The following is a 142106-nucleotide window of genomic DNA, read 5'->3' on the forward strand; positions in this document are numbered from 1 at the left end:
GCAGAGCATGGAAGGGTATAGAAAACATGTATTTCTGGTGTCAGTGGCACTCACACATTTCGTGGGTTGCTGGTTAGGGACACAGAAGCAAAGGAACACAGAAGCCTTATTTAGTAGGATTGATGAGTCAAATGACAGACAGGGAAACTCACCAACAATGCTTGGAGATGTGGGCCTCAGGATAAACCGCCAGGCATGTTGGGGAGGGGTCAGTCACAGATGTGGCTTCATTGGTTATCGTTAACAACCCAACAGCCTGAGGAGTTCCTGAGGGTCTGAGATGTTTGGCTTTAAGACTGAAAGGGATTTTATCACTGGTTTGTATAATAAAGACACTTTAATATGAGCATGGGCATCAAAGGAAAAACATTGCTCAAGGAAAAACTGTAGGGCACCGAGGGGATAAAGAAACGAGGTCAGAAAAGGGGGAGAGGAGGACATTATTTCAGAATTTGTCTTTAAAAGTCTTTAATTAAGTTTTAGTTTAGCATCTAATTTAATTTACATGTACTTTTCTCAAAGAGCTCTTTTCATTATGAGATACCAATTTCATCATTTTACACTTTAATTAAAGCAGGTTGCCTGCCTATTTGTGATTTTATTTTTTAATTTTTTTCATTTAAATATCATGTTTATTTCTGGGCTGGAGAGATGGCTCAGCCGTTAAAGGCTAGGCTCACAACCAAAAATATTTTTTAAAAAAAATTTTACCTAGGACATTGTTAAGGATTCAAGGTAAACCAGTTTGGAAGAAGTCTCCTCATTTTTCCAAAGACTTGTAAGTAAGTAAGTACTTACTACACATAAAGCCGGCTAGAGTGCCAGATGGCAGATTATCTTCAAACACTTCTACTCCAAAAAATCCAAAAGCAAGCAAGCAAACACACAAAACTAAACCGAATGTTGAGACCAAATTCTTTGGTTACAAACCAGTGATTCTCAATCTTCGTAAAGCTTCCACCTTTTAGTACAGTCCCTCATGTTGTGATGACCCCCCAACCTCAAAACTATTTTCGTCGTTGCCTGATAACTGTAATTTTGCTACTGTTATGAATCATAACGCAAATATCTAATGAGTAGGATATCTGATATGTGACTCTGTGAAAGGGTTGTTTGAACCCCAAAGCAGTTGCAAGATGTCTATCAAATTAGGACAAATTACTAGCTCAGAGTAAGCACAGTGGACTGTGGACAGATCTCACCAACTCTGCTGAGGAAGCAGCAGCAGATGACCTGAGCTCACCAGGTCCATGCGGGTACATGACTTCCAGTCAGGTGATCGATCCCTTTGATGAAAAGTGGATCATTCTTGGAGTGCCACATCATGGCACTATAATTGTTGATGTAAAAACCACTCATCTTAAAGGAATAAGAGAGTTTATTCTGGACTGTGCCCTGGGAACATAGATTTAAGTTGCCCTAAATTTCATGCTGCAACGTGGGAGCATTTCACAAAGTTTTTGTAGTTTCTACAGAAAAAAAGTCATAAACCAAGGCAAGTTTAAAATACTTTGGTGGGTACACCAAAGGGGCAGGCACAGCACGATGGGGGAAAGGTTCCCATACACCTAGATGCCCTCGGATGACCTTCTTAGCCTTTGGACTCATGGAAGCTTGTGGTCTGCTAAGTTAATAGATTCCATCTCTATATATTAGTTTTATATGTTAGTCACAAAATGTTAGTTCTGACACAGGGGCGGGCAGGGAATCACTCTTGTGGAGGGTTAGAACCAGCCCAGGATAAGATAACTAGTTTCTAGGCCTGCAACATTCCAGTCTCACCACAGTACTGAAATTCTAGCGGTTAGTGCATGAGACTCAATTATGTGTGTATGTGTGTGTGTGGTATATGTGTGTGTGGTAGGAGTTGTGTGTTTGTATGTATGTACATGTGTAGTGTGTACACGTGTATGTGTGCATGTGTGTGGTAGGAGTTGTGTGTTCATGCGTATGTGTGTGGAGGCGTAAGGTGAACCTTGAGGGTCCTTCCTCAGTAGCGTTCCGTCTTGTTTTTGAGACACGGTCTCTCAATGTGACATGAACTTGGTGATTTGGCTGGGCAAGTCGCCCAGCTAGCCCAGGGATCTCCTCTGTGTCATTCTAGCCCTGGGACTACAGGTGCTCTCCAGTTCTTCTCATAGCTGGGGGTGTGTGGTAGACGCCGGTCCTCATGCCTGTGTGACAAGTGCGCGTGACAAGTGCTTTACTTCTCATGGCTGGGGGTGTGCTGTAGATGCCGGACCTCATGCCCATGTGACAAGTGCTTTACTGACTGAGCCATCCCCAGTCCCCCAGCAACACCTAAAATTCAAGTATTTTACTTAGACGTCCCAGATTTATTATTATACTTTTACCTGAATCCTTTGAGGGTAGAACACCCATCAATAATGTTTTTATCATTTACTTTTGAGAAAACTTACAAAAATTATGAAAATACATGCATGTTTCTCTTGTTTCAATGGCTTGGCATGACACTGTCAAATTCTGTTATTATTTAAGGTTTCGATATTGTTTGCCACAGAAAATTTCTTCTTTTATGTTTCATTAAAATATTCTGTCCCAATCCTAGGTCCACTGTCACAGCCAGCAGGCACCTGCCATGAGTTGACAAAGAATGGTATTTCAAGAGAAATGTCCGAAGTGTGCAGTCATCTTGTGGCAGAGGCCAGAGCCTTACTTTCCTTATCCTAGGTTATTCTAGTTTTATCTTAAAACTAAGTAAGCATCGCCTTCTTCACTGAATAGCCTCACCCGAAGAATACACGAACTGTTTCAAATGTGATTCTGATTTTTGGTAGGGTTCATTCTCTCTGCCTGAAGTCTAAGACACGAGGCCCCGAGGAAAAGCAGATTGTTATTGGATCCACCCTAGGCATGTCTGACTATAGCTTCCCTGCAGAGGGCGCTGTGGAGCCCCAGGAGCCTCCAGAAGGAGACTGAAGCAGAGCCTTTCGCCGGCAGGGTGGCTGTTATGAAATAATTGACTTGGTTTTTGGCTTCAGGAATGCAATGAATCTACTATGCTCAATTAAGCACTCTGATCTCAGACCAGTGCCAGATAGCGCCAGGCTCTTCTGCCCTGTGGGTGTCTATAAGATCTAGACAATTTCCCCCTGGGTATTTTTGGTGGCTTGGTCGCAGCTTCTATGAAGCTGTTTTCCCTTGTAGGTCTACGGGGACCACACAAGGTGTTGCAGTGGCTTTCTGGAAGGGGAGAGTGTCTACGTCAGTTCCCTCAAGCAAGTTTGGACATTTCTCCTGAAATGTCACCCACCCTCTGTCGCTTCACTGCAAGGGTTTGCCGCTCTAGGCCGTTCCTACCGTCAGTGACTGTGGAACAGGGAAGGTGATACAATAAAGGAGCCATGACCCGTGGCACTACCCAGCACCGAGACCCTGAAGGTCCCGGCAGGCTTCGGTTTGAAGCAGCCTTTTCTTAGAAAGTTGTGTGAGCACACGACACTGCTTGCAGCCAGGGAAGGCTGCCTAGTTCCCACCCAGTGGACACCTGGTGCTGGCCTCTTCTTGCTGGCTTGACGGGAGAAACTAAAAGTCCTGATCTTTTTGAATTTCCACCTCTGCTTTCCAGGAGCTAGGTGTAAGATGAAAGGTTTCGGTTTTGCCTTTGGTCTGTTCTCCGCTGTGTGTTTTCTCCGATGGACTCCTTTGACCGGGCTGGAGACCCTCCATTTGGGAAGCTGTGTAATCACTGCAAACCTCCAAGCAATACAAAAGGAGTTTTCTGAGATTCGGGATAGTGTGGTACGTAAAGGGAGGGATCCATCTTTCCTGTTTGTCTGTTCTCTTCCCCCTTTGTCTGTCTGTCTTCTCAGAGTATCTCTGATAGTGTGTTAATGGAATCAGGTCAGAAGGAGAGAGACTCCAGTCTGAGACAGTGTGTTTTCAAAAGTTGCCGGTGCTTAATAGTTTAAGCCTCTCATTGGACCCTGGTGGGGAAGAGACCAAAGGTTTTGATATCCAAAGTTCTGGCAGCGGTCAATGACCTGTCTTTTCTTGTCCTTTCTCCTGTTTAGCAAGCTGAAGATGAAAACATAGACATCAGAATCTTAAGGACGACGGAGTCTTTGCAAGGCATAAAAGTATGGACTTGATCTGGGGCAACTCTGGGAGGGCAAAGCCAGAGCTTCTTATTCAGGCCCGGTCTTGCCTTCCTCTCTTCTCATTAATTCACTTGTCATATGTTATTTGCAGCATTCGGATAGGTGCTGTTTCCTCCGCCATTTAGTGAGATTCTATCTGGATAGGGTATTCAAATTCTACCAGACCCCTGACCATCGTATCCTCCGAAAGACCAGCAGCCTTGCCAACTCTTTTCTTATCATCAAGAAGGACCTCTCGATCTGTGTGAGTAAAGGTCTGGGTACGTAGTCTGAACCACTTAGCAACCAAGCTCTTTTTCCTATTCCATTGACTGGGTAGAGAAATTGAATCCAACATTACAAAACAAAACACCAAACCAAACCAAACCAAACATAAAAACTGCTACTGAACATGCAACTGTTCAGAAACACCCTGTTTTATTGAATATATGCTCCATTCAAAAAGCATTTTAAAAGGTTTGAAGAAATATAAAATGCTGGATGTTTGATGCTTATGATTACTGTCCAGAATCCACAGAACTATTTTTTTTCCTGTGGTAATGCATTCTACAACCTTACTAGGGCATCTTGTGCTCAAGCGGTGATAGGGCTATTAGACTTGATCTTGTTGTGAACTTTCGAATTGCATTCTTTTCATAAGGGCTTGGGTTTGTTCTGCAGCCTCCTAGACAGGCACGGGTAGGAAGCCAGTGGAGCACTGGAACTAGAAACTCTTTCAACACTGCCTCTTTCTAGAAGGACTTTAGTGAGCTCCACACTTGAGACTAGAAGGCTGGCTTCTTTGCCTGTCTGATGGTTAGTTACATGATTCCAAATGATGAGTCATGAAAAGACGTTCCTACAGAAATGATTATTCACAGGATTATAGGTAAAACAGAATTTTCTGCTTATGCCAAGCAAGGGCAGAGAAGTCAGATTGTAAAATAGAATTAGAACCAGAGAGATGGCTCAACAGTGAAGAGCACTGGCTACTCTTGCAGAGGATCTAAATTTATTCCCGCCAACCACATGGTGGCTTACAGCTTTCTGTTAACTCCAGTCCCAGGGACCCTATCCCCTCTTCTGGCCTCCACTGGTACTCATGAATGTGGCTCACAGATATATATGCAGGCAACAAGGTAACAATAATACTTACCATTCTTTGGGTCTTTTTCAGCATTCACGAATGGCATGTCATTGTGGGGAAGAAGCAATGAAGAAATACAACCATGTTCTGAGTCACTTCACAGAGGTATGCACTGTTTTTGTAGGGACTGTGGTAGGTGTGTTTTTGGAACTGAGACTATAGATATGTGGAAGATATACATTAATGTTCGTAAAAATCAGACTAGTAGTTCACTGTGGTCCCAGGGACCATCCCAGGTTCTAGAAGGATGCTGTCTCCACATGATGCCCGGTCAGTGAAGAAAGAATGTCTATCCAGACACACCTGGATCTTCCAAGGGGCATAAAGGAGAAACAATAGTTTTCCACTATGCACACAATGTACACTTTCAAAAGCACTATCTTGCAATATCATACATACCCATCTATGTTGTTCCTCACATTGATACTTTTATACACATCTGTCAAGAAATTGTGAGTCAACTCTTTACTGACTTCCTCCCCCTCCTCTCCCTCCTCCTCCTTTTTCTCCTCCTAGTCCTTCAGGATTCAGCCTAGGCATCACCCCCCAGAGTTGGCTATCTCTTGTCATGATGTGGGGCCTCCTATCATTTATTCATCATAAAGCATTTGTTCCTGCCTGTCTCCTTTCCTCAACCAAGACTTCCTTATGAGCAAGGATTGTGTCATTCACTTTTGAAATGGTCCAGTGCTCAGCAGGTCAATATTTATTAGATCTAAGTATGCACGGTAGGGAACACACACAGACATGCGCAGAGGCATACATATACAATTCCTGAAGAAAAACAGCCTTATTATGATCTGTGTGGGCCAAGTTGTCTCTGGGCTTCCACTCAAAAGGCCAGGGTAGTGGGCTCAGTAGTCTTCCTTCTTTCTCTGAAATCTGATATGCTGCCACCTCTTTTAGTCTCTTCATCTTGAAAAGAATGCTCCTGTCCCTATCCCTGCTTACCGGACAATAGGAGGGAGGATTGTCTCTGGGAAAATGTCTCTTTTGTGTCTCTGACAGCATGCACCTACTTTTCTTTCAGCTTGAGCATCAGGCAGCAGTAGTGAAGGCATTGGGGGAACTAGACATTCTTTTGAGATGGATGGAGGAGATGATATAAATGAAGGTGATGAGGCTGCTGAGAACACTCTTGCCCAAGAGTCCCAGTCCTCAGTACCGTGACGACATGGCCCCAGATGCTGCTGAGCACATAACTACCTACCCAAGAGTGTCTGTCCTCAGTACCATGACGACATGGCCCCAGATGCTGCTGAGCACATAACTACCTACCTAAGAGTGTCTGTCCTCAGTACCATGACGACATGGCCCCAGATGCTGCTGGGAACATTTCTATCTACCCAAGAGAGTCTGTCCTCAGCACCATGAAGACATGGCTTCAAAGTACCACCTATTTGTCATATAATTTAGTGTTAGTCACAGTATATATTATTTATGTATTTATGTATTATGTGGATGCCCTTGTGTGTCCCCAGTATTACCTTACATGGTTAATTTTGTAAAATCTTCTGTGATGTTTTTCTAATGATAGCTATATTTATTCATTAATGTATCTATTTATTTTCTACTGAACTTCTATTTATTTTGTATTTGAACCCAAGACTTTAAAACGATTATATTTATGTCAAGAACAGGTGACATATTTTCATATAATAAACAAGCCCTTTAAGTTCCGGAAGAGTGGCTATGGGAGTTTGTATTTAATTAAGGGTATGCTTACTGCTGAAGCCCAATGAGACAAGTGAGCCAATGGCTTTTTAGTATGAATTTTGGAAGAATACATTAGATAGGAAATTTTAGGTGTCTTACAATCATTGAACATGCCAACCCAACTTCCCAGACTCGTATGTGTATATCTTCTAATTATGGACTCCTTGGCCCATATGTATTTCTACAAATACAGTTTTCTTTGTGTAATATCTTCCTGAAGTTGAAAGTACTCCTAGAGAGGAGCGCTGTTGAGGGTGAGCTTGAACCTCAGTTTCATGAAGGATCCTGTAGCTCCTGGGGAAGGAAGATGTGTGAGAATCTGGGCTTCTTTCTCCTGTGATCCATCTCTACCTCCATGTCTTAAGTCATTGCCACCTTCAATCCTGTGACTGACCTCAATGAATGATGGACAGAGTGAGGTGCTGCAGTCTTCCTGGTCTCAACTGAGTGGCTCTGAGCCCCACCCTCTGGGCACTCCTGTTTTCTTTCTCTCCCTTTGTTCTTTCATTCTCGTATCAGGCACTGTAATTATGGCACCGATTTCAGTGGGCACAGGTTCTATGATAAAGGTTTAGAACATGTGGGTGCACTATTGCTCCAGAGTCTCACCAGGGAAGGTATGAGCCATCTCCTGAGGCTCTCCCATTATGGATTTTCTCCAGCCATGCAGGTTAATTTGTTGCTGGACCAAGTCTTTGTTTTTGTTTAAACAAGATGTTTTCTTTCCATGTGCTTTTCAGGCTGAGTTGTCCTGGTTCCAGGAACCAACTTCTGACTTAGCCTGGTCCCTTTTTCCTTTTCCCTTCCTCAGTATGGTGTCCCCTAGCTTTGTAATGTTCGGGTTCTCAAGCCAGCTTGGCTCCTTGGATTCTACCATTGCCTCTTCTTATTGCCTCCAATAATAAAAGTCTGCTTTATCAGACTTTTAAGAATTAAAATTTCTTATATAAGTAATAACTACCCAATGGAGAAAAATTAGAAAAAATAGAGATAATATGGAGAAGAAAATTAAAGCAACATAGAAAACAATTTTCAAATATTCCTTCTTTCTTACTTTCCCTCCTTCTCCTCCTCTTCTTCCCTTTTCCTCCTTTCTTGGTTGAGTTTAAATCATGGCTGAATTCTCTTTGCCTCTTCAGGTCCCATCCATCTTCTTCATCAGGTTCTTTGTATGATTGCACTTGACTTACAAATGAGAAATTCAGCAATGGATAAACCAACCAAATTAGGGCTTGAGGGAGAACTCCAGGAAGGTGGGCTACTGGAGGACATATACTGATAAAGAGGGGTCCATGGTGTTTCTCTGCAACTGCAATAGGGTAATCAGTACAACCCCCCCAGCCAAAATTCTCAGTTCTTTCTGCAGTTTCAGCTGAGAGCAACCATGGTCTGAAAATATTAAGTTGGAAATTCTAAAAGCAAATGATCTCTAACTTTGAAATGACTTTTATTATTGTGTGTTGTTACTGCTGCTGTTATGGTGCCCAATTTATTCATTAAGCTTTATCATAGGTGTTTATGCACGTATGTAAAGAAGAAAGTATCAGGTAGCAAGTCTTCTGTGCCTGAGGGTTCTGTACATACAGTTTCAACCATTTGTGGATAATGTTTTTGAAAACAAGTCACATCTGTATTGAACCTGCATAGAACTTTTTCATCTTCATTCCCTTTATAGTACAGTCTCCCAGCTCTGCACAGGCTTTTAATAATATATTAAACATTATAAGTAATCTAAAGATGGCTAAGGTCCACAGGAGGATGCGTGTAAATACTATGCCATTTTATATAAGGGAGTTGATTGAACATCCTTGGGTAGAGAGTGTAGCCTGGAAAACAGTCTCCCATGAAAGCTGAGGAACTGTTTAAAGGATCATAGTAACTGTAGCTTCAGTTATACAATGGAAGGCTTAGAATGTATTCCCCAAGAAGAGTGTGAGGGGATATTCTAATGAAGGTGAATGTTGTCATTAGGTTTTTATAACTTGGGAGGCACCGTATTGGGAACTCCACATACATTGCGTTACTTACACCTTAGGGTAGGCTGTGAGGAAGGCATCTCCTCACCCTCTATGAGTGAGATGCTCACGGTCAGCAGAACCAAAGCCTGATGCAGGCATCCTGATTCCTTCACATGGCCACTGGTGATGGGGTAAAGTATGGCTGCGGGCAGGAGGGAGAGAAGCGCCTCATTTTGGTGGGCAGACAGAATGACCAGGGCTGAAACAGCTCTTCACTAAAAGGTGGCAACTCTCAGCTCTCAGAAAGTGCTGAGCCTTTATACCAAGGTGTGGAACTACCCATTGATTTTCCAGTGAAACCTGTCTCTACAGCGTCCGTGTTGAATGTCAGCCTCCTCAACAAACAGAATCGAAGTGGGTTTCTCTGCAGATTGAAGGAGAAAATGTGCTCAACTCAGATCTGGTTACAATTAGCTGCTAGACTGTGGATGAACCACATCCCTCTCTGATTTAGTCTCTGATGAGAAATCCATATACAAATGGTAGGCAGACCATACATAAAAACAAAGCTCTGACCCACAGTCTGCAGCAGCCACCCCAGGAAACCAGCTTGGTATCTACAATCCCCAGCCTGAGGACCAAGCCTACTGTTAACCTTCAGTCAGATTTGCTGCTGTTTCGATAGCTCACATGCTCTCCATCAAGAAGCTCAGAAAGCAACGACCCTTGTAAGCAGTTGACTTCAAACGACCAATGTATTAATAACTGATGTGGAAATATTAAGATACACAAAATGGGGATGTCTTATGATATTTTATTGAGGAAGAAATCAGGTGAGAAGCCAAGAAAGCTGAGAACCAAAGGTTTGCACGATGCTCTCCAGATCAAAACCGGAACCCAAAGAGAAAGAGTCATGTCCCCACACACACATGTTCTATGTACCTGTGAACACACCCAAATGGGCGTGGCCATCGCTATGGGTACGTAGACCTCTCCCTACAAATAATTGATGCAGAAATCCCAATACATGATCCCTAATCAACCCACAAGATGCCCTGTTTGGCCCTAGATCCCTACAGCTTTCCCAGGCCAACTGCCTCAAACCAGAGCACATCTAGGCATCCATTTTGTCTGCAGTAAGTCTTCCCACACCCTTGCCCAATCTGGAGTCGTTGCTAAAACACAGGTGATGGGGACAAGCTCTGAAAGCACAGCCTCTCCCCATCTTCTCCTTGCAGTTTTTTTTGTTGTCACTGGAAATATTTCTACACTGCTTTTGTAGGCATTTTGGGCAGATGGGGTGGGATAGGTATTCTGGCACTTGGGAGTCACAGAATACTGAGTGTTACACAACTCAGATGGAAAGGTATCCTGGAGCTCAGGAGCCAAGGATACTGAGTGTTACACAACTCAGATGGAAAGGTATCCTGGAGCTCAGGAGCCAAGGACCACCACAGGCCTCAGTAAGCATAGTAGCTTACAGCCCTGCCTCAGGGAAAGGCTTCCCCAGTGTATCGGCTCTGCTCCAGCAGGAGAGGGTCTTCCAGCTGGGGATGTTTGCCCAGTGTAGCAGTTTTGCTCTAGCAGGAGAAGGTTTCCTGGCGTAGCTGCTATAGTTCAGCACTGCTCCTGGGAGAGTGGAGAGCTGAGTATAACAACTCCGCTCTGCCAGGGGAAAGTTTCCCAGGCAAAAGTGTTACAGCCCTGCAGGCTCTTCTCTGCCCAGTGTCATCTCTGCTCCCGCTCAAAAGAAGATCTTCACCCAAAGCTCATCAAAGGGGTTTATTGGGAAGGAAGAATCCAGGAGAGTGGCTGCCCTCTGCCTTAGTGGCCGAAGACAGCCAGGTAGTGCGAACAGTCACAAGCTGAACAGACACAGGGTTTATATAGGGCTTCCAGGGGGGATTGGTCAGATTTCAATGCTGAGCCCGCATTGGCTAGAGCTCCTGCTCGAGGATTAGTTAGTTTTGTGCACAGGGTTAGGGTCAGATTTGGTTCTGGTTTCAGGGCCAAAGTGTGTTTCTTTCTCTGGTCCTATTTAGCCTTTTGGCTCCAATTTTAGGGTCAGGGTGCATTTCTTTCACTGGCTCTGATTCCAGGGACAAAGTGTGTTCCTTTGGCACTGGTTTCAGGGTCGGGGTGCATTTCTTTGTTTCTGGTTGCAGGGTCAAAGTGTGTTTCTTTGGCTCTGCTCAGGATGTGTTTCTTTGACTGGACCCTTTTCCCTGCAGCTTTCTTAAAGAGAACGTGGCAGTATAGGCGATGATGGATTTATTTCTGGATGCTGGATTCTACCATGTCTCAGGCCATCAGAAGAGTCTGCTGCCATCGCTCCATGCCCAAAGGAATCTATCTGGCTCAGCACCTGAAGTGGGTGTGTGGGATCAGACAGGCCAAACTGACAGCCCATTCTGGATGCCTGGAAGCCTGGACTAGTTATCCCTCCGGTGAGAGACGACTCCTTTTCAGAAGGCATGGTGTCCCCTACCTAGGAACGAGGGTCAGAGAGTGGGGACTCAAACCATGGAAAGGACCTGCTCTGCCCCTCGTTTCCACCATGACTTTGAGGCAGTCCAAATTCTTTATTTTCAGTCAGACCTTCCCAGCATAATTTTCTCTGACGTGTGTGTGTCCTTCTCTGTGTAGATGGGCAAGACTTGAATTTCCTTTCTGGAATCCTCAGTTTCTGGGGGAACAGACTGTTTTTTTTTCCTCAGGTGTTGACTCTTCTCCACTCCACCGGCCTTAGCAGACCTCAATACTATTCTGTCAACAATTATTGAATCCAAAAGTAAGAGAGGGGACAGTGTGTAGATAAAAATTAAGATGCTAAAAAGGCAAACAACACCAAATCAATGTTTGTTTTGTTTTGTTTTGTTTTGTTTTTTTGCTGAGTAGCTTGACCTCTGCTAGGCAATCCTCTTTGCTACGCAGACAGGGCTTTGCTTACAGCAGGCGGGCACAGCAAACAGCAAAACCACGATGAACTAACTACAGCCACTCCCTGTTTCACGGGAAGGCCAGGAAAACACAGGTGACACACTCACCTCAACTCTCATGACAGCAGTGAGTCACGCTTAACGGGAAGAGGAAGAGGTAGCACTCAGAGGCCAGGAGGCCATGAGTCAGGACAGCCCTACCACCACTCAGAATGTGTTCTCTGTCTTACTAAACTTTAGACCTGATCACACAGAATGTGCAGATCAGTGCAGATAGCAGTTGAGCTTCAGAGAGGGAAAGTGACTTGTCAAAGGTTGCACAGTAAGTCGTGGCAGGGTTGGCACTGAAATTAGAGTCCTTGGGCTTCCAGTAAACTTAACCTCGAATCTTTTAAGAATGAATTCAAGTCATCTATATTAGAATCAAAGATTTTCTGCATTTGTAGAGGATGTTCTTATCTAGGTTGAACTGGCCAATGAAGGCTTCTGATGGCAGAAGCTGCTAGTATAAGAAGTCGTGGTAAGATGGCAGAATATAAAAAAACAGATATAAAATCCAACTTTATTCCCACATTTCAACAATGCACTCATTGAACCTGAAATTAAATAAAAATTACTAATTACGATAATACCAAAACTTGAAATACTTGGAGATAAGTTAGAGATTTGAGAGAACAAGGCTAGAGCGATAGCTCAGTGGTTAATACGTACTGTTCTTGCAGAGGACCAGGTTCAATTCACTGAATCTGAATTGGGTGGGTGGCTTACGACTGCTTATAACTCTGGCATCAGGGCATCTGATACCCTCTTCTGACCTCTTTGGGGCACTGCACTCAGGGTTGTACAAATTGACACACACATTAAATTAAAATAGTGGGGCTAGAGAGAAGGCTCAATGGTTTAGAGCTCTTGTTACTCTTCTAGAAGACCTGGGATCAATTCCCAGCACCCACATGGGGACTCACAAACACCTGTAACCCCAGTTCCAAGAGATCTGATGCCTTCTTCTGGCCTTCAGATGTGGTACACATGAACTCACACAGGCAAACACACATGCACATAAAATAAAAAAATCTTTAAAAACCTTTTAAGTTTGAAGGATCTATTTTTCATCTTTCTATATATGGTATATATGTATGTGAGTGTGCATGTCTACATGTGTGTGGGCTCACAAATGTGGGGATGCGTGCACATGTGTGTGGAGACCCAGGCTGATATTGGGAATCTTCCTCACTTGCTTTTCCACCTTGTTCTTTGAGGCAAAGTCTCTCAGTCAAACTGGAACTTGCTGGTGTCTCACTAGCCAACTTGCTCTGGGGATTCCTTGTGTCTACCTTCCTAGTCTGAACACCCATCAGACTGGGTTCTGGGGATCTGAACCCCAGTCCTCAAGCTTTCACATCAAATGCTTCAGTTGCTAATCTCCCTTTCCAGCACTAAAAATTTACTGCAATCTGTCAACAATTTCGGGGAAGGAATGCAAAAGCTGAGTACTGGAGAATTACATCAGTACTTGGTGCCGTTAAGATGCCAGAATTCCCAGGTTGACCTCTGCAGCTCAATACAATTACAGTAAAAATTCTGCAAGTCTCCTTAGATAGAATGAATGAAGTAGCCAGGTACTGGGGGGTGCATGCCCTTAGTCCCAGCATTTTGGAGGCAGAGGCAGGTGAATCTATGTGAGTTTGAGGCCAGCCTGGTCTACAAAGCAAGTTTTAGGACAGTCTGGACTGTCATACAGAGAAATCTTCTCTTGAAAACAAAAACCATAAAACAAACAATAACAAAAGGCTTACTATGGAACAAAACAGATCATTATTGTATGAAATATTGGAATTTAAAAATAAGAAAATGATATGATTAATAGTATCTGACCTCAAACTTATGCAAAATGCCATCAACCAGACACTGTACAACCATTGTGAGAATAGACAGACAGAGCATGAGGACAGACCAGAAAGTCAGGGAAAGGCCTGTACATGGATAAACAATTAATTTTCAAAAAAATATATGAGGCATAGAATAGCCACATTGAGAAATGGTGCTACGATAATGAGGGCATAGGTCTTTAATCCCAGAATTTGAGGCAACCTAACCTGAGCTAGAGCATGAGACCCTGCTTAAAAAGAAAAAGATAGATAGATAGATAGTCTATCCCAAGTGTTGAGAGGGCGTGGAAGAGCAGAAATGACCCTAGGTTGCTATGGGGGGTGTGAAGGGAACAATTGAATATCCATACATAAAAACTTAGATTTCTACTTCATTCTTTAAAATTTCAGTCACAATTGACTATAGCTTGAAGTGTTCAACCTACAACTGAGAACGTTGTTAAATGAAACTTGGGTGTTTTGAAAACCTTCATGGACTTTGAGTTACTTAGATGTGCTTAGATATGACACCAAAGGCACAAGCCATGAAAGAACATGTCCATAATCTGAACATCATCAAAGGTTTCTTTAAAAGTCTGTTCATTAAGAGCATTCTTAAGAAAATGAAAAGAAAATCTGTTGTCCAGAGAACACATTTGAAAACTCTGTATTTGAAAGAACTTATGTCCCATTTAATGCTCTATGTGAAACGTAGATCCTAGAAATCTATGTACAACCTAGAAATATGGAATGGTCAAAATCTGATGATAAGGAAACAGTGCAATAAAAATTGGGCAAAAGATTTGAACAAAACCCAAAACAGATAAATAGATGCCAGATGGATGCACACAAGAGGTACTCACCATTGTTTCTCCTTGCGTAAATGCAAACTTAAACCACCGTGAGACAGGTGACACATTGATCCCATTAAAACAGAATTTAAGAGATTGTCTAAAGCGGGAACAGTGGCATAGGTCTGCAACTCCAGCATTTGAGGATTGAGATAAGAGGGTAGACAGTTCAACCTGCATGAGCTACAATGTGAGTGAGACCTGTTGAAGGAAGGAAAGGAGGGAGGGAGGAAAGGAAGGGCGAGAGAGAGAGAGAGAGAGAGAGAGAGAGAGAGAGAGAGAGAGAGAGAGAGAGAGAGAGAGAGAGAGAGTCTATCCCAAGTGCTGAGAGTGGTGAAGGACAGACATACCCCACACTGCTATGGAGGATGTGAAAGGGACAATTACTTTGAAAAGTAATTTGGTGACATTCTGTACAGTTGGTAATGGCCATGCTTTCAGTCTTGAGTGTATATTAAGTTTATTAAGTGTGTAGCAAGCAAAAGTATAATCAACAAATAGCAGATAGAAGGAAGCAATAGGCAACGAAACATCATCCAGTTCTCCAGTAGAGAAACTGGAGTAACTTGCCCAAGTGAGAGAGCCAGCAGAAGGTAACAGGGAACTTCCCAGACACCCAGAGGAACCAGGCGGAGAATCTGAGAGTTTGGCAGGAAGAGAGTCCTGGGTAGGGTCCTCCTTGGCCTCCCAGAAATGAGTTTCCCCCTTCCAGTCCCCCCATGGGCATTTTATATTTTAATGACCTTCTGCTTCGGGTCCTTCTCACCCTCATCCCGCACCCCCCCCCACGCCCCACATTTTTATACTGCAGGACAAACTTTAGTAACCCCTGCTGGCAGTAGTTTAACTTTTAGTCTTTCTCAGGAACACAGTGTTTTTATCCTAGGGCTGTTTTGGTCTTCTCTCTTCTCTCCTTGTAACAGAGTGAGGGGGCCAGCCTGCCCCAGGACATCACTAGAAACAAGATACTGGAGTCTGGGACAAAGGGTCCCTCCTCACTCCTGTAGTCAGCTTTCAAGAAGCTTAAACAGCATGTGACTATGTTACCAGCATAGTTCATATCACGGCTGCTTTCTTAAAAGTCAAGCAAACCTCTTCATGTCACCAACCACCCACTTTCTAGGTGTCTATCCAAGAGAAAACAAAGTACATGTCTGTGCAAAGACTTGCACTTGGATGCTTATTTTAGCTTTATTTTTGATCACTGAATATCAGAAACAACCTACATGCTCATTCAACTCATTCAATGGCTAAGCTGTGGGGTATGTGTGTGTTATCTTGATGCTGGTAAAGGTTCAATAGGGTCTACTTTGCTAAAACTCATCATATTGTGTGCTTTAAATATGTGCAATGTATTACATGCCAATCATAGCCCAGTAAAATTGCTGGAAACAGCTCAATTGAAGGCACCAATCTGAAGGTACTGGGGCGGCAACAGACAGGGATAGCTTCAGGGCCAAGATTTGAGAGAGGGAAACCTAGAGGACCGCGCCTAGTATCAGGGACCACTTTTTCCACAGGAATGTAGCTTGAATTCACAAAAGTTAATACGATTTTAGGAGACTGAGATCAGCTATATAGAACTTTCTAAGAATTGACAGAACTAAGACAACAAATATATAAACTCAGAGCCTACTGAAGAAGAGCCTGACAGCCTCTGGCTGAACTTCAGGAGGTGACCCTAAAGCCCTATGCCCCAGGAGTAATGATGACTCATAAGTAGGCTAACTGTAGTAGGAATAGAAAATGAGTTCTGGATATTCTCAGGCTATAGATTAAGGTGACTTGTGTTTCCCCATCTCCTGGCCTTCTCCAGCGGCAAATACAAGTTTGCTGTAGAAGAAGATCAAGCTGAGCTTAAATTTTATCTTTGTGAGCCTGCAAGATGGCTTAGTGGATTAAGATGATTGTTCCCCTGCCTAGAGGCCTGAGTTCAGTCCTCAGAACTCACGTGGTGGAAGGAGCAGAACAACTCCCACTCTGACCTCTACATACATGTCAACACACAGACACACATGCATACACATACATCAAATTAATATATATCTATGCCAATCTATGTCTATATATCTATATACATCTACATCTATGTCTATATCTATCTATCTATCTATCTATCATCTATCTATCTATCTATGCCGATCTGTTACCTATATATATCTATATCTATGTCTATATCTATCTATCTATCTATCTATCTATCTATCTATCTATCTATCATCTATCTGTCTATCTTTGAGATTTTACAAATATGAAGGCTGGATCTCAAGCAGGGGTAACCAATATACTATAAGATAAAAGCAGCGTGATTAAAAGAAGAGGTAGAAGAAACAGAGAGAATGTAGTTATCAGACATATAATCTCCAAAGCTGTGATAAATACATACAAGGAAATGTGTACAAGGAACTACAAAAATGAACAGATTGAAATCTTAGAATTAAAACAATTCAAAACTTTAAAATTCAGTTGATGAACCTGGACGGCAGATTAGATATAAACAAAGATAAAATTAATAGACAAGGACATAGGCCAAGGAGAATATCTAGAAAAGAACAGAAAACAAAAAATCATATAAGACACTTCCTTTTTGAAGATTAAAGTTGTCTTGGGTTCATCCATGCTCCCATTAGCCATGTCTGGGTGAAGTACATAACCCCGGTGAACCAGTCCAATACCACATAACAGAGGTTACGGTCCCAGAAGGAAAGGAAAGAAAGTCTGGGAAAGATTTCTAGAGATGATGAGCCAACAATTCCAAAAGTTGGCTAAAGGCATATACTAGTGTTTTAACATGAATCCCCCACCCCTGACCCCAACCATAGACCCCTGTTAAATGTTTGGTCCAGCTATTGTCACTGTTTGAAGAGCTTGTGGAAGGTTTAGGAGGTGGGGTCTACCTAGAGGAGGTAGGCCACTGGGGTAGGTCTTCAGGCCCCACTGGGCATCCCTCTCTGACTTACCACAGTTAGTAACTTGTGGAGCCGGGGATTCAGTCAGTGTGACTTCACGGTCTGGGTGTTTTCCATTTACCATACTGTCTCCTGTATGTCTAGAGTTGGGGCTAGAGACCTAGGATTCATTCCAGGTAGTTCCTGTTTTAGCTCTATGGGTCTAGGATAGTAACTAAACCTTGCTTTGACTTCTGAATCCAAAAAGACAGAGACAAACTTTCTGATCCATCTTACAGGGCTGCAGTGACTATCATAGTGGACATGTTTTCTTTTTGTAAAGTGTTGCATAACTGCTGGCTTATTGGATGGAGTAGAGCAGGGTCCCACCGACTCTCCCAATCTTGCCAGCAGAGGGAGGCAACACTGCCCGAGATTGTCATTTACTTCCACTCAGTTACAATGCAATTGAAGAACTTGAACTCTGTCATACCTAGGGTACAGACACGGCTCAGGCAAGTGTAGAGGGGCTTGATGACAACCTTAATCTTCCAAGATGAGTTACCGTAAAAGAGAAATGAGTTTGGCACGGTGGTCTTGATCCAGTAATAGGAACCAACGTCACTGATACTGATTGTCTTAGTCACTGTTCTATAGCTATGAAGAGAGACATCATGACCAAGGCAACTCTTATGAAAGAAGGTATTTAAATTGGGGGCTGGCTTACAGTTTCAGAGGTTTAGTCCTTTATCATCATGATAGGGATCGAGGATGGTGCTGAGTAGTAGCTAAGAACTACATCCTGGTCTGCAGAGAGAGAGAGAGAGAGAGAGAGAGAGAGAGAGAGAGAGAGAGAGAGAGAGAGAGAGAGAGAGAGAGAGAGAGAGATGCTGGGCTGGGCAGGGTTTGGGCTTTTGAAAACCACAAATTCCACCCCTAGTGACACATTTCCTCTAACCAGGACACATCTCCTAAACCTTCTAACCCTATCAAAGAGTTCTACTCCCTAGTGACTAACCATTCAAATATATGAGCCCAAGAGGGCCATTCTTGTTTAGGCAACCACACCAATGCCAATCCCATGCTACCATGTGTGGGCGCTGAGTATATACGGGGAAGCTGGTTCCCTGACCTCTGAAGCACTGAGCCCAAATTAGGTGTGAATATGATCTTATGACATTTTGGGAAGGGACAGGGGGAGAAGCTGGAGAGTGTAGCCCCATTCTCACTGGTTGCACTGGCCCTGAAGCATAGGCAGGTTCATGGGTTTATGGGGATCACACCTTTGGGAATGATCCAGGAAATTCAGCATGAGTCTGCTGTATTTAAACGAATAGATAGGACCATAGAAACCAGAAAAATTTCATTTATAATTTAAAAAATTCTCTCTCTCTGTCTCTCTCTCTGTCTCTCTCTCTGTCTCTCTCTGTCTCTCTCTCTGTCTGTCTCTCTCTCTCTCTCTCTCTCTCTCTCTCTCTCTCTGTGTTGTCTGAGCTAAGTCTCTATTATCATCCAAGGCCTCTTCAAGGAGGTCCCTTTTGTCACTCTCACCATGAATAAAAGGCTCTCTTCTGTGGATCAATTTGCACTCTTCCTTCTGTCACATGCTGTGCAGCTCTTGTGCTCACTGTGTGACCTTGAGTGAGCCACACAGGCAATTGCTAGACCCCACGGCAGTCAGCATCACGCTATGCGACCTCATGCTGCTGAATGTGTCACTGGGCACCGTGCTCCAGGAGAAACCAGTGCTTGCCGTTAAAGGAGGATTTGAGACTCTCTGACACACAGCAATTTATGTTAACAACATACAAAAATACAGGGTTACCTGCAACAGAACCCAAGTCCCTTGTCTGAGTAGACTATTGCATGGTTTATAGCAATCCAAATTCATTTCCCATATGGCAGAGTTGAAAGCTATTTAGACGCTTTAAAAGTGTTTCTGTCCTTCTCCTCCCTGACATCCCTGCTGCATTAGTTAGTTCAGGGCATCTTTGCTGAAGGAGCTATCACTAACCTTGTTCAGGACCTTATTACAACAAAATCATGTCTTACTTTTCCTACCCATGTGACAGATAATGGCACAGGAGGCTGACTTGATTTGAACACAAAGGATTCAGGATGAGGAAGTACAGGATACCAGCTTAGTAAGAGCAGGGATGAGAGATCAGGGGACTTGTGCATTGGCTCCAACTGGAATGGCCCACATTTCCAGTATTTCATTGGTCGCATTGTCATACTGCCATATCTAACTTCAAAGAAATGGTGGTGTATAGTTTTGGCTGCCTATCTAAAAATATAAACATGTGGGAATGAATGCAATGTCTATCACATATCCATGTGGATAGGAAACATTAAAATGCATCCTTTAAAGTGTCGATTTAGTTAAGATTTGAGATATAGCTGTACGAAGTTTCCCAGGCTGACTGGGAACTCACTGATGGGTCACCCCACTGGTGTGACACGGCCACTGTCCCCTCTTTGCTCTCTAGCTCACCCTGCTTTACTATGAAGATCAAGAGTAGTCACGGAAAGACTGCTCAGCAGATCCTTTTTACCTAGCCAGATGCTGCACCCGCAGGAGCAGCACGGAAGGATAGCTGCCACTGATTGGAAAAGTGAGCAACTTAGAGGCAAGGGCATTTGCTCATTGTGCTTCACAGTTGTAGGGTACAGTCTGCCACGGTGGGGAAGCCAGGCAGTAGGAGCTTGAAGCAGCTCCTCATGTCATAGCCACAATCAGGAAGCAGAGAGCAATGGACGCCCCTGCACGGCTAGCTTCCTCTCTTTTCATGCAGTCTGGGATCCAAGTCCAGTAAATGGCGCTGATCTCTTTCAGTGTGGATTGCCCCACCTCGGTTCACCCAAACAAGATTCTCTCCCACAGGTGTGTGCAGAGGCTAACTCTTCCCTCACAGGTTGCCTGGAGGCTGGCCTCCTCGGGGACTAGAGGTCCTGTCAGGGAGACAGTGAATACTAACCTTCACAAGATAGCTCCCTCTGAATGGAGACAGGGGGCATCCTCACTTCAGCTTCCGTTTGCAAGCCCAGGCTACCACTCTGCTTCCAAGCAAGCACCTAAAAATCGGAGGTTCTCATTATGACCTCTGTTTTATTCTAGAATCACTCATAGAAATCAGGAGAACAGTTTATTTGGTAGATCACCAGTCTGTAATTTCTTAACTGCCAAGTGGAAGAAATGCGGGGGAGGAGGCATGTGGGAAGGCACACAGAGCCTTCACGACCGGCCTGAGCACACTCCTGGTGCCCTCAGGTTTTCGACACCAGGAAATCCCCTGAACCTTGCCTCTCAGTGTCTTCATGGAAGCCTCATTGCATAGGCATGGAGTGTTATCCTCTGGGGTCTTGAATAGGTTTGTTTTTGCTGCTATTTAAAGAATTAAAAAGCAGGCAGCAGCAGAGAAAAAATCTCACAGGGCAAACAGGAGCAAAGAGAATTAAGTAGCTGTTGAAGAAAGGTGTTCATCCTGGATAAGGAAACACGGGCATCCAGCAGACACACAGAGGAAAAGACCCTCCAGGAAGCAGGTGGGGGACTGTGGGAGTAAAAATGCAGCCTTTTCTCCAGGATGGGAGAAATTCTTAATTTAGGGTTGGTCAGTTTGAAGAAAGACAGAATGGCTGATTGGTTCACAACTGCTGTGTAAACATATCTTGATCAGGCCTTGAACTTGTTGAACCAGTCCACCAGAAGTGGCCTACTGGTAGAGGAAAAAAACCACCAGGTCTTTGTTTTAAACTGCCAGGCTTTTGTCTCAAATCAGGAAAGTGAGGAAGTCAGCCATTTTGGAATTTTACCATGTTTGTTACCAAGTCCTTGCTTCTCTCTCTCTGTCTGTCTGCCTACCAGGAAGTCAGCCTAGCTCTGAGTCCCTCAGAAGGATTGGGTCATGTGAGGAACTCAATTGACAGCCTCTCTTCCTACCTAGAGGTGCAGGCATAGGGCAGGGGTGCTGAACTTCACTTCTCTAATAACTGACTGATCAAGGGGATCCAAATTGGAAAGGAAGAGGCCAAACTTTCACTATTTGCAGATGATATGATAGTTTACATAAGTGATCCAAAAAACTTCTACCAGGGAACTCTTACAGCTGATAAATACCTTCAGCAAAGTGGCAGGATACAAGATCAACTCAAGAAAATCAGTAGCCCTACTGTATACAGACTACAAAAGCGATGAGAAAGAAATCAGAGAACCATCGCCCTTTATAATAGCCACAAACAACATAAAATTCCTTGGGGTAATGCTAACCAAACAAGTGAAAGACCTGTAACGCAAGAACTTTCTTTGAAAGAAAGAAATTAAAGAAGACAGCAGAAAACAGAGAGATCTCCCACACTCTTGGATAGGTAGGATCAACATTTTAAAAATGGCAATCTTGCTGAAAGCAATATACAGATTCAATCCTATCCCCAATGAAATCTCAGCACAATTCTTCACAGACCTTGAAAGAACAATTCTCAACTTTATATATGGAAAAACAAAAAACCCAGGATAGCCAAAACAACCCTGTTCAACAAAGCAACGTCTGGAGGCATCACCATCCCTGACTTCAAGCTCTATTAAAGAGTTATAGCCCTGAAAACCGCTTGGTATTAGCACAAAAATAGACAGATAGACCAATGAAATAGAATTGAACACCCCAATATTAACCCATATGTGTATGAACACCTGATCTTTGGCAAAGAAGCTAAAATTATACAATGGAAAAAAGAAAGCATCTTCAACAAATGGTCCTGGCATAACTGGAGGCTGACATGTAGAAGATTGCAGATAGATCCATGTCTATCGCCATGCACAAAATTTAAGTCCAAATGGATCAAAGACCTCAACATAAATCCAGCCACACTGAACCTGTTTGAAGAGAAAGTGGGAGGTACCCTTGAATGAATTGGTACATAACACCAGTAGCATAGACACTAAGATCGACAATTAATAAATGGGACCTCCTCAAACTTCTAAATTGTAAGGCAAAGGACATAGTCAGCAAGACAGAAAGGCAACCCACAGATTGGGAAAAGATATTCACTAACCTCACATCTGACAGAGGGTTGATCTCCAAAATTTACAAAGAACTCAAGAAGCAAGCCTGCAAAACACCAAAGGATCCAATTAAAAAGTGGACTACAGAACTAAATAGAGAATTCTCAATACAGAAGTCTAAAATGACTGAGAGACACTTAAGAAAGTGCTCAACATCCCTAGCCATTCTGGAAATGAAAATCAAAACAACCCTGAGATACCATCTTACTCCTGTCAGAATGGCTAAAATAAAAAACACCAATGACAGTTTATGCTGGATATAGAGAAAAGGGAACACTCCTCCACTGCTGGTGGGAATGCTGACTCATACAGTCACTTTGAAAATCAGTATGGAGATTCCTCAGGAAAATGGGAATCAGCCTACCACAAGACTCAGCAATTGCACTCTTAGGCATAAACCCAAAGGATGCACATTCATACAACAAGGATGTCCGTTCCACTATGTTCATAGCAGCATTATTTGAAATAGCCAGAACCTGGAAGTAACCTAGATGCCCCTCAACTGAAGAGTGGATAGAGAAAATTTGGTACATTCACACAATGGAGTACTATTCAGTGGAAAAAAAACAATGGAATCTTGAAATTAGCAGGTAAATGGATGGCACTAGAAGAAACCATCCTGAGTGAGGTAACGCAGTCACAAAAAGACAAACATGGTATGTACTCACTCATATATGGACTTTAGACATGAATCAGGGGAGTGCCAGCATACAATCCCACTGCCAGGGAGTCTGGGAAAAAGAACCTTTATCCAGTGACTGATGGAAGCAGAGACAGACACCCACAGCTAAACACTGAACTGAACTCCTGGAATTCAGTGACAGAAAGGGAGGACTGATGAGCAAAGGGGTCAAGACTGGGCTGGTTTAACTCACAGAAACAGTTGATCTGAACAAGGGGGGAGCTCTTGGATCCCAGACTGATGGCTGGGAGAACAGCATGAGGCTGACCCAGACCTCCTGAATGTGGGTGTCAGAGAGGAGGCCTAGGCAATCTATGGGACCTTGGTTAGTACTTATCCCTGGCGTACAAATGGACTTTGGGTGCCCATCCCACAATGAGAGATGCTCTCTCAGCCTGAACTCTTGGGGGGAGGGCCTAGGCCCTGCCCTGGATGAAATGACAGACTCTGGAGATCCCCCATGGAGGGCCTCACCCTCCCTGGGGATCACAGTGGAGATTGGGAGGGGAGCTGGAGGGCCTGGTGGGGGTGTGGGGGAGGAGGGGAGGGAGAGGGAGCTGGGATTGACATGTGAAGAAAGCTTATTTGTAATTTAAATTTTAAAAAAAGAAAATAAAAGAGGATTGTCATTTCAAGGATTTTAGGAGTTGTGAGCCAGAGAAGAGAAGGAATGTTGTCACATCAGTCATACGCCATTCCCTTATCCAGCAGTGCTGACTAAACTCCCGTCCTGTATCAGAAGGGAGTTCTGTGGTGGGTAAAACTCAGGGGCAAAGGATGGCATTGACGATGCATGCGAAGGAAAAGCACTGCTTTCTGTTGAGTCTAAAAAGCAACTTGTAGGTGGAGAGAATGGATGGGACACAAGGAAAAGGAGGCAGGCAGTTTTTGACTGACTTTGGTGACTGTGAGAATGAGTTACATCTCATTTCTATGGAAGCTTCCTCTTCTCCTTTCCTCCCTTCTCCCCTCTTCCCTCCGATTTTTCCTCCCTCTCTCTCTGCCTATCTCCTCTCCCCTCCCCTCTCCCTGCCTGTCTATCTCCTCTCCCCCCACTCTCCCTCCCTGTCTATCTCCTCTCCCCCTCTCTCCCTATCTATCTCCTCTCCCCTCCTCTCTCCCTGCCTGCCTATCTCCTCTCCCCTCTCCCTGCCTGTCTATCTCCTCTCTCCCCCCCTCCCTGCCTGTCACAGCAGGATAACATCCCCCAGCTCTGCCAACAGTCCGTGCCATGTCCCGTCCTTTCTTTCCTCTGAGCTGGGTATGTTACCCCAACTCCTGTCTTGTTACCTTGCGGCTGTGTAACCTCTGCTGCAATCCCAATGCAGCTGGACAAGGTGCGGCTATGTCCTACTAATACATATTTGAGATCTGAACTTCACTGTTTTTAAACTGTCACAAAATACTGTTGTTTTCCTGATTTTTCTAGTCATTTATTTAAACAATGTAAAACTATTTTTTAAGACACAAGCTGTTAGTAGCTGAGCAGTGACATGTTGGGTCTGGCCTCAGCCTGCAGATTGCCAACCCTTGATTTCAGAAACCACTGTTTCCAAAACCGTGTTCCTCCAGGACATGGGCAAATAGTTACAGTAAGTGTTAAACCAAGTTAATCACTGCCTTCTGTTCCCCTCCATGGACCTTCTCAGTCTCTGTAGCTCTCAGGAACAGTATCTGTTCCTACCAGGGATAGTATATCCTAGGCTTCTGTGGCTTCTGTGGCTGACCCAGCTGTGCTTTTTCTTGCTCCTTGTGTGTTTTTAAGACAATCACTCTGCATGCCCAGGTTCTGGGTATGCCTTTGGGGATGCATGGCTTCAGCGATGCCCTTGTTCTAAGCATAGAAGGGATACGGTCAGGTCTTGTTAGCTGGAGATATGGTCAGGTCTTTCTAGCTAGTGATATGGTCAGGTCTTACTAGCCAGGGATATGGTCAGGTCTTGGTAGCCAGGGATATGGTCAGGTTTGCCTGAACTTGTGCTTCAATCATGCAGCCTAGGCCTAGGCTAATTTATTAGCGTACCATGGTCCCCCATAGTTTTGGTGCTGTCCATGCACACATTGCTATTTTTCCCAGTGCTCAAGGAGAGTTATACTTAGGACAATTATAACCCAGAGACTATGGGTGGATGCAAATCAGGAAACTCCTAAGATCCCTGACCCTGAGGATTAAAGGAAGGTATTTATGGGCTAACTTTGGTTTCTGGGCTATCGCTCCATCATGAACAGAGCATAATTACTGAATGAATTTGATAGTATACAGTATAACAGACTGATACACTTTGCGTAGTCATGGTATGCTTACATATGTAGAGGGTACAGAATACATAGAGCATTTCTGTATTACTTTTATACTTTCTCCTTACACCTTTTCTCTGGGAAAAGCAGATCAAACTTTTATTTATTTATTTATTTGACTGGAGCTCATGTAACTAAAATAGGTCTCAAACTGAATATGTAGCCAAGAATGACTTCGAACTTCTGATCCTCCCGTCTCTACATCCCAAGTGTTGGGATGACAGGCATGTGACACGAGGCATAATTTTGAATCTTTAAAAATAACATTTTGCGGATGTAGGAACTTCATTTCAGGGAAGCTCCGAAAGTGAGTGGCTTTGCTGGAGATCAGCTGTCAGGTGAGGTCAGTACCAGGTCTCATCTCACCTGAGGGACTGATTTCTACATTTCCCCATTGTCTACGAGCAAAGGGTGACTCGGTGGTGAAGTAATTCTCTGGGGAAGCATGACCAATTTCCCTTCCTCCACATTCCTCTCTTCCTCTGCCCCTCCCTGCCAGACCCCTTATATACAGTTCTCCAAGCCTCTCTTGCCTGTACACACTCTTACTTTTGGAATCACTTCCACCACTGAGACAGGAGCTTTCTAAACCCACAAGAATACCCTCTACCAACGAATGCTGAGAGAGCTTGCCCAACTTTTCCCGACGCAGAAAGAACCATCCGCTTTCAAACAGCAGCCTCCAGCATCATTTCGGGACCTGAGGTGAGATGTGGTGTTTCCCATAGCCTTTGCTCTCAAGTTTTAGGCTGAAGCCTTGTTTGGGAATGAGGGCTTAAGGGCAGACTGGCACGTATCAGCCTTTTGCATGTTTATATAAGGCAATACCTGAATGAGGAGTTAGCTATTCCCACTAAACACCAAGGAGAGTTGGTGTTAGATGGGAGGAAGGTCAGGCGGATGATAGACCCAGAGATGAATGCCAAGAGAAGTTGGGAAGCCCATAGCATTTGGAAGATGAGAATGGGCTCTGGCCTTGGGTACCTGCTCCCTATCCTAGGTGTTCAAGTTCATTCCAAGGCTTGTTCCTCTGCCCTCTCTGCCGTTCTGGGGTTGGAAGACAGTTTCTTCAGGTGTGTGAATAAGAAGGCTTTTATATGGGGGAGGGGAGAGGAAAGAGAAGAAAAACAAAGACCAAGGGTGGCATGGGAAAAAATCTCCTGTGGTAGTCATGGAGGCACGGTGCTGACTCCTGCTTGGGGGCCTGCCACACTCATTCCCATTGGCACTTCAGAGAAGCGTTTTGAAACTGACTCACCTGGAACTCACAGGCCTCTTTCTGGTTTCACTTACTGGAAAGATCAATTGTTAGAGTTAGGAGTGCGTCTGCCAACTGAGATGGCAGAGTTGACTGCCTGACCCAGACTTGCCTTCTGTGCCTCTCCCTGTGGGCCTTGGTTGACCCTGGGCTCCCTTGTGTTGAGGTGTGAGGGCTGCTTGCCTCCTGGAAGGAGAAATAGATCTGCTTAAGTCGTCCCAGTGACTCCAAGGCAGGTCCTAGAAATCAAAGGACCAAGTGAGCTCTTCCTCTTCCCGAGTTTGGGGCCTCTTGTGTCCTAGCCGAATCCTTCTTCCTCCCTCCTGGCCTCGTTTCTGTTGCTGGGCGGGAGAGCCATGATAGAGAAGGAAGGGGATGCGGGTGTGTGGGGGTGGATGAGTATGGTGACGGGGGGCACAGAGGTGGCAGCACCAGCAGCTACGAGATGGGGGTGACAAGTTCCAGGCTCCACTCCAGAACACCCTGCAAGGCTTGCGGTGTTCTCGCCTGGGAACCCTCTTGTCTTAGGACCTGTTCTGTTCCATCAGAACATCAGACATGGAATAGTTTATGAAGAAAAGATGTTTGTCTCACCGTTCTGGCAAGTTTACTATCAGGGGTGGTGTTTTCTCGGTTCTTTGGGTTGATAATCCTGAGCACACTCGCATAGTCCCGGGCAGTGCCTGGTGTCACGTGGTGTGAAGGCAGAGAGGAACTGACTTTGACTAAACCCACTCTAACGCTATCCCATTCATGAATTCATTCAAGAAGGCAAAGATGTGGTAACCCATCCCCTCTTAAAAGATTCTGCCTCTACTTAGCATTTCTCTAGCCTCAGGCATCCCATTTGTGTGCTCCTGATGGTGGCTTATATCAACTCCGGAATGATATTTGGGGGTTTGAAGGTCCCAGGCAGAGGTTGGCTTCAGGTTAACATCTCCTTTCCTTCAGCAGAAGCACCTGCCCTTCGACACAGATGAGCTCAGCACGACAGACTCTCTCCTGCCTGAGCCTCCTTCTTCTTGTCTGGAACCAAGTGCCAGGGCTCCATGGTCATGAGTTTCGATTTGGGCCTTGCCGAGTGGAAGGGGTGGTTCTCTCAGAACTGTGGGAGGCCTTCTGGGCTGTGAAGAACACGTTGGTGAGTAGAGGCTTGCCCTGGATCCTTCCCTGGCGCGTCCCCCGTAGGGGAAGTCGTGTCTTTAGGGCTCTGGATCCCTTCCCAGCTCTCAGAATCTATTTCACACATCAGAACTCTGATGAGGTCAGGAGGCTGCAAACACCAGTGCTATCCATGAGGAAACTGACTGCTCAGCCATGTGTGGCCGGCCTCCAGTGAAAGAAGCAGAGCCCAGGGGCAATAAAGTGGCCCCTGAGTGGTTCAGCTTCATGCTGGGCGGGCTCCAGCTCCAGGTTTAAGAAGCAGGATGAGAGGCCGAGCTTTGGAGAGTTCTCTAAGAGCAAGAGACAGCTCCTAGGTGTAGCCACCTGCTTCCATCTTCTTTCCAGGTGAACCACAGAGACGAACCTTACCCTCTGTGGCCTATAAAGTCAAAAGGCTTATTTCCGTGTGCCTCATTTGAAGCAAATATCCCGTTTCAAGTCTGTGGTTAGGCTCTAAGGACTCCTGGCGGTCCACTTGTCCCTTTGGAATGAGTAAGCTTAGTGGTTTTCTGTAGACAGATCTGTACCTCCTCCTCAGGAGCTAACTCATTCTGTCTCTTCCTGGGTCCTCCTCTGGTCCCTCTGACCTCCAAAGTCTTACAGATGGGACAGAGTTTGGAGCCAATCTTGCTGATTGGCTCCTGTGCTGATCCCTAACCTGGAGACATCTTTTCTTTCTGTTCCCAAAGCAAACTCAGGATAACATCACAAGTGTCCAGCTGTTGAAGCCACAGGTTCTTCAGGATGTCTCGGTAATAAGATGGTGGGGAACAGGATTGCTCTCCAAGAGGGTCTGATGGGAGTCCTTCCTTTCTGCTCTGAAGGGGCCCTACATTGGACAGGGTAGGGCATGAGACAGGGTGTCCCTCTCTGGGGTTATTACTCTGCGGGTGTGGGGAAGGCTGGGGATTGAAGTTCACAAACATCATTTCCCACTAAGCCAGACACTTGCCAGCCATCTTTCTTTTGCTCATGGAAGCACAGTGGGCAGCCACAGAAGCGAGCTGGTGTTTCACCTCCATCTTTTTCCCTCACCTGATACCACCTTCTCGCCACATGTATAGAACAGCTGTTCTCAACCTGTGGGTCATGACCTCTTTGGGAGTCGAATGGCCCTTTCACAGGGGTCACCTAAAACCATCTGGAAACACAGATATTTAATTATAATTTGTAACAGTAGGAAAATGACAGTCGTGACGTAGCAATGATAAATCTGTGGTTGGGGGTGGGGTTCAACACAACACGAGGAACTGTGTTAAAGGGCTGCAGCATTAGGAAGGTTGAGAACCCTTGGTCTAGACAGTGTGTGAGTATGAATAGACTGAATCCTGAGAGGTGCCAAGCTTCTGGAGCAGAGAGGGCCAGGTAGTGCTTGCTGTATTCAAGGGCATCAGGTTTTCTCACTCTCCTCCTTCCGACTCTCAATCCCACAGTCCAAGTTCAAATGCTTTCCCATGATTCATCATGTTAATGAGGCCATACAGTAGAGGAGAAAGGGAGTATCATCCGGGGGAGGGGATGAGCCAGGAGGCCTGGGAGCCAGGCTAGCATCTGGGATGGCTGAGTTACCCTGGGTGGGTAACTTCTTTCTAGGGTCTGGGTTCCTGTTGTGACTCTCAAGTTGCTCCACAAGACTCATGCTGTCCCTTCATATCTGTCTGGTGCCACCATCATCTCAAGGAGACCCTATGGTGTTCATCTTGCTTTGAGTGGTGCATGGGTTTTCCCTTTAGGGTCATGATGGAAGAGACCTCAGTGATTTGGTTCTTCCCCAGGATGCTGAGAGCTGCTACCTTGTCCACAGTCTGCTGAAGTTCTACCTGAACACTGTTTTCAAAAACTACCATAACAAAATAGCCAAGGTCAAGATCTTGAAGTCATTCTCCAGTCTGGCCAACAACTTTATTGTCATCGTGTCAAAACTGCAGCCTAGTGTGAGTAGATCATGTCTGGAGCTGGGAAATGATGCGATTGAAAGGTTGCCTCTCCCTCAAGGCAGCCCTGGCTTCCGTTACCAATAAAGAGTCCTTCGTGTCATGGAAAAGGGTTGTAGGCTCACGCCTCTATCTGCTGTCATCTAACAGGGAACCCTCGCAAGGTGCTCAGCTTCTCTGGGCTTCAATTTTGTTATCTGTAAAATGGGGTGACACTTCTTCCTGTAGACATTGCTGTGAGGAAAGGTACAGCCCTGTTGTATGCTGGGAATCTGGCTCTGGCTTCCTTGAGAATGTGGGACTCAGCACAGTCCTCACAGGATCTGGGAGCCCCACCCTGGTATCACCAGGAAGAGCAGGAGGGGTGAACCTCTACTCTGATCTAAATTTAGGAACATTTTTTTTTCTGATATGCAGAAGGAGAAGGACATGCTTTCCATTAGTGAGAGGGCACACCGGCGGTTTCTGCTGTTTCGTAGAACATTCAAACAGGTAAGGATAGGAGCTGGGAGTCTGCCTGCTTAACCAGCTAGCTTGAACTGTCCCAGGGGAGTGCCCCAGAGACTCTTGGATGCAAGTGCCTCCTTTGGGCTCGTCCCAGACCCACCCGACCTGGGAGGAAGACAGGCATATTTGCAAAACTAAGCATTTACTTTGCCAAAGTGTTCTTTATTCCTGTTAGTTTTCAGATGGAAATGCCACTGCATTTCCTTACAAGGTGTCTGCCCCAAGAGAAAGTTTTACAAGCACCTAATATCAGAATTGAGAAGGAAGGTGGACAACTCACCTTCCAATACATCTGCATCATTTCTGCAGTGTTCAAATGGCTCATGTGAATAAAAGATGCATCTTTCTAAATTAACACACCAAAGAAAATCCAGATCTCAAGCCTGGTACCCTCACCCGCAGAGAAAATATCCTTGGTTTTGACCACTTTGCAGCAGAGCAGATACACCAGTCTACCAGTGGGTGCAGCACATCTTCCGTAGGCTGCACCCTCTTATGTTCCGGGAGCCATGATCTTCTCTGGCCCTTTACCTACTACTCAATATCCACCTTCCCTCACCCTGGAAACAAATGCACACAGATAGGGCCCAAGCGACGGGTGGATCCATTTGCCAGAGGCCATTCTCCAGGCGATTCAGCTAAGTTAGAGTCGGGTGCCCTCCAGGCAAGCCAGGTTCGAAGGAAACTATTCTCAAAGCCAACATTGCTGACCTCCAACTCTCCATTCGCTGCAGATGGGCACAGAAGCAGCTTTGGTGAAAGCCGTTGGGGAAGTGGACATTCTCCTGACCTGGATGCAGAAATTCTACCAGCTCTGACTGTCTATCAGGCTGACCTCCTGCTTGCTCTCCATGCGTCTTCAAACCGTCGTTTACTCCCATGCTGTCCTCAGGGTACTTCGGACTCTTGCCCACGGACTGACTCAGGCATCTCTACAGACATCTTTCCTCGGCAGTCCCAATGGCTGCCTTTATACTGTGACTAACCCACAAGGTGGATTTGCGTATTTATTACAACTTTATTTAACCATTGCCACGGCATCAGTGGAAACCATATTTATTTGTGAGACTGGAAGTTCCATGAAAGCAGAAGAATGATGCACCCCATGCTTCCACCATATTCCCTGTGGTCTGGCTACAGCATGGGGCCAGTGGGTGGTTGCTCAGTAAATGTTTAGACTGGATTGCTTTTATTTATTTATTTTTGTCTGTTTTGGATGGCTGGGAAACAATGAGTGATGATGGGTTATGAAACTAAACTTTAGTGCCTGGAAACCACACAGGGACAGAGGGCTGGGATGGAAATGAAGGGCCACTGATTTGAGATTTTATGTATTTTTATGTGTATGGGTGTTCCCCCCCCCCCAGCCCCGTATGTGTGTGCACTGCATGCAGTACCCTTGAAGACCAGATGAGGGCATCCGATGCCTGGGTCTAGAGTTAAAGGCAGTTGTAAGCTGCCATGTGGGTGATGAGGATCCAGCCCAGGACTTCTGGAAGTGCTCTTAACCTCTGAGCTGTTGCTCCAGCTAGGGCCACTGATTTGAAGAATAAACGATGAAAGCTACAACGTAGGCTAAAACAAAGCAGATTCACCCCAGATACTTCATCTTTTCCTTGATTCTCCACCCATCCCACCCCGATTTCTCTGAGTACCCCTCTTTTCTTATGATACCATTCTTCCTGTCTAATGCGATGTATTCAGCTGACAGTGACATTGTACCTGTGTGCGCTGTTCAGTCTGAAATGGCATTCCTTGCTAAGAAAGGCGACTCAACTCAGATAGCCACTCCATTCTATTTCTAGAAAAATGTCCAGGGAGCTTACACTGTGCATCTGGGAAAGGCCTTCTTCTCAAAGGCAAGAGCTGGCATATTCTTGCCTCATGCTGTGGCTGAACTCTGCAGCTGATGTCAATTCCAGAAATGGCTGGCTCCAACCCCACTCTGAATGTCAGACAAGCAGCTTGCACAGAGGTGGGATTTCTCTTTTTCCGTGCCAGAAATGCTAGTGCATACCCCTTGAACTTGTGGGATCCCCCAGTGTGCTTTTCTCCAATGTCTTGCCATGAGTCATCTAAAATTGACAAGGAAATGGGTGCATTTCTGAAAGCAGAGAGAGGTGATAGTTTGGCTAAAATTGATCAAAGTGATGGTACTAAGATGTAGAAGAAGGTATGGAGATAACCAAGACTTCTAAAAGGAGAGAGATGATGGGGTCAGGTTATCTACACTAAGTGATGGAGACTGAGAGAGAGAGAGAGAGAGAGAGAGAGAGAGAGAGAGAGAGAGAGAGAGAGGAGAGAGAGAGAGAGAGAGAGAGAGAGAGAGAGGGAGTATCCCTAACACTAACAAAAGCTTAGTTCCAAAACTCTAATAAGTTATCATACCACATGAGTTGCCCTTGCCATGGCACTCAAGAAAAGTAGAAGCTCATTATGCCCTTTGGTTCAGGACCTGAAAATGTCAGCCAGGCTTGTGTTCCAGTCTGATGCCACCTGAGCTAGGGGTAAGGCAGCAAAGACTATGCGACCAAAGACAGTGATGAAGCACCTTATAGGTCCCATGGGCTGTTAGATGGTACAGAAAGGACAGGTGCCATCATGACAGATGACTGCCATGCATGTCCAGGACTCTCTCAATGAATGCAGGGGGCTTCAATGGGGTGAAAATAAGCTTGTAATAAGGCCATTCTCAAGGCATTCAGATAGTCAGGCAAGAATCAAGTTGGGGTGTTGGACATGGGAGGTGGCAGGGATCCCATAACAAATGGGTAGGGGCTAGACATCAGCAGACAGGCAGGACTCATCGGCATGAAGGTCTGGGCCCACTGGGGAGATGACGTGGGCCAGGAATATTGATGTAATCATCTGAACCCGTGTCTTCCACGTAGACAGCAGACTGGTGGCACAAGGTCACATATTCACAGCTTGTCTTCAGAGGTGGGGTGTGGGACCAGGAGGCTTCAAGTACCTGGGAACAACCAAAGGAGTGTCAGTCGCTCTGGCTGGGTGATCCTAGCATCTGTTTAGGTGGCAATGGGAGAACCTGGACACAGTTGCTGAGTTCCAGATGGCAACGATGCAGAATTGAGTGAACCCCATTAAGTGGGCCAGCCCCATTTTCAGGGCGCAGTCTCGTCCCCAAACCCCTGTAAACTACTTTACTCTAATGTGGGCAGGATATGCTTTACATGGGGTTCAGACTGCAGTCAAAGGGCTGAGCACGAGTGTGAAGGGGGCCCACCTGCAGAAGCCTCCCCTTGGGGAAAAAGGGATATGACTTGTAGGAAAAACATGTGTCTTCTCCGGCAACTATTCAGACATAGGGTGAGTCACTTCTTAAGCCTCTGCAGGGACTTGGAGAGGCCATGGCACGGCACAAGAGTGCATTCCAGAAAAGGGCTGGGGAGCTGAGGAAGGAAGACTGAAGGTCATGTGGGCACCGGGGTGCCTCTCTCTGCCAGACAGAAGCTTCAGGACTCCCCCTTCGTGGCAGCTAGTTCTCAGAAGACAAGGCGCTGTCAAGACTCCAACACAGTACGAGTACTGTAATAGCTGCCCAAGAATGCCTCGGCAGACACTGTGGTCAGTCATCTGAAGTTCTAAGAACTGGAAGGACAGCTCTTTGAATGCAGGAAGCGTCTGTTAAAAAGAACTTCTACATTTTATATTTTACTGAAGACAGACAGACAGACAGACAGACAGACACACACACACACACACAGAGAGAGACAGAGACAGAGAGAGAGAGACAGAGAGAGAGAGAGAGCAGAAGCTTGCTTCGAAGACACATCTCCCACTGATGGCAACTTACTTGGTTTAGACAATAAAAGTATTCACTATGGGGCTGGAGAGATGGCTCAGAGGTTAAGAGCACTGACTGCTCTTCCTGAGGACCCAGCTTCAATTCCCAGCACCCACACGGCAGCTCACAACTGTCTGTAACTCCAGTTCTAGGGGATCTGACACTCTCCTGCAGACATTAGCAGGCAATACAGCAGTGCACTAAAAATAAATAAGTTAAAATTTTTTCACTATGAAGACTGAAATAAGACATTGAGCATATGTACCCTGTAAACGTGTTCTGTCAAGATTTTTTCACCCTAATTGAGAGAAGGAGGGTCTCACAGAGGAGGGCAGGGTTCGTATGATCACAGGGCAGATCCACGGGGAAAGACTGGCTTTTGGGTAGAACAGACAAGCTTCACTGGGACATTCATCCCAAGCCTTGGGGACTGCTCTGGGGGCTTATATGGGTAAGAAGACAGTCAAGAGGCTGGAGGTGACTACGGGGTTTCTCCCCTTTTTAGCCAGATACATGATCATGTAATCAATGTATTGCTAACCAGGCACCACATTCACAACCTCCCTTGAAGGCAGATGTGTCTGCAAGACAGCTAATGGGAGGCAAGCAGAAGTGAAATATGAAAATCCGGGGTCCTGGCCAGAAAGAAGCCATTTTTCCCCTGTAGGTAGAAATAAGAACTTGGTTTGGTGGCTGAATACTGACCATGGAAGTTTGTTGAGAAGCAAAAAAAAGTCACTGGATGACGTCATGGATTAAGCCACTTCTTCAAGTCCCTCTGGTTTGAACCTTGACGTCAGAGGAAAACTGGCCTCCATGTCCTGAGCTCTGAGATTTTTAGGTCTGTTGTATTTAACACACACACACACACACACACACACACACACACACACACACGCTTGGTGTCCTTATTAGTATTTTTCTGGCTACAAAACCCAATGCTTTAGACGTTGAGAATACTTAAAGAATCTTTCCTTACTTTGGAAGAACAAAGGACACACCTGTAGTGTTTCAACGTCTGCATTTCTGACCAATCACTTTGAATAAAACCTAATGGCCACGTTACTATTACCTCCTCTCATTTTAAGAGTTGTATCGAATGTTCTCCCTCACACTGCGGTAAAACTGTCGGGGTAGCTTCCATTCTCTCTAGCCTTCTAGAAACGCAAGTGTCCCTTTTACACCATGATCACAACACTTTATCATTGCATCAACATTCATGTATCCCAAGAGAAATGCTTGGTCCGGTAAGTAAGGTAAACAGTTCGTGTGGAGTCAGCCTTCTGAGGGTTTCCAGGTAGGAACCGGATATAGCCGGTTGAGGGACCCACCCCAGACTATGAGCACGCTTGCCGGGTTGAGCTCAGGTCACCGGCTGGGGCGGGTGGAGCTTACCTGACATGGGTCCCGGGGTGCTGAGGCTGGGGCACTGTGGAGCGAAGCCTCTGCAGAGCCTAGAGGGCAGAAGAAAGCGGTGAGGGCCGGGCCTCTCCAGGCTTGGCCACCACCTGTCCCCTGTGGCCCCGCTGCAGCCGCTTTTCACGCTTCACTCGTGCTTGAGCTCACCCTCTCCGTCCGGCATCGGTGCACGCCGCGGGCAGGCGCTGTAGACGTTGTTCTGGGAGCGAGGTCTCTGTGGGGCACCCCGGCGCTGTGCGGGGAGCCGGCGGGACGCCTCCTGGCCTCGAATCCTCATTGCCACTCGGCCCATGCGCCTGGAGAAGGCTTCATGCAGGAAGTCACCGGGAAGAGAGAAGGACATGACATCAGACGCCTGTGGCCCCCTGCGTCTCCTTTCCCCCAAACTGAGGGCTGCACACCTCTCTGATGCCTGGCAATGTGTGACCCATGTATAGATGCCCAGGTGCTGAGCGCAGGAGGAAGGACAAAGGCTTCCCAGGCGCCATCTCCCGTCTAGGTTTTCTGGGGGTTCAAGCTGGATTTGAATGCTCTGGTCTCTTTGGGTATCTTAGCTGTCCCAACCAAAGGCCAGAGCTTCGAGCTACTTACCTTTCCTCCTAAGAATAGCTCTTTTTGCCACCAGGCCCAAGAGAACCAGCAAGAGAAAGCCCAGGAAGGTCGGAATCAGGATGTGAAATTCTAGGACGGGGATGTGAAGTCCTTGGTTCTCTCTCCCATACTGTGGGCTGTGGTGGAGTGTTCTTGGCCGGAAAAGAAGCAGAGAGAGGGAGAAAGAGAAGGTTAATAAGGAAAGGAAAATTTAAAGACTCACCCATGCATGGCCACCTTTTTTGGAGATGACTTAGAGTTGACCCTTTGTGAACAAAATCCCCTCCGTCACCCTCCCCCAAGAGATTTGTTAATGGGGTCAAAGTCAAGTTCTGCATTTTACTGGTTATGTGTTCTTGAGTGAGTCTTAATTTTCCTGAGTCTTATTTCCCTATAAATGTGAACCATAAAACGAAACTGTTAGGACTACGAAACACAGGAGGTATAAAGACTTGGAGGAGCCTGGTCTGTAGCAGTTTCTGAATCAGCTCCTGTTCTTGTCGTTAGAGACCTTCCACAGGCCGACTGGCATTAACCAGACCTGGACATACCACGTGTTTATCTTTTTAACATCTTAAAGACGACATGATGCCAGGCACATAGTTGACATAAAGAAAATATTTATTACATGGACTTCTGAATTCGGAATCAAGAGTCCTGTCTTCATTCAAATCACTTAGATTTAATTGTCCCAGCCCCATCACTTATAGGATTCAAATGATTCTGCAAATCCTTTTTTTGCTCAGGCTTTAAAATACTTGTGGGCTTTCTTGGGCATGGGCTGTAGTGCTGCCCCCTAGTGGTTCATTTAGGTCCGATGTTTAGGACAATGCTGAGCAATAGAAACATTTGTCACATACAGAATTTAAATTCTGTTAGCAGCACTAAAAAGGAAAAGAAAAAATGAGAGCAATTTTAACACTTATTAATTAGTAATTAATTTTAATCACCTTAAATTAATTAAAAGTTCGTCTCGTTTACTTATTCATTACAACAGACCTGAATGAATATGTATGGTTGAAAGACCCAAGTCTTTCTATCAGGTCAGAAATGGCTGTTGGCAAGCGTATTCTTTGTTGATGAGACTAATGCATTTATACAGCACAGTCAAAAACAGAGCATTTCTCAGTGGACTCCTGCAGACAAAGTCAAGAAGGGGGCAGACTGACTTCAGGATTCTTAGCACACAGGCCCTAAACAAACTCTTACCTTTACCATTACTACTACATGAAAGACTCACCTTTGGTCGTGAAGTTTGGTGTGGTGGCTGTAGCTGGCCCCTAGGGGCCCGATTGCTTGCTGAACTGAGGTCTTTGAGGATGTGGTAGCTGGCAGGGGGGCAGGGGACTTGGCAGCTGTCACTGGAGATGTTCTGGAAACCCTGGGATGGGAGGTGACTGGAATGGTGCTGGAGTGCTGGTGAACTGGGCCCTCAGTCCTTGGAGCGGACGTGGTAACTTCAAGAGCGAGAAGGGAAAGGTAACATTAGTGACAAACCCTGTTCTGCAGCCTGCAGGAGGAGCGGGTCTCTCTTCCTCACTCAATCATGTCTTCCCTTTTGCCAGTATGTACTAGCTTTGTTCTCGTGGTCTGACATGCCTTCATAGCGCGCCATCTACACATTCATGCATGCTGCCTTCAAATAACATTTTCTCCAGCAAGGCATTCCCGACTCCACAGGCGGAAGCACTTACTGAGCACTGGGGTGGGGGTGTGGGGTGTGGGGTGTGGGGTGTGGGGATGTGGATGTGGATGTGGGGTGTGGGGTGTGGGGTGTGGGGATATCGGGTGGGGGTGTGGGGATGTGGATGTGGGGTGTGGGGTGTGGGGATGTGGGGTGGGGTGTGGGTGGGGTGTGGGTGGGGTGTGGGGTGTGGGGTGGGGTGGGGTGTGGAGTGGGGTGTGGGGTGGGGTGTGGGGTGTGGGGGTGGGGTGTGGGTGTGGTGTGGGGTGTGGGTGTGGTGTGGGGTGTGGGGTGTGGGGTGTGGGGTGGAGTGTGGGGTGGGTGTGGGGTGTGGGGTGGGGTGTGGGGTGTGGGTGTGGGTGTGGGATGTGGGTGTGGGGTGTGGGGTGTGGGGGTGTGGGGTGGGGTGTGGGGTGGGGTGTGGGGGTGGGGGATGGGGTGTGGGTGTGGTGTGGGGTGTGTGGTGTGGGGTGTGTGGTGTGGGGTGTGGGGTGGGGTGTGGGGGTGGGGATGGGGTGTGGGTGTGGTGTGGGGTGTGTGGTGTGGGGTGTGTGGTGTGGGGTGTGTGGTGTGGGGTGTGGGGTGTGGGGTGGAGTGGGGTGGGTGTGGGGTGTGGGGTGGGGTGTGGGGTGTGGGTGTGGGTGTGGGTGTGGGTGTGGGGTGTGGGGTGTGGGGTGTGGGGTGGATGGGGTGTGGGGTGGGGTGTGGGGTGGGGTGTGGGGTGTGGGTGGGGTGTGGGGTGTGGGGTGGGGTGTGGGGTGTGGGGTGGGGTGTGGTGTGGGGTGTGGGTGGGGTGTGGAGTGTGGGGTGTGGGGTGGGGTGTGGGGTGTGGGGTGTGGGGTGGGGTGTGTGGGGTGGGGTGTGGGGTGTGGGGTGGAGTGTGGGGTGGGTGTGGGGTGTGGGGTGGGGTGTGGGGTGTGGGTGTGGGATGTGGGTGTGGGGTGTGGGGTGTGGGGTGGGGTGTGGGGTGGGATGGGGTGTGGGGTGGGGTGTGGTGTGGGGTGGGGTGTGGGGTGTGGGTGGGGTGTGGGATGTGGTGTGGGGTGTGGGTGGGGTGTGGAGTGTGGGGTGTGGGGTGGGGTGTGGGGTAGGGTGTGGGTGGGGTGTGGGGTGTGGGTGGGGTGTGGGGTGTGGGTGGGGTGTGGGGTGTGGGGTGTGGGGTGTGGGGTGTGGGGTGGGGTGTGGGGTGTGGGGTGTGGGGTGGGGGTGTGGGGATGTGGAGGGATGTGGAGGGGACGTGGGGGCGGGGAGTATATCTTACTTTTCTATGCTCATCTATCCTCCCCATCCCATCCCGGTCAGCCACACTCTCAGATCTATCATCTGTCCCAGAAGATCTGTTTCTCTTGGCTCAGCAGGCTCTCCTAGTGCAACAATGTTCAATTAGTGTGTCTAACTTACGTGGTGTATGTTAAGATACGATGGAAACGCTATTATGGCAGTCATCTTTTAATTGCCAAATAGAGTTGTTAAAATCACTAGCTACCAGCCGACAGAAGAAATCCCTGCAGGTAGCAAGAAGCATAATGACCTCCAGCTGGGAAACAGCTGCCATTCCCAGTCATTCCAAAAGTACTGGCGATTGTGAACTGGGCGCCTTGTTACTTTGCTTTGGTGCCACCTGGTGGTGACATGTGACGCCTCCAACTACAGCCTGGTGCCCTACTTGTAAGACGAAGGGCCTCTCTTAAGGCAGGGGCAAAGCATGGGAAACCCATTTCTGCTTTGCCAGTCACTCTTTGAGGTGAAAAAAAAACCCTCCCTCTTCTTCTGATCTTGATTTGATGGACTGACCTTCAGATGTGAATTCAGAAGGACTGTCGTGTTCAACCTCATGGAACCAGGGGGGTATATGCTCTTGCAGAAATCTGTGAAACCACGGTGGAGGCTCAGGGGTAGGCTCGTCTTCCCAGAATGGTTCATATTCTATTGGAGGCAAGAGGGATATACTGGCGATCACCAGGGAGGTTCATGTAGAAGGGGATTCAAACAAGGCCATCGGGAGATGGGCATGGTCCCCTGAGGCAAGCAGAAAAGGAACTGGCCTTTCCTGCCAGCACGTGCAGCATTCCCTACGAGACCACAGGCTATTGGGATTATAAACTGCTGAACACTCATGCACGTGCTGGGAAGCCACTGAAAAGGGGAAATGTCAGGGGTAAGAAGAAATGAAGGACCTGACCATACAGTAACAAGTTTGGACTAGATATGGCTTGAGTCTCCTTTTCATCCACCCCAGACATCTCATGAGATGATTACACAGGACAGTCATGGCCCTTCTGGTTTCCTCAGCCTCAAAGCCTATCCTCAGGCTAATGTCCCCTCTCCACTCACGCCCTGGGTTCCACAGGCAGCACACAGCATTCATCTTATTCCTTTCTTTCCCTGTGGATAGAAGGTTCTACGCTGGGGTGTTAGCCTCAGGCTGCGTTGATTTGCATTGTTACTGGGCTGCCTAGCACAACAGTTGCATGGGGGCAGTTACGGTTAGAAAATTGCCTCGGTTTCCCCAAAGGGGAATGTTTTCCAAACACCTACCATCGTGGACATTCAGGGTGATTTTCTGGGTCTTGCCCAGGTCTGTGTGCAAACCCACACCACAGGCATAGACTCCATTGTCACTTTCGGTCAGCTGTGTCATCTCCACCAGGAACAGCTTCTTATCCAAACATGGTGTTAGGGTGACTCGTGTTTTGTATTCCTTCTTGACAAAGATGTTGGACACCACAGTGGTACATATTCTGGGGTCAGTCATCTGCCGGCACAGATACATCCTCACATCTGTCTGAGGGAGTGGGCACTGGATGGTGATGGACCCGCCCGACTCTGCATCCAGCTGTACTTCTGGGAGGACCTTCAGGGTCCCAGACACTGCAAGGAAAAGAAACTAATGCGGAAGGAGCCCCGTATTCAGATGCATCTCAACTTCAGCCACACCCTCAATCTCAGGCCATCTCTCCAAACCTAGCGCTGACCCCAGACCACCTCACACTCACCACTAGATCTAGCCATGTCCCTGTCACTAGCCCAGCCTCAGCCCTATGATGATCTTTGCCCGCTTTCCAGTTTCTTCAAGGTCCTATTCTTTCTCATTCAAGCTTACTCTGTGCTCATCCAGGTCCTCAGCATCAGCCTCATCATTAACCCTGAGGCTGTAAGGACTTAGATACAACTACAGTGCCCGGAGTAAGCCCCGATGACACATTACCCTCAAGTGGCTTCAATATGGGGTGAGGAAGGTATCACATTCTTGTAGCTCATTTCCCTTCCAGGATCCTTTCCCCTCAGATCCTTTAATCTACCTAGTCCTCCTTTCAACTCCATCAAACCATTCAACCAGCACACACTGGACGCCTTTTGTGTGTATCCCTCTACCGTACAATAAATCGTGTGGTAAATTATCCCAACAGACAGCTTCTACGGCACAATGTAATAGATTCCACGAGAGAACCAGCAAACAGGAGCACCCAGTTCAGGATACCAAGGGGATGGTTTCCCAGGAGGAAGGCTTTCATAGAAGTGATGTCCACGCTGTACCCTGAACCAATGGGCAGGAAGGGCAATGAGAAGGCGATATTAGCCACTAGTGTAGAGAACTCATGGGAGGGAAAGCAGGGCACGTGTGAGTGTGAGTGTGCATGTGTAGGCATGGACATACGTACGTCTGGGAGGGATAGATCAGGGAGGAGTAGAATTTGTGGGCCATAACAAGCAGGCGGAGAAGAGGATAGTGTAATTTGACCTGCTACAGGAGAGGGTAAAGCCACAGATGACAGTGTAAGCAGGCCCCAGCAAGTGCCTCCATACACTGAGAAAAGGGTTGTCTTAGTTACTTTTCTGTTGCTGTGACAAAACACCACGGCCAAGGCAAATTATAAAAGAGAGCATTTAATTAGGAGCCCACGATTTCAGAGGGTTAGAGTCCACGACCATCTTGGTGGTGGAGACATGGCATCAGACAGACAGGAGGCATGGTGTTGCAGCCGTAGCTAAGAGCTTACATCTTGATCAGAGAGAGAGAGAGAGAGAGAGAGAGAGAGAGAGAGAGAGAGAGAGAGAGAGAGAGAGAGAGAGAGAGAACAAACTGAAATGGTGTGGGATTTTGAAACTTCAAAACTCACTCCCAGTGACACACCTCTTCAACAAGGCCACGCCTCCTAATCCTTCCCAAATGGTCCCACCCAAGTGTGGACCAAGCATTAAAACGTAAGAACCTGTGGGGGCCATTGACAGGGTAAGGTGTGCATGTGTGTGTTTAGGTGGTTCAGATGACAAGAACCAGCTGTATCAAGATGGGGATGTGAGAAAGAACACATCATGGAAATCTGCCAGCTTACCGATGTTTATCTACAGACTGTGCATTCTGAGTAGCTCCAATGAGTTTAGTCAAATGAGAGTTTAAAAAAACTAGAATGTCAGTGGGCTCGAGGCTTTTAGATTAGGATATTTCTGGTAGAGGGGAGTATTGAGGCATAGAAAGGTGGGAAAAATGGGAGAGAGATGGAGGTCAGGAGAGGGTGGAGAAAGACTGGAAAATATGCACAGGGAATGTTGAGGCGGGAAAGTGAAGCCATGTTAACACGCCAGAGAGAGGAAGAGGCAGAGGGGGCCAGCCAGAAGCACGTGGTCTCCTGAGAAACCCTGCAGACCACACACAAAACCCAGCACTGTTAAAGCTGTTGCCAGCAGAACTCACTCACTAGATGGTTCCCTGCTTGGACTTTGGCAATGGAAAGGTAACATATTCACAAAGTTCCAGTCAAGGGGGAAGACCTGATCTAGGGGCAAAGGGAATCACAAAAACAACCAGAATTCAGGGCAAACTATCTATCTCTATTTACAAACACAGATTTCCAAGACAGAGACAAGCCAGGTCTGATGCAGTTTGCAAATTTGAAATGCTGCTGCCCACATCATCATCCGGAGAGCTTGTTGATGCCTGTGAGCAGTCTTGTCCTTGGGCATGGCCGCTTGCTCTGTCTAGGCTGGTGTAGGGACTGCTTTTGAAAGGAACACCCCAGATGAAATTCTGGGCCATTTGAAAGTGATTCTTGGGAAGAAAGAGGAGGTAGGAGAAAGTATCTAAAGAAACCTACTGATGTGACAGTAATTAATTAACATCTAGCTTGTAATCTCTAATTTGGTGACTAAATTGCTGGCAATATTAGAGAAGGAATGATGTAGTTCGTAAAGTCATTGCCAGTACAGAGTTGGGTAAAACATGCTTGAGATGTGAATGATATCCTATAGCCTTTTTATAGTGCAAAATAAGGTGAAAAACAGAGGGCCTTGAGGGCTGAGACCACTCTAGAGATTTTTTAGGTGGGAGTGGAATTCAACCCAATCAGCAGTAGAATGTTCGAAAGGAGAGAGCAAACTGGCTTGAGGTTTGTATGTTTATCAAAAGGGCTAAGGTTATGAGTGTGTGTGTGTGTGGGGGGGGGTGTGGGTGTGGATGTAGGTGTGGGCGTGGGTGTTCTCTTTACCTGGACCTGTAGCTCACTCGTTCAACAGAAATCCTGGATATCCTGTCTCTGCCTTCCCAGCCCTGGCTCATAGATGTGTGTCACTGAACCTGGCTTTATGTGGCTGCTGTGGCTCTGAGCTCAGTTCTCATGCTTTGGGGGGAAAGCATTTTACCTCCCTCCCCAGACCCTGACTGCAAACTTCAGAATCCCTTTATGAAGGATGAGAGGGCTGGTGAGATGCCTCAGTAGGTGAAGGTATAGCTCATTGCCAACTCTGGCGACTTCCATTCCCAGTGCGCACGCGACAGAGAAAGAGAACCGACTCCTCCATGTGCTTGCTGCGGCACATGCCCCCAGACAGGCAGACCCCAAGCCAAACAAATGCAATAAAAAATGTAAAAGCATGAGAACTTTCCACCCAGTGTCCCATTTCCCTCCTCAGCGGCCTGCGTGCGTAGAGGCCTGTCAGCTGACATTAGTTCTGCCATGGGAAACAGTCCTATTTCCTCTCACAGGACGCTCCCTCGGTGCAGCTCGAGTGCACTGTTCTCTTGTTTCAGAATGTCTGACTGCAGTGATCCCCACTTTCTGATCATCACTGGCTTAGCTCATACACAAACCCTGGTATCGGCACCTTGAAGACCCCTTGGGTGATGTTTGCATCCATCTCCTCCTCTCTTTTCTGTTTGCTCAAAAGTCTCATCAAACTCATACGCACTCCTTCCGCTTCTCTTTGATTAAATTCGATCGAACTTCTGTCCCTTTAAGTCCAGCCAAACTGCTCTCATCCCAGTCAGCACAGTCGTCCATCGTTGTTGCTGCCTCTGCCATCACGTTTGTCTCCGTCTTACTGATCCCCTTGGCAGCATTTGACCCACCTGACTCCTCCCTTCGAGGGCCACTTTCTGCCCCCTGACGTCATATTTCTGCGACGTCATACTGCGCGCTGCTCCTGCGCTGGCTCCTTCCTCTCCTACTTTCCCAGCTCCATGTACCCCTCAGTGCTGGGCTCGCACACAGCTCAGTACCTGACCTATTCCCCCTGTGTCTTCCCTCCTCTTTCCACACTAGCTCATTTACTCTAGGTCCCTGTAAATACAGCTGCTGATAGATTTTTAACCAAACACACGTTGTTTCTAGTCTTGTCATTACCTCTGCGATCCAAACTGGCTCTGGCCCTTGGACTCCATTGGATACTTAAGATAATATCAAACAACAGCCAGAAGAGAACTCTTCTTAAACATGCTCACTCATAAAAGAGCTTTCCGTCTTGGGAAATAACACTACCATCCAAGTGCTGAAGGCCAAACTCATCCTTATGCTATGAGTCAAGAGTAAATTGCTGGAGGTCCAAGGAGATGGCTCAAAGGATGAAACTACTAGCCTGAGAATCCAAGCTCAGTCCTTGGAACCTATGTAAAATCCCAGATGTGTATGCTAAGATAGGAGGTGAAGAAAAAAGAATTGTCTGTCTCAAAGTATGTAGCACAGCAGCCAACAAATAAGAGATCCTGCCTTAAGTTTGTAGAAGGTACGAAGTGACTCCCCAAAATCATCCTCTGATCTCCACATACATGCTGTGGCATGTGTGCACACAATAAAAATTTCAAAAGAATAAACTTGCATATTCTCCCCTGCCATGCATGTATCACACGCATGCGCTGAGTCATAATATGTATATGTATTCTTGTTAGTGGTCTAGGTAAAACGGTTCGGAGCCCACATCCTATAATATTGCCTTGGTTTGTGAAGGAACATTCCCATAAAGCTCAATGTCTGTAGCTATACTGTGCTCTAGGGACAGGCATACCCTAACATTTGTAGGCCCGAGGGCAGTATTAACAAATAAAGGCTGACGTATCATACACCTAGTTATTCAAAGCTATTAGCAAGGGCTAGGGATGGGATGGGGGGATGCGTCTCAGTTGTTACGGTACTAGCCTAGCACACTCAGAACCCTGCGCTTGAGCCAGAGTCCTATGTAACCAGGCATGATGGCTCATGCTCATAATTCTAGCTCTTGAGATCCTCTGCAAGAGGACCAGGAATTCAAGGTCATTTTCATCTACATAGTCTATTAGAGGCCATCTGGGATACAGGAGACCTTGTCTTCAAACAAACAGACACCGAGATTAACAATAAGCTGTTCTTGAAGTATTTTGTATGTTCCTATCATGTTAAATCCATATATTCCTGCTCTGTTGCTTATGGCACAAATGATCTCCTCCGGGCAGACTCCACCAGGGACCTGCAGCTTTCCTAGTCACGTGATTTCCCCACATTTCTGGCACCCCTGGGTCTCTACGGCTTCACCTTCACAGCTGCATGCAGTGACCTCTTAGGGTCTTTATACAGAAAATGCAACCCTGCACACTTTGCCTAGCCTCGGAGGCTGTTTGGAACCTTGGTGCTGGCCTTCACCCTTGCACCTTGCCCATCTGCAAAGGCAGCTGTGTGTGGACTGGCCGCGTTCTGCTATAAGCTTGAGATGAAGGATGGTCCCTTGGACTGTCGATAGAACAGGATCTGTGTGTCTTTGAGGGTAAACCTGAGACAGTACTTTGCAAGCTAGCTTTAGTCTAGCATCATGCCTTGAAGATTCTCCTTACTTAAACTCTCTCTTTTCTAATGAAAATTTGTCAAATGAGTTTGCATCACTACACTCTCCAGTTGGGGAGATGGAATACTGCTCAAGGCGTCTTTCTTACTGTCCCATTGCAAAGTCCCAGGTTTCCCCTTGTACTGGATAGTTTTCTGTCAACTTGACACAGGCTAAAGTCATCTGAGAGGAGGGAACCGCAATTAAGAAAATGCTTCCATATGATTGGGCTTTAGACAAGTCTGTGGGGGCATGTTCTTAATTAGTGACTGATGGGGGAGGACCCAGCCCATTTGGGTGGTGCTATCCCTGGGCTGGAGGTCCTGGGTTCTGTAAAGAAAGCAGGTTGAGTAAGACAAGGAAGCAAGCCAGTAAGCAGCAGCCCTCCCCTGTGTGGCCCCTGTATCAGCTCCTGCCTCCACGTTCTTGACGTGATTAGTTCCTTCAGTGATGAACAGTGATAGGAAGTGCAAGCCAAATAATTCTTTTCCTCTCCAACTTGCTTTTTGGTCATGGTGTTTCATCCCAGCAATAGAAACCCTAAGTAGGACACTCTCTAATTGCACTAACTTCTTAAAGAATCATAGCTCTTTTTTTTTGTCTGGTCTATTTGCATCTTTAACTGAGTTCAAGCTCCTTTCTTTGCCAAGCACATTTTCCACACATTTCTGTTCTTTGTTACTATAAATCTGGGTTAACACAGTGAGCCATAACCATGTCATGGCATGAATGCTATGCAACATTTACAATTTCTGTTAAACAACTTAGTTCATTTGAATTCAGGAACATTCAGCTTATGGGGGCCCAAATGGACCACAGCCAGATTCTTTGCCAGGTTATAACACAAATGAATCCTCCTCCAAGTTCTGATGGAGTCCTTGTTCTTTGGTGAGCACAGTCTTTACTCTGCAGTGTGTGGTGTGTGTGTGAGAGAGAGTGTGTGTATGAGAGAGAGAGCATGCAAGTGTGTGGTGTGTGTGTGTGTGTGTGTGTGCTGTGCCTGTGGGGTGTGTGTGTAGCGCATGTGTGGTGTGTGTGTGTTTCTGTTCTTTTGTGCTCTCACCAGTATGGCCCAATTAACTTCTGCTTATTGCATTCTAGAACTTCTCTACATCATCCGTGTTTTAAAATGCCTCCTGAAAACTAATTCTGAAGGCCTATAAACCACAAGGTCAGATTTCTTACAACAGTAACTCCACTTCTTGGTGTACATTTCCAGTATTAGTTACTTTTCTTATTGCTGCAACAAAATACCGACAAGAAGAAACTTCAGGAAGGAAAGATCTCTTTGGGTTCACAGTTTGAGGGTACAGACCAGTGGTTCTCAACCTGTGAGTCATGACCCCTTTAAGAATTGAATGACCCTTTCACAGGGGTCACCTAAGGGCACGAAAACACAGATACTTACATTACAATTCATATCAATAGCAAAATTGCAGTTATGAAGTAGCAATGAAAATAATTTTATGGTTGGGGCCACCACAACAAGAGGAGCTGTATTGAAGAGCCGCAGCATTCAGAAGGTTGAGAACTGGTATAGACCACCATGGTATGGAAGCCGTGGCAGCAAAAAGCATGAAGCTGCTTGGTTGTATCTTGGAGTAGGATGGTGGGAGATCAACAAGGAAGATGAATTCCAGTGCTCAGCAGACTTTCTATCTTTCCTGTTTTTAATTCTGTCTATAATCTCAGCCTGTAGTACAATCCGCAGGCAAGGCGGGCCTTCTCTCTGTTAATACCTCAGCATTTCTTAGTCCAATCAAATCCTCAACAAAGCTTAACCATTGCAAAGGATATATTATTGGTAAATCAATAAGATAAGCACACTGAGCCAACATATGTGACGGTGACTGGACTCAGGAGGTGCTCGAGTGAGAGCTAAGCAGGTTTGAGAAGAACCAGTGAATGATGGTAGGCTGGGAGGATGGCGTCACCACAGCAGGGACAGTCTGAGAGAGGGCATGGTAGCGGGGATCTGCAGCATGTGTTCAAAGAAGAGCCTGTATGGCTGGAAGTGTGGTATGATTCGAATACAAGAGAGGAGAGTGATTTTAATTTGGTAGGTAGTGGGAGCCATTGAATGACATTATATGTTAGGGACAGGACAGATGAGACAGCTGGTTTCACCATGAACGGCAAAGTCTCTCAGGCAAGGCATTAGGCATGTGGAGTTCCAGATCTTGGTGATCATTCAGGTGGGGTGCCAGACAGGTGGCTGTACATTGAGATACGAAGTTTAGGGAATAGGCTACAGAGTCTTCGTTTGAACTTGATAGTTGCCAATGCAAGAGTGAGAAAGAAAGATCCAAGGAAAGGAAAAATAGATATACAAAGAACAAAGTTTGGAGATAGACACCCATCTTAAGACCTCATAAATGAATATCTAACATGCGTGACACCTTCTACCTTTAAAAAGCTAACAGCTGCCCTGGATGGAGGTCTGGAAGAAGGCTGCATGGTTGGGAGGGGCCAGCACTTCACACGTCTCCTGTTCTTGCCCTGGCTGCCACTCAATCTGCCCAGAAACATTAGAGCTGGAGGTGGCTGGCAATTGATTTCCTCTGGCTAATTCAAACCTGATAATTAACCAGGGGGAATGTTTCCCCATGGCACTCACCTGGCAGGAAGCAAAGTAACCAAAGCCAAAGGCACATGGTTCCTTCAAGGCCAGATCCCATCCAAGAGGCCCTGGAGTGTGGAGGAGACAGAGCGATCGATCGCCTTCTACAGTTGGGTGCTTGAAAGAGATTCTGTACCCCCTGAGGGGTGAGGGCTTAAAAATGAGGAAATGATAATCTGCCTTGTTTGCTTACTAGTCTTTGTCTAAAAAAGAAAACACCAGCAAACCACAGGGGAAATCAAGTGTTGAGAAAACATGTGTTACATAAAAATGGGTGCCTAGGGTTCAAAGGTCCTCTAAGAAACTCAGGACCAGGCTTCCAGGCTTCGGCACCTGTCTCAGATGGGCTCCCAGGATTTCTACGCTTTAACTGGCTTCTGAGCTAAAGTCATTTATTGTTTCTCTGTCTTTAGGACAACACAACCTCATCACCGACTCTCCCTCAACAACAAAGGCTTTGTGAACCAAAGCTTGGCTGTTGGAGTCTTAACTAGCCATCAGTTAATCCCTCCGATGGATACTTGTGGGCGTCTGCTATTTGTAGTGATATTAACCATGGATTTTGAGCAATTCACTGTTTTTCTCTGAACTTGATCTAGAGAATAAATGAAGATGAGACAACACAGCCTCCGGCATCCCACCATGAAGAGTATAATTCCGAGGTTTTAGCCACAGCTTGCCCAGTGCCCCAGCTATACTTTGGCCCTCATTCTCCCACAGTGGTCTCCAGAGGGCCGTCCCTCTCACAGAGGCACAAACCACTAAGGGTCAGGCGTGACAAGTCACACAGCAACTCTGCCTGGAGTCTCAGCAGCCTGGAAGAGTCATTCTTCAGGACACCCAGTGACAGACCCATTTATGGAGAGAAGTGAGACACTTCTGGTTGCTTGTGAAAACAACTTTGGATTCAAGACAGAATGCCTGAGGGTTTGTCGAGGCCTGACACTGTTTCTCCTTGGGCAAGCTTCCCTGAGCATTTGTTCTCTCTGATAACTTGGGGACTGTCACTGTCTTGCGGGTGCACAGCAGAAATCACGGATGTGTCAGCGCTGTAAAAGTCCTTTAACATGGAGATGTGTAAAGATGCAACTCACCAGAGGGTTCCCAGGCTTCCCTTCAGGGTGTTTCATCTGCTGACAGCAGTTCCTAGGGCCCCTAGTCTAGGCTTTCCAGACACTTGTGCCACCCTCTTTCAGGCTCCTTGATGGATGGCTGACTGCACCTCACTCCCCCACTCACGCCCACACACCAGATCTGTCACATGCTCTCCAAAACACAGAGCACCAATTTCCTCAGGCCTGGAGGTTGAATGTGAGCTCAGAGCAGGTGCAGAGGAAGAGGAAAGAGGAAACGTGGGTGTGAGCAGCCTGCCCTGCTCTGCCCTACCCTGACCACCTCTCTCCATGTCTCCGCTAGCTCAGAGCAACTGGCATGCGATGTCCTCCAGTCAGCAAATAGACCAAGAGGTCTGAGGGCAGCCTCAGGCTTCTGCTTAGAGTGGCTAACGGAGGCCAGTTTCAGCTAGGATCCGTGTTTACGCTTCCTGCTTGAAGAGCTCTTTCCAGCAGCCTACACCTGCCAGACAGCTAGCTGGGCTCTCCATTGACTGGGATTGCCTTAGAGTCCTGGGGCAGGCGAAAGGAGACAGGACATGAGTGAAAACACAAAGTGGGTGTGAGGAGAGTGGGTGTCCGTGTGTTGTGAATGTGTGAGAGCAGCGTCCCATGCAAATGTGCAGCATGTCATATGTAAATGGGTGTTGCGTGGTGTGTAGGCATGTGATGTGTGTCCTGTGATACATGATGTGGTATGTGATATGTGAGTGTATGGTGTGGCTGTAAGTGTGTATTATGTATATCTGCTATGTAATTTCTACATATCTATGAAATCCTGGAATTTGCTGTGTAGCTGAGACTACAAGTCAGGGCTAAAGACATACGAATTGAGAGGAGAACATTTAACATGTGTAACCTACACAGATTCCTTTTTAAAATTCATATGAGGGGAAAAGAAATTAGCACGTGCATGTGTGTGTGTGTGTGTGTGTGTGTGTGTGTTGGGGTGGAGGGTTGGCCATCTGCAAACCTTTTGATCAACGATGATGACCTGCCCGCGTGATAGATGGGTGTGATAGTGACAGAAATAACGTGAGAGTAACCAAGCAGCATCTGATTGGAATTAAGGCCCATTTCACGAAATGGAACCTGTCTCTGACACTGCTCTGGTGGCCAAGGACCTGAGACTATATTGAACACGGACCTAGGGGAAAAACAAATACTATTGCTCTACTAAAGGAACAGAGCAATTTAATGACATTCTGCCATATGTGGAGATCTTGCTCAGCCTTCATTGGAGAAGCTTCTTCCTGTTGTCAATGTGAACTAATGCAGAGACCCACACTGGACTATGTGCAGAGAGTGAGAGACCTTGCAACACTCGGTCCTAAAAGGGGATGTCTCCATCAACCCCCTCCCACAGCGCTCAGGGAACTACGCAGAAGGTGGAAAGATTGCAAGAGCCAGAGGAGATGGATGACTCCAAGGATACAGTGTCTTTCTGTTACAACAGGACTGACTCACATATGAACTCACAGAGGCTGTGACAGCATGCATGGAGCCTGCACAGGTCCAAACCATATAAAATAAGTATAAATAAATCTTTGAAAAATTACATGTCTGAACTATGCCAGGTAGGAATGACTGGAGAGATCAAAACTCTTAGACCCGAGTCTGGCCAAATGGAGGGTCTCCACTTCAGACGGTCCTTCCCATGACTCATTGTCCTTTCCGTAGTGACATATAAGCCAACCAATCAATCTGTAGTGGCCTTTGGTTGAAGCTATAGCTCATTAGTAGAGTGATTCTCTTGAATGCACACAGGCATGGGGTTCAGTCTCCAACACCACAAAGAGGCCACCAATCCACTCTCACTGTTAGTCGGGAAATTTATAGATATGTGTTAAACTCAGTTCACCTATAGTGTACTTTAGCTATGAAATTTGTCTGTTGGTTTTTAGCTGGGAGGATGTAGCTAGAGATGAGAAACCCTATCTCGAAAAATACAAACAAACAAAAAAGGGCTGCAGCAGTAGGAAGGTTGAGAAGCACAGCACTGTATGTTAGTTAATAAAGTAGGACGCTGCAAGGTGTTTTCCAGCATTTCATCTATCATGGCCTTTGGTTTCTAGTTTAGGGGAACTGTGTCTTGTGGCCATTTTCTTATATTTGCTGCTTCTTTGTTGTGTTTTGTGTTTCCGTCAGGATAATTGTGGCCCCGGTTTTAATTTTTCCATGCTACCACCTCTTTTTTGTTTGACTTTTTGCAAGCCCATCAGACGAGATAGAGTTTTTCTGTGTAGCTTTGTAGACCAGGCTGGTCTCAGACTCGCAGAGATCCACCTTCCTCTGCCTTCTGAGTGCTGGGATTAAAGGCGTGTGCCAACACCGTCTGGTAATGTTGTGACGCTTTAATACAGTTTCTCATGCTGTCATGACACCCCAACCAAAATCATTTTGTTGTGGCTTCATAACTGTGATTTTTCTACTCTTATGAATTGTAATGTAAATATCAAATAGGCGGGATGTCTGATATGTGACCCCCAATGGGTCGTGTCTATGCTCCCTAAACTACTCAGAAGGGATGCTGGCTACAGCAGCAGGTACAAAGACTCGCAGCAGTCCTGGTGTGGACTTGCAGTAGTGGACGCCCGGCTCTCCCCTTGTGCTCTCAGCAGGGTTCGGAGACAGCGGCCCTAGGGTACTGGCTTGGAAAAACATCCTTAATAGGTTTTCAGAGCTGAGCAAATTAATAGCTAAGAAATAAAAGGAGGAGAAAATAAATAATTCAGAAGCAAAAGGAATAGGGAAGGAAAAAATACAGAGTTAAGTTTCAAAAAGAGGGTAAGTATGGATTACAGAGATTAAAAAATAGTGGAGAAAATGTTCTAGAACAGGTGCAGAAAGGGAGAAAAGTGAAGCCATAAAAACCTATTCAGATGAGTCAGAAGCTAAAACAAAAACTAAACAACTAAAGTACCAAAGCAAATATTAAAAATTAAAATGCACTAACATAGTCCATGCCTCTCGATGGTTGGGATGAACAGAGTTTTTCCTACCCCCTTGGTCATCTTTTACTGCAGTCTTTGCAGGTGGGGCAAGGGCTTTAAACAACGTAGACCAGGGTGTCTTCCCTACCGAAGGGGACTGTATAGGAGTGTCCTTTCTTCAGCTGCTGGCAGCTTCATCTCTGGTGCGTGTGCGGGGCTCTCTGGGATGGGTGTGGAAGGCACACCCACATGTGTGTCCACCATTGCTGCTGGGCACACTCTCTCCTTCTCCACTCTGCCTGTTTTTATTCTTCGTCTCTTGCCTAAGAATCCTTGTGCTCACTAGTGGGATTACGCCAAGTCAAGCACACTCCTCACATTCCTGCCTTCTCGCTTGCAGAGGCAGAGGAGCTGTCCTCCTTATGTCCCTGTGGATTCTTGCAGGGAGTCTCAGCTTAAGGCTCTCAATCAGAGCGTTTACCACCGTGCCCACAATTCCACATTGCCAGGCTGTCTTTTTGCCAGTGAGGCTCTGGCCTCAACCTCCTGACGTTGTGATTATAGGTGTGTGACGTTTCGCCTAACTGCCTTGGAAGAGCCTCTCTTGAGCTTCTTGGCTCATATGGCTGGGTGATCTTTCCCTCATTTCTGCTTCAGCTTCATGGCCAACTTGGCACCGTTGGCATCAGTCTTAAGTTTGTCACTAGTGTACCCTTTTCCACTTAGGTGTATTGTTTCTGATAAACCTTCATTGTTAATTTCTAGGCTACAGGCTCCTCAGCACAGTTAACTATTTCTGGGAAGCTTGGGTGGGGTACACTACATGTTTCTTTGCCTTAGGGTCCAGCTTCATAGTCATCAGCATAAACGTTTTGTCTCTAACCTCAAATTGATTAATTAATGTCTAGTGTTCTTGGAAGAGTTATTCAGTCTTGAGTCTAGAAAAGTTTTTAGTGGAAGGAGATTATTTCAGTTTACAAAGTGAAATTAACTGCTATATCAAATGTCTCAGGACTGCTAGGTTGGCCTTGTTAATGCATAGTCATGCTATTATGTAACAGCCTTTCAAGAGATAATTTTAAAATACAGGGGAGGTTTCCTTGTCATCAGATATTTAAGTCACTCCCTGGATGATTGATGGTCATGGCTGATCTGTTTATCATCATCAAGCTTGTTGGTCTTTGGTGCAGGGCTGCATGATATCCTAACAAAGTTCAGGTCCACGTGTGACTCAGCTTCCTTCCTCAGGACAGATTGTATGGTGCACTCGCTATCACTTGTTGATAATATAATACATTGCCTGTGGCTTTAGTGACATTTCTTGGCCTTTGAGTGCAGGGGTTGGGGTAGGCCACGTGACAAGTCCAGGCAGAGCCCTTTAGTGATATCGCAAGCAGGGAGGGGAAATGTAGGGGATGAAGATATATAATGCCTAATAACAAACGACACAGCCTCTTCCGGGTGACTCTCTATCATCACCAGAGAAGGACCCACCATTCCTCATCTTTGTCTCTGCCTCTTTTTGCCTGGGAAGGAATCAAAGACTCTGATCTGGGCCAGGACCAGGGAAGTAAGACTAAGTACTGCAGTTGGTAGCCCAAGAGGAGACAGAGGAGGACCGATTGAGCACAAGGAAGAGCTTTCTGTCCCCAAGGTATTATGCTCAAAACCTCTTCAGTTCAGCCTGCCTAGGGGCTGAGTTTGTGGGTTGGAACACATCTTCTGGGGCACCTGAAGTAGGAGCTAAGGTGTGGGGGACAAATGCAGTCTGAGCCTCCTTGGTAGCAATCATAGACTTTAATTATTAATTGTTATTTCTGATTTGTTCGTTTCAGCCTGTAGGTGCTGGTTGAAGTGCAGAGCTCAGAGAGAAACAGTCTTTTAATTTGACTCTTAGAAGAACAGCTGCTCCCAGGCTCCATCTCCTTCCTGTCTGCTCAAAACTCTCCAAATACAAGAGGGTGAGAGTATTTGTTCCTTTATCTGAGGTCCACATGAGTGACAGGAAGGGGAAAGGTGACACCAGAGAAAGATCCTCTGATCCTCTTCTTTCTTCTTCTTCTTCTTCTTCTTCTTCTTCTTCTTCTTCTTCTTCTTCTTCTTCTTCTTCTTCTTCTTCTTCTTCTTCTTCTTCTTCTTCTTCTTCTTCTTCTTCTTCTTCTTCTTCTTCTTCTTCTTTTCCTCCTCCTCCTCCTCCTCCTCCTCCTCCTCCTCCTCCTCCTCCTCTTTCTTCTTTGAAACAAGGCCTTTGTGTATCCCAGCTGGCCTCAAACTCCCTATGTGGCCAAGGATAACCTTGAACTTCCAATCCTATTTCTACCTCTTGAGTGCTGGGATGGCCAGTGTACACCACCATGCTCACTTTACTCATTTCCTCTTACCTTTCTCATGCCAAAGTTCACCTTCTGATAAAGGCAGAGGTCTTGAAGGCAGATCCTAGGCCAACATCTAGGAACCATCAAATCTGATTTGACACTAATTTATCTCGTGGGTGCCCTAGAACAAGTTTCTTCCATCTGAAAACTGTGGTATGCCTCAGACTTCAGAAATCTCTTATGTTGCCCTATAAGGTGCAGAGGCAGGGGGTATGGCTAGCAATGGTGCACAGTAAAAGATAGGATCTGGGAGGAGATGGGGTCTCATCCAGTGATATGTATAGAAAGGCTGTGGCCTGGGTCTCAACATTTAGCAGTCACCCGAATTCTAGTAAGTTTTCAGATGTGTCTTTTGAATGGAGAAGAGAGGAAGGGAGAGACGGAGGAGAGAAGAGTTGCACTGATATTCCATCATATAAGAGACTTCAAATGGCTCTCCCTCCTGAGGTGAGCCCTAGCTCCGAACCTCTTCTCTCAGAAATGTCTCTCAGGCTTGACTCCTTATTTCCACCTTAGTTAATCTTTTAACAGAGAAAAGCTGCAGGTCGGGTCAGAACTTCTCACACTTCCCAAACAGGCACAGCGAGGCGAGGCCAGGCTTTTGATAGCTGAGGAAGGGACCAGCACAAGTCTGCGGATAGGAGGGAAAAGCCTAGGAGGTGAGGGTGCAGGCTGTGAGTGGATCAGCGTGATTCCCAGTTGATTGTCGCAGGCAAGGGTAGGCGTTCAGCACTGCCTAAGCTTCCTTGGGACCGTTGTGGACCTGTGCGGCTATGTTGCTGGACTGGAACAGGAACGTTGAGTAGGCCAGGTCAGCTTCCTCCTTGGATGACTGAGGAGCAATAGGAGAGGCGTTAGTAGATGGGCGAGAAGAAGGGTATGCACGTGAAATTCTGCGTTTCCCATCTCTGATGGAGTAACACAAGCTTCTGAGGCCTTGCTCTCAGTCCAGCCCCCGTGCTCAGCAGGAAGGGCTAAATTCTGAGAAATGGAAAGTTGCAGCCTCTAAAAATATCTCCCACTGTCTCACTACCCCCTTATGCAAAGTGGAGTGGAACACCCTGGGTCGGTGGGGGCTGTCCCCAGAAGCTATGTTATTGTTGTCCACAGATGAGGTGGCCACGGTTGTTGGTGGCCAAGGTGTCCTGTGTTTTCTCTTTCTGCTGCCCTAGAAGGGTAACTTTTTTAGCACTGTCCAGATGGCAGAGATTCATCTCTAGGATTAACTCCACATCCTGACTCTGCTAAATGCAAGATCTCTGATAGGACGAGGGGGAGCAAATACAGTAAAAAGTATCAGTACCCAACAGTGCTCTTCATAAGGAGACTCAAGGAGACAAAAAAGGAGGGCAATTTGCAACTCAATGGCAGGAGTTGCCTCTTCTGAGGTTTCATGATACTGGTTGAGGTGTGCAAAGGCTTCTGGTGGTGACCTAGGTGCCCACTATGAATAAACATCTAGCCTCAGGCCAAAGGAGAGTCCTGAGGAAGCTCTCAAAGGAGGATGTGTGGCCATTGAAAGGCCTTAAGGCCCCCTAGCTCAGGAAGACCACCCACTCAATCCCCACTGTTAACATGCCACCTTCCTCTTCCGTCTGTGACCACATCTTCAGGTTCACAGCCTACAACTGAGCCCCCCTACTCCTTCTGAGGCTTCACACTGAAGGATCTGTCTCCTTCTCACAAAGTCCTCTCGGATACAGTATTTGTAACGTCTTCCCTGTTTGGGGCTTAATCTCCAGATGGGGGTGATTTTGTCCCGATATCCAACTGCAGTCTGAATTCCCTGCCATGCAGTGGGATGCCCTTCTCCCTTACCCGTTTTGCCTTCTTGGATTCTTCTGGCTCTGTGGCAGTCTCAGTGGTAGTCACGATTTCTGCATGGAGAGAGAATGCCCTTAGCCCTAACGATCTCTGTTCCTTCCCAGGTGGACAGGTTCAATTCTGCTCTCCCAAGGGCTGAGCATTCTCAAAATACATACCATCTTTTCTTTCGAGAACTGTCTCCTCTATGTCTGGAGAGGCCCCCATGTTGTCATTGCCTCCAAAATCCCTGGAGTTCTTGAAGTCTGCCATGTTGATGTCTGTCCTGTAGCTGCTGATGGACATCCGGTCTGTTGGGCAGAGGGGTGGGTGTGGGGGCAGGGCTATGAGTGAGGAGAGCAGGGTGCATTGCTGTCCCACAGCCCAAGCGACACCAAGGAGTGGTACCTTTTGATGCTTACCTCCAAATCAAAATAGACTTGGCAGTCAAGACTCTAAGACCTTTGCTAATCTATGAATCAGTTCACAGCCCTCAATTCTAGCTTAAATCAGCCCCACGAAAGGTGGTTATTACCCTGTCTTGAGCCACAAAGAAATGGAGGGATACCTGAGTCACGTGGCTGATTAGCTGAACAAGAGGTGAGGTGGGGAGCATTCTGGGTACTCACCTACATTCTTCCGGTGTCGGGCTCTTGCCACCCACACAGCCACAGCACCTGCAGCCAGCACCAGACCCAGGGGCACCAGGGTGGAGAACAGGACTTTGGAGCTCCCCTTAGGTCCATCAGCACTGCAAGAGGGATTAAGTCAGCCCACCACTGAGAAGGAGATCTCAGGAAGTGCTGGATGGCTGTCCCAGCTAGAGGTTCCCCACCCCCAGTCTATCTACTCCATTTTTTGGATGCAGTTCTTAAGTCTGTTTTGCTAAGAACCACCCCATACCCCCTGAACCAGCAAAGCAAGGACCTAGCCTTCTCTATATTCAGGCTTGAGACATTGAGCTGGACTTCTCCAGCCGTGGGAGAAGGGATGTGCACCCTCTCCTCCCCTGACAAGCATAAGCCAAGGCTGTGAGAGCTGTCTACTAGTCTCTTCCACACTCTGCTACTTGGTTCTAGTGGCCCAGACTTGGGGCTTGGCCTCTGGAATGTTCTCCGAGTGGAGAATCTACTCACCTGCCAGCATCCACAGCTGCTCTGTTCTCCTGAACTTGGTCTCCCACAATGTCTATCTCTCCTTCCTTCTCAAGAAGGCTGGGATTTGGAATGGCTTTGTTCTCGTTCTCGCTGACATCGGATTCAGCCACCTCTTCTTCTGGAGCAACATTTGCAGGTGCGTTTGCATCCACTGGGCTGACTTGGCGTGACCCTGAAGCACAGCAAAGCAAAGCCTGTTATGAGTTTTCCTCTGGGTTCTTATGCCTGTGGGTTGGGGAGAAATCACAGGGTGAGACCTCAAAGCTACTGGGGTAGGCTGTGGACTAGTGCTAGGCTTGGTAGTGAAAACCTTCTGTAGACCACAGACATTATTTTCTACTATTACTGCCCCCTCATCATGATTTCCTCCATCCAGTTCTCTGCCCCATTCTCACCAAGTTCATTTCCATCATCAAAGATCTATGTAACAGATCCACCTGTGACAACAGACTGTCAGAGAGATTTTCACAGCATCAGATCCTGTCCTAGGGCTTCTAAAGAGCCAGTCTTGCTGAACTGTAGTGAGCCAGTGTTGCTGGACTCAGACTTCCTGAGATATCCAGGGATCTAAAAAACCCTTATTATACAAGATATCTTATATGACTTTTTCTTTCCAAGTGTGTGTGTGTGTCTGTGTCTGTGTGTCTCTCTGTGTGTGTTTTCTAAGACAGGATTTTCTCTGTGTAATAGTTTTGACTGTCCTGGAATGAACTCTGTAGACCAGGCTGTCCTCACACTAATAGAGATCCCCCTGTCTCTCTCTCCCAAGTGCTGGGATTAAAGGCACGAACCGAACCACTAACCACCACCTGACTTACATGACATTTTAAGCAGAGGCTGGGAATACAAATTTACAGATGAGCTTGCCTTAATTGTTTCTCCCCCTTTATTCTTTCGGTACTAAGAATTGAAACCAGGGCATTGCACTCCCTAAGCACATGTTTTTTTGTTGTTGTTGTTTTTTTTTTGTTTTTTGTTTTTGTTGTTTTTTTTTTGGTTTTACGAGACAGGGTTTCTCTGTTTTGGAGGCTGTCGGTCCAGCCTGGCCTCGAACTCACAGAGATCCGCCTGCCTCTGCCTCCCGAGTGCTGGGATTAAAGGCGTGCACCACCAATGGCCGGCCAAGCACATGTTTTAATCCAAGCTATATTCTCAGTCCTGTGCCTCAGTGTTCTTGGTCAAGATGTAGGTACCTAGCCATCTTTGGAGAGCAGTCTTGGGCAGATGGAGGTTGATCAGTGTGACTCTGAAATTGCTATGTAGGATTTCTGGATGGGGAGGGGGCTTCATGCTGATGTGAGAGGCACCTGTGGGACTTGTCTTACTACTGAGGTTAATCAGAAAAGCTCCTACTGTTTGCTTCCCTACTCCTTTCCTCTCATAGAAAAACCCGGCTGTTATTCCTGACGGAGAAGCTTCAAGTTGGGGGGTCTTTGGTCAGCCCTGCCATAGGGTGCTGCGGGGTGCAGGCACTGACTGCCCTTGGAGACTTACCCCCTGTCTTCTCTTCAACTGCTACGTAGATGGCTGTAGTTTCTCCGTAGACCTGGCCTTTCTTCACCCCACACCAGTACCAGCCCTCATCTTCCTTCGTGACTGGGTTCAGGGTCATGGAGATGACTTGATTGTTCGGGTCACAGCTCACAGAGGACTGGCGGGCTGCTTCGTCGTGGCTGGGCAGGATGCGGCAGCCCTTGTTGCTCCACTTGCACCAGTATTTCTCGTGGGAGTAATATTTGCATGGATAGTGGCAGGAGAGCGTGAGGGTCTCTCCTAGTACAGCAACCTCGTTCTGTGGTGTCACCTCGAGGTTTGGCTTTCCTGTAGCTGGCAAAGACACGCAGAAATTAAGACCTGGAGATGCCACGGGGGAAGGAAAGTGGTGGTTTTGGTGTGTCATGTGCATTTCCTCTGAGGACAGCATTGTAATACACTGTTCTGAATACCTAAGAAGCAGAGGATACGCTAATAGAATGACTGTTGATGATCACTGTGCCGGCCCAGAGTTTGGCATAGAACATACAGCCTTGCTTGATGGCCTTCTTTGCTCCCTTACTTTTCTTTCTTGTCTTTTTGTTTGTTTGTTGTTTTGTTTTTGAAACAGGGTTTCTCTCTCTAGCTGTCCTGGAACTCACTTCGTAGACCAGGCTGTTCTTGAACTCACAGAACTCTGCCTGCCTCTGCCTCTGCCTCCCGAATGCTGGGATTAAAGGTCTGCGTCATCACACCTGGCCCCTTACTTTTCTTTACTTATTTATTTTTTTCTAGGCTTAGCACAAAGAGCATGTTCAACATTCTACTAATATTTGATATCAGGAAGTGTTGCAAGTGATGACTGAAAGAACATGGGGTGCTGGTCATGGGTGTGGAAATGTGACCTCTGGACAAGTAGCTCCTTCTGACACCAGTGTGGATGGAGGCGGCACAGCAGGCAGGATGGCTAGGGGGCAGAAGAAGCTGCCCCTGGAATAGTCTTCAGCCTCCCCACCTCTGCTGCTCCATGTCGACTCTCACCTTCAGCAACCTGGAGTTCTACAGTGCTTCTCCAGCGAGAGTCACCGTCGGTGAGACACCAGTAGGAGCCGGAATCCTGGGTGGTGAGCTGGTTGAGGATGACGGTGTAGCTGCCGTTGCCTGGCTGATCGTACAGTGCCAGTCGGCCCTCATACTGTTCATGCACCACCCCCTGGCTCTCCACCAGCACCGGGCAGTGTCCGTTTCCATCTGCTTCCCAGCGACACCAGTACTTGAGGCTGCTGCTTTCCTTGGGGTTGTAGGGACAGACTATAGCCACAGAGCCTCCTGTGACACCCTTTACCACAGAGCGACTAGGGGGCATGATAGATTCTGGAAGAACAGATGGGGATGGTGTGAAAAGACAGAAATACCCAAACAGTCATGCATGCCCCAGGCAACTTTTCTTCCCAGGACATCCGCCGTGGAGAGAGGAAAGTTTAGACAAATCCCACCCCCCGCTCAGAAAATGAGATCTATTGTATTTATGTCTGAGTCTGAAGCTATAGTCTGGGGGTCAGTCTCCAGTGACTTCAGTGCGAAAATCTCAGTGCTCTCTTCCCACTTCATTCTCAGCCAGGAATGAGCAGCATTTAAGAGAGTATTAGCCCTTTTCCCTTGGCTTCTTATAAAGTCTCCCTCTAGACATTCTTTTAATCTGTTTCTTAGCATATCCTTCAAAATGGCTTAATGTGTTGTACCTAATTTAAGAAAATATATTCAAAATAGGTATACTTTATAATAGAAACTAAAACAATGAGGTATGAGTTCAGTAAAGACCCCAAGAGTCATCTTCAAGGAAACAAAAGTTAATGCAATGATCCAGGGGGAACCCATGACGACTGATGATGCCAGGGATGCTAATGAAGACCCAGAGTTGGCAATAGGAGAATGGTGTCAGGAACATAGGCCCCTTAAAGAAAAGCCATAAGGCCAGGTACTTTGAACTTCAAGTACTGACTTGGGGCTTCTCATGAGGGCGAGTCTGTGCACTGTGCTCCAGGATGAAAGAGAGCTTGGATTGAATCGTCCTGCCTTCTTGATAGCTCATGGAGGTTGTTCCTAATAACAGACAACCCTTAGAGCTGTGTGTGTGGAACATTTAGGTGCTGGGGTATTGCCTTTCCTGGAAGCTCTAAAGTCATGGTACACTGATGCTCTCCCATCTGAGTGTGGGGCTAGGGTGTACAACTTCTCTGGAGTTGAGTGGGCTGGGAAGAGGATGTGGGCCTACCATGGTACTGAATTCCATCTACTAATCATGCCTCCAGCAGGGGCTCTACCTTCCTTATTCTTGTTACCCAGAGATAACCATCAGCAGGCCCTTGACAACGCAGAAGAATAATTGGGAACTAGCATAAGGAGAGGCTGCATTTTCTAGATCCCACAAACTGCCTCCCACTTAGTTCAAGACTTTGCAGCGAGTAGATATTGCTGACTGACATGAGCATTGATGAATGCATCGGAGAATTAAGCTAGTATCTCATCTGCCATCCCATGCCATCCCATCTTGCTTGCCTTTTGGAGGTTCTCACCTTCATTTACAAAGAGTTGCCAAGCTTGGATGGGCCAACCTTCTTGAGGCAGACCAGAACTGTGGGCTCCACACAGGTAGTGTCCCGCGTCTTCCTTCCTCAGGCCTGTGATCAACACACTGAAACGGCCATTGTCATCTTTGCGGGTTAGCAGGATCCTGCCCTCAAAGGCTGGATCCCTCTTCCCCAGGGTGTTGATGATCACATCACAAGTTTCCTTGTTCATCCGGCACAGATATTTGGCTTCATTTGCCACCTCACGGCCCAAATCACAGTTAAAAGCTAATGAGGCTCTCAGATCTCCATAAACCAGCTCTGGCTTAGGCTCTATTACCTGGAGGTCAACATTGTTTTTATCAGCACTGGAATCTTGCCCAGCCTGGCAAACATACAGCCCAGCATCACTGGGTCTTAGGTGATCAATGTCGACAGTGAATAGTTCTGGGTTGGTCCCTTTCATAAAAAGAGTTGTTCTGCCTTTATACTTGGGGTTCACATATTCAGTAGAGTCAATGACAAGTTCACAGGTCTGACCTGTCTTCTTACACAAGGATTTCTTGCTATGAGCATTCTCCTTTTTGAAAGGGCAGGTGATGGTCACTTTTCTGCCCAGGTCCTTTGTGTAAACGTGAGTATCAACTGGAAGCTCAGGAGCTGAGGAATAAAGAACAGGGGTAAATTACAATTTGTGTTTGTAACAGAACCATTTGCTATTCCTAGCGAGGGTTCTGGGTGGGCCACTGACCTAGAATGGCCTCCTCCCTAAAGGAACACTGTCAGAATTTTTCTGTTGGAACTTACACAACGATACACCAAAATAAAGGCTCCCAAAGCAAAGGTTTTATTTTGACTTTCTCCTACACTTTTGTTTTTCAAGCCATTATTCCCAAAGGCAAGCCATAGGATTCAGAATTCCTTTTCTCCAGGGCAGACCGTAGAAACCATAACCTCTTTACCCTAGCTATCCACAAACTCTAAAAATAGTACTTTAACCTTCCCATTTTTCTTTGTAACAATGGGAAAGGAAGAAACACCTGACATACCATTCTATACATCAAGGTCTTCACTGTCTCACACCCCAAAAGAAGCACTAGAGCTGAAGGGACAAGGAGAACTGGATCAGATGACCCTTGCTGGAATTTCCTCTCAGTCTACGGCTGCTTGCACACACCTGTTTTCTCTCGTCTCTGTATGGCCACCCCTGCTTCACGGAACCCAGTATAAAAGTTGCATTGGAACCAGACCTTTGCATGGTCATTGTGAAGGTTCCTGTGATAGTAAAACTTCAATAAATGGGGGATGGAGAGATGGATCAGTGGTTAAGAACCCTGGATGCTTTCCCAGAGGACCATGGTTCAATTCCTGGCACCCACATAATGGCTCACAAGCACCAGCAACTCCAGTCCCATGGAATCTGGCACCTCCTCTGGCCTCTGAGGCCACCAAGGACACATTAGGTGAATAGAAATATATGCAGACAAAACATTCATACACATAAAATAATTAAATAAAATTTAAAAATCAACTTGGTTAAATGAAGCTATGTGTTCTCTTGTTTCCCTGTCTTTTGTTGTGGAGGTATTGGCTATGACTTTAATGAGTGATGTTAGCAGTCACCCATCCAACTCCTCTTCCAGGGACATTCATCTCCTCAGGAAGGGTTTCCCTAGCCTTGCACTAGTTTCTCCCTTCTCTGTGTCCTCATGAACTTCTTCATTAGCCGTCATATCCAGTCTAGGCTCTCACTCTATAGACTGGACGTTGGAGACATTTTCTTTATGTTTTCCCTGTCTGCTGTGACTGGCACACCATCTCTTTTTGGTAGGTGCTAAATTAGCATGTGTAGAAAAAAGAGTTGAACATGAATTGTCTAAAAATAATATTCCAAATATTCTGGGCTGCCTTAAGAAGCAGAGTCTGGTATTGGACATGTTTGATTGGATCCTGTATTCCCAGCATCTACAGTACCCTTCTAGGCATCAAGATGTGGTCAACTGAGAACACTCCTCATCTCTTAGAGATTTGTGGTGTTATTACTCTCCATGACCATAGGAACGACTTTCCTATGGCACACGCATCCCAAAGAACAATGCATATGCTCAGGGCCCCTGTGAATTGCCTCCCTTGTGTTTGTTTTCTCTTGTAACTTTCCTTGGACAATCAGAGGTGCCCTCACCGATGAACTCTTGTCAAAAAACCTTTTTCTCTCTCTCTTCTTTCAATTACAGTGGGTTTGTTTAGTGGCCAACCTCTTCAGGGGCCTAGACTTCAGTTAAAAAGAATCTAATTCATGTTGCTAGTTCTAATGAACTAACAGATTGATCCCACTAAAATCTATGATGATGCCTCCTGTGGCCTGAAGCCTTGATCTAAAGGAACATTATGGTAGGAATGTAAGGATTCTTAAACCTCTCTTGGTGTATTTTCTACATCATTGGGTGCCATAGATGTTCTGTAAACGGATGGCATGACTGCTTCAAGGTAAGGTTAAGCAGGAGGTTTTAATTGCAGATAGGAGGGAGAGTACAGCCAGGCAACTGAAAGTGTCCAGAGCATGGAGGGAAAGGAGAAGACTGAACATGGTCAGCAGAATAGAAGAGAAGTGGGAACATGGTGAGGGAACAAAGAAAGTGTGAGTCAAAAGGAGGGAGCATGGTCCAAATATCAGAGTGTAAGGAGAAACGAGTAGCTGTGGAAAGGGAAACCTATGAATTGGAAAAGCCTAGACTAGGGAGGGCCAGGGTGGCAGCATGGGATTTGAAATGTATAACGGGTACTTGTGATACTGAGGGAGCCTGGAGGCCAGCATGCACTTTTATAGGCACCTCAGACAGTCATTTGTATTTCTGTCAGTGGTAAGGGAAATGGCACCTTTAGGGGAAGGGAACCGGCTTCATAAGTTCCTGAGGAATGATGGCTTTTGTCTGTCCTCCAGAATTTGGGGAAAAGGAGTTTCCTTTGGACCTGACAGACATCATGTCTCAACTCTATCAAATACAACAAAAGCTGTCCTCCTGGCACCTATTTAAGTCTAAGATGCTTGTTAGAGATCCAAAAGACATAGGAAGTTTTACCCATTTCCTCCAGATATGTCTCATGTGTTAAGAGCCTTTGCCTCAGGAGTGAGGATACTTTAGATTTCATGTCAGGATATCCTTCTGTAGGAGATATCTTCCTCAGGTAAACTCTCATTGTACCTAATTGATTTAAACTATTTTCCCCCAGAAGTCCAGGGAGCCTGGATTCTTACCTTGACTGACCTCCAAGCTGACGTCAAAGAACAGGCCTCGGTTACTGGTGCCCAGACCGCACTTGTAGCTCCCAGTGTCATTCTGGGTGAGCTCTGCAATGTTAACCATAAATGTGCTATTTTCTGGGAAGTTGATGAGTTTGGCTCTGCCTGCATACTCCTTGGAGATGTAGCCATTTGAAGAGATGAGGGTTGTGCAGAGGCCGCTGGCTCCTTGCCGGCACCAGTACTTCCGGCTGTGTCGGTTGACAGAGGTGGCTGGATAGTAGCACGTGACAGATACCGAGTTACCTACCACACTACTCACATCCTGGGGACCAAATATGGGGCTTTTTGTGGAGACAGCTGTGGAAACAGAAGACAAGAGTTTTAAGAACTGAGGGAGGTCAAGTGGGATGAAATGATCCACATCCGAAGGAATATGATTTTCTAATTAATATACATTCCCTAGTTATTTACATGATACTATAGCCACATAACATTGTATGAAATGAAATGACCGATTAATCATAATTTGGTTCCATTTTAATTGTAATATATGTGATAGGTAAGTAAACTCCATTTTGTACCAGGCATTCACTTTAGTAGCTGTTGGCCTCTGATCTAAATTCCTAAAAGCTCTGACCTCTTGTTCCCGCCCCTAAATTGTGCAATTGTTGTGAAATGATTAACAGTTTGCTCTGGCTTCTGTAAACATACTTATCTCTGTGGGTAGGGGCAATGGCAGTTTATCCCGTAGCTATAAATTCTGCAGAGGTGGAATAATTGTGATGTTTGCCTTTAAAATCCTTTCCCCCATCTGTTCAGGTGTGGCACATTTCTGATTTGGCTTATAAATACCTTCCCTTTTAGCATAAATAATAGTTTTGACTAATTATATCTGTAATTGGGTCTGTGACCTTTTCCCAGGGGTCTCAAACTCCACAACATTCTTGGAGGCCCCAGTGAGATCCTGGGGGGAACCCCCCTCCATGCTTGGGGCTAGGAATCCAGGATAGGCACCAAGTAGGGGCAAGTCTGATGCAGATTTGGATATTCAGGGGCATCAGAAATCATGGCTACCACAAATTAAAGAGTCATTAGAATCAGGCCCTAGTTGGGGGCAAATACCACAACTGGGAGGTCCGGCATCAAACAGCCCTAGATGAGGGAAAGTACTTTTGTGGACTTGGAGGCCTCGGGGTGTCCCAGACTCTGACAACTGAAAATTTGCATCTTAACTCCATGTCTGCCTCATGGAACTCTGGGAAGTATTACATGCAGCTCAAAGGAGACTGGGCTGTGCTGTCAACATCTTTCTTCAACAAAGCTTAGAAGCACACCAGAAAGCACAAATCCACCAAATGCAAGTGAAGTAAAAAGACAAAACTTTCACACAGTCAGAGGAGGCAGACACACACATACAGTGGCCACCTTCCCTCATATGCCAAAAGTCACAGAGGTACAGGAAGATATCTCCTCTATCCCTGAAGACTGAGTCTACAATCACATTAAATCTCCCTCTTGGTGTCTCCACAGATATCAGGACTTCCTGAAACAACTCACTGATTGGTATTGTCTTGAGTTCGAATTAGCTACTCAATTTGCAATTGCCAAACAATTTGCAATTATTTCAATTTGCCCTCAGCTTTACCAAACTGGGATCCCATTATTGACCAAGGTTAAGGCAGCACAAGACACCTATTGACAGGCCTCAGTGACTGGAATGAGAGCAGCAGTCCCAACTAATCTCTCAAAGGTATCTAAGGTAATTCAAGGAAATCGTGACTCTCATGCTGGATTCCTGCAGCACCTCCGGGAGGCTTACCGGGAATTTACTTCCGTAGATCCGGATGCCCCAGAAAACTATCTTAGTAATATTGCATTTGCCACCAGCCATCCCCAAATGTTTGCAGGAAGTTACAGAAATTAGAAGGTTTTGAGGGGATGAGTAGGTCACGGCTGTTAGGAATAGCTCAGAAAACTTAACACTAGAGATCCAGAAGAGCAGAAAGACTGGCTAGATAATAATATGATTATGTTCAAAGAGACTGATATAAACCAGAAGTACCCCAGGCAGCCAGATCAGCTTCCATCCATGTTGGAGAAGGACCAATGTGCAAATTACAGAGAAAAGGGACACTGGAAAAAATAACTGTAGGCAGGAAGGAGGGAGCAAATGACAGAATTGGATTGATGGAGCCGGTAGCCCATGGCACAGGAAAAGCAGGGGGCAGAGAACTCTCTGGTTCCTAGTGGATATGAGTGCATCCCATTCAGTGTTAAACCAACTCCCACTCCCTACCTCCACCAAGAAAGAACCACCATCTAAGAGGCCACAGGGCCTGGAACCTACATTTGGACCACCACCTGAGAAGTGGACCTTGGACAAGGTACTGTGACTTATTCTTTTCTTGCTAAACCAGGTTTTTCCATCTCCTGATTGGCTGAGCAAAGTTGGTACCACCATCATGTTCAATGAGAATAAGCCAATCCGGACCTCAGGAGTTCATGCCCAGCAATCCTGGTGACTTGTTCATTATCAAAAGAATATAAGATGACAGAAAAGAGTAATGAGGAATTGGGAACACGCGACACACTCCTAATGGAATTAATACTTAATTCCCTAGAGTGTGGGCAGAAACTTACTGTCCTGGGCTGGCCTCTCACAGGCCACCAATTGTCACTCAGCTCTTGAGCCTTGCCTAGAATGGGAAAAGCAGTATATACCCTATTTGGAGAGAAGCTAAGGCAGGAATCAGTTGCCTTAGAGATGCAGGTATTTCCCTTCCACTCACCTTGGAGCACTCCTCTGCTCCCTGTTGCTAAGGCAGGCACCAAAGACTATCATCATCTTAAGGGAGTAAATAAGAGAGTGGAAATCATCCCCAGAGGGTACCAAATCCTTTCACTTTACTCAGTCTGTTGACTCAGGGATAAACTGTGCACACTGTCTTAGACTTGAAGGATGCCTGTTTCTCTCTACTTCTGGCACCCGTGAGCCAACCTATATTTGCCGTTGAATGGAGAGACCCCAAGTCAGGGTTAAGACTACCCACATGGGTTTATGAAGTCCCTGTTCTTAAACTCCCCGTTCTTACTCTTTGATGAAGCTCTTAGTGTGGACCTGCTTGAATACCGCTAAGGGCACCTGAATGTCACCCTCTGGTGGTGTGTGGATGATCTCATCCATGCACATACCTTGCAGGAGTGCCACAAAGCCCCAGAGGAACTACTTGAAATGCTTCAGCTGCTGGGCTACTGTGTCTGCTAAAAAAAAGGTCGACTGTGCTCTATAAGGTAGCTTATCTGGGCAAGTTATTGCTTTGGGGGTGGCAACAGGGGGACCCTGTCCTCAAGTAGGAGCCAAGCTATTCTGAATATTCCTGAGCCACAAGATAAAAGGCAGGTAAGAGAATTCCTGGGTACAGGTGGAAACTGCAGACTGTGGATACCCAATGTTGTAGAAATAGCAGAACTGTTATATTAGAGCCTGGGAGGAAATGGCCCTGTGAGCTGGCAGGGAAAAGAAAAGGAGGCATTCCAAAGGCTCAAGGTAGACTTGATGTCATCCCTAGCTCTCCAGCACTGATAACCCCTTCCACTTGAGGATGAACAACATGGGGTGGCAAAAGGAGGACTGACTCAAACTTTGGGACCCTAGGACTGTTTGTCTGAATGCCTAGACCCTGTTGCAGCAGAATGGGCAGCTTGCATCTGGGCCACTGCTGCCCCAGCACTGTTGTTAAAGGAAATTTGATAGACTAGCCACGGGACAGGGAGGAACAACCAATTCATGCCTGTGCCCAGGTCATTGACCACCTGAAACATAGACAACTGAATCACAGACGCTAGCCCCTTGGAAAGACAGATGTGACCTTGTTCACCAATGGAAGCAGTTACGTACAACACCGGTTCAGGTATGCAGGAGTGACTGTAGTGACACTCACACAGGTAATCTGGGCACAATCTCTGCCTCAAAGGACATCAGCCCAAAAGGCAGAACTGATAGCCTTGACCCAGGCACTAAAGTGGGGAAATAGCTGAATTGTCAACATCTGTGCCAATGGCCATTGTGCCTTTGTCACTGCACATGTCCCTGGTGCCTGGTACCAGGAACAGGGCCTGCTGGCCTCTGCAGAAAAGAAAATCAAAAACAAGGAGAAGATCCCCGTTTTCCTAGCAGTTTTTGCTGATATCCATTGTCTGGAATACCACAAAGGGGATTTGGTAGAAACCCAAGGCAGCAGATTTGCCGCTGTCACAGCAAGAAGAGCAGTCACAGAACCAGTGGGACCACTGCAAACATTTGGCCCTCCACATACATACACCTGTAAGGAAGCAAATTGAGCCAGACAGCAGAGGCCCACTGAGACAGAGGCCTGGTGGATGCTTCTAGACAGATGCCCCATCCTACCAGAAGCCGTGGCTTCCCATTCCGTCTCTCACAAACCCAATAGAGTGACCCGAGATCGACCAAATGAGAAGAATTAATCAGGGACGGGTACTTTCTATGCCACCCAGAGGAAAGAGATGAGTAAATTACCCGCTACTGTGTCATCAGCACTCTGGTGAGCCCGAGAGGAAGAAAACTCACACCTATGGGTGTTCAAGGAAGGGGCGGAGTCCCAGAGAACACTGGGAATTGGACTGTGCTGAGGTTACTCCAGCAAAGTTTGGTTACCTAAGTTGCTAGCTTTCATAGATGCTTTGTCAGGATAGAAGGCTTTCTTGCAAGGTCAGAAAGAGTGGATGTAGTTACTAAAAAAGTTTCTGATGGAGATTATCCCCACATTTGTCCTCCTCTCTTCTTTGGGGTCTGACAAATGGGATGACTTCATGGACAAAGTCTCTTTGCAAGCTGCTACAATGCTAGGAATACATTGGAAATTATATTGCACCTATAGGTCCCAGAGCTCAGGACAGGTAGAAAGAATTAACAGGATATTAAAGAGATACCAATTTAATTCTGGGCAGAAACTGGCCAGGAGGGGATAGAGCTGCCTCCTCCTGTTCTTTTTAGCATCAGGTGTGCCCTCTACCAGGACAAACTACACTGTTTGAAATAATGTTTGGCGGCAGCCTCCACTTACTCCTCAAAGGGAAGGCCATAGACTATTGAAATGCCTCATGATTCCTTCCTTAAATCCTATCAGGCACCACAGAAGATCACCTGAGACATCCCTAGTCTTCTATCACCCTCACCACCGACACTGCTTTTGACTGAACTGAAGCACAGATTCCAACCTGGGGTCAAGGTGTGGGCCCATTGCCTGCCCATCAGAACCCTGGAACTTTCCTGAAAGGGACTATACCCTGTGATCCTGACTACATCCATGGTCATCAAGGTATCGGGGACTGAGGCTTGAACCTACCACTCCCATTTTAAAGTAGACAAGTCTGGCCAAAACAAAGGTGAAAATGGAGACTAATGGGAGATCACCAGCTGCCCCAAAGGTGCGGTTCATCAGCGTCTCAGACTCAGACTGATGCTGATGTTGGGAATGTTGACAGGTATCTCTTATGCTTGAGTCACTGAAAATGTTAAAGTTTAGGACTGGGAGTTGTCATGGGAACCATGCATCTTTTTTATTATTTTAATTTTAAATAGCTTGTTTTACATGTCAATCCCAGTTCCCTCTCCCTCCCCTCCTCCCGCACCCCCCACCATCCCCCCATTCTCCCACCCTATTGCCAATTCCTTCCGCATAGGGGATATCTAGAGTCTGTCATTTCACTCAGGGCAGGGTCCAGGCACTCCCCTAAGAGTCAGGCTGAGAGAGCATCCCTCTTTGTGGAACCATGCATCTTATATCCATGGGCAGACCGTAGAAAAATTATGTATTCTACAAAATGTTGCCTTGAAGCCTGTGTTTAGGTTTCGGTCTAATCCTCTTTGAGGATTCTCCATTCCAGGCTGACAAAAAAGATTGGGATCGCTCACTTCTAAGATGCAGCATATTGGAGGCGATGTCATGGTCATTCCCAGGATGTGATAAAAAATATACTAAATGAAATCCTTTTTCATGTATGTCCAGCTGACAGGCCAATATATCAATATCATCAACAAAGATTATCATTGTTCTGATCCAAACGGTGAGGCTGAGTTTGTCTGAGAAAGGGTTACTGGACACCTAGATCATACCTCATTTTAGAGTAAGAACTCTCTCTCTGAAGGTGCACCTGTAGGAAATGAAGCACTTTTCTGCTCTGAGGCTCATGATCTGGAACTAACCGAGCACACAATCCTGGCTTAAAAGCTTGTTCTGGGGTTTCCAACTCGACATCAAGAGTTTCAGTTTTAAATGGACTGTGGAGTTCTCTATACGAGAAAGGGTTAGGGCTGCCCCCTATCCCCTGCTGCCCATTTAGCCCCACAGGCCTAGGTAAAAGTTGGATGCCTTAATCAAAGACTAGGGTGTGTGCCCTTCCTGTCCTCCCTCCTTGGACCACCCACCAATGGTAATAAATCAGCCTTCAATCTCAACCAAGTGGTATATGGTAACAGACTCACCCTAAACCCTAATTAAAAAAACAAACAAACCACAAAACAGCTTCATCTCCCAATGGCGTCCCTGAGTTTGAGACTTTAATGCTACTACACAGCTTGATTAAACCTCCCTAACCTGGGAAATGAATATTGGCTTTGCCTCAACTCTGGGCCTCCTTTTTATGTGGGGATAGGGCTCAGTCTTTATCACCTCAGCTACTAGTCCATCCGAGAATTTAAATTGTGAACCAGAGGAAAGTAAGTGCACCCTAGGAGACCTCCAAGGAACAGGTACTTGTTTAATCTCTTCAACTTATAATCACTCAGCTTCCTTTTATGGCCAATCCTATAGTACTCATGTGTACAATCAATAAGTCTGAATATATTAGAATGTGCTTTCTGGTTCCTTTAGGGACATGGTAGGCCTGCACATTTGGCTTTGCTAGATGTGTAGCAGCAGAGCAGCTAGAATTCAGAACATGGGAAAGGAATCTCTGTATTCTAACCTATACCCTTCCCCAAGTAGATATGTATACTAGAGAAGACAGTAGACAACAGTTGCCTGTATTTAAAGGACACTTTCACTATGAGGGCTAGGGTCTAATTAGAAGAAAAAAGAATAGTAACTCGGGTATAGTTATACCCCTCCTAATGATAGCAGGGATCACAGATGTGGCTGCCTTGGAAAATATTAGCTTCAGTTGCTCAAGATCAGACTTTCAAGACTCTAAATAACAGAGTAGACCAGGACATACAACATCTCAATGGTTCTATAGGACAACTTGAAAAGCAAGTATATTCCCTAGCAGAAATGGTTTTTACAAAACCATCGGGGATGAGATTTTGCCATCTGATGTGAAAAATGCTGTTTTTATGCCAACAACCAGATAGTTATCTGAGAAACATTATACACGGTCCAGAGAATCTTAGGTGCAAGAGCAGAGTGCGACGAAGCCTCTAGTTGGTTTCCATCCATTTTCTTTTCCCATGGATTACCACCCTTTGACCGCCTTAGTTAGACCTATCCTTTACCACTCCTTGTCATTATGATCAGCCTTTGAATTTTAAATTGGTCGACGATGGACATTTAAAAAAAAACGAACTCCGTTTTTAAAAAAATGGATGGTTTGATTATTCATATGATCTAAAGCCCCTGGGGAATGTGGTGGCTAAGAAAATTCCATTTTGTACCAGGTACTCACTTTTGTAGCTGTTGTCCTCTGACCTAAATTCCTAAAAGCTCTGACCCCTTGTCCCCTCCCCTAAATTGTGTAACTGTTAATTGTTAACAGCTTGTTCTGGCTTCTGTAAACACGCTTATCGCTGTGGGCAGGGGGAATGGCACTCTCTCCTGTAGTTGTTGGTGGGGAGAGTGAAACAGTTCCTCATGTCTAGGAGAGGGGGGTGATTCTTTGGTAGTTGTAAATTCCACAGAAGTGGAGTAATTGTGGCGTCTGCCTTTAAAAACCTTTCCCCAATTTGTGCAGGTGCTGCATATTTCTGATTTGGCTTAGAGATAGCAGTCCTGCTAGCGTAAAAAATAAATTTGGTTAATGACAATCTGATCTAGTCTGTAGTCTTTTCCTGGTGGTCTCAAATTCCACAACAGTAACTCATTAACAATAATCTTTTTAAGGACAAAGAATGACAAGTTAATGGTATCTTAACACTACTTTTCAGGATGTCATGTTTTTGCATTTACTATAAATTTCCCTTGGTAGATTATTTCCTTTTTCTTCTTCTTTTTTTTAACATTAAAACATTAAGGAAAATTAGCTAATTTAGTTTATTTCCCCCGAATCACATGATTCAGAAAAGATGTTTGGATTAAGGTCAATTTTTTTTTAAGTTTCCAGAGAGGACCTTCTATCAGACTCTTAGTCTTAAAATCAGGAATTTTTCAGCCCTGTCTCTGATTTCCAGTGCTCATCAAAACCCATTTTTAGACATGCCTTTTTTCTGCATTGCCTCCGTGTGACTGTGTCTCATAGGGATGCACATCTTGTGAGGGACATTGCTGGGGGTGACTCTGATGTCGGTGACTCCATGGAGCTGGGATCCTAGGAGCGAGGAGTCTAGCAGAAAAGAGTTTGGTCTGGGGAGTTGGGACAACAGACCCACCTGGGAGGACAGCCAGGAGGATGGTGAATACGAAGAGCCTCATTGCTGGTGGCTTCCAAGGGGGACGTGCCATTCAGGGTGGCTTCTCGTGTGAGATGCTGCAAGACAGTAACCAAATGAGAAGATGCTCCTCTGTAACACCTCTGTGCTTCCTGTCTCCAGAAACCATGTAAAGCCTGTTGAATTAATAAATGAATGCATGAATGGTGCTTCTTCATTGCTAAGAGCTCCCGGTTCTCACCTCCTCTCTCTCTCTCTCTCTCTCTCTCTCTCTCTCTCTCTCTGTCTGTCTCATATCTATAATAAAAGCTTTCTTCTAAACATACCATGAAGCAGCCATGTTGTCAGTTGATATGAAAAATATCAAACAATCGGCAAAGAATCGGCATTCTTAATTGCTCTTCAATAGCTACAAATACCTAAGCTTCATGTTTCTTTGGGGTAGTGATATGGATGGTATTTCTTCGTCATCATCCAGGACGCAGTATTGGATATCACACTGTAGCACAAATTCTAATTGGTCTTAATAATAAAAACCTGGAGTCAGATAGTAGGCAGGGGGAGCTGAAAGATCAGAGGCGAAAAGCAGCCCGACACTAGCTCTTACCTCTACCTCAGACCGAATGGACGATCCTTTCTCCACGAATCCTCAGACTGAAAGTTCTCTACGAAACCTCAAAGTGCATCCTCAGATGGTTGCCTCAGACTGACTGCTTGGGACCGACTGCCTAGAGTGCTGCCTCAGAATTGCTTAGACTGCCATGAACTCCTGTCTCCTCCTGCTTTATACTCCTCTTTCTGCCCAGCCACAGGCCTTTCTGTCTCCACCTCCTCAGTGCTGAGATTAAAGGCGTGTCACTCCAAGTGCTGGGATCATTCTTGTGTGAGCATTGTTTCTCTTTTAGACTGAATAAATTTTGTGTAGACCAGGGTGGCCCTGAACTAACAGAGATGGGTCTGTCTCCCGAGTGTTGGGATTAAAGGTGTGTGCCACCACTGCTTGACTTTTCTGGTTAACTGGGATCCTAGAAACAAAGAGTGCGGCTGCCTTTGTACTCTGATCTTCAGGCAAGCTTTATTTGTTAGATCATAAACAAAATATCACTGCGGCGCATTATATAACATGGCCCTGTCCTTCTGCGTCAATTACCCTCCCTGTATCCCTGAAGGTGGAGGGGTCTGACATGTTTTAGGTGGGTGATGAGTAAACTGGCAGAAAGATGCAGGTTAGCAATTCTGGGGTTTGTGAAGCTATATGCAAAGACTTGCAAATGCCACACAATGGTTAACCGTGAGATGGGCAGAGTGAGCTGGGGGGCATCTGAGCCCTGGATTGTCTGTGGTATCAATCTCCACTGCATCGAGACTCTGATAGTATGCTTATACTGGATGCTGGAATGCCTTTTGTTCGTCAAAGACTGTGTTTGATATTGTTTGTATAAACTGACAAAGTGACCCCTCCGTGGTATGGTTAAGAAGAAGTTTCTTTTGCTTGTTTGTTTGATGTTTGTTTTTATTTGTTTGAGACAGGGTTTCTTTGCATAGCCCTAGCTGTTATGGAACTCGCTCTGTAGACCAGGATGGACTCGAACTCATAGAGATCTGGCTGCCTCTGCCCCCCCCCAGTGCTGGGATTAAAGTCACATGCCACCACTGCCTGGCTAAGAAGGTTTTTTATTGTAGATATGAGAGTAAGAAGGAGGAATGGTTGCAGACAGAGGCATTTGGAAGAGTCCAGAGCAGACAGAGAAAAAAGTAGACTGGACACGGCCAGCAGTCAGGACATGGCCAGGCCTATCTATGAGAGAGGATAGTATCCTGTCTATAAGAGGGAGTAGCAAGGGAGAGAGAATAGAGAAAACAAAGGGAGGGAGACAGGAGCAGAGAGCTACACAGAGAGGAAATTTAAAATATATCAAGAATAGCAGGGTTATAAGGAGAAGAGTAGCTGGGGGAAGGAAGCCGATGAGCTGGAGAGAGTTTAGGGGCAGGGGAGGAGGTGGGAAGGGCTAGGAGGCCAGCATGGACTTTGGAATGTATAACAGGGACTTGTTATACTGGGGGAGCCTGGAGGCCAGCATGGGCTTTGATATGTCAATAGATAGGTACCACAGGTAGCCATATGTCCCTTCTGTCAGAGGTCCCTTCCTTTTGGTAGAGGGGAACCAGCTTTGAAAATCCCCGAGGATTGCCTGCTTTTATTTAACTACCAGAAATCTTCTTATAGTCCCTGTTGAGCCCATTTCTGGATATTTTGACTGCCTTTTGCAGTCTGGGGAACTGGAGTTTCCTTTGGACCTGACATTATTCATTTGAGTTTTATAAGTGCTTTTGAAATAAGACAGATAGACAGACATATAAAATCACAAGAAAATTAAGAGCTGGAGATGACAAGTTATGCCCAAGGTTTCCTGTGACTCCATTCCAGGTTCAGACAAAAACAAAGATGTTGTTTTCTTTCCTACCTGGGGAGCTCTGTCAGACAAAGAGAGAGCATGCAGGCAGCCCAAACCAAAAGGTTCCCTAGACTCTAGGGCCTAGGGTAAGAGAGAAGAAAGGAGAGGGGAGTCCCCACTTACCAACAGACTTGAGGACTTTGCCTACCTTTAAACTTTGGAATGGATTTGATGGAGCTTTTAAAGGAGAGCAGCAATGATAATGGGCCCTAGCAATAACAAGTGCCCATAAAGATAAGGAAGCTGTAAGCAGGAGGCAGCCTGGGCATTATCTCTTGCTTGTCCCTAACTCCTGGTTCCCAGAGACTTCCTTCACTAGCTGAGCCAAAGGCAATAGGCTTGTTTATCTTGGTTATTTCTTTTCCTTAGGGGAATTTCCCATCTAGAAACCCTTTTATTTCCTTGTGGAGATAAAGGTATTTTGTTTCTTTAGTTCTTTGGAAGAATGAAGGCAGGGGGTGGGGACAGACAAGAGTGTCAGATGGCAACTAAAGGCTTTTTTTTTTTTACTGGGGTTAATGGCCCAGTTTTCTTACCAAGTCAATGATAAACCCCTGAAGTGGAGTCTTAGCCAAACTCAGTCTAATTTGGAGGTGATCAGGTGCCTGTGGGTGATCTGAGTGACAAGAAACTCCTAAGCAAAGGCAACTGTGTGGCCTATCTTTTCTGTAACAGTTGGCATGGGTAGCACCAAGTCCCAAGACACCTAGCACCTGCCCCTTGTGCCGGTCCTGGGTGCAGTCACAGATGGGAAGGTCAAATGTTTTCCACTTTTAAGAGCCCAAGCTAGCGGTGGTCATTTTTTTTGTTCTTGTTCTTGTCCTTGACTCTAGACAAGCAAGCTTCTAATACTCATGGGGCAGTCTTCTTTTCCCAGGCTCAGCTGGGGTGCTACCCTCCTCTGGGTGGGTAAAGTGATTTTCCTTTTGTTATGGAGAACCAGGTGCCAGGCTTTCCATGGTGGGAGACCTGACTTCTAGCCCAGGCCACCAATCATTTTGTGATACATGTTAAATGGTTAGGTGAGTCAGCTTGGAAGCAGGGAGATGTGTTTACCTCCAACTTAGCTGGAAGTCAGGTGTGAGAGCACCAGGCAAGCATATCATGAAGGAAAAATCTAGGAGAGAGTCACCTTGGCAAGGAAGTCAAGAGTCTACTCCCAGGGCAGATGGTGGGCAGGAGACATTTTCAAAAACAGTAATTCTTTGTCTAGAGCTAAAATTTGGAGCTGTTTCTCTGGTAGTAGCTAAAAGGACCCTGTGTTTAAGACATTTTCATCTCCATCAGACTTTCCCCCAAACCTAGGCAACCCAGATGTCAGAAAACCCCCAACAGCAGGGTGATTAGAGATACCCCACACCATCCCAGATGCCTTGGTAGGGTCCTCTTTCATGATTTAATGTATTGCCTCAGGAATCCCAGGCATAGATGCTATTACCTTATTGCTGCAGATGGGAGACCTAAGGGTCAGGTATTCTTGATCCCAAGACCTATATCAGAATTAGAACTGGGACCATGAATCTATTATTGTTTCTTGCATGAGGCCAGAGATCGGTTCTATGGGGTCATAGTCTATAGTGACTAGCTTAAGGAAGGTCATGTTGCCCCTGACTCCTCAAACTCCCCGACTTGGGAGACACATTTGCCTGTCAAAAAATAGCTTCTCTCTCTTCTTGATAAAGGAGGAGCGCACCAAAAGGACCTCCATCTATGCTATACAGTTCCTCATGTTGTGGTGACCCCCAACCATACAATTATTTTTGTTGCTATGTCATAACTGTGATTTTTCTGCTGTTATGAATCACAATGTAAATACCTGTATTTTCTGATGGTCTTAGGTGACTCCTGTGAAAGGGTCATTTGACACCCAAAGGGTCTCACTCCACAGGGAGAGAACTGCTGCCTTGTGTGATGTTTTACAAGATCAAAGATTACATTGTGAAGACCCATGACCTACACCAGGTATGATATGGTTACAGCCTTTTGACTTTAAAAACCCTACCCTGCTTTGTCTGGGTACTGAGAGTCTTGGTTTGCCCACTAGAGGACTCACTGAACTCTTAATTGGCTTAGTAAAGCCAAAGCATGGTGATACCCCTTGCACAGATTACTCACTATTATACTTACACTTAAGCTAGGGTTGAGCTATTTTTTCACTGATGAGACTGAGATGTCCCACATTGTTTGAGGTTTACTGTTAGTTTCCAAGTGTATTTATAACCTATGTCTCCAAGCTTGTAAGTTGGGGCAGAAGTACGGGCCACATGGGAGAATTGAGTTTGTCTCCTTATTAAGCTAATTTAGACAGCTCCCCTTTTCAACATTCAGGACAAACTTTCGCTCATCTAGCCTCTGATATCCCTCTTCTGAGGAAGGGACAGCTCGGCCTGGGTCTTAGCTTGGCTAATAAGCCATCTAGTCTTGTATCCCTGAAGCAACCTAAAGCCTTCACCTCCCATGAGAAGGTAAGGTGGGTTTCTTAAAGCTCCAGGGGCTTCAGACGGGACACAGAATGTGAGTTAAGAATACCAGAAGCTGAGTGACAGTTTCTGACAACCCAGGACTATGAACTTGAAGGAGTAAGATGCTCTGGAGTTAAGAATAGAGAGAGGGTGGCTTGGCTGTGAAGGCTTTCTTTTCATTTCTTTCTGAATAGTCCCTTCTGTTCCAGGAGAAGCTCTGCCTAAGTTCATTTGGGACTACCACTTTCATGTCTCACAGACCAAGAGTTGGGCACAGAGTGACATGAGCTTGGAAACTGTCAGTGAAGAAGAATGTCAAGGATGAAGAAAACTTAGTGGTCTGCTTTCCATTCTTTCATGGGATATAAGGAGCATTCTACCACTTGCATAGTGCTTTCACTGATAAAATGAAGGTAAGCGTTCCCGACTCATAACTTGAAGGGGGAATGCCTTGGGATGGGAGGATGTGGGGAAAGATGGAAGAAAAATACCTACAGACACAGTGTTAATGGCTTTAAGTGCCTCTCAACTGAAAGCAGCAACAGCTACTGTAAAGGCAGGAGGGTGGGTGGTAGGTATCTATCTCATCTTCATGGTAGCTGTGCACTGGGTTGAGCGGTTAAACCACCTACTCTTCAGCTTGGTTTCCCACTCTCTCTTGGGGGCTATGTGGATTTTTAAACCAACCCTTTGGGTCCCCATCTGTAAACTGGAGATGGCTCTGCATCGTGGAGAGTTGTCATACAGATCAAATGACAAAGTCCTTAGCAGAGTGATGGGATTGGAAGGGTTAACTCACTCACTCACACATCCTCTCTAAAGTCAAAGTAGTCTTCTCTTTCTTTTAGTCAAAGAGTGAAAGGGGACTAGAAGGCTGGGTACCCTATCAAGACTCAGAGAGAGTTGTTTAGATTGAGCCCTGTGACCCAAGAGGCAAGCACTGTGACCTGGGTTAGAAGAACACACTCTGAATTCTTTCCAAGACCCCTACTGATGTCAACTTTTTGATTTGTGCAGCTACCCTGGGAAGCAGGGTATAAAGCACAAATGGGTAAGAAAGTTGCCCAAGGTAGGTGCCCAAGTGAGAATGATAGAGGAACACACCCAGCAGAGATTCTCTGACATCCATATGCATAGGCATAGTCTGTGCACTTACACACACACACACACACACACACACACACACCACATGCGAAAATGATAAAAATAAATTTTACAAAAGTGCATACGAGCCTAGTCATCCTGGTGTGCTAGAGAGGGTCTTGCTGTTAGAGGAATCAGCAGGAAGAGGAAGGAGCAGGAAGGCCAGCTTTAGAGAGGGAGTAACAGTATTCTCTCCTCCCCACCCTTCACTGGAAAGGCAATTCTTGTGAAGAGTCACTTGGACCTAGAGGTGGTACCAAGAGTTCTTCCTGGAAACACAAGTTGTTATTTATTTAGAATTGGCCATGGGTTGGGAGTGTTACCTTTGCTTCCTGAATCTGGGGGCATCCATGCCAAAGCTCTGTCTCTGCTGCCATGCTGTGCCAATGCCAATGACTCTGCAACCCAAGCTTTCTTGTACCCAGAGTCACTGATTTTATAGGTTGAGCACCCCTTATCCAAAATGCTTAGGGTCAGAAGTGGGCTCCATTTTAATTTTTGGAATATTTTCAGATATGTGGTAAGATGTTTTGGGAATGGGTCCCAAGTCTAAACATATCCTGAAGGTAATTTTATATATTTTTAGTATGCTTATATTTTAGATGGATGCCCATTACCTGAGGTCTGGTGTGGAACTTCTGCTTGTGTGGTGTTGGCTTCTAAAATGTCTAGGTTCAGAACATTTAAGATTTTAAAATTACAGATTCAGGAATACTCAATTTGCAATTTATTTATTTATTTGGTTTGTTTCTTTCTGGGTAGAGTCTGTCTATGTAGCTGACCACTAACTCACAATCCTTCCATCTTTCCCACCTTAGCCCCACAAGTGCTAGGATTTTAGGTGTGTTCAGGTTGCATATATTTTTAAAATTCATTATTATCTATTACATTTTTAAATTGGAAACAAGCTTGCATCACATGTCAATCCCAGCTCCCTCTCCCTTGCATGTATTTTTTAAGATAAGTGATTTGTTAGGTGATATCAAAGTGTCTTTAAAACCATACTTACTGGGTGACTTGACATCATTTACATCAACTTGTGAAGTCTCAGCTGTAAGATGGGATTGTGGTGTCTACCCTTCTCAGATCCTTGGTGTTTGGGGGTGAGAAAGAGGTGAAGCTATGAAGTTCCAGGGCAAGCAGACTTACTAAACGGAAGCCGAAGTGACTGGTTTTTTGTGAATGAACCTCACAGATGCAGAGGTGTGCTAAGAAGCGGGTAATGGTCACAGAGCTGGGTATTCTCCTGACTCCCTGTTCAGTTCACTTGACAATAACACCACATCCAGGATGGGCATGACTGGAAAGGTCTGTATCTGGCTCAGAGTCGAACCTCTACTTTCAGCCGCTGGATAGATAGATGCCTTCTACTCAAATCCCCAAAACCAGCACACCCCTCTTTATCTATTAAGAAATCTGTAAGCTCCTTAGCATCAGGGGGAAATGTTAATGGAAACTGTCATACAAAATGTGTGTGTACCATCCTGGGTGGCTCCAAGTATAGAGGCAGCTGTACAGATGTAGCCGGTACAGAAGATGAAACCAAGCGGACACTGTCCTTTTGTCACTGTCTTTCTGTACTGGTTTAGGAACATTGTCAGGATGGACCAAGCTGAGGAGGCCGTCTGGTGGTTGCTTGGGTGCGTGTTAGGGGGTTAATCAGGGCAGAGGGCTGGTACCTGTACCTAGAAGGTGGCTCTGCCCCCCTTAGTCTCTTACTTCACAAAGGCAGTGCCCTCCCCATTTAGAGCAGGGTAGAGTGACACCATAATGCATCCTTGTTTCTAGTGGCACTAATATATGGAGGCAAGTCTGCATTGCAATTGGAAATGATTTCAAAGCCTCACAGAAGCCCCGAAAAAGCAATTGAGTGTGGCCCCCCTTTGCAAGGTAGATGAAGCTGTGTGCTTTGTTGTATAATCTGAATCTGGATCTGCCTGCCACTCAATTAATTCTTGAGTAACTGAACTAAGTTAAGACGCACCAAATCATTGTTATTTTGCAACACTCCGCACTTATTTTCTCATTTTAACCCCCTTTGACCAGCAGTGATAGCTGCTATTTTTAAATTCCCATTGTACAGATTGAGACTGAGACTCGGGAAGATTAGGTACTGTGTAAGTTAGTAACAGTAGGGGGATAAGGGAATTCGGAAACTAAGGGTAATGGGATATGCTGGCCAGAGATGTTGCTTCTTCTTGCCCATGATATTTTGCAGAAAAGGCATGCCCAGACACATGTCTGCCTTTCTTCATGCCCCTGGATATGCCTCTGTGATCCCTTGTGACATACAGTCACACAGTCTGCCCTGTCATCTCACCGTCTCTGCGAGGCTAGTAGTTGAGGGTCAGGGGATCATCTGAACCAAGATCCCAAGGAGCATCCTATCCCAGGATCCCAGGCAGCACACTTACTTTTAGCCACTTCTTTCTCCCCAGTTGATCCAGTTTCGGGGCACAGTCTGCCAGTCAGTGTGTACCCCTGCTTTTCTAGAAGCTTCCAGCAAGACACTGGTTGCTGCTGCCAAAACTGAAACTGCTCTGGGCTTGACCCGCACCTGACTCTTAAAGGGCCACTGTCCCATTAGGCAAAGTAGCCAGCCCGAGCACGTGACTCCCACAGATCCCAGCTCCCCTGGCTGGCTCCATTTATTCTCCCCTGTACTTGGGGAGACTGTGTCACTTGTGGATCCTCCATTGTTGCAGCTTCAGGATATGGGACAGAGTGTTCCTTAGTGTTTGGCCTCACATCCCCAGTCACTATGGATTGCCCTGTTCCCATGACATCCCTAGCACATGGAGCCTGAAATGCCATTTTGCTTTGAGACAGGGTTTCTCTGTGTAGCTTTGGAACCTATCCTGGAACTCGTGCTGTAGATCAGGCTGGCCTTGAATTTACAGAGATACATGTGTCTCTGCCTCCGGAGTGCTGGGATTAAGACGTGCACTGCCATTGACCTGTGGAATGCCACTCTTTGAGTGCCACCTGCAAAGTCCCCCTTCTCAGCCTAGAGCCTTTGGGACCTTGGGATCTGTGCTTCTCCCCTTTTACCCTGCCTCTACCTGTGCTCCCTGAAGCTGGGCTGAGTGGGGAGAGCGGTGTTAGGGCCCTGACCTGGCTACACACAGACGAGGACTCCTACCCGATGAGTTGAGATAGCATCCTCCCTCACCACAATTAGTTAGTACTTGGAACCTTCTCAGGTCATGACCTGTTTGGGTCTCCTAGGTATCTCCAGATATCATAGTGCTTCCTGTGCCACACAAAGGAGCCCATTGTCCAGCACACCCCACACCCTTCTGAGCTCCCCCTACCCTCGAAGTTCTGCGCACTGTACCTGTGCAGGGCTCATCTGCTCACCAGCTCTTCCTCGAGAGTCCTAAAGCAAACTCTTAGAAGAGGAAGGGGAAACGAGAAACAAGGGCTCGAGAAATAGGAGGGTCATACGTGCATGTGAGCTCAACCCACAACGCAATCGCAGGTTTTGATGGAGAGAAGAGAAACTGTATTTTTTATTATGGAATTCAATTTGAGACCATAAAGTCCACAATCTGATTGATGCAAAGAAAAAACAAAACAAAAAACAAACAAAACCTGTAGTCACTTCCTAGAGAGTTCAGTCCAATTCAATGGTATTCCAGATTGGGTTTGTTTTCCCCTTTGTCTTCCTTTTTCTCCTCTGAGTGGCAATGTAGCTCCTGGGGCAGGGAGAGACCTGTGATTTTGGCATTGGTCTGCTGTGCGACTGTGTTGGCCTTGTTCCTCTAAACGAAAAAGCGACTTTATGAACCAAAATAGACCTCATCCCACCTGGTCAGTGGGACCTTTCATCCTTGCTCATCCCATGGGCTCTGGAGTTCACTCTGTACTTTCTTGTGACTACTGCTCAGTTCCTTCAGCAGGACTCCAGGGCTTCTCAGCCCCTCTTCGCCCTGCTTGTGGCTGCAGAGTGGACTGGCCAATCTGTAGCTTCCTGGAGTCTCTTGGAAAGCCACGCTCCTGTAATGCCTATGTAGCCTTTAAATTCATGTAGTTAGAGTTGCAATGGGTGATGGGGAGACTGTGGACCACTGTTAGTTTAGAGAGGAAAGGCAGTGTTAACTGGAATTTCCAAACTGTCCAGATGCTATTATAGAGACACATCAGTAACCAACTTCTCTTTCTTCCTCATTAGCAATTCCTTCCTCCTCATCCCAGGGAGGATGGTTAGTGGGAGATGTGCTGGGGAGGGAGATGTATGGGGACAGAGATGGTGCAAACTGTTTCTGCCATCTGGGAGCTCCTTGGACAGCTTTCTGTTCTATGCCCCCTTCTGTTTAAACCCAATAGTCAAGATAGTTGTGTTGCTTCCCCCAAAGCAGGGATTAGCTTGTGTGTAGTGTCAGGGATGTAGTAGGTACTGAGGAAAGCCCCTGAATATTAGCACAGATACTTGATGAAGGAAGAAGAGAGGAGGGAAGGAAGTACATCAACTAAACCATCACTTCTTTTTCTGCCCTGGAGGTGGGGGGTTTTGTCTCCTTGTTTTTTCCATGCACAACTCCAAGATGACGGATGGCTCTCTGAATCATGGACTGGTAGCACAGAGGTATCCAGAAATGTTTTAGCAGACCATATTAAATACACACGTCCACAGAGAAACATGTTAGGTGTGTTCCCCACATACCCAAAGCCTGCCTCTCTCACTTAGGGATCAAGCTTTGGGAAAGAGGAAATATAAAAGTAGAACCCAGTGCATTATCAGGAAGTTAAATTCTTGTGGCCAGTTTTGAGTTCTGCCACAAGCTGGTGGTGTGAGGACAGTGGTTCTCTTCCCCTGCCACACTGCATTTTCTCTCTCTAGACCACAATGAGTGAGCCCTCCTCTGAGGTGGAGGAGCTGGCCCACAGATAGGGCATGTATCTAGTGTTTGACTTAGTAAGGGTGATGACAACAATGCTTTCCAAAACTTACTTCATTTGCTCAAGTCAATCGTCTCCTAATAATGAGAAAATATGACCTAGTTCTCACCCAATGTGGGGAGGGTCAGAACTACTGGGCCTGAGTCAACACACCCGTATGCTAGCTTTGGCTCTGCCTCCCCTTTGCTGAGTGACCTTTGCCTAATCACTTCCTCTTTTGGTCTGTGGACTTTTCATCTATAAAATGAAAGAGCAAGACCGACTGGTTTGTAAGGCCTTCTATGTGTGCCAGTTGAGCACTGTGTGAGCTTCTTGTGGCGACTAACAAATGACCATAACCTTAGTACTGGGAAACAACAGAAGTGTGTTCCTCTTTGGTTCTGAAGAATAGAAATCCAGGACCAAGGTGGCAGCAGGGTCACCCTCCTTACAACGTCTCTAGACGAGGACTTGATTCTTGCCTCTTTCAATTTCTAGCTTCTGCTACCGTTCCTTGACACCCTTTGATGAGCAGCTGAACCTTCCAGGCTCCGCCTTTGTAGTCACGTTGTGTATAGCGCAGATTTCCTAGATGACACTTGTGACAGCATTTAAGGGCCAATCCCATAATCTGGGATGATATTTTCATCCTATCATCCTGAATTTAATCCTATCAACAAAGACATTTCCTAAATAAGGCACATTTACAGGCTTCTGGGATTAGGACATAGATACAGCTTGGAGACAGGGTCTATGACAGGCATTTCCTCTGACCATGATCAGTTAGAGATCCAAGGAACTGGAAATATTCAGATGTGTGTGTTGCTGTTTTCACGGGGTGTATAGCCATCACTCACATACAACGCTGTCCTGCACAAGTCAGGAGGAAACCAGCATGCCGTGGCAGGGCAGCCTGTGAGAAGGGACAGGCTCTGCACCCAGACTGTCCTGGACTCATACCCGGGGCTTTCCATCTGCTAACTGGGAAGGCTTGGGCAAGTGACTTGATGTCTTTGGACCTGCTTATCCTAAATCCGTAAAGGTGTTACAAAGTTGATATGTGTAATGCCTGGAACTTAGCAGGTGCTGACCATTCATGTCTGATGATCATGAGACAAAACAGGAACTCAGAACTAGGAGCAATTCTGCCCTGAACCCTGAAGATCCATGAGCACAGATGTGAAACGATGCCCGAGAGTATTTAGGAAGGAAGTGGCAGAGATAGGCCTATAACCAAGACCTTTCTGCTTTGGCTACCTGCCACCCCACCCCACCCCATCTTACCCCACCCCACCCCACCACACCACACCCCTGCTGCTTACCAATGCCTTCACAGCAAGGATGAATATTTTGAATTGCATTTCCATGGGCAGCAGGAGTTTCCATTTGCCTCCTTTGTTGATCCAGTGGATTGTAGAAGGCCAAGGCCCACACAGATCCAACCTTACTTGTCATTAGCTTGATGCTCTAAGACTATGGATTGATCCAATCCCTGCTGCTGGAAAAGGAGTTCCTCAAATTATGCATCCCTTCCTCAGTTGGCACTGTCATCTGTTACTGGCCTGGGGTTTACTTTGGTTCATTTTTCTCTGCCAGGTAAAGAATTAAAAGGCAGGTAAAAGTCTCAGACACAGCAAACAGAGTTAACTAGTGAAAAAGGCTTTTATTAGGGGTGAGGACACACACATAGGGAGAAAGACACCCTGCAGAGTAGAGAAGGATCTTGGTAGCTGAAGTCCAGTCTCTTTTTGAGGGTTCTGGGTTTTAAGGGTATTTCTCCCATAATTAAGGGTTGACCAGTTTGAACAAAGATAGGGAGGCTGCTAGGCCCACAGCTTTGGGGGTAAATATGTCCTAATCTAGCCTTGAATTTGTGGGGCCTATATAAAAGCAGATGGCCCTGCTGGTGGTAGGAAAAACCCACCAGGCCTTTAAGAATCAGAAGTGTGAGAAAGAAGGCAGATTTTGCCATCTTTATTATGTATTGGTGGCCTTTCTTTCTATATGTCTGCCAATGAGGTATCTATCTAACGTCTAGGCCTTAACATCTGGCAGGGGATAGTCCCTGTGATTGTTGCTTTGCAAGGTGTATGAAATAAAGACAGAACAGATGAAGTGGTGTTTACCATCAGCTCTGCTTTGGCTAAGTCAATGTTTAACCCTAGTCCTAGAATCAATGTTTAATCCCAGAACAACCAGTTGTATAATCCAGCATTCCCTATCAAGCTGAGAGTATAGTCAGTTCACCATTAATCACTGAAAAGCAGCATTGAGACAGTAATCTGCCAAGGCTAAATTGCATCCTCTCCACCTTTGAAGGGGGCATCAGCTGTTTAGAATTCTTTACTGCACAGCAGCCCATCAGCAGACAATGATAGAGCTTTCTGACCTCCTGCTTGTCCCAATTCTGCCTAGGGACAATGGAGAAGAGCATGGGATGGGACTATTGCCCCTGTTTGTCCAGTTGGCAACCAGAGAGCTATAGATAGCAGCAGACTAAGTGCGTCTCCTTGTTTTGAATCCCGCCAAGAGAGATGGAATGGAAAAGTCCAGTTGGCTAGTACTGGGTGAGTTTTCTGAAACTTGTTGAGCCTAGACCGAGGCGTAATTGTTTTTTTCACAGGCAAGTCTTCCTTTTAAAGGGCAAGTAAAGAGAAGGGGGGGGCTAATTATAAGCATCTCCTACTTGCCTGAATGTTGGGCAATGTATATAAACTGAGGACATGACCACTCCAAGGTATGGTTGAAGAGAAGTTTTTTTTTTAATTGTAGATATGAGGAGAGGACAGGCAGAGGCATCTGGGAGAGTCCAGAGTGGGGAGAGAAAGTCGTAGACTCAACATGGCCAGTAGACTGACTGGGGTCATGAGGAGGGGTTGGAAGGTAAGAGAGGACAGGAGATAGATAGATAGATAGATAGATAGATAGATACAGAGAGCGAGATCACAAAGAGGGCCAAAGAGAGAGAGGACCAAGAACCAAGAAAGAACCTACAGAAAACATGACCAAAATGACAGGGTTGAGTAGGAATGAGAAGCTGGGGGAGGGAAGCCTGTGAGCTGGTGAAGTTTAGAGTAAGAGTCAGGCTGAGAAGAGCTGAGAGGACCCAGATAACAGCATGGACTCTAACAGGTATTTGCAGTGCTGAGAGAGCCTGGAGACCAGCACGTGATACTCTAACAGGCACCACAGCTAGCCATTTGCCCCCAGTTTTGTTTGGACCTGACAGGTAATTCTTTAGTGGCTTTGTGAGGGCTTGCCTAAAGGTCTCAAGGCATAGAGTCTGCCACCTGGCAGTATCATGCCAAGGAGGGAAAAGAGGCTGGCAAGCAAAGAAGCAGAATGTAGGAGATTGGGTGAGGGAAGAGGGCTGTGGACAGGATAGCGGCTCTCAGAAGAGTCACTTACAGACCAAATATGCATTCCTGTCTTAGGGTTTTCCTTCTGCCCAGATGAACACCCCGAGGTACCTCTTCCATGACCACCTGCTGTGTCATTACCAGACATTCAGTCTTTCACTGTTTGCCCAGCATTATTGACTTCTGACAGCCAATCAGAGAGTGAATGTAACTTCTGGGGCCCCTGGGATGGCAGCATTGTGGAACCCTTTATCAGTTTGGCCGAGGGAGAAGTAAATGAAGAGATTGTGGCAAGGCTCCTGAGGCAGGCTGTTGACGGTACACAAAGCAAAGCTGAATGCAATAAGTGGAGCTGGGCAGTGGTGGCGCACACTTTAATCCCAGCACTCTGGAGTCAGAGGCAGGTGGATCTCTGTGAGTTCAAGGCCAGCCTTGTCTATGGAGTAGGCTCCAGGAGAGCCAGGGTTTTTTTTTTTTTTAGTAATCCTGTCTCAAAAAGAAGAAAGAAAGAAAAAAAGAAAGAAGGAAAGAAGAAAGAAAGGAAGGAAGGAAGAAAGAAAGAAAGAAAGAAGGAAGAAAGGAAGGAAAAAGGGAAAGTTGGCAGTGACCCAACAAGATTTCAGTTCCCCTTTAGGGATCTCCCAGGCTCTGAGGAGCTTTGAGGCTACTATTCCAACTTTCAAGGACAGATGAACAAGTCTTTTCTGAGGTTACAAAACCACTGTCCTTCCCCCTCTCACCCCTACACTTGGCTAGGGAGAAGGAGGAAGAAGTTTTGAGTAGACATCCAAAGTCAACAGGCGAGTGCCAGGTGACAGGGCCCAGCCCCTCTCATAAGCCACTGGGGTCCCCCTGCAGATTTACTGTTTCCTTGTTCCTGGTCTGAATTGGACCTGTAGCCCAAGGTGTGCCAGGTAGGCAGACACTGGAGAAATAGCTCCTGTAACACCTGCAGCATGTGTTCCCCCTGAACCTCAGGGTTTCCAACTGTGAGAGGAGACTCTTTCTGGTGTTGAATATTGTCAGTAACTGCCAGCTGCCTATGCCACGCTGTGGTGGTCCGGAGCTGGTTGCATCTTCTAACCAATGTACCTTTCTTGTGCCAGGCTCTAAAGAAGCAAGTGTACTATCCTTTGCCCACTTTGTTTTGTTTCTGTTTTTAATGTCTTGTGAGGCAGGGTCTCATTCTGTTGCCCAGAATTTGCTCTTACAGCGCAAACTGACTTTGAACTTGCAGAACTCCTCCCTCCTCTGACTCCTCTATCCTGGGATTACAGGCAAGGGTCACCATGTCCACCCACCTTTGCCTGAACTCTTACCAACGTGAGCTGCCACATCTTCTCCAAAGGATCTAGGCAAGCATTCGATCCCTCTAGACCTAGTAGCCTGGCTCTCCTCCTCTGCTCTAAAACACTCTGAGTTGGGTTCAGGAATTTGCAACTCAGGGAAAGAAGTGATACTAACTGACAAGTGTGTGCCAGCTTTGTTGCTTCAGAATCATAATTCTCACATGCCTCTGTGGTAGGGTTGAGGCCTCTTGTAGTTGCTACCTCTCTGCAGGCCGTCGGCAGACCCCTGCGCTCTGCGTGGATAGTTGAGTTATGCTTGTCTTTCTGCTGACAGTGAGGGGGCCAGCAGGCCTGTTCCCCAAGCTGAGCTATGGCATTTAATGAAGAATGGAGAGTGTGGTGATCCTGATGGCACTCGCAGGGTCACTTACAGTGTATGCTTGTCAAGCTGTCAGCCTTGGAATGGTCTCCCCAGTGGGGGATGGTCTCCAACTCTGTTTTGCTCATGCATCCCAGTGTGTCCTTGGGTGACGGAAATCTTTCAGGCAGCTACTAAATGGATTCAGTACTTCTCAGACTCTCCTATCCGAGGCAAAGAAACAACCTCTGAACTGTCAGTAGTGATACAATCTAGGGGTCTTGAGATTATACCATCTAGGGGTCCTGTTCTATTTACTTTTCTCTGCCAGTTAAAGAATTAAAATGCAGGAAAAAAAATCTGGAATGCACCATGTAGCAGCAGAGAAGCCTCAAGCACCACAGACAAAGTTGAAAGTGGAAAAAAGTCATTTATTGGGGGTGAGGAAACACGCTCGTGTGACGGCCACACAGAAAAAGACCCCGAGCAAAGCATAGGGGCGGGTAGAAGCTGAGAACTCCAGTCTCTTCTGAGGGCTGGGGTTTTAAACCCTGTCGAGAGTTTTCCTCCCTTAATTTAGGGTTGGTCAGTTTGAAAAAGGCAAGGATTGGTGACCGGCCCAGAACTGTTGCGTCTTCGGTCCTGATCAGGCTCGAACTTGTTAACCCAATCCACCAGCAAGCATCCTGCTGGTGGGAGACAGAAGCTCACAAGGCTTTGTTTTAAGCCACCAGGCTTTCGTCTCAAGTCAGGAGGCTGAGGAAGATGCCGGCCGTCTTGGAGGACTGCCGTTTTTATTACCCTGTATGCCTGTCAGAGAGACTGCTTTACTCTCTATCTCTCAGTCAGGTGCAGTGACAAGCGTTTGTACCTAGTGACCTGGGATACATGGACACTCTTACACATCTTTGACATTTGAGTTCCATTTGTCCAGATGTCACCAAGCACTTCAGGGCTGAAGTTTCAGTTCTCAGTCTGGCTTCGTGAATGCCACCCCCACGCCACCCCACATCCCCCTAAGCTTAGACAAGTTATTGATTAAAGAGAACCGATGACTGGAAGTGACTGTGCAGTTTTCCCCACACACGAGTCTCAAGGAGAGAAACAAGCCAGCCTGAGGAAAGGCCTGACTGACAAGGTTATTGTCAGGTAAAGGAAACCCCAACTCCCCAAAACCCAGAAGGCAGTGAAGGTGTCCAGAAATGACAGTCTTGCTCTAGCTGAAGGATACTGCCAGCATTCCTCAGGAACCCCAAGAAGGTTTCCATCCACCAGAAAGAGGCACACCATCCTATCTCCCCCTCCAGTGGTGGGTGAGGCATCTGTCTCCCTATTGACGTGTATCTGTGGTACAGACAAAGCCCTTGCTGACATGCTGACTCCAGGTTGGGTTGCTATACATTTCAAAGTCAATGCTAGCCTCGCAAGCCCTTCTCATCCCCTCCTCCTCCACTATGCTAGCTCCAAGGCTGCTGCCCCACAAACATCCCCCCACCATAGCTGTTTGTTCCGTATATAAATGCAAGGTTTTCCCCTCCCCTAATGCCAAGCATCCTGTTGTCACCATTCTCTCTTGCTCTTCTCTGCTATTCCTGCTTCCCTAGCCTGCTCATGTCCTCTCTGCTCTGGATTCTTCCAGGTGCCTTGGAATGTTCTCTCTCTCTCTCTCTCTCTCTCTCTCTCTCTCTCTCTCTCTCTCTCTCTCTCTCTCTCTCACACACACAATAAAAACCTTCCCCCAATCATGAAGCAGTCATTTCAGTGGTTTCTTTACTGAGTCCTCGATTACAGCTATCAATAAATACAATCAAGATGAGGGACAAAATAATAGTGACCAAGGATAGAGACTGCAGGGGGCGGGGAGCCCATGTCCCGGTGTACTTTCTGCTTGGAAGTATGAGTTTCCTCTGAATGTCAGTTTCCTCATCCATAAAACGGGAATGGCCATAATTAGCTTTCAGAACTGTTGCATGTAGTGCACACAGAGTGAGCTGTGCAGAGACGTGTGAATGAGAGGTTAGCTACACGCATTAATAGGTAGAAAGACAAAGGGCATCAGAGGGCTATGCCCAGTGGTTTCACCTTGTGAAAACCAGCGGCATACCTGAATCCTGAAATGAAAGTAAGTGCCTCTGACTCTAGCCTAGTAAGGAAGTGTCCCCTGCCCTCACTTCAGTGGCAGGAGCTGGTGCTGGTAGAGTTGGCCTGCTCTGTGTGGTTTGTCCCTGACCCTTTCAGCCCAGCCTGAGTCCGTTGGACCATAAAGGAGAGCTGTAAACAGGGCTTGCCCCATTTCCTTCTCTATGGCTTCTACCCAGATCTTATCCCGCCTCCCCCAAACACTAGCTCCTCCTGGTGGATCTCTGAAATGCCTGTACTCCTGGAAACTTCCCTGGCCCCAGTGCCTGACTGCAAGGCCTCCTTCCCTCCCACTCGCCCTCTTCCACTAAGATGGGCAGTCAGACAGGATACCACAGCTGCCCAGCTCAGGACAAAGAGTATCAGAACCGTTCAGAGGAAGGAGAAGGACCAGCAAGGGGTGGCAGGAAGCTCCTGAGGAGACAGATCTGATTGTTCAAGTCAGACACATGTGTATCTAACAGTCTTGTGTAGTCTTATGGCTTAGTGCAGGCATTGCAAGTTATGGTCAAAGGCCAAACGCAGTTTCCTGCTTCTGTGAGAGTTTTGCTGGAGTGTGGGATAGCCAGTGGTTTGTGTACCCTCAGAGATGGAGCAGAGTGGCTGCCTCAGAGGCTGCCAAGTTGGCAAATCTAAGATAGTTGCTGTGTGGCCTTTGGAGGCCATGTCTTGGTTTAATGTTTTGGCTTCCATAGTGAGTGGTCTAGGGAGACCCAGTTCAGTGAAACTGCTTTCAGGCACACTAGATCAGCAGACATGATACCCCACTCTCAGGGGTTTACCATGTTCCTTTGCATAGTTAAGGCTCTAGGAAGCTCTGCGTGTAAGAATCTCTGTGGATTAACCTAGCATTTCCCTAACTTCTTTGAGCTACAACTTAATTTCTTCTGACTGCCTCTTAATATCCCAGGAAGCCTATGGATGGATACTCCGGGTAAAGACGGATGGGTTAGGGTTAGCCAGGTCAATCAGCCTGAGTTTTTGACCCATCGCAGCCATCAATAAACTAAGTGGTCTTGACTGAACTGTGTACCTGTCAAGAACTGCTTCTTCATTGGTGGGATGGTGGCTTTTCTGCCCCTCCTACTGGTTTCTCAGGGAGACTGAGGTAGCGGGCAGAAAGCTGTGTGAAGTGATGGTTGTGGTGTGGTGCACTTTTGACAAGTTCTGCTTAATTAACCCTGCAGTGGTGAAGTGGAAAGACACTAGGCCAACATCATACACTCTCTAGTCTTCACTCTGATTTTACTAGCTTGGTTACCTGGTGACTTGGTGACTCCAAACAAGTGATTCCTTCCACTGGGGCTCAGATTCCCTCTAAATCAGCGGTTCCCAACCTTCCTATTGCTGCAACCCTTTAATACAGTTGCTCATGTTGTCATGACCTCCCAACCATAAAATTACTGTCATTGCTATTTCATAACTGTAATTTGCTATTGTTATGAATCATAATGTAAATATCTGATATGCAGGATATCTGATATGTGACTCCTATGAAAGGGTCGTTCCACCCCCGAAGGGCCCGAGAGCTACAGGTTGAGAACCACTGCTCTAGATTAAGTATCTGTAACTCTGGAGTTCTGTGTTTCTACTTGGCTGGTTGCATTTAACCTGCCTCCTTACCTAAGACAAGACTCTCCTAAACCCCAAGGGCATATATCTTGGCTTTCTCAGTACAGTATCTGGGGTCATGACCAGATATGAAGAGATATTTCTGAAGGACTTTGATGCCACTGACAGTTTAGAAGGCAAGGCCAACCGTTCTGGAAATGTCAGCGTCCCGGTTCTTAACTTGGTATTGGCACTCTTCTGTCCCCACTGTTTCTGTTGCTCAATGCCTGTACTACCCACATACAGAGTACAGGATATGGAACCCTTCCTAATTAGTGCATCAGCCAAAGAAAAAGAGCAGATGGGACAAGATGGTAGGGTCAACAGAGGGCCAAAAGTTCCCCAGCAGACATGGTTATAAGGCAGAATCCACATAAAATCCCTCTCAGTTGTCCCTCTCTCTCTTCTCCTCCCAAGCCATTTCCAGCTTTGTCCACAGCCTTTGATAGCAAAGATTTATAAACAGTGGGACAAGAGGAGATTGATCACGAAGGTGAAAACCTAATGAAAAGTACCCTCTTCTTCCATCATTTAGGAAAATCCCAGAAAATCTTGAACTGGTCAAAAGATTTACAGTGTGATGAGAACAGGGTCAAATGGGGAGAAGAATAGATGTTCTTTCCTCCTGTCTCACATAGAACCACCCACTGATGTGGCCAGCTAACGCCCTCCCAACCAAAAGTGATGGAGGCACCTGGGGATTCAGACCTCTTGCCCAGGTAGATCCACAGAGTCCACTAAGGCCCAGGCCATCCTCAGCCAAACAGGTATGGGCATTTAATTGGCTGCCCCCCCCCCCCCCCCGAGTTGCAAGTTCTCTGGAGATTTAGTGAAACAGATAAAATACAGTTACTGTCCTTAAGGAGCTACATTTGCGTTTGCTCAGATGAGCCTGGTATATGAGAGTGCTGAGTGTGAGCAGCAGGCTTTGTACTAACAAGCACAGAGAAAGAAGGGTACCCAGAGAGGCAGAGGCAACAGGGACAGCACAGAGCTGCATTCTCCTCCCTCCCTCCCCCTCCCTCCCTCTCCCCCTCCCTCCTTCCCTCCCTCCCTTCTTCCCCTCTCTCCCTCCCTTCCTCCCTCGCTCCCTCCCCCTCCCTCTCTGGTACAAAGAAGCTTATAAGGGGCAGTGGACTAAGCAGTTTAAAAACAGCCAGATCGCAAGCCCTTTCCTGAAGCCTTCTTTGCATAATTGTGCTGTCACCTTTGGCTGCAGAGAGTGCCTGACCCTCTGAAGCCCGAGCTGGTAGGCCCGGTGTCCCCAGTTGGAGGCTGAGCTCAGTTGGCTAGTCTTTGTGTGGGTGAAGATGAGAAGGGGATGAAGAAGCCTTGGAGAGATCTGGTCTTGGTCCTCCTTCCATGGTGACTGAGCTGTTTACTTTTCCATCCTCAGGGTTCTGGTCCTCCAGGACAAACAGGCTGCCTTGGGCAGGAGGAAGGTCACCTTGGTGCAAGTTTTTTCCCACATTGGGGAGCTTGTCTGGTAGGAGATGTGTCACCTGAATTAGGGTGATCCTTGGTGGCCTTTCTGCCTCCTTAGCTGCAGAGACATAGAGAAGGCTGTGAGTATCCTGGGACAGATACACAGCTTTGCCTTCCTAAGAATGAGACAGACGTATGTTTCTGAGAATTTCCTAAGACAAAAGCTTGATAGTTGGGCCCATTAGAACAAAACCAACTGGTCCAGATAATTTGATCCCTGGCCCTGGGAACCTCAGCCTCTCTCTCACTGCCTCCCAGAAAGCCCCAATCTCTTTTTACCAAGACCACACAGTGGAACACTCACATGGAGCACTTACATTAGGAGTCTGCATCTTTGGAACATTACAATGAGAGTAAGGCAGGCCGCGCAGAAAGTTTGCCAGTGTGGCTCCATGCCTATGGTTAACAGTTCTTGGCATCCTCCACAGATCTCCTTAAGCCAAGGAATGCCACTGAGGCACAAAGTGGAGAGGGAATTTTATGAAGCCACGACCGAGCATAGTGCAATGGTTCAGAGTAGAATTTACCTTTTCTACATCCAAAAGTCTGGGCATGCAGCAATCTAATCTGACCTAGCCCTGAGGGTATCAGGTGGAAAGGACCATTCGTCTCCTAGCTTTGGGGTTACTTAAGCTCAACTCACAGGTCCTCTCTCTCCGGAGTCGCCTTTTTAGTAGGACCAGAGACGCAAGCAGAACCAGGACCAGCACAGTGGAGACTGGAGTCAGGATCCAAGAGTTGCTTTCTCCTTCTGTAAAAGCACTGCAGGGGGAGGAGTCAAGGGGGAGAGGAGCACGGGTCAGGGAAGTTGGAACTAGATGACTAATTAGACCACTAGCCTTCCTCTCTCATTTCACAGATGGGCGAGCTGAGCTCCAGGCTAACTGGCCACCCTTGTCCCTATAACTGGCTCTCAACAGAGCTGTTCTCTTCAGTTCCTGAAGCCCCAGTCTTTTGCTTCACTCCACCCTCTTGCGCGTGGGCCACAATGTGCCATATTGAGAAAGAGGATGAGTGACAATCAGGAGGTTGGCTTTGGCATCTGGCTCTGTCACAACTTTTCCTTTCGTCTTAACCAAGTTATTTCTGTTCTCTGGAGTTTTGGTCCTCACATTAAATAGAGAGTGCTGGGGATTTCAGCTTAAAGATTATTTCATGATATCATTTAGATTTTTGCTTGCAAACCACCAGAAAGCATTCAGATAGCATTATTAGTGGCCACTGTACGGACACTGAAGTGTGGAGGATGATAGTTGATGCTTATGCCCCCCATCCCACCCCTTACTGATTCGTAGGTACAGAGGGAAAGAGGTCCTCAGGAGGAAGGGCTGGCCAAGAAACAAGGTGTCCAGGGACCCAAGGCTTACCTCTTCATGGATGACTCATTGCCAGGGGTCCGCATAGGGCCATCTGGTGAAAGTTGACTTGGTGCTGCGGGTCTACTTTCTCCACCAGTGTTTTCTAGGCTCCAGTCGATGCTTCCAGATGTCATTTGCATATGTGTAGTATTCTCTGTCCATGCGTTTGGAGCTGGGGATGACTCTTCCGCAGAGTCTAGCGTTCGCTGATTAGAAGCCTCCATTGCTTCTTGGAGAGTTTCCAAGGTCACATTTTCTGAGATCAGGACTGATGGTCTGTTGGCTCCTGTGGTCTTCCTGAGTGCTTCTGGAGACATGCTGACCTCTGTTTCCTCCTGCGGCCCATCAGCTGCTGGAGTCGTGCCTTTCTTCTCGCCTTCACTGGTGCTAGCACTAGTTGTTGCTGAGTTTCTGGTGCCCCATATCAAAACACCCTGGGTTGTGCTGAACATGCTTTTTGATTTTGAATCTGGACTCTGTGGAGTGGGAACTATTGCCTTGATAGAGCCCTCCTCTCTGCTGCTTGTCCCTGGAACCATTGTCCTGGCTGCTCTTGGGGTTTGTCTTCCATTGGCTGAAGCTATAGTTTTGCTTATTCTTGTAGTTAGATCTGTTCTGTTCCGTTCTGAGCCTTGACCTTCTAGAATCTGGGTGACTCCCGGGGTCCATCTGTTGGCTGTAGTTAGATCTGTTCTGTCCTGTTCTGAGCCCCCACCTTCTAGAGTCTGGGTGACTCCTGGGGTCCATCTGTTGGCTGTAGTTAGATCTGTTCTGTCCTGTTCTGAGCCCCCACCTTCTAGAGTCTGGGTGACTCCCGGGGTCCATCTGTTGGCTGTAGTTAGATCTGTTCTGTCCTGTTCTGAGCCCCCACCTTCTAGAGTCTGGGTGACTCCTGGGGTCCATCTGTTGGCTGTAGTTAGATCTGTTCTGTCCTGTTCTGAGCCCCCACCTTCTAGAGTCTGGGTGACTCCTGGGGTCCATCTGTTGGCTGTAGTTAGATCTGTTCTATCCTGTTCTGAGCCCCCACCTTCTAGAGTCTGGGTGACTCCTGGGGTCCATCTGTTGGCTGTAGTTAGATCTGTTCTATCCTGTTCTGAGCCCCCACCTTCTAGAGTCTGGGTGACTCCTGGGGTCCATCTGTTGGCTGTAGTTAGATCTGTTCTGTCCTGTTCTGAGCCCCCACCTTCTAGAGTCTGGGTGACTCCTGGGGTCCATCTGTTGGCTGTAGTTTGAGTTGTTCTGTCCTGTTCTGAGCTCCCACCTTCTAGAGTCTGGGTGACTCCCGGGGTCCATCTGTTGGCTGTAGTTAGATCTGTTCTGTCCTGTTCTGAGCTTCCACCTTCTAGAGTCTGGGTGACTCCTGGGGTCCATCTGTTAGCTGTAGTTGGAGTTGTTCTGTCCCCTTCTGAGCTCCCACCTTCTAGAGTCTGGGTGACTCCCAAGGTCCATCTGTTGGTTGCTTCAGCTCTCCCTGGAGATGCTGTGATGAGCTCAGCAGAAGTTAGAGCTGCTGCATAGGTGGTGTTGGAAGGACCTGTGTGGACACACCCAGAGAGAGGCCATGAGGGAATACTATCTAGGCTACCTATGGATTCAGCAAAGAACATTTCATCAAAATGCTTGTTAAGTAGGATGAACCTCACTAAGAGATGTAATCTTTTGCTAATAAGTCAGATACAATTAAAAGGTGAGAAACTCAGTTGCTTCTATGGTTTTGCAAATATTCACATTTTACATTCTCATTTTCTTCCCTCAGGCCTGCATATTCCCTATCTAGATACCTAGGAGCACGTGTTACTATTCAACAAAGGAGGGAATAAGCCCCCAATTGCAGCAGACTAGTGTACTGCAGCTAGGGAAGGGGAATTTATATGCTCTCCAGAAAGATCAATTCTGACTAGGTGTTCTGCACAGCAGCCTTTATGGTGCATGTGACGGGAACATGAACATGCACATACGTACACACACATATGCATGCACTTACACACACACACACACACACACACACACACACACACACACACACAATGCTTTAGACTTCTATGCCTGAGTCTGGATCCAGTCTTTGGAACAGAGCCTTGAAGTTGTCAGATGCCTGCACAGGGACTCAGCAAGGCACTACTACAGGAGAGCCTAGCCCCAGACACCCGCCTCCCTCCTCATGTAGGCATAGGCAATGATACCTCTTCTTTGCATGACTGAACACCAAGTTTTCTGCAATCAGAGAAGTCACACTGTCAGCTCACAGTGTTTTTAGAACTTAGTTCAGACACTCATTCTGCAACATTCAGGATAGGAAGAACCAGGTGGGCGACCTTGTACATCCTCCATTGGGCACTCTTCCCTAGTGTCTGCCTTCTTGAAGATAACTTCTATCTAAACCAAAAGTCTACCTCTTAGAGCCTTTCTCCTACTCCACTGTTTATTATGAAAGGCATAGGGCTTTCTGGGGCTTCTGCGCCTTCTCTTGTACCCATTTCTTCTGAACCTCGCCCATCAGCCACCAACCAGTTCATACCTGCAGACACAATCAGATTCATCTCGAAGAACAGCATGTCATTTCGGTCCCCAATGCCACAGCGGTAAAGTCCCGTGTCATTCGGGGACAGTTGGGACAGCTTCACCATGAACAAACTGCTCTGAGGAAAGTCAGTAAGAGTCACACGCCCTTTGTAGTCGTGGTGAGTGTAGTGGTTGGTGGACACGATGGTGTAGCAGATCCACAATGGAGGCCCCGGGCGGCACCAGTATTTTCTTTGATGCCTGTTGACCGAGGAGGGGGCATAATGGCAATGGATGGTGACAGCTCCCCCGATCTTCCCAGACACCAGCCGTGGGCCTCTTAGTGCATTTGCATCTGCAGGCAGAGATAATTGTCAAAGGAAAGGGAGCAGTGAGGATATCTACTTTTAGGGAGTTAGCTATGAACTCTGCTCAAGAGAAAATACAGCTGTGAAGGTGCTATATGGAACTGAAGAGTTTAGCCACTGAGGAAGTAGGCCCTTTCCAAAGTATGGAAGGGAGCTGAATTCGGGGCCTCATCTGAAAGACTCTTAACCAGTATTTGGCTAGCACTTATATGTTAGATGTTATCGTGCAAGTCTGTCTAGAACCTGCATTCACACTGCTAAACTCCATCTATAATGTTGTAAGAAGGAGGAGGCAACTCCAAGCAGAGAGCTCTGGTTTGCACAGAATGTTCTGCTAGCTTGATTGGTACATCTTCCAGATCAATGACTGACGTTTCCCCGCACAGGCCTCTTCTCTACAGAGAACACTATGTATACATGGTACACGGTTGGTACAAGAGAACAGGTGAGAAGTATTACGGATACACCTGCCTTGGCAATATTTAGCTGAACCAGAGCATATAGGAAGCCTTTAATTTGATAAAGTGTAAGCAGAAAAAAGTGTATTCTTTCACTGGTTTTTCACACTATCTCTGGGCACCTCTGCTCTGTAGTAAGATACCAGGCATAATCTGTGTATAGTAGATTTCATTGTATCTTCAGGCACACAGAGTCTAGTATAACCTAAAATTATACATCCAGCCCAATGTGATAACAGACTGAAACTCAAGTGTCTCATCTAGCTAAAGACTTTTCCTTTGTTCCCACTAGGCTAGGAGACTGCCCGGGAGGATATGTACCGGTTGGATCTATTGCCTTGCTTTCTTTGGCTACTCAGAACTGAGACCTGGGGAACTCCCAGACCTGGCACAGAGAAAGGGGTGGTGGTGCATATGGCACTGTTTCTGTACCTGGCTAATGTCCAAAGGTGTCTCTTTTTGTTTGCCTCCCAGATAACTTTTTGGTGGTTTCTGCCTCTAGTTTCCTCCTTGCAAGAATGGCTTCTTATTTTGCTGGCCCTTTATGGCTACCAATAACAACCCCATGACTTCTGGATATTTTCACCTCTTTTTGTGGCCACAATCCACTATGGCTGACTTTCTTGGTGAGGGCCCTACATTGGGTCAAAGGAAGCACACTTTGTCCTTCTGTCAGAAGAATGAGTATAATGGCAAATTTATTTGGTTACTCTCTAGACATTGCTTCTCTCACACTGCTAAGAGTGAGAGGAAGTGGCGGTTTCTGTCCAAAACAGTCCTTACATTCTTCAGCCCTCCTAGGGTTCTTTGCCCTCCCTTAGGCGCTAGGACACCTGACTGTTGGACTGTTGTCGAAACCAGCTTCATAATTCCTTACTACAGAAAGGCCACCAAACGTTTCCATTTGGGACCTGGTAGTTTGTTATATGTCTTTAGGGCTTCTGAACCCAAGAACCTTCCGACCAGTGTTCCCTTACTGGAAACAGCTAAAGAATTTGTGGATCCTGGTACAAGAGGAAAATGCAAGACTCCTTGTCTAAATTATCATGTTTCAAGATGAGGTTGGGTATGGCAACACATGCTGCAAGCTCATCAAGAGGCAAAGACAAGAGGAGTTTTGAGTTTAGTGTCAGCCTAAGCTGCATAGTGAGACCTTTCTCAAAAAAAATACCCACCCAGCCCACAGGGATATAAACAGACACAGCTGGGAATCAGCAGCTGGATGAACAGAGAGCTGCCTGGGCAGAGGCCGTGGAAACCAGCAAAACTGTGACTCCCTTACAGCTCTTCCTCTGCAGCAGCAGTGGAATGATCAAGAACTGCATGCTTAACTACACCAATAAATGGCTAAAGGCACCGTGAACACCTTTGAATTTTTCAAAAAAATTTGGAAGGGATGCCAACCCAGACATTTAGAGACATTTAGAACACCAAACAAATGAAACCAGAGAAGAACTCCTCATGTCATATTATAATTAAACTACTGAATATACAGAACAAAGGAAATATACTGAAAATGCCTGAAAAGCATCCAGTTGCATACAAAGGCAGGCCCATGAGAATAACAGATTTCTCCACAGGACATCAAAGCCAGGAGACCTTGTAATAACAAACTTCAAGTCTTCAAAGTTAGCAGATGCCAGCATGTAATGTGATCCCCATCAAAGTTATTCACCATTAAAGGAGTAAGAAAAACTTTCCACGCCTAAGATATACTAAAAGAATTCATGATGACTAAGTCAGCTTAACAGAAGATACTCGAAGAAATCCCTCAAATTGAAGAGAAAGCCAAATATATCATGGGGGCCACAGGAAAGAGTAATAATAGTTAAGCAAGATAAGAATAAGAAAACATTAAGCATATTGGGTGGTGGTGGCTCATGCCTTTAATCCCAGCACTCAAGAGACAGAGGCAGGTGTATCTCTGTGAGTTCAAGGCCAGCTTGGTCTACAGCATGAGTTCCAGAACAGCCAGGGCTATTACACAGACTAACCCTGTCTGAGAAAACCAAAAAGAAAAGAAAAGACCAAACACAACAAAATTTGACCGGAATTAGCGAACACTTCTCAATTTCCCATAAAAGATGAATTAGGATACCAAGTGTTCTAAGCAAACTGATCCTGGAAACAAGCAAGTAGTGTTTTTCTAATATCATCAAAATAGATACAGAAGGGCATTTTATGATGATTGAGGAAGCAGTCCTCAGGAGGATATTTTGATTCTAAACACACACAGAACACAGGGGCACCTAAATATGCTAGATGTAAAGGCATAGATTAACCCTAACACAGTAAGAGTGGGTGACATCACTACTCCCCTCAATAGACAATCACCCTAACAAAACCAAACAGAAACATCTAAATAAGATGACATCATAGATCAAATGAGTCAGTGGATCCAGCAGATAGCTATAGAACATTCTGTCCAAACTCAGCAAAATATACATTCTTCTCAGCAGCCCAATGAATCATGCATTAGAATACAAAGCAAATATTTTGTTTGTTTGTTTGTTTTTGTTTTATCTTTGACTGTCCTGGAACTCACTCTGTAGACCAGGCTGGCCACGAACTCACAGAGATCCACCTGCCTCTGTCTCCTGAGTGCTGGGATTAAAGGCACGTGCAACTATGCCTGGCCCCACGAAGCAAATCTTAATAAGTATAGAAAATTGAATAAAATAATTGAATTCTATATGGATACAATAGAATAAAACTAAAATTCAATAGGTGAAGAAACTACAGAAAACACACAAACTCTTGAAATTAACTAGCACACCACTGAATGATGAATGTATCAGAAAAGAAATCAACAAGGAAATTAAAAATTGAAGACACAACATAGAAAAATCTATGGGATACAATGAAAGAAGTTCCAAGAGGAAAATGTATATACATGAAAAAAACCATGGACACCTCAAATGGCTTGATGATATGCCTTAGGTTTTTGGAAAAGCAAGAACAAACCAAACCCCATATCAGTAGATAAGAAGTAATAATTAAGATCATGGCAGAAATTAGTGCAATAGAAATAAAAAATAATTTTCATTATAATAAAATTCCCATTATAATAAGAAGAATTTCATAAGCAGAGAGTTCTTCTTTGATAAAATAAACAAGATTGATCAACTCTTAGTCAAACTAACGAAAAGAAAGAGGAGACCAACTCAATAAAGTTAGAGATGAAAGGGAAGTGTTAACAAAAAATACTAATGAAATACAGAAAGTTGTAGTACACACCTTAAAAACATATATTCAACTAAACTGGAATCTGAAAGAAGTTAGTGAATATCTAAATGTGTACGACCTATCAAAAATTATACCAAAAGAAGATAAAAATCTAGTGTATCTATAATGTATCTATAATAAGCGGTGAGATCGAAGAAAGAAAAAACATTTTTTTTTGAGACAGGGTTTCTCTGTGGCTTTGGAAGCTGTCCTGGAACTAGATTTGTAGACCAGGCTGGTCTTGAACTCACAAAGATCTTCCTGTCTCTGTCTCCCAAGTGCTGGGATTAAAGGCATGCACCACCAACACCCAGCAGAAAAAAAACTTTGTTTCTGGTCCTGATAGATTCACAGGTGGATTCTCCCAGATTTTTAGAGAATTAACACTAGTGCTTCCCAAACTATTCCATGATACAGGAAAGAAAGAAACACTATTAAACTCTTTGTGGTGATATGTTGTTTATGATCTAGTATAGCCTGCCTGAAGACCAGAATGCAAAGCTAGCCACAGCTATAGGGGCCAGGCAGTAACGGCCACACCTTTAATACCAGGACTCGGGAGAGACAGATGGATCTCTGTGAGTTCAAGGCCACCCTGGGCTACAAGAGAGTGAATCAGTCTAAAAAAGAAACAGAGCTCCCAGCACTGGGAGGTGGAGACAGGGTGATATGGATGGGTGGAGGGAGGAATGTAGGTTGGGAGGAGACAGTCTAAGAATTTGTGGAGGCAGGATCTCTCCTTTCAGTCTGAGAATTTTGTAGAGGTGACAGCTCTCTAGTGACTCGACTGCTTTGCCTTTCTGATCTTCAGCTTGAACCCCAATATCTGTCTCTGGGTTTCTATTATTCATGTTGTATATTGGCACACAACGTAAAGGTAGGAATTCACAAAAAAAGCCAATTGCCTATGACTTTGAAGCCACCAGCCCCAAAACCAGACGGAGACACAACAAAAAAGAAAACTAAAAGCCAGTCTTCCTGATGAATGCAGGCACATGAATTCACAGTCACTATGATTACCTACACAAGACTGACACAAGATTCAGTCTACCAATATTCTAATAGGAGATGAGGGGGCTCAAGGGGTCCCACCCTTCCATGAGAACTCATAGGTAGTTAGTGCCTGCTAGGGGAAGGGCCTCCTGAGGTGCCCTTCTCTGAGGATCCATTGGTAGTTAATGATTGTTGGTGCAGACACTAGTAAACTGACCATACTCCTGTAAACAACCCTTCATCCGTGCTCTGTAAGCGAAGCTAATTAAACACACACACACACACACACACACACACTCACACACACACGACATGAAAGTTGAAGGCAACTAGTTAGAAAGAGAGGATCTTCTAGAATGGAAGTGGACCAGAAAGGGTGGTGGGACAACGTATATGAAATGTCATAACGAAGTCCATTGTTACATGTACTAATACAAATAAAACTAACAGTTAGGCTAAGAAGACAAAGACAAACCAGCATTAGCAACAAAAGAATTTTAAGACAGCAACAACGGAGCATAAAATCAGGCACCTTCTGAGTACAGATGGATTTGTAAGTGGCTTGTCTCTTATATGTGACCTGCAGTCTAGTTACAGGAAAGCAGCAATCATAAATGCTTTGATTGTAGCAATACAACTAAAAGCTTATTCAAACAACATACCTGAAACCACACCACCCATGATAAAGGTTACTGTTACTGCATGTTATCTTTAAAAAGCAAGAATATTAATCAGCATTAAAATTATTAAAATTACTATTATTAAAATGTTCACACCCTAGATTCTAAGAATTCTTGTGTCCTGGAGATGGCTCATTTGAAAGGATCGCTGGACCATTAGTCAGGAAGATGAGGCAGTCTAGTTTTGCTGCTTGAGACTCTTTGGTTGACTCTTGTGATGCACATAATTTTTCATTAATACCAGAATTAAGAAACAGTATCTCAAGTGGTGAGTTACCAACCAGTAGCTCTTGGCCTCCATTACAATGAAAGGATTTGAATTTTATACTAGTCAACTGTAAGAATTAGAGAAAGGGCTGGCATTTAGGATTAAGGCACCTGGAGACCCTGATACTGATTATCTGCTTCTTGGTGGATGGGGGGGGGGGACCCGAGGTCTCACTTGTGTCTATCATTACCTAACAGTGGTGTGTTGTTATGACTTCCACTGGGGTAGGGGTGGGAGTGGGAATGATGCTTGCAGTTGAGACAGACCTTATACTAGGACAGGACTTGGTTTGACAGAAGAGGTCTTTGGCTAGACAAAGGGAGAGGAGGGGCTGTACCTGTCAGGGAGTTCTTCCAGCAGCAAGGGGGTGTGTAATCTGTGTGTGTTTCCATAGTACAGAGATGGATCCTGGAAGGAGGAGAGCCAGCCTGTAGCCCTCTGGAATGGGGTCGTCTGTGTGGAGGGGTCATGGACGAGCCTGGGCAAAGGGAGATGCCGAGCCATCAGAGGCCACCAAAGCCCTACAAAGCCATTTTCAGGAAATAAGTGTGAGGTCAGCTCTAATTCCTGCCCCACATCCCATGGACTAAGAGACCATCATAGTGCTCCTGCTGGCTCTGATCCTGCTGGGTATTAGGTGGCAGAGTAGAGGTTGGGGGCAGTCAAAGACTACATACCTTAATTCACAGTCTCCATGGGGAGGCAGGTATGTGTCCCTGGGTGAGGATTAAAGTAATGACCAAAATATTTAATGGAATACTTGGAACAATCAAGTTTAGAATACACAAGACATAGAGGACTGTTAACCTCTATGTGAGCAGAGAGGTCCTGTGCCTTCCTGAAGGGCAGTGAGATATTGAGAGTTCTACATCACACACCAGACTGCCTGTTGGTTCACTCTGATTTGCTGATGAACCAGACATGGTTAATCCATTTTTAGTGTTATCATAATGTTTTCACTCATTAATGAATTCAATAAAGATTTATAAATTGCCTACCTCCAGGGATTAGAAAGTAACAAACACCACACACAGACACACACACACACACACACACACACACACATGCTACATTCTTCAATGGCTCACTATTACCATCATAATAAAATGTACACACCACTGCATGGGGAAGGACTGGCCTATTCCTGGTCTGCCAGCACACCAGGCTGCAAATACTGTTAGGATTCTATCTCTCATCTAATTATCCTCAGCTCCTGGTGCACACCAAGCCCTTCTTGAATATGCGTTAAATAAGTGACTAAATGTGTTTACATTTTTATCATATAATTTCTTTGTATATTGCTGTCTTTATGTGTAGGATAGGGTCTCCATTTTTATGTTGCTAATGCTGGGCCTGGCACTTAAGTGTTTGCAAGATGACTGGAAATGAAACCTGTAATATTTGTGTTTTGCATGTCTGGGAACCTTCTAACACTTTGTAAACAGCTAATTTTCAGTCATCCACTTAAATGGAAGAGGGAGGAGAGGATGGGGGTGGGAGGGTGGGGATGGGGCCTGAAGGGCTGGAGGTGGGGGGCCTAGGTGATGTGTGTGTTGGGGAGGGGTGGGCACTATCTAAACAATGACTTTTATTCTAGATATCATTGAGCCAGGCATAAGCCCTCTCCGGTGATCTCTCACGGCCTTCATTGTCTGGAGCCCATATGTACAGCACTACAGTGTGGGATCCCCGGTGAGAAGACCATAGATCTGCCTGGTTGGGCTGAATTCCTCTGCTGGGTCCCCAGCAGCCTCTGAAGCCTGACTCTGGGCTCTGTTTGTGGACTCACCATGGAGCAGGCAGAGTATGAGGAGAAGTAGTTTCCACCTTGTTCTCTGGCCGGAGACCTGCAACCAAAGACAAGAGGCCTGAGGGAGACAAATGAGAAGCCAGAGGGAGTGGCAGGGGGTCCAGGGCTGGCCACTCTGGCTGTAGGATCTGAGTTTGCTCCAGAGTGGGTGGTCCCACCTGAAAGGCAGAGCCAGAGGACTGCCTGTCCTGGGAGGTGGGGCTCTGCAGAGCGGTGCAGAGGGGAAAGAGCCCCTTCTAAGATAGAGTGCAGCTGGAACCCTAATGCTTGGAAGGCACTCGCAGGGATCTCTCTTCTCTGGGAAGACACAGCGGTCTGAGTCACTGGCAGACACTGTGTTGGGGGGTACCGCATTCCTAGGATGCAGGGTATCCTTCCTTTCTCTTTTAATACTTTCTCCTTGCAGAGGAGAGTTATTTCTTCTTGTGTTTCACTGCTCATGTGCGGCTAAGTTAGAACTAACCCTTGAACCTGTTGGCACTAGGGTGCCACTCTGTTTCTTCTCCTTGGTCTCTAGAAAACTCTCTCCGACCCTCGTCACCTCCATCTGACCTCCTGCTCTGCTCTCCTGCTGGCCTTGGGAGCTCACTGAAAGCAGAGCCTTGTGTCACATCCTTTTACTTTTAAACCCAGAAACTAGATTGAGCATAGTGTGAGCCCTGTGGGCAGCTACTGAGAGCAGGAGCCCAGTGCCCTCAGAGAACCCCAAAGGGGCCACTCTCAGTTAAAAAGGATGAGACTGTACCTCATACACATCGTCTGTGTTCTCTGAGGAATTTCATGGGTGCTTGGCGGCAGTTCCCTGGACCCACAGGCGACATTGTTTTTGCTTTTAATGTGAGCGTATACTTTACCAGTCTGAAGAATGATCAGTGCACCAACTTTACGTCAGTGGTTTGGCACCTAGGCAAGGAACACTCTTGACTCCCAACTATGCCACAGAAAGCCACTGGCCCGTTGTGCGGGATCGAATCAAAGGAGGGGGAAAGGGAATGGGAGTAGAAAGAGAGAAACAGGAGAAAGAGTAAAAGGGGGATAGGAGATAAAGGAGAAGGGAAGAGAGAGGAAGAAAGGAAAAAATAAAGACTTTAAACTAGGCTTCCCACAGCCGCTTGTCACCTGGCTTTGGCTCCTCTCAGTCATGTCTACTCCAGCCTTTGGCTGCCCAACTGCCTAGGGATCCAGAGAGGCTAGTTTGAAAAGACCCAGGTTTTTTGCATCTTCAAGCTCCCTCCACCCTACCACCATCAGCGTGTCCCCTCCCTTGGGCACTGTCCCCGACATTCCCTGGCTCCCACCCTCCCAGGCTCTCTCAGGATGTAACTGGACTAATCCTTAGTTTGATTAATATTCACCAAATCCAGGTTCCCTGCATGCCTGGTACTCGTATTTCCCCAGGCTACTGTTTCCAAAGTGCCAAGTCCTACTACAGTCCACACAAAGGCCAACATCACCATGCCGCCCAGTTCTTTTGAAGCCTGATGGTGAGACAGTATCTCAGCTTCAGGAGCAAAGCTGCCTCCATGGGGCAATGAGGAAGCATGGTGTGCGATAAAATAAAATGTCCCTAGCTACTTATCAGTCTTGATTGGGGACTGGAAGGATATCGTCAATGGAATGTCTCCAGTCACTCTCCCTGCCAATGACCTTCAGGGATCCTTTCTGCAGGAGACCTGGAGTCCCAGGCCTTTGTTTAGAGTTTAGGGCCCCCTGAGTCCTGCCGGGAAACACAGCCACCTCATTTTCATTACATGCCGGAGTGTGACTTTCCTGGCCACCCTTATCCCCTTTGAATCCATCCCACTTCCCTTCTACCTTCTTCCCCATTCTGTGGGATGGTCTGGCCTGAGCAGAGGGAAGAGCATAGCATCACCACTCTTGGCTTTGCTGGAGGCTGCCAAGTTGACCCCAATGCTTATTCTCCTCCATCACAAAAGAGGAGCCTTGCCTGGGCAGCTGTGTGTTCTGCATCTAACGTGTGCTGGTCCCGTCCTTCCCAGAGTTTCAAACTCAGAATACTTTGCTGGGACTGAGAAGAGGGTGCAGAAAAGAAACGCTGGAACCTGACCTCTTGAGTCTTCTCTGGCCTCTGGAAACGGGCCCTAGAGTACAAGTCACAGCTGCTGCTGCAAATGCTACCCACTCGCAGAGTAAGAGCCAGACTTCCAAGAGAAAGTCATGTTACCTTTTGTTCTCTGGGCTTAGCTTGGTCCATCCTAGTCCAGGGCAAAATTGAGTTGAACTTTTTTCTTTTATCCAAGGAGATGCTAGTGTTTCGGTGTCTGCAAGCTGCTTCCTTTAAATCTGGAGACTGAGGAGGCAAGATGATGTGTTGATAGTAGTGGGGGGGTGGGTCTGGAAGATGGGGACAAAAGCCCTGGTACTCACCTCCTGTCAGTTGTATCAGGGTCCCTTCTCTTTAGTTTTGCTGATGAGAGACAGTCAATTCTGGTCTCTTGTCCTCACTGTCACTTGTTTCTTTGGAATCTTTTCCAGGGTTGGTGACAGTTGCTTCAGGGAAACACATTGGTCCCTACTTTCTCTTCTCTTATACCCTGTTGGAGGCCCAGACTTTTAGGGTTCCCCATCTCAAAAGCCTACTTAGGAACCTCCAGAACCAATGATGCAATGACCTGAGCAGGACAGAAGGGGATTTCAGGGTTCAGGGGAGGAATTTCCCGAAAGCTGGACATCAACTGCTGCCCCACTGCTGACCTGGACACTTCAGCTCCTGTGAAGAAGGCGTTTAAGTGGTTTGGTTCAGCGACTTCAGTTTAGATTCACGCCCTGGTGCTTACCAGCTTGGTCCTGAACAAGGAACAATGGAATTAATGAGATGCTCTTCACAGAAAGAGAACATGGATAAGCATGGCCTAAGCAGATGAAAAGCATCACAGGAATTCCCCTTGGGAAATTGTCTATAGAGGCTCTTGTCTTAGCAAAAGATGCCGTGTTCCTACGTCTCCCGATCTTTTACTGATACAAGCTGAGCACTCAAAACAAAGGTGCTCAAAGGAGGAAGGATGCTGCGTCTGTGGTTTAGGACCCTTTCCAGGACCCCTCATAGATAATGATGCTCTTGGGCCAAATGAAAGGCCCTTCTTCCTTAGAATGAATCCAGTTGGTGCTTTGTTACACAACATGAGCAACCATGGGCATTTGTGGCTATTATCCAGTGCTTGCCCACATTGAAGATGTTGAAGTAGAAGTGGGATTTTTGGAGTATGGCTAGGACTGACTCTCTCTCTCTCTCTCTCTCTCTCTCTCTCTCTCTCTCTCTCTCTCTCTCTCTCTGTGTGTGTGTGTGTGTGTGTGTGTACTAGTGACTGTGACAGTCATGTCTACTTCTATGCCAGGATTTGGCCATCATAGATTCCCACTTGGTTCCCATTCCAGGGTTCCTGGTCTTCATCCCCATCAATGACCTTTTGGATACATAAGTTAGAATGCACCTGCAATATGAGAGGCATTGTCTTAGAAGTGGTACCCTTGAGTAGTGTGCAATATGAGGACCTGCACATGGCCCTGCCCCCAGAGGCTCATCCTCAGAATGAGTCATTCTCAAGCAGATGGTAGAGAGGTAGCTAAGGCCTGACTCCCCACCACACCACACCTCTGCTCCTTAGGAAACAATATCACACTGCGTTGAATCACATAGACTTTGAAGCCAGGATTCCCTTCCCTTCAAATCTTCGTGGGAAAATAATATGGGCCAGATTATTTGTTCTCCTTTAAGAAATATTGTTTTCTGGCGTTAATCAAGAAATAGCAACTCTTACTTCATAAAGGTATCATGTAGGATAAATTAAAAAAGATTGCAATACATTTCCAGGAAATGTTAGCCAGTGATGATATCCTTACTTTAGTTTATAGCAAGAGGAAGCAGGTGTCTTACACTAAACAAATGCTAAAACTAAAAATTCCTTGCAAGTTTTTCATCTGTCCATGAATTTCCCCCTTGATTCCTTCCTTCTCTCCTCTCCCTATCATTGGTATTTGAAAGACTAAAATTAAAGCGGTTTAAGGACAATACTGAATTAAATTCATATTTTAGAGTCAACATCACACTTTCACTGTATAAATGATGCACATTAAAGTGTGCCTTCAGAATTTAATTGACTTCTCAATGGTTTGAAGACTTCGAGGTCACTGAAGACACAAATGGTTGCATCACACTGGGCTACTTTTCAAAGCACAGACCCAGAGCCAAGACGCCCTGGCTCTGAGATTTTATGAAGAGAAAACTTTGTACTGGCTCCTACTGTACTGGCTGCTACTTGGAAGAGGGTGTAACTGGATTTCCTTGCCCAGAACAAAGTCTGGGCTGGCTCTTTTACATTGGCCTTTGCTGTGCCATATACTGTGGTCTCCTGAGTTCAGAATCAGGCTAAATAATCTTGCGGCTGTGCATTATTAGCCCCTTTCTACCTGTTCTTGCATCCCCCCCAAGTTCCCAGTCCTAATTTCAGCAAATGGCTGTATGTGCGGAACACGTTCACAAAACGAAAAGTAGCAAACAGTAAGTTTAGCTCTGAAACCCACAATGGAGGGCAACGAATGGAGGAGCTTTTGGTAGTTTCCCTTACTGGTTAAGACTTAACACTCCTGCTGAGTTTTTGAAGATTCCCATCCCTTCTACCTGGTGTTTTAAAGCCCTTTCCCCTGCCCTTGTTATCTGCTGGAAAGATACACTTTCCCTTCTTGTCAGCACGTCAAAGATTGGAAAACTACCTCCCCATTGCTGCATGCCCTGATCACTCACTCAGAAATTCACTAAGGAAGTTGAACTATGAGACTTGTCATCACTCCAAATAACAACAGAGAAAACTGTTTGGGTAGCGCAAGTAATCATTTTATAATGGCATTCAGCAGAGTTTTACAGCCTTAACCATCATTTAGCTGATAGTAGAGCTTGTGACCCAACAATGTTCAACCCTGAAGTGCAGACCGCAGGCTAAAGGCAGTTAGGAGAGTGCCGAGATACTCTGAGTTCCTGTACAGTCTGCCCACAGAGAACAAAGGAAGATCCTTCAGGAGTGAATGCAAGCTGCTTGAAAACTTCCTCTGTGGTTCACTCTGGTGTGAATGGCTGTGAGAAACAGCCCACAGCTCTTACCTCCCTCTTTGCAGAGGGACTTGAATCTGGGAAGTGAGAAGGATGTTCATATTTGTTGGGATTATGTGGTTAAGATCATAGATTGTACCCCATGATAATGAACCATCGCCCTTGAAAAATGGAAGGGGTTCTAAGTAGTAATCTGCTACTAAGGGAGCAGATGGCTTCATGGAGAGTTACATCCGCAATTAGATGTTCAGCTCTGTTGCTGGCAGACATTTGGTAGCAAAGTAAATACTGTAGGACTGGGCTTGCAACTAGGTATTCAAGCACTTCCCTAACATTCTCAGTACTCACAGACAGACAACAGCAACAAAACTCAGCTTAGCTTAGTTGAGCCCTGTGGTGTTTGTTAGGACCACACACAGATACCACCAGAGGGCTCTATCCCTCTTGCCAGCGCCAAGTTGTTAGTATCTTAAGATGGCTGATGTTACATGGCCAAGTTACTGTGTCCACTTGGAGTTCTTTGTATCTTTCTCCGTGGCTTCTAAGTTGTGAGCACTGGCCTGCATGCATTTAGCCTACTCCCTATACATCCGCATACCTCTACCCCATCTCCCACTCTTTATACATGTAGGCTTCCGTACATTTCTTAATACGAAGCAGTGGTCAGAGGAGGACATCAGATCATCTGGAACTGTAGTTACCGTCATTCGTGAGCCACCTGGTGGAGTAGCCTAGAACTAAACTCAGAGCTCTGAAAATTAGGGAATATTCTTAACTGCAGAGTCATCTTTCTAGCTCTTATCAGACTATCTTTTGTTTCATCTAAAATAGATAACTGGCCATTCAATCTAGAGTTTGATCCATTGGAAGGACTTTTCTGCCATTGTCCTCTAAGGCTACTTCTTATGGTATGCCTATTGTTCCTTTTCAACCTGACCTATATACCAAACTAGCTCATCTCAGCACAAAGCTTGATACTTCTGTCTCTTCTACCATCTTTATTAAGAAGGTGTACTCCAAGTGTGGTATGAAACTGAAGAAGAGGAACATTGGGGATGGAAAAGTTGAAGTGGGAGATGACAGGTGGAAGATTGTTGTGGAATGTTCCTTTACATCGTGTGAAGATATGTCGCTGTGATTGGTTTAATAAAGAGCTGAATGGCCATTAGCTAGGCAGGAAGAGATTAAGTGGGACTTCTGGGGACAGAGAGCTCTGGGAAGAAGAAAGGAGGAGTCTCTGGCCAGACATTGAGGAAGCAGCATGGGCAGTACAGAATAAAGGTAACCAAGCCACATTGAAAGAGCATAGATTTTAAAATATGGGTTAATTTAAGTTATAGGGGCAAATAGGACATGCCTAAGTGAAGACCAAGCTTTCATAATTAATAATGTCTCTGGATCATTCTTTTGTGAGCTGGTGGCCAAGAGAAAAAAAATGTCTGTCTACAGAAGATGGAGAAGAGAAGACCGTGACGAGAGAAGTGGAGAGGATTAGTCAAGACTAGGGAGGGATGAAAAAGTCATATGGAAATCTATTTGCTTGTAAGGTAATTAAGCTACATGACAATAAGAATGAATTTGAATGGGGGTGTTCTAAGTGTATGAATAATGTGGCTCCAAGAAGCCACAGGTTATTATTTGAAAATATCAATGGCAGGTTTATTGCACTTATGATCAGGGAGACCCCAGGGGTAACCTTCCCCCTCCAATACAGGTTATTTGCCATTGCTCTTGGTTGTGTAACAGAAATGGATAGTAAGACTGTTGCTAAAGATGTGACATCCTTTAGTCATAGCTTATAAAGAAACAAGCAGTAATTGAACTGGAAGCTTCCTCACTGACAGCCAGCTTTGATGATGCTGGAAGGTGCTATGCAGGCTGTTAGAGAAGAAAAGTCGTCAATGTATCCTTGTTAAGTTTCTGTCTTGTGGTCCTGTCTAGTGGTGAGAGTGGGGTGTTGAAGTCTCCCACTACAAGTGTGTGAGGTTTTATATGTGCTTTGAGTTTTAGTAATGTATCTTTTACCAAAGTGGATGGCTTTGTATTTAGGGCAAAGATGTTCAGAATTGAGACTTCATCTTGGTTGATTTCTACTGTGATGAGTATGAAGTGACCTCCTTTATCTCTTTTGATTGATTTTAGTTTAAAGTCTAATTTGTTAGATATTAGGATTGCTACCCCCTGCTTGTTTCTTGGGTCCATTTGATTGGAAAATCTTTTCCCAACCCTTAACTCTGAAATAATGTTTGTCTTTGAAGCTGAGATGTGTTTCTTGTATGCAGCAGAAGGATGGATTCTGTCTTCGAATCCATTCTGTAAACCTGTGTCTTTTTCTGAGTGAGTTAAGACCATTAATATTGAGGGAAATTAATGACCATTGATAGATCATTCTTGTTTGTTTTGGAATAGTTATTGTTGGTGGAAATGTATGTGGATTTACACCACTTTTTCTTTTGCCTGCTGGTAAAGTGGGATTATCACTTTGTTTTTCTGGTTGTAGTTAACTTCCTTGGGTTGGAGTTTTCCTTCCAGAATTTTCTGTAGGGCTGGGTTAATGGATATGTATTGTTTAAATCTGGTTTTGTCATAAAGTATCTTGTTTTCTCCATCTATATTGATTGAAGACTTTGCTGGGTATAACAGTCTTGGCTGGCATCCGTGGACTCTTAAGTTGGTAGAATATCTATCCAGGACTTTCTGGATTTCATAGTTTCCATGGAGAAGTCAGGTGTAATTCTGATAGGTTTGCCTTTATATGTAACTTGACCTTTTTTTCCTAGCTGCTCTTAATATTCTTTCTTTATTCTGTATGTTTAGGGTCTTGATTATTATGTGTCGAGGGGATTATTTTTGGGGGGTCCACTCAATTTGGTGTTCTGTAAGCTTCTTGCACCTTCATTGGCATGTCTTTCTTTAGGTTGGGAAAGTTTTCTTCTATTATTTTGTTGAATATGTTTTCTGGCCCTTTGAGGTGGGTTTTTTTCATCTTCTTCTATATCTATTATTCTTTTTTTGTTCCTTTTTAAAAAATTTAAATTAGAAACATGCATGAATCAGATGTCAATACCAGCTCCCCCCTTCTCCCTCCACCAGCCCCAACCCCACCCCCCAGCCCAATACCCACATCATTCCCTAGGGAGGGTGAGGCCCTCCTTGGGGGGGATCTCCAGAGTCTGTCATTTCATCCAGGGCAGGACCTAGGTCCTTCCACATGTGTTCAGGCTGAGAGAGCATCCCTCCATGTGGAGTGGGCTCCCAAAGTTCATTTGTATGCCATGGTGAACACTAATCTACTACCCAAGGCCCGAGAGATTTCTGAGACCTCCTCACTTCATGGAGTCTGGATCAGTCCCCTGTGGGCCGCTTAGCCATCCGTCTGGGGTTCAAGAGCTCGCCCTTGTCCAGTCAGCTGTCTTTGTGGGTTTCACCAGAACGGTCTTCACCCCTTTGCTCATCACTCCTCCATCTCTGTCACTGGGTTCCAAGAGTTCAGGTCAGTGTTTAGCTGTGAGTATCTGCTTCCATCAGTCACTGGATGAAGGTTCTAGAATGGCATATAAGGTAGTCATCAACCTTATCATCAGGTAGTGACTATTAATGTAGTCTCTCCGCTATTACCTAGTTTTCCAGTTGGTGTTATCCTTGTACATCTCTGGAAATCTCACTAGTGTCAGCTCTCTCCTCAAAGCTATAATGACTCCTACTATTATGGTATCCCTCATCCTGGTCTCCTCTAGTCTTACTCAGACTCAACCTTCCTGCTCCCCCATGTCTCCTTCTACCCTCTTCTTATCCCCCTATCTTTTACCTGGTTCCCTCTCCTCTCCCCCCATGTTCCCAATCTGCTCAGGAGATCTTCCTCTTTCCACTTCTCTGGGGTATCATGCATCTCTCTTGGGAACCTCTCTGTTTCCCAGACTCACTGGCCCTGGGATTGCAAGCTAACACTCTCCTGTCCATGTCTAAAATCCATATGTGAGTGAGTACATACTACATTTCTCTTTTTGTATCTGGGTTACATCACTCAGGATGGTTTCCTCTAGTGTCTTCCATTTGCCTGAAAATTTCAAGATTCCATTGTTTTTCTCTGCTGAGTAGTACTCCATTGTGTAAATGTACCACATTTTCTCTATCCACTCTTCAATTGTGGGGCATCTAGGCTGCTTCCAGGATCTAGCTATTACAAATAATGCTGCTATGAACAGAGTGGAACAGACATCCTTGTTGTATGAGTGTGCATCTTTTGAGTATATGCCTAAAAGTAGAATTGCTGGGTAGACTGAATCCCGTTTTCCTGAGGAATCTCCATACTGATTTCCAAAGTGGCTGTACAAGTTTGCATTCCTACCAGCAATGGACAAGTGTTCCCCTTTCTCCACATCCTCTCTAGCATAAGCTGTCAGTGGTGTTTTTGAGTTTAGACATTCTGACAGGAGTAAGATAATATCTCAGGGTTGCTTTGATTTGCATTTCCCTAATGGCTAAGGATGTTGAGCACTTAAGTGTCTCTCAGCCATTTTATACTCCTCTATTGAGAATTCTCTATTTAGTTCAGTCCCCCACTTTTTCATTGGATCCTTTGGTGTTTTGGAGACTTGCTTCTTGAGTTCTTTGTAAATTTTGGAGATCAGCCCTCTGTCAGATGTGGGGCTAGTGAATATCTTTTCCCAATCTGTGGGTTGCCTTTTTGTCTTGCTGGCTGTGTCCTTTGCCTTACAGAAGCTACTCAGTTTCAGAAGGTCCCATTTATTAATTTTCAATCTCAGTGTTTGTGCCACTGGTGTTATGTTCAGGAAGCAGTCTCCTGTACCAATTAGTTCAAGGGTATTTCCCACTTTCTCTTCTAACAGGTTCAGTGTGGCTGGATTTATGTTGAGGTCTTTGATCCATTTGGACTTAGTTTTGGTACATGGTGATAGACATGGATCTATCTGCAGTCTTCTACATGCCAATAACCAGTTATGCCAGCACCATTTATTGAAGATGCTATCTTTTTTCCATTGCATAATTTTAGCTTCTTTGTGGAAAATCAGCTGTTCATAGGTTTGCAGATTAATCTCAGAGTGTTCAATTCGATTCTATTCTGTCTATTTTTGTGCTAATACCAAGCTGTTTTCAGGACTACAGTTCTATAATAGAGCTTGAAGTCAGGAATGGTGATGCCTCCAGATGTTGCTTTGTTGAGCAGGGTTGTCTTGGCTACCCTTGGTCTTTTGTTTTGTCATATAAAGTGAGAATTGTTCATTCAAGGTCTGTGAAGAATTGTGCTGGAATTTTGATGGGGATTGCATTGAATCTGTAGATTACTTTTAGCAGGATTGCCATTTTTACCACATTGATCCTACCTATGCAAGAGCATGGGAGATCTTTCAATTTTCTGGTGTCTTCTTTAATTTCTCTTTTTAAAGACTCAAAGTTCTTTTGATACAGGTCTTTCACTTGTTTGGTTAGCATTTCCACAAGGTATTTTATCTTGTGTGTGGCAATTGTAAAGGGTGATGTTTTGCTGATTTCTTTCACAGCCCTCTTATCCTGTGTGTATATAGTAGGGATACTGATTTTCTTGAGTTGATCTTGTATCCTGCCACTTTGCTGAAGGTGTTAATCAGCTGTAAGAGTTCCCTGGTAGAGTTCTTTGTCATTTATGTAAACTATCATATTGTCTGCAAATAGTGAAAGATTCACCTCTTCCTTTCCAACTTGTATCCCCTTGATCTCTTTTTTTTTCTCTTATTGCCCTAGCTAGAACTTCGAGTACAATATTGAAGAGGTATGGGAGAACGGACAGCCTTGTCTTGTTCCTGATTTTAGTGGAATCACCTTGAGTTTCTGTCCATTTACTTTGATGCTGGCTGTTGGTTTGCTGTATATAGCTTTTATTATGTTTATGTATGTTCCTGTTATCCCAGATCCCTCCAAGACCATTACCATGAAGGGCTGTTGGATTTTGTCAAGGGCTTTTTCAGCATCTAGTAAGATGATCATGTGATTTTTGTTTCTCAGGTTGTTTATATGGTGGATTACATTGATAGATTTTCTTATGTTAAACCATCCCTGCATCCCTGGAATGAAGCCTACTTGATCATGGTGGATGAGTTTATGTGTTCTTGGATCTGATTTGCCAGTATTTTATCAAGTATTTCTGCATCAATGTTCATGAGGGATATTGATCTGAAGTTCTCTTTCTTAGTTGTGTCTTTGTGTGGCTTGGGTATCAATGTTATTGAGGCCTTGTACAAAGAGTTTGGCAAAGACCCTTCTGCTTCTCTTGCATGGAATGCTTTGAGGAGAATTGGTATAATCTGTTCTTTGAATTTCTGGTAAAATTCTGCACTGACACTATCTGGCCCTGAGCTTTTTTTAGTTGGGAGACTTTTGATGAATGCTTCCATTTCCTTAGGTGTTATAGGACTATTTATATTGCTTATCTGTTTTTGATTTAATTTTGGCAGGTGATATCTATCCAGGAAGTAATCCATTTCCTTTAAATTTTCAAATTTTGTGGAGTTCAGATTTTCAAAATATGACCTGATGCTTCTCTGGATTTCCTCAGTGTCTGTTGTTATGCCCCCCTTTTCATTTCTGATTTTGTTAACTTGCATGTTCACATTCTGCTGATTGGTAAGTTTGGATAAAGGTTTGTCTATCTTGTTGATTTTCTCAAAGAACCAACTCTTTGTTACATTGATTCTTTGTATTGTTTTCCTAGTTTCTACTTTATTGATTTCAGCCCTCAATTTGATTATTTCCTCCTGTGTACTCCTCCTGGGCGAGTTTCCTTCTTTGTGTTCTAGAGCTTTCAGCTGTGCTGTTAATTCTCTAGTGTAACTCTTCTCCAGTTTCTTCATGTGGGCACTTAGTGCTATGAACTTTCCTCTTAGCACTGCTTTAAACGTGTCACATAAGTTTTGATATGTTGTGTCTTCATTCTCATTGAATTCTAGGAAGTCTTTAATTTCTTCTTTGACCCAGGAGTGGTGCAATAGCGCATTATTCAATTTCCATGAGTTTGTAGGGTTCTTGCAGTTTGTGTCATTGTTGAACTTTAACTTTAAAGCATGATGATCTGATAAGATACATGGAGCTATTTCAATTTTTTGTACTTGTTGAGGTTTGCTATGTTGCCAAGTATGTGGTCAGTTTTTGAGAAGCTTCCTTGTGGCGCTGAGAAGAAGGTATATTCTTTTGTGTTTGGATGAAATGTTCTATAGATGTCTGTCAAACCCAATTGGGTCATAACTTCTATTAGTTCCTTTGTTTCTTTGTTAAGTTTCTGTCTTGTAGTCCTGTCTAGTGGTGACAGTGGGGTGTTGAAGTCTCCCACTGTAAGTGTTTGAGGTTTTATGTGTGGTGTGAGTTTTAGTAATGTTTCTTTTACGAATGTGGATGCCTTTGTATTTGGGGCATAGATGTTCAGGATCGAGACTTCATCTTGGTGGATTTCTCCTGTGATGAATATGAAATGACCTCCTTCATCTCTTTTGATTGATTTCAGTTTAAAGTCTAGTTTGTTAGATATTAGGGTTGCTACCCCTGCTTGTTTCTTGGGTCCATTTGATTGGAAAATCTTTTCCCAACCCTTAACTCTTGGAAGCTGAGGTGTGTTTCTTGTATTCAGCAGAAGGATGGGTTCTGTCCTCGAATCCATTCTGTCAGCCTGTGACTTTTTATGGGCGAGTTAAGACCATTAATATTGAGGGATATTAATGACCTTTGATTGCTCATTCTCATTTGTTTTGGAATGGTTGTTCTAGGTGGAATTGTATGTAGATTTCTACTCCTTTTCTCTTTTGGGGTTTGGTAAAGTGGAATTATCTATTTCCTATGTTTTTCTGGTTGTAGTTAATTTCCTTGGACTGGAGTTTTCCTTCCAGAACTTTCTTTAGGTCTAGGTTAGTGGATATGTATTGTTTATATCTGGTTTTGTCATGGAATAACTTGTTTTCTCCATCTAGAGTGATGGGTATAGTAGTCTGGGCTGGCATCCGTGGTCTCTTAGTATTGATAGAATATCTATCCTGGATCTTCTGGCTTTCAGAGTTTCCTTGGAGAAGTCAGGTGTAATTCTTACAGGTTTGCCTTTATATGTTATTTGACCTTTTTCCTTAGCTGCTCTAAGTATTCTTTCTTTATTCTGTGTGTTTTGGACTTTGATTATTATGTGGCAAGGAGACTTCTTTGTGATCCACTCTATTTGGTATTCTGTAAGCTTCTTGTACCTTCATTGGCATGTCTTTCTTTAGGCTGGGAAAGTTTTCTTCTATGATTTTGTTGAATATCTTTTCTTCACCCTCTTCTATACCTATTATTCTTAGGTTTGGTCTTTTCACGGTGTCCCATATTTCCTGGATATTTTGTGTTAGGGATTTGTTAGAATTAAGTTTTTCTTTGATTGATGAATCTACTTCTCCTAGCGTGTTTTCAACACCTGAGATTCTCTCTTCCATCTCTTGTATTCTGTTGGATATGCTTGCATCTGTAGTACCTGACTGTTTCTCCAGTTTTTCTATTTCCAGCATTCCTTCCAACTGTGTTTTTTGTTGTCTCCATGTCAGCTTTCAACCCTTGCACTGTTTGAATTGTTTCTTGTAATTTTTGATGTGTGTTTTCTTCCCTTTCTTGCATTTGTTAGATTTTTATTGTTTTTTTCTTCTATTTCTTGCATTTTATGTTTAGTTTTTTTTCCTTCCATTTCTTTAAGAGATTTTCTCACATCCTTTTTGAGGGCCTCTATCATTTTCATGAAGGTGTTTCATCCACATTGGGGTATTCAGGTCTTACTGGTGTAGAATCTCTAGACTCTGGTGGTGTCATATATGTTTTTCTGTTGCTGAGTATGTTCTTATATTGCCTCCTCCTCATCACTTATTCCAGTGGATGTAGAAAGAGTCTCTTCCTCACCTGGTGTGCAGGTGACCAGGGTTCCATTTTGGTGGGTGTATGCAAATCCAATATTCTCTGGTGTCTGCTCTCTGTCCTCTGCCCTCTGCCCTGAGTGTGGGCAGAAGTGGACCAGCTCTTTCTCGGGCTCCTGGTCAATTGGTCGTCTGTCCAGGGGGAGTCGACCTGGCTACAGTCCCCAAGCCAGGGGATCTGAGAGAGCTAGCAGGAGGAAATCAGTTCTAAGATGGGGTCCTGGTGCTCATCTCTGCCCTCTGCCCTGAGTTTGGGCTGAAGTGGACCAGCTCTCTCTGCAGGCTCCTGGTCTCTTGTGGGGGGGGGAGTCGACCTGGCTGCAGTCCCCAAGCCAGGGGATCCCAGAGAGCTACATATTATTCTTGAGTTTGGTCTTTTCACGAAGGACCTAACAGAAGTTATAACCCAAATGGGTTTAACAGACACCTATAGAACACTCCATTCAAACACAAAAGAATATACCTTCTTCTCAGCTCCACACAGAACCTTCTCAAAAATTGACCACATACTTGGCAACATAGCAAACCTCAACAGGTACATAAAAGTTGGAATAACTCCACATATTTTATCAGACCATCATGCCTTAAAGTTAGAATTCAACAATAACACAAGTCGCAGAAACCCTGCAAACTCATGGAAACCCTGCACCACTCCTGGGTCAAAGAAGAATAAAAAAGAACAGGTTATACCAATTCTCCTCAAAGTATTCCATGCAATAGAAGCAGAAGGGTCTTTGCCAAATGCTTTTTACAAGGCTTCAATAACATTGATACCCAAGCCATACAAAGACACAACTAAGAAAGAGAACTTCAGACCAATATCCCTCATGAACATTGATGCAGAAATACTCAATAAAATACTGGAAAATCAGATCCAAGAACACATTAAAAAAACTAATCCACCATGATCAAGTAGGCTTCATCCAGGGATGCAGGGATGGTTCAACATATGAAAATCCATCAATGTAATCTACCATATAAACAAACTGAGAAACAAAACTCACAGGATCATCTCACTAGATACTGAAAAAGCCTTTGATAAAATCCAACACCCCTTCATGATAAAGGTCTTGGAGAGATCCAGGATAACAGGAACATATCTAGACATCATAAAAGCTATATACAGCAAACCAATAGCGAACATCAAAGTAAATGGACAGAAACTCAAGGTAATTCTGCTAAAATAGCTCATTATTCAATTTCCATGAGTTTGTAGGGTTCCTGCAGTTTGTGCTGTTGTTGAACTCTAACTTTAAAGCATGGTGGTCTGATTTTTGACAAAGAAGCTAAAATTATACAGTGGAAATAAGATAGTGTCTTCAACTATGGTGCTGGCATAACTGGATATTGACATGTAGAAGACTGCAGATAGATCCATGTCTATCGCATGCAAAAAACTTAAGTCCAAATGGATCAAAGACCTCGATATAACTCCAGCCACACTGAACCTGTTAGAAGAGAAAGTGGGAAATACCCTTGAACTAATTGGTACAGGAGACTGCTTCCTGAACATAACACCAGTGGCACAAACACTGAGATTGAAAATTAATAAATGGGACCTTCTGAAACTGAGTAGCTTCTGTAAGGCAAAGGACACAGCCAGCAAGACAAAAAGGCAACCCACAGATTGGGAAAAGATATTCACTAGCCCCACATCTGACAGAGGGCTGATCTCCAAAATTTACAAAGAACTCAAGAAGCAAGTCTCCAAAACACCAAAGGATCCAATGAAAAAGTGGGGGACTGAACTAAATAGAGAATTCTCAATAGAGGAGTATAAAATGGCTGAGAGACACTTAAGTGCTCAACATCCTTAGCCATTAGGGAAATGCAAATCAAAGCAACCCTGAGATATTATCTTACTCCTGTCAGAATGACTAAACTCAAAAACACCAATGACAGTTTGTGCTGGAGAGGATGTAGAGAAAGGGGAACACTCATCCATTGCTGGTGGGAGTGCCAAGCCATACAGCCACTTTGGAAATCAGTATGGAGATTCCTCAGGAAAATGGGACTCAGTCTACCACATGACACAGCAATTCCACTCTTAGGCATATACCCAAAAGATACACATTCACACAGCAAGGATGTCTGTTCCACTATTCATAGCAGCATTATATGTAATCGCTAGATCCTGAAAGCAACCTTGATGCCCCACAACTGAATAGTGGATAGAGAAAATGTGGTACATTTACACAATGGAGTACTACTCAGCAGAGAAAAACAATGGAATCTTGAAATTTTCAGGCAAATGGAAGGCACTAGAGGAAACCATCCTGAGTGAGGTAACCCTGTCACAAAAAGACAAACATGGTATGTACTCACTCATAAATGGATTTTAGATATGGTTCAGGGGAGTGTCAGCCTACAATCCCAGTGCCAGTGAGTCTGGGAAACAGGGAGGTTCCCAAGAGAGATGCATGATACCCCAGAGAAGTGGAATGAGGCAAGATCTCCTGAGCAGATTGGAAACATTGGGGGAGAGGAGAGGGAACCACGAAAAAGAGAGGGGAATAAGAGGAGAGTAGAAGAAGGCATGGGTCGATCAAGAAGGTTGAGTAGGGGTAAGAATAGAGGAGAGCAGGATGAGAGATACTGTTATAGATTGAGTCATTATAGGCTTGAGGAGAGAGCTGACACTAGTGAGATCTCCAGATCTACATGGATAACACCAACTGGCAAACTAAGCAATAATGGAGAGACTACATTAATAGCTCCTCCTTGATGATAAGGTTGATGACTACCCTATATTCCATCCTAGAACCTTCATCCAGTGAGTGATGGAAGCAGAGACAGATACCCACAGCTAAACACTGAACTGAACTCCTGGAACCCAGTGCAAAGATGGAGGAGTGGTAAGCAAAGGGGTCAAGACCATTCTGGTGAAACCCACAAAGACAGCTGAGTGGAAAAGGGGGAGCTCTTGAATCCCAGACTGATGGCTGAGAGGCCAACAGGGGACTCAATGTAGTCTCAGTGAGGAGGCCACAGAAATCACTGAGGCCTTGGGTAGTAGATCAGTGTTTACCATGGTGTATGAATGATCTTTGGGACCCCATTCCATATAGAGGGATGCCCTCTCAGCCTGGACACATGGGAAGGGCCTAGGTCCTGCTCTGGATGAAATGACAGACTTTGGAGATCTCCGCATGGAGTGCCCAACCCTCTCTGGGGAATGATGTGGGGATGGGGTGGGGGGCTGTGGGGGTTGGTCAAGGAACAAGGGAGGAGGGGTCGACAGCAAGCTGGGATTGACATATGAAGCATTCATGTTTCTAATTTAAATAAAAATATATATTGAGGGAAAAAAGTCATCAACTGCCATACCTAGCACCTCCTAGGCATGATGTACTCACTGGTGCAGTAATGGCACAGAAGTTGTTATGGGAGTTACTAACTACGTTCTGCTTGTATTTGACGCTCATTTCATAGGAATTCATGTCTGCAAATGTCCGTAAATCTAGTCAAAATACATGGTTTGGGATGGGCGGGTGGATCATAAACCCTAGAGGAGATAGATACTAATGTTGATTTGCTAGATAGACACGTTGCTAAGCTGCTTTCTAAATATTTATATTTCTACCCAAACATTAGTGCTGCTCTCAACCTTGGGCACAGCAGGTTCCCTGCAGTGTGCAGCAGTTAATGCATAGAGTCTTAGTTGGTCAAAGTGCTGAGAATGAGTGACTGTTGAGAGTCTGTTCTTAAGCAGGACATCTGTATTACTCCCCCCAAGGTTCAGGGAATGTTGTAGAAGAGAGTGTGGAAAGGGGAAGAGCACCGAGAAACATGGTCTTCTGAGTATGATACGGAGAGGAACTTGTTAGAAGGAAAAACGGGGTTCAGCAGGAGTGGGAAGGGGATGAAAGGGTGTACGTGTTGTAGTTGGACTTTCTTTGGATTACCAGCTCCCAAATCATGACACGGAGACTTCTTAATTATGAAAGCTTGGCCTTGGCTTATGCTTGTTTCCAACTAGCTCTTAAAACTTAAATTAACCCGTTTATATTAATCTATGTCCATGTGGCTTGTCACCTATCCACACTGTTCATCCTACTAGCTCTGCATCTTGCTGGTGAATTCTGTTCACATCATATTCCTCCAGAATTTCTATTTCTGCTTGGAAGTCCTGCCTATCCTCTCCTGCCTAGCTGTTGAACATTAGGCTCTTTATTAAAGCAATCAGAAGGTGCCTTGGCAGAGATACATTTTCACAGTGGACAAAAAAGACTATTCCACAACAGTCCTCCCTTTTGGCTAAATAAAAAGGAAAGGTTTTAACTCTAACACAATAAAACTATGCACAATAAGAACAATTATCAGGTAAAAATTTCATCTACACTGTCTAGTTCATTTGTATTTGGCAAATTTGGAGAAAGTAGTCTATTATCTATTCTATCTTGGTAAGTACAAAATTTTATATCTAAACCACTTTCTATCACAAATTTTTGAATATTTGGATTTTTATTATTTTAATTTTAAATAGCTTGCCTTACATGTCAATCCCAGTTCCCTCTCCCTCCCCTTCTCTCACACCCTCCCACTATCCTCCCCAGCCTCCCACCCTATCACCATTTCCCTCCATATAGGGGATATCCAGAGTCTGTCATCTCACTCAGGGCAGGGTTCAGGCACTCCCCCCAAGAGTCCAGGCTGAGAGAGCATCCCTCTTTGTGCCATGGACACACGATGTCTGTTTGTATGCCAGGGATAAACACTGATCCACTGCCCAGGGCCCCATAGGTTGCCCAGGCCTCCTCACTGACTCTCACATTCAGGGGGTCTGGATCAGTCCTAGGCTGACCTCCCAGCTGTCGGTCTGGGTTCCAAGAGCTCTCCCCTGTTCAGACCAGCTTCTATCACAATTTTTATTATCAGCCTAAAAATATCATTTTATACCTTAAAACATTTTCTTAGATAAACAACTTAAGCTTTTGTGTCTCTCGACCTTCATAAACTTTACATCTCTTTTGTGCATTTCTTTTTTTAATTTGGCAACAAGGAAAACTGTAAGGCTATGACTATCTAGTCTTCAGCTCCACCTGAGATCTGAGAAGGATATGATATTACCTTAGTAAACAGGAAGTACTGAACAACAAAACTCTAGAAATGACAGAGACAGCTTGGATGCCTGGACCCAAGGTTCCTCTGCAAAGTTGAAGCATCTGTCTTTGGCCTACAGGCCTAGAATATCTGACAGACTTTTCTGTGAAGCAGAAAGTTTGGAGGCTCATCCTGTCTTATCTTGGCAAATTTCAACAGTCTACTTTCTTTGTGTCTTGCTTGTCCAAATTGGACAGCATACCGTCAGCAGCTGAGGCAAGGGCAATTTATTGCCAGTTGCTAGCTTTCCCACGTTGAAAGAAAACTCCATATGGAGGTTCTTCAATGCCCATCATCTTCTCCGAAGTAGATTGGTGCTGCCAGGAGCAGACACTGTCATGCAAAGCCTCATGTTATTAAAACATTTTAAATGCCAGATTCTGTAGATCGCTGAAGTGTTTAAAGAATACCTGCATATTTACAATATGTCTGTTTAACCTTGAAAACATACCTAACATGAGTACAAGTTTGATTATTATAAATGACTAACTATTAACTTGAAATTCTTAATTATCCTAAACAGTTTGTAATAATAGCTTTCAAGGACTAGGACTTTACATTAAAATTTAAAATGAGCTGTATAGGAATAATACCTTAAACAAGAGTATAAACATACATGCAGTGTGTTATAACAAAAATAATCTTAAATTTGTGTCAATATAAAAAATCCATACCAATGTAAAATATTTGAGATTATTAATTGCTTTTTAACAGATTCAATAATTTACCCTTTTATCCTATCATTCCTATATCCCCCTTTTCTTTCTTTCATTACCCCATCCCCATTTTTAAACACTAGATAGAAGAGAAAGAAGACTAGTGGAAAGAAAAAGAGAGGAGTCCCTTAACATAACCTCCTCTGTTTAGTTTCTTCCCTGACCATGATCAATAACAACTTGCATCTAAGCCCCCTACAATGGCAAACATTCATAACCCACTGAATGACCAAAAACCACCCACCCCACCTCTTGGGAATATGGGCATCATGTTCTTAAAATTACGTCCTGTTGTTTTGGGGTAATGACATCCTTAGGAGACCCTGAGAAAACTGGGATAGTGGTCAAGTCCTGGGAGAGCTATCTGTATCATTTGTTGTCCAGTCTCTGTGATGGGAAGTGCAGGACTTAACTGAAGTCTTGAATGGAGTAGTCTGTGAGGTTGGACCATCTCAGCTAGCAGCTTTTTTGTTTGTTTGTTTGTTTCGAGACAGGGTTTCTCTGTGGCTTTGGAGGCTGTCCTGGAACTCGCTTGGTAGTCCAGGCTGGTCTCGAACTCACAGAGATCCATCTGCCTCTGCCTCCTGAGTGCTGGGATTAAAGGTGTGCGCCACCAACGCCCGGCCTCAGCTAGCAGCTTTGAAGTTGTCCTGAATGCAGATTTTTGAGGAAATGGCACCAGAACCTGAGAGACTGGAATACGTGGGCTATTTGTTTTCATTAGTGTCTGGTCCCTTTTTTTCTGAAAGCACATGCTTTTAAAGGTAACATACATTAACCTAAGGAATATGTGCACAAATCAGCTAAAGATGATTTTTGCTCTATATTTGAGGTTAAAGGTATTTGTCAATTTTATAAGTCAATTTGGACTGTATAATCTAACTGTAATATAAGTCTCCATTCATACCATATGAAAGGATGACATGTGATCATAAGTCATGAGGACTCTGTAGCCAACAAGATTTATCATGTCTCATCCAGTCTCAGAGCTGTTCCCATAGTAGGGAGGTCAGCATGTATGTCACCCATCTTGTAGTTTTTCTTGGTTTATTTTTTATGTCTAAGCCAAGATTTTCAATAGGTGCCCACTGGTCAAATCTGATCTTTATTAATTTTGAAGAAATTCATAGCTTTCCATTTCCTGTGGCAACAAAGGCATAACCTCTCTCCCAATGCAATACATTTCCTGACTTCCATTCTGAAGTTAGGACACCCTTAAAATATATAGGCTGGCTTAATTTAACAGCTTTTTCCCATAATCCATTGTCTCTCAACAGCTGCTGTTTTGGTTCATTAGCATTTTTAAAATTTAAAGTTAATAAAGCACTACATAGGTTCCCAACATGCCATATTATAATATATTTCCCATCCTTGTGTGGCTTATTCTTCTTATATTGCTTTACTCTTTCTTTAAAGACTTCATTATTTTTAAACTATTTTTTCTGTGACTGTCTATACCCTTTTTATTTTCTTTCTTTGACACCCAAACACATTTCCAAGCATACAGTAGCTGTTCAGAGGTTTTCTTGGTCTGGGCTTGGCTTTTTGCATGGCTCTTTGATCTTATGAGTCAAACCTTAAAGTGCCAGGCTAACATTCAAGACCAACCTGACAGGAAGGGACAGTGGCACAGAGCATACGAGCCCACCAGGAAGACTATGGCATTTGCACATTGTTGCCCTGGGATAATGTTGCAAAAGTGGTGCAAAGCCCTTCTGTGTGTCTGCAGACTCCTTCTACAGCTCTGCTTAGCACATGGTGCTGTCGGCTGGCTCTGACTCTCCCAAGTCAATGAGAACCAAGCTTATGCTGAACTTACCCACCCTAGCTCTCAGAAGTTGCTGTGCTGAGCTGTGGAATCAGCAGAAGTGGTATCACTGGCTGGTGTGCTCTCTCCATCCGTGTGGTTGTGCCATGAGTTGGAGCACCAAATGTTATTATCTATGTTGTTCTATTTACCAATAAAGACTCAGGAGTAAGATATTGGGGTGAAAACCTGCTAGCTCAGAGAAGCCAAGAAGCAACCAGCTGACCTTCCTTATTGGCCAGAGACCCAGCAAGAGACTGTTCACTTGTCCCAAACCAAAAAACCAAAAATCTCTAAGTCCCTTCCTACTCCTTCCTGTGTGTCTCTATTTGTGTTTCTGGGTCCTCTGTATTCTCTATGGATAATTCCTGTCAATTGGTTGCTGGCTCTGCTCCCTGATCCAAGGTTAATTTTATTAACAGTCTCAGTGTTTCACAGTGTGATCAAATATACCACAACAGTGTGTGTGTGTGTGTGTGTGTGTGTGTGTGTGTAAATGCCCAAAATACATTATATATGTATGAAACTGTCAAACATTAATAAAAGATAGAAATGAAGCAAAAGAAAAGGAAAAATGACAGACAGAGAAAAAAGAAATAAAGAAAGAAGTATATTCGTGTGGGCTTTATGGCATAAGGAATTTGCTCAGCTATAATGATCTCTTGTGGGGGCTACCTACTCAGCTTATTTGTCCTCCCAGGCCTTTGTTTTCTTCAGTCCCAAGACAAATAATGAAATTATGATGAGTAGCTGCTGGGCTTGTTTGACCTGGTGTTTTAACAGATATAATAGGTTTCAGCTAATGAGCAGCATGCTCAGAGTCATACTCATTTGGTGTTCTGTGTTCAGGCATTAGATCTCTGTCAAAGCCCAGCATCACACCAGGATCTGACTTCAAAGTGTGTGTGATTCTACACTGCAGGTGAACCTCTCTTGCAAAAGAACCACAGAGGAATGTCAGGCTGGGTTACAATTCTTCCACTGGATTTGCCATGAGTGCCAGGTAACACTCTTGACCACCACCTGTGTACTTTGATTGCTAAGTTGAAAAACTGGACCTGTTCCATATAGTTCTCCTACTGTGGGCCTCATTCAGTGGGCCTTATTTCATGCCACTTGTTGTGTGCACCCAAGCAGCACTCTCCAGTGTGGAAGATGCTGTTTCCTGAGCCAACAGCATGTAGCAGGCATGTTGCTTTTATCCCTGTAGTAGAGGGTATAAGATGGAATGTTTTTTTTTTTACTTTACTTTGGTAGAGAGTTCCTGCAGACTCATTGGACCCTGAAAATTCTCCTGATCTGGCAGGTTTGTTATGGGTAGTCCACGAGAAATGAACACTCAAACACATTTTACAGCCAATTAAAAGTCTATTCCAGCTGGCCTGGAGTACAATAAGGTATTTGGGGAGCTAGGTGTGGCCCCGAGTCTCCAGAACACAGAGTTTTTAAAGGCAGAGACCTTGCCCAGTCATCTTACTCAGCAGCTGCAAAGGGGGCGGGGAGCTTCACAAAGTGAACAGTTTGAAGCAAGCAATTTTAACAGAAGCTAAGTGGTCTATTGTTATAAATAGAACGATTAATTGGGGTGGCTTGCTTATGGTTCATTTTGATCATGATGAGGAACATGGCAGCGTGCAGGCAGATGTGGTGCTAGAGCTGAGAGTGCTGCATCTTGTAGGCAACAGGAAGTCGATTAATACTGAAGGAAGCTTGAGCAAAAGAGACCTCAAAGCCTGCCCTCACATTGACACACTCCCTCCAATAAGGCAACACCCTTCTAATAGTGCCACTCCCTTTGGGGGCCATTTTCTTTCAAACCACCACAATGTGCATGCCTGGTGTCCATGGAGACCAGAAGAGGGAGCAGGATACCCTAGAACTGTTTAAGAAGTCATAGCATTACAGAAGGTTGCTTGTATATGCTGGGAATAAAATCTGGATCCTCTACAAGCTCTTAACTGCTGAGATGCCTCTCTAAGCCCCACTCCCCAGACATGGAATTTTGACTGGGTTTATAGTAACAGTATGAAATATTTCCTATGGAGTCATCCTTAAGTCTAAACACAATATGGTTGGTTATTCCCAAAGCTGTCATGCCACTATAGTATTATTGGGCACACCTTGCCTGGCAAGTGAATACTGTAGCATTCAGGGTCTACTGCTGGGTAAGTCCACTGAAGATTTTTCTCTCCCAGCAGCCTGCATAGCATCTTATAGCATCATTGAAGTGTTCTATTAGAGAAGAAGGTATCAGGTTAGTTCCAGCTTGGTTTCTCTATGTGCTATGATTAAAATGTGGTATATGTAGTAATAGAGTTCCTGCTATTCATCTATGGTGGGCAACCAAGCTATGGGCTCATTCTTGGTTTTATGAATAGTGTATTTCCTGGGCCTTTTCATGGAACAAATCAGCTGGTAAGTCCTGTGAATTGAAGTTCCAAGAAACAAAACAAAAAACTAACAAACAAACAAACAAAAAACCAAAACACATCATGATAAACATTTTATAAAGCTAATTGATTAGGATTTTTTAATTATGAAGCACTGAAAAGTTGCAGATCCAGAGTCATATTATTTTTTATTATCACTAACTTCTTTAACAGCCATTCATTGCTTACCACCGTGCCTTCTCTAATATTCTTGTGACTATTGTCTGAAATCTTTGGGATGCTTTAACAGATGATTTGCTCCTACCAATCCATATGCCAAGAATGTAGTCAAATAGCATCTCAACCCTATAGGAGATATATCCTTGCTTTAACATAGTTTCCAACTTAATCTTGCCACCAATGTGTTTGAAAAAAAGCTGGATTGTTAAACCAGGTTGGCCTCAAACTCAAAGAACTGCCAGCCTCTGCCTTCCCAGTACTCGGATTAAAGGTGTGCCTCATCACACCCAACTCTAATTTTTTCTTTAGTTCCTTTCCACAAGTTGGAAATTTAGCTGGGTGGTGTCTGAGATCACCACTCCCTATATTCCATTTCTTAATCCATTTATTTTCTTGAACACAGAATATAGCTCCACTCCACTTCCTGGTGCTCTTTTTCTCCTCAAAATTTACATTTTGTAATTTACCCTGTTCAACTTGCTCCTTTTCATTATAAATCTTTATAAGCATGAACACCAGTAACTACACAACTGAGTTTTCATACAAGGGCAAAAAAAAACCAAACAAACAAACAAACAAACAAAAACCCAGCTGCTTTCTTCAACAAAATATCACAAGAACAATCTCTAGGAAACATGCTAAAATTATTCTCTGTAACCTCTTGAGTAAGCCCTTTACAGTTCAAATAACTCTTAGCAGCTCTGTCTTCCATGCTCCTACTAGGATGGCCCATTAAGCGGCGCTTAAAACATTCTACTGCTTTCATAACCCTAAATACCAAAATCCAAATTCCTCCAAACAAACACATGGTTAGACCTATCACAGCAAGACCCCAGTCCCTGGTACCAACTTCTGTCTTAATTACGATTTTTATTGCTGTGAAGAGACACCATGACCATGGCAACTCATAAAAAACAAAAACAAAAAACCCAACCATTTAATTGGGATGGCTCACTTACAGTTTTTAAGATTCAGTCCATTAGGACATGACAAGGAACATGGCCCCATGCAGGCAAATGTGGTACTGGGGTAGCTGAGAGTCCTACTACATCTTGCAGGCAACAGGAAGTTGACTGAGACACTGGGCCATATACTGAGCATAGAAATCTTCAAAGCCCACCCCCACAGTGACACACTTCCTCCAACAAGGCCATACCCACTCCAACAAACCACCCCTCCTAATAGTGCCACTTCCTATAAGATTATGGGGGCCAATTTCATTCAAACTACCACAACATTCAAGCTCTACATTGATGTAATTACTTAACCTGAGGAGGCAAATTACTATTACAGGTTGCTACTCTTAAGTCTTCATTTACCCATGTTTTTTTTTTAACCACCTATTTGTAGAATGGATATGAAAACACACAGTTTGCTTCATCATTTACATATTCTTAAAAAAATAAAAGAACTTATGAAGGATGAGAAAAATGTAATGTTCCAGAATAGTTAGAAAATAATTTCAACTACTTGTAGATTTTAAGGAATTTTTAAATAGTAACCCTTAGTTTATGTAAAGCAAAATATATTTAAAGGCTTACCTTTAAAAACTTGGGCAGATTCCCTTTGATTATCTCGAGTAACAAGGAACTGAAAAGTAATTTTATTTTCATGTACAGGTTTTAAGAAATTCTAATTAAGAAATATTTAATTCATTTTAATTCCTATCTATTGATATTACTGTGTCTTTGGGAATGAGAAACAAAGGATTAATTCTTTTCACCCCACCCCCATTCCAGTAGCCTTGAAATTAATTCCCTAGCATTTTCTGTTTTTATTTCTTCTAACATTCTCATTCCTGTGAATAAAAAACCTTAGTATTATTGATGTGAGTAGCCATGTTGATTTCCTGTCTGCCAAATGTCTGCTCATGCCCCCATATTTAATATTAGCCTTGCAGGACTCATAAATCATTACTGCTGTCCCTACTATGATAAGAACTCTGAAACTTCTGTGCCTTACCATCACTCGAGTTGTTTCTTTCTAGATAAATCTGTCTGACGATATACCTTAAAAACATTTGGAAATCGACCTTGTCGAGTTTATTTTAAGTGGGGCAGTTGACAGTAGACCCATGAATTAGAAGGAAAGTATTTGAAAAATGAAAATCTGTTAGAAATCTGACAATAATCAGAAATGATAAGTTGGGACAGCTAACTCAAGGCTAGAATGATGTCCTCTTGGTTTGGGACAAGAGAGGAAGGAGATCTAGGAGGAATGGGTGAGAAGAGACTTGAATGGGAACATGGGGTCTTAAGTATTTGTCAAGAATGGCTGAGTACTCAGGCTGGGTGCTGAGAATGTGTAGTGAACAGAATAGATACAACCAATCTATGATGAGGCCCATAGTTTGGTGAGGAGATGGATACTAACCCAGCCAGCACAGAAGCAGAGGTGTCCAAATGGTAAGTGATTTATAGATTCTGATAACTGTTAGAAAGGGAAAGAGCAAGCCTCCAGGAAGGTAACCCGTGGATCTGAAACAGGAGAAGATTCTCTGTGACCTTTGGGATGGCTCACTGTTCTAACCATCAGAAACCCTAGGGATGGCTGGCCATTCTAACCACGAGAAACCCAGCCCCTCAGTCCAAGTTTACACTCCATGCCGTCAGTTCTACATTTCTACCCTGCTTCTGCATGGGGTAGAAATGAAACTGGAGTTTGGATGGTTCAGTCGTGTTAAGGAAAGGAAGTTGGTGGCCTGTAAAAGGGAGGTGGAAGGGAGAAATGTTGGGGAGTAGACAGCACAGTTATTTTCTTAGACCAGAGAGAACTCGAGACTTGGGCCGACAGCATTTGGTATACGTACAGTGAGACCTCTTTGGTTCACCAGAGTGCCTATTGACTCTCCAGCTACCTCTACGGCATCCAGGAGCTCTCCCATTGCTCCATATGTTTCATTCATTTTCTTCTCACAATAACTAAATAGAAAGGTACCAGAAGAACTTTATTTTACAGGTATGGAAACTGAGGCACAGAGGATGGTTTAGCTACATTTACATAGTTCACAAATGGCCAAGAACAGAAGCCATAGTCCTGTCACCATTCAAATGTTCCAAGAGATCTCTGCGTTCCAGTGTAAATTCAAGGTGGTCAGTGTGTACATGGCTTGGCTAATTTTCTACTAAAATAAACATGTAAATTTTATCATTATTATTATAAATACATGTATAATTTATAAAAATTATTTATATTATATATTATGTATTACAGTCCTCCTCCCAGACACACCTATCCCCTAGGAAATCGGCCTCTTTGTGTGTACCCAGGGTCCCCCTAGTTCATCTCCACTGCCTTTTTCCTTCTAGTTCATCTTTATTCCTTTGTAACTCCTGCTGATCCACAGAAACACTCTCACTAGGGACTCTCAATTGTAACCATTGACTGAGACCAAGCAGGTGACCTTTATCCTCCTTCGGATTTTCCATTCCAGTAGCAGACTTACCCTTAGTCCTGCTGCAGTGTGCCCCTTGGGATCTGACCTCCTGGTGCAGATCCATGGTCTCCCTAGTTCTTCCCCACTATCCCCTTCAGCCTTTCCTTTTATCTCATACTCCTTTCTTTGTGTCTCCCTACCAACACACAGAACAGATCTCTACCAGGCACCACAAACTTCTCTGGGACTCAGCCCCCATAGCTGCAACACATAGCTGGGACTCAGAGAAGGACAATAACAACCAAAGAAACACCCACCCAACAAAGATGAGCTCAGATATCTACACCAGGAAACACTTCAAACATCATGACTACAGATGCCTAGATCCCAATGCAAAAACACAAAGATGAACAGCCATACATAACAATATGCCCCTTTGAGGAGTCCGAAACCCTACTGTGATAGGGCCCAAGAAAAACAATTTAGCTGAAGTATAAGACAAGGACTTTAAAATAGCAATTATTAATGTGTTTAAGAACTTTAAAGAGAGCCAGACAATGGTGGTGCCCTCCTTTAATCCAAGCACTTGGGAGGCAGAGGTTGGCAGACATCTGAGTTTGAGGCCAGCTTGGTCTACAGAGCTAGTTCCAAGACTATTAGAGCTACACAAAGAAGCCCTATCTCAAAACAAACAAACAAAAACAAAGCAACAAACAAACAAACAAAAAACCCAAACCCAGAACAAAAACAAGAAAAAGAACCTTAAAGACAATATGAACAAATGCTTTAATGAAACCTGAGAAAACACAAACAGGTGAATAAAAATAGTTCAAGATGTGAAAGTAGAATTTAAAAGAAATAGCATCACTAAAGAAAACCCAAACTGGACTAACCCTGGAAATGGGAAAACTCAGTATCTCAAACAAAAACCTCAGAGGTAAGCTTCACCAATATATTTAAAGGCATAGAAGAAAGAATGTTGGGTCTTGAAGGTAGGTTGAAAAGATGGGAAATCTAGTTAAAAAATGTTAAATATTCAGGAAATCTTGGACACCATGAAGAGACCTATCCTGTGACTAATAGGTGTTAGAACTCAAAGGCTGTCCCTATATTCAGAAATGAGCTCAAATTGGATTATAGGAGGATTTCTGGCCATTAAAAAAGCCAGCATTTCTTAGGAACTTGTAAAACTGGTTCCCATATACCGTAAAAAAGTCCTTTCCCTTACCTTTGACAGAAGGGAAACATATACTGTAGCTGCATATCAAAACCCATACTGGCCTCCAGGATTCCTCAGTCCCTACTCTCAAGTACTTGTTATATATTTCAAAGTTCATGCTAGCCTCCCCAAGTCCCAACCAAATAGACAGGTCCAGGAAAGAACTCCCTATTATACATTATAATCAAAATACTAAATGTACATAATAACAACAAACAAACAAACAAAAGAATAGTAAATCTGAAAGGGAAAAAATGCCAAGTCACATATAAAGGCAGATGTTAGAGCAATACCTGACTTTTTGATGGAGCCTCTGAAGGATCTGGATGTATGTTCTACAAGCTATTAGAGACTACAGATGCCAGCCCAGACTCAACTACCCAGCAAAACTACCAATCACAATTGACAAAGAAAGAAAAACATTTCACAATAAAAACAAAGTTAAGCAAATTTTGTCCACCAATGCAGCTCTATACTGGAACGAGAAAGAAAACTTCAGTCTAAAGAGGTTAACTTAATACAAGAGGACACATCATCACAACAAAATTAACATGAACCAGCAAACACTACTTATTAATAACTCTTAATATTAATGATCTCAATTCCTCAATAAAAAGACATAGACTAATGGATTGGATTATAAAACATGATCTTTTTGCTATGTGATGTGGGATGTCCTTCTGTATGTTGTGAATATGTGCTGCTTTTATTGGTTGATAAATAAAGCTGATTTGGCCAATGGCCATGCAGAATAGAGCCAGGAGGCAAACCCAAACAAAGCCATGGAGAGAAAGAAGGCAGAGTCAGGGAGATGCCATGTAGCCGCCGAAGGGGTAAGATGCCAGAACATTACTAGTAAGCCGTGGCCATGTGGTGGTCCACAGATTAGTAATATGGGTTAATTTAATTGTGAGACTAGTCAGTAATATGCCTGAGCCATTAGTCAAATAATTATACTTAATGTTAAGCCTTCGAGCGGTTATTTGGGAACTGAAACATGTGGGCAGGATGAGAAACCTCAAACTACAGCTATATCCAAGAAACACACCTTTTACTAAATTAATCAGAAGATACACAGAGAAGATCAAAATTAATAAAATTAGAGATGAAAAGAGGTTCACTACAGCGGACATTGGTGAAATTCAGAGAATCATAAATACTTATTTTAAAAATCTGTATTTCACCAGATTGGAAAAACTAAGAGAAAAGAATTAATTCCTTGATATATATGACCTACCAAAGTTAAATCACGATGAAATAAACAATATAAACATACTCACAAACCCTGTGGATTCAACACAGAATTCTATCAGAACTTTAAAGAAGAATTAATGATAATGCTCCAAAAATTATTCCACAAAATAGAAACTGAAGGAACATTTCCTAATTCTTTTTATGAGGTCACTATTATCCAGATATCAAAACCACACAAAGAATCAGCACAAAAGAAAATTACAAACCAATATCCCCTATGAACATAGATATAAATATTTTCAATAAAATCTCAACATACATATTAAGAAAATGATTCACCATGATCAAGTCTGTTGCATCCCATGGATGCAGGAATGACTTAATATATGTAAATCAGTAAACATATCCTGACACATAAAGAGACTAAAATCACACGATCATTTCACTAGATGCTGAAAAGTTCTTTGTCAAACTTCAACATCCCTTCACATTAAAGTTCTGAAGAGACCAGTGTAACAAGAGATTTATATCACATTCTCTGAGGTTCAGGGAACATTGCAGTAGATATGGCGAGAAGAATGTAAAAACCAGAAGATATGGAGAAGGACTGTGAAAAGTCATCCTACGACACAACACAGCCATGAAATTCATGACCTTATAGCAGCTGCAGATGCCTGCATTGGGTCTCAGTCCAAAGTGACTGGAACCAAGGTTTAGAGGGCCTTACCCTAACTTGTGAACAAGTTAGACAGATCCTGGGGGAAAGGGAGTCCTTGTCTGCAGTTTTGCACCTACTGCTGAACCCATCACGCTCCAATGGATCCATAGTCATCGAGGTATCAGTGAGTTGCAAAACAGACAGGAATATGAGAACTTTGGGGAGACAAGAAAAGGTAGATGGGGTAGGAAAGAGTTAAAAGAAGGTGGAACATGAGAGTAATAAGCACGCATTGCATACATCAATGAAATTGTCAAAGAACACAATTAATAAAAGGAAGAGAAACACTAATAGAAGTCTGAAATATCTTTATACTCACAACTGTGTGTGTGTGTGTAATTAGTTTTGAGTGATTTCAACTTAAAGCACTGTTTTTCTTTGCACAAAGTGGAACAGATTATTTGTTATTTGTCTATTTCTATTTAGGAAAGAAAAATGTTACCTTCCGTAAGGACGGTTTTGCTGTTATGTATGTTTCTTTTGTGTTAGAAAATTCATTTTTCAGGAGTTTTTCACACTGCTGCTCTTCTGCTGTTAAATGATTCCCAGTCCACTGCAGTGTATAAGGTTGTAGCATGAAGGATAATGGAAATGTAAAAATCTCTGTCCTATCATGTTTAGCTATGTGGAATATAAAGGGCGGGGTGTGGGGGTAACGTTTTTTCAATAAAAGCTCAAAATGCACTGGAACAAACAAGAAAATTCTCTCCTCTGCCTGCAACCTAAAGTGTTTTCCTGCGTTATTTTGAGGTTTCAAGTTAAGGCTTCTGAACCATTATGAATTGATTTTTGTGTAGCTGAGAAAAGGGTGGCTCAGCTTTTCTTTACAGCCATTTTCGCCTCGGGCATGATAAAGAAACCGAAACAAACTAACAGATAACAGTCTGCTCTGGTAAGGTCGAGGCAAGAGACAAAAACCTAAAATTGCTGTAACTTAGTCCAGTTGACGTATTCTCTCAAGTAGATGAAGATTGGGAGAGTGTGCGGGATGTGGACAGTGGGGGGAGGGGACGGACGTGTGTGTGTGTGTGTGTGTGTGTGTGTGTGCGCGCGCGCGCGCGCGTACATGCGTCCACTCATTCAAGAATGTGGGGTGGAAGTTGGGAGAGTAGTATTGGAAGGGCTGTCTTCCATACAACCTTCTGTCAGGGACCAAGTTCCCCCATCTCCTGTCACTATACTCTCAATACTTTCCCAAGCTGATCTTGCAAAGTTTCACAAGCAGCTGAAGGGCTTGAACTGTGGGTGACTGCTGCCTCCTTGTGTCAGAAAGCCTCCATGGCCAGAGAGACTGTGGTGTCACAGACCTGAGCAAACCTGAGCTTGCTCTATATCGGGAGCTTGCGATCATTGTATTGGGACTCAGGACTGTCCCACGGAGTCCTCTAAGGGACACTGGAACAAGAGGCTTTGTTGCAGACTATTTGTTTACATTGTGAAGACGTGTCTTTGCCAAGGCACCATCTGATTGGTTTAATCAAGAGCTAAGTGGTCAATAGTTTGGCAGGAAGAGGTTAGGTGGGATTTCCCTGTTGTTCCATATGAGTGAGTCCGTTGGGCATGATTGTTCTTTTATTGTCCTGGGTTATGCAGTGTGGGTATTAAGAATGGAAGAATGGTTATATTACTTGGGTTTTCTGCTTCCACAGTGCTTATATTGATTTCTTCTGCTCCCATGTTGTGCAGCATCAGAGGCCAAGCTATGAGAGACACACTGCTTGCTTGAGGCTCTTTCCCAGTTCAGTAGCTGAGGTGCCAAGTATCCCTGTACCCACATACTAAGCCTCCTTCACATGTTGATTTGCAGATTTCCCACTCTTCGCTACAGAGCATCTGGCCTGAGGGTGTCCTCCATTACTTCTAGCATGTCTTCTTCCTCCTTCCTCCCTGGTTCTTCCCACAGGGTGAGGGTTTTGGATCCCAGGAAGGTCTCTGGAGCACAGATAGACCCTATATTCTCTTTTCCTCTGTCACCCTAGCTATAAGAGATGGTAAGGCAGCACCTCCATTCCATCCTCTCCTCTGTCTAATATTCCTTCTAGGTTCATGTGGGGGATGATAGGCACACTTCCTTTTCCCGTTGTAATTCCTCCTCTACGGTTCAACCTCAGTTTCACATCTTATCATACATAGCAGTGGCCTTGCAACCATCGTCAACACTCTTGTCCTTTACGTGTTACTCTCGGGGACTGTAACACTTGCTTTACACCTTCAACCATTCTCAGGGCATCTCTATACACATGTAACAGACCCCTCTCAGCAAGCAGACATCCCACACCATAGCACATAGATGAAGATGGCCAGCCTGGGATCTCTCCATGAACACTGCACTTCCCAAAGTTTCAGCTTTAGTTACAGATCTCATGATCCATAGCAAGACTTGTGCAGCCAGTGCCACAGCGAAAAGGCACACCAGTACACACCAGATAGGGAAAGATGGCCACACTGGGATTCTCCACACAGGTGTCCCACCCTCCGTTGCGTGCCTTGCCACCTGTTGGGAGCCCTGCAGCCTAGTCTTTGATCAGCATATGACTACCTGTCCAATGGGTTTTCTCGGGACAAGGCACCTGTGGAAACAGACTCTCACTTGGCAAGGACCAGTAGTCCATCCATGGGACAGCATAGGAATTTGCAAAATTAATGCAGCTTGCAGAGTCTTTTCTCTCTCGTTATATTGGTGATTCTTTGTGTGATTTTTGGTTTTACTTTGTCAGTCACACATGCAACAGCTGTGATTTTCCCTGGAAATTCTGTTGCTTTTCAAATATTCCCTCCTAAGATTCAGCAGGGGGATAAAGCATCTCAAACCTCTTCTCTGGAATTACTAAACTTCAACCCCTATTCCTGGGGAACTTTGCTGGCTCGATACAGATTATTAGAAACATATGAAAAGATACTTGGAGCATTAACCATGTCTTATAATTCTGGGAAGGAGAGTAAGGCATTCCTGCACAGAATGCGGGGGCGGGGGGAGGGACTCAGGAATACACATAGTGCCAACTGTTAAGAGTAAGTTCCCTGGACACCAAGCATGTAGAATCAATGATAAAATCTTGTATTATCCAATGGAAAAATGCAATGTAAAATATGGGATGGATAGATTCATCTTTACCATACACAGGAGCTTATATTACTGGAAGAAATATGGTATAGTGAGATGGGAAAAGAACGCCTTATCCAAGTCTGCCTTTTACAGAGATTTTGAGACATGGGACCCTGTTGTGGAAAAGGGAACTGTATAAAAGCATATCTTGCAGACATGAAAGAACTGTTTGGGTTTAAATATTATTATCCTTAAAATAGTGCACTCATGTCTACTACTTTTAACTTTGTAGTTGCAAGTATCTGACAGAGTGCTGCAAGAGCAGGATGTGTCTAGTTTGATAATTAGTTAAGCCTGCAAAAATGCTGACTCTCTGACTAGAATAAGGTGATGCAGGAGGGGAACAATAGAGGCTTTCATAATGGTTATGATGTATTTCTTAAAATGTAGTGTATCTCTTAAAAGTCAAAAATAGGAGCCAATAATAAAGCTGTTCATGTAAGCCTGGCTAGGAAAAAAACTCTGCTGAAGTATAAATAAAGATGGCTGTAGCTATTGGGACCACTTGAAAACAATCCATTTGGTGGTGAGAATTTTCCCTTGAGCCGACACCCCTTCCCTGCCTCAGAACCAGAATCTGAGCTGATGCTGGACCCTGGCAACTCATCGGTCACTGTTCGGGTGTCAAGTACATTGTGAAACAATGTGAACACATGTATGGGGAACCTCAGACAGGGAACCAATGACAAGGACACCACCAAAGACAAACTTGGTGAACCAGTGAGTATTATTGGGGTTCATTACTGGAACAGAAATGACAGCTACCCTAGCATTGCTGATGGTACATGAAAACTGGAAACCTGGAGCACACTGTACAACCTCAGGATAACTGGGCAGGTTGGAGAGTGCCTTTTCCCAGTTGCTTAGTTTCAGGCAACTTGGTTGATCTGAGAGTGTCACTCAGCAGTCCTTCCTATTTACATGTGGTGGTGAGGGAAACACCTAGTGAATATGATCAGTTTTAGGGACTTCCTGAAATTACTGAGTTGTTTCTTGAGCTTAAGAGACTTCTCTCCAGGATGAAACGTTCTACCTTCCTTTAGAACATCCAGGGTGTGAAAGAGCTTCTCTCCAAGGTGGAAGACTTTATCTTGAAGGGCATTGTTGCACAGCACCACCATCATTGACTTATCATTGGTTCAGTCTCTTTTGAGGTGGGCTGGTAAACCGAATTGTGAGAAACCTCTTCCTGAAATACTAGTTCCTCCTCTGTCTGGCACTACTTCTTCCCAATCCCCATACACATAGCATGGAATTTCTGTGGAAATTTTAGCCTTCAAGGCCCTTTATTATAATAATCTGATAGTCAAAGGGAGGGCACAATACCACTCTTTAAAATAAATTCTCTATTGCTAGGATGGTTGCATGAGCAATACCTATGTGTGTGAATGAGCTCATAGACCAGGAAAATATTGAGCTAACTAATAAGCTAGTGATAGGAGACATAAAGAATGGATATGGGCCCCTTTGTAGCATGTTACACAAGCACACTTGTACTTCATATTGTACAAAGGGATCTGATGGGCACACACAAGTAATTCAGCTCTCACACTACTAAAGGTTTGTTTGGTCTGAGTTAACCTTCCACCTAGATGTAACCCAATGG

The 142106-nt window shown here is 45.1% G+C and overlaps 5 protein-coding genes and 1 long non-coding RNA gene across 11 annotated transcripts; 2 read left to right on the top strand and 4 right to left on the bottom strand.

Annotated features, from left to right (window-relative positions):
• Positions 1–3603: 3603 nt before the first annotated feature.
• Il20 (interleukin 20) lies at positions 3604–6448 on the top strand. 2 transcript variants are annotated; one of them, XM_005079861.4, is made up of 5 exons: positions 3604–3762; positions 4035–4100; positions 4213–4365; positions 5278–5352; positions 6278–6448. In XM_005079861.4, exons 1-5 carry the CDS (start codon positions 3604–3606, stop codon positions 6353–6355), a joined length of 531 nt encoding a protein of 176 aa, XP_005079918.1. In that variant the 3' UTR covers positions 6356–6448. The 2 variants fall into 2 exon arrangements, with proteins under 2 accessions (XP_005079918.1, XP_040595282.1); XM_040739348.1 differs by lacking the exon at positions 4035–4100.
• A 21284-nt stretch (positions 6449–27732) lies between these two features.
• On the top strand, positions 27733–31555 carry Il24 (interleukin 24). Its single transcript, XM_013120372.3, has 5 exons — positions 27733–27908; positions 28621–28683; positions 29707–29865; positions 30283–30357; positions 31107–31555. Exons 1-5 carry the CDS (start codon positions 27744–27746, stop codon positions 31188–31190), a joined length of 546 nt encoding a protein of 181 aa, XP_012975826.3. The 5' UTR covers positions 27733–27743; the 3' UTR covers positions 31191–31555.
• Positions 31556–33031: 1476 nt separating this feature from the next.
• Positions 33032–48696, bottom strand: Fcmr (Fc fragment of IgM receptor). Of its 2 annotated transcripts, none has more exons than XM_040738588.1 (8): positions 48556–48696; positions 40410–40742; positions 39666–39797; positions 37428–37644; positions 36188–36339; positions 35744–35902; positions 35573–35631; positions 33032–33343 (listed from the first exon to the last, which is right to left on the bottom strand). In XM_040738588.1, the coding sequence occupies exons 1-8, from the start codon at positions 48614–48616 to the stop codon at positions 33176–33178; spliced, it is 1281 nt and encodes a 426-aa protein (XP_040594522.1). In that variant the 5' UTR covers positions 48617–48696; the 3' UTR covers positions 33032–33175. The 2 variants fall into 2 exon arrangements, with proteins under 2 accessions (XP_040594522.1, XP_040594523.1); XM_040738589.1 differs by lacking the exon at positions 48556–48696 and adding an exon at positions 43974–44222.
• A 6667-nt stretch (positions 48697–55363) lies between these two features.
• On the bottom strand, positions 55364–82459 carry Pigr (polymeric immunoglobulin receptor). Of its 4 annotated transcripts, none has more exons than XM_021232873.2 (11): positions 82303–82459; positions 73828–73925; positions 65238–65582; positions 61988–62641; positions 60453–60785; positions 59433–59759; positions 57918–58110; positions 57411–57532; positions 56961–57092; positions 56797–56855; positions 55364–55810 (listed from the first exon to the last, which is right to left on the bottom strand). In XM_021232873.2, exons 2-11 carry the CDS (start codon positions 73898–73900, stop codon positions 55715–55717), a joined length of 2334 nt encoding a protein of 777 aa, XP_021088532.1. In that variant the 5' UTR covers positions 73901–73925; positions 82303–82459; the 3' UTR covers positions 55364–55714. The 4 variants fall into 4 exon arrangements, with proteins under 4 accessions (XP_021088532.1, XP_005079919.2, XP_040595272.1 ...); XM_005079862.4 differs by having other exon boundaries at positions 59433–59765; XM_040739338.1 differs by having other exon boundaries at positions 59433–59765; positions 73828–74003; positions 82303–82443.
• Positions 82460–83386: 927 nt separating this feature from the next.
• Positions 83387–88258, bottom strand: LOC121136946. Its single transcript, XR_005874130.1, has 3 exons — positions 88178–88258; positions 86092–86358; positions 83387–83958 (listed from the first exon to the last, which is right to left on the bottom strand). It is a non-coding gene; the product is annotated as an uncharacterized LOC121136946 (long non-coding RNA).
• Positions 88259–94632: 6374 nt separating this feature from the next.
• Fcamr (Fc fragment of IgA and IgM receptor) lies at positions 94633–105334 on the bottom strand. Its single transcript, XM_040739311.1, has 5 exons — positions 105200–105334; positions 98887–99225; positions 96378–97902; positions 95654–95772; positions 94633–95068 (listed from the first exon to the last, which is right to left on the bottom strand). The coding sequence occupies exons 1-5, from the start codon at positions 105330–105332 to the stop codon at positions 94815–94817; spliced, it is 2370 nt and encodes a 789-aa protein (XP_040595245.1). The 5' UTR covers positions 105333–105334; the 3' UTR covers positions 94633–94814.
• Positions 105335–142106: the final 36772 nt, after the last annotated feature.

Source organism: Mesocricetus auratus, unplaced genomic scaffold (assembly GCF_017639785.1).
Source record: "Mesocricetus auratus isolate SY011 unplaced genomic scaffold, BCM_Maur_2.0 Super-Scaffold_100676, whole genome shotgun sequence".
NCBI lineage: Eukaryota > Metazoa > Chordata > Mammalia > Rodentia > Cricetidae > Mesocricetus > Mesocricetus auratus.

Coding starts and splice junctions, on each gene's coding strand:
- Il20 (XM_005079861.4), top strand. CDS start 3,604: ATGAAAGGTTTCGGTTTTGCCTTTGGTCTGTTCTCCGCTGTGTGTTTT. Junction 4,366..5,277: donor AGAAGGACCTCTCGATCTGT/GTGAGTAAAGGT, acceptor GGTCTTTTTCAG/CATTCACGAATGGCATGTCA. Junction 5,353..6,277: donor TTCTGAGTCACTTCACAGAG/GTATGCACTGTT, acceptor CTTTTCTTTCAG/CTTGAGCATCAGGCAGCAGT.
- Il24 (XM_013120372.3), top strand. CDS start 27,744: ATGAGCTCAGCACGACAGACTCTCTCCTGCCTGAGCCTCCTTCTTCTT. Junction 29,866..30,282: donor TGTCAAAACTGCAGCCTAGT/GTGAGTAGATCA, acceptor TCTGATATGCAG/AAGGAGAAGGACATGCTTTC. Junction 30,358..31,106: donor TTCGTAGAACATTCAAACAG/GTAAGGATAGGA, acceptor CATTCGCTGCAG/ATGGGCACAGAAGCAGCTTT.
- Fcmr (XM_040738588.1), bottom strand. CDS start 48,616: ATGGGATCTGGCCTTGAAGGAACCATGTGCCTTTGGCTTTGGTTACTT. Junction 39,798..40,409: donor CACCCTGAATGTCCACGATG/GTAGGTGTTTGG, acceptor TGCCTCCAATAG/AATATGAACCATTCTGGGAA. Junction 37,645..39,665: donor TTCTGAATTCACATCTGAAG/GTCAGTCCATCA, acceptor TCGCTCTTGAAG/TTACCACGTCCGCTCCAAGG.
- Pigr (XM_005079862.4), bottom strand. CDS start 73,900: ATGGCACGTCCCCCTTGGAAGCCACCAGCAATGAGGCTCTTCGTATTC. Junction 59,766..60,452: donor AGAACTCCAGGTTGCTGAAG/GTGAGAGTCGAC, acceptor TGTCTTTGCCAG/CTACAGGAAAGCCAAACCTC. Junction 56,856..56,960: donor AGTTCTCGAAAGAAAAGATG/GTATGTATTTTG, acceptor CTCTCCATGCAG/AAATCGTGACTACCACTGAG.
- Fcamr (XM_040739311.1), bottom strand. CDS start 105,332: ATGACCCCTCCACACAGACGACCCCATTCCAGAGGGCTACAGGCTGGC. Junction 97,903..98,886: donor GAATCTGATTGTGTCTGCAG/GTATGAACTGGT, acceptor GTGTCCACACAG/GTCCTTCCAACACCACCTAT. Junction 95,069..95,653: donor ACTCCGGAGAGAGAGGACCT/GTGAGTTGAGCT, acceptor ATGTCTCTGCAG/CTAAGGAGGCAGAAAGGCCA.